Source organism: Adiantum capillus-veneris, chromosome 26, assembly GCF_014529385.1.
Source record: "Adiantum capillus-veneris isolate H3 chromosome 26, ASM1452938v2, whole genome shotgun sequence".
Classification (NCBI taxonomy): Eukaryota; Viridiplantae; Streptophyta; class Polypodiopsida; order Polypodiales; family Pteridaceae; genus Adiantum; species Adiantum capillus-veneris.
In genome coordinates this window covers 87,102,631-87,246,809 of record NC_140956.1, presented here as the reverse complement: position 1 = coordinate 87,246,809, position 144,179 = coordinate 87,102,631, and positions in this window count along the sequence as shown.

Below are 144,179 nucleotides of genomic sequence, written 5' to 3'. Positions count from 1 at the left end.
AAGACAGGTGTTAACTAGGTCAAATGATTATGGCATCGAAATTAAGGGAGACGAAGGAACCAGTGGACTGACCCAGGAGGAAAAAGGAAAGACAAAAAGGCTAAGTGTAGTCACCTTGGAGAAGGCATCAAAGCTAGAGGATACATTAGTGATTCCTATTGGGAAGAGGAACACAGAGGAAAAGGAAGGAAGAAGTGCCCCAGGTCCTAGTAAGAAGAAAGGAAAGAGCCATGAAGGCGAGGATGTCAAGGCCAAGAGGAAAAGGAGAGCTCGTCGAAAGTTTCATGTTTCAGATTTTCCACTAGGGGATGGGCAATTAAGCTATGACTTGAAGGAGGATCTGATGAGCAGGAAGGCAGATGTTACTTTTGGGCAGCTTATAGAGATGGTGCCTAAGCTAAAGCGACAGTGGAAGAGGATGGTTAACCCAATGGAGAAAGAGCCAGAGAGAGGTTCAGTAAAGGTGTTGGCAATGGATGAGCTACCAGACATTTGTCCAATAGTAGATGTGTGGCATAAAAGGAAAAATTTGGGACAAGGTTATGTGGATGGCGGAGCCCAAATATGCGTCATAACACACTCATGCGTTGAGAAGATGGGTCTCACAGTGGTTGGGGTGTCAAGGTTTCGGATCAGATTGTCAAACCATCAAAAAGTAAAATTCTTGGGTGTTGTAAAGAGCTTAGAAGTGGAGGCATATGATGCAAAGGCAGTGGTTGATTTTCATGTGATGCCAGCAGGGTTGGAAGCATATCCTATTATACTGGGCAGACCATGGTTACGTGCAGTGGGAGCTGTTCAAGATTGGCGACATGGTATGATTAGCCTCTATGGAAAGATAGGTACCAAGAAGCTTTATAATATGGACACAAGGAAACGATTAGAGGAGCTTTATGAAGATGAGGATGAGTCTAGTGATGAAGACTCTTCCACGGTGACAGATGAGGACAATGATAGCACAACCAGCAGTGATGAGGATGCTGATGTTGCATTTCTTTTGATGGACAAAGAAATCCAGGAGTTTGGTTTAGTTGCATTTGCGAATGAGGTTGAAGATGAAAGTGAAGGGCCTTATGAAGTGATTGAAGGGCTGATGCAAACCAAGGTTGAGTCGTCAAAGAAGTAGGAATTGATGAAACAAATGATCAGTGGAGACCTCTCAACTATGAAGAAGGATATATATTTGCACATGCTGGCTAGTTTTCCTGATTTGTTCATTACTTCATATGAAGAGATCAGAGGGTTCAAGGGCGAAGAGATGCATATAGAGCTGAAAGAAGGTGCTAAGCCAGTGCGGCAAAGGCTAAGAAGGATGGGTCAAGAGCAAATGGAATCCTTGCGAGAAGAGGTGGACAAGTTATTGAAGGCAGGGTTCATAGTCCCTGTGGAGACCACAGAATGGGTGAGTCCAGTTGTAGTCAGTCCAAAGAAGGATGGGAAGTGGAGAATTTGTGTAGAATTTAAAACCCTTAAACGCAGCCACTAAGAAGAACCCATATCCTCTTCCATTCATTGATCAGATCTTGGATTCAGTGGCAGGTTATGAGAGGTACAGTGTGTGTGATGGTTTTTCAAGCTATTTTCAATTGAAGATTGCTCTTAAAGACCGCACAAAGACAACTTTTATTACACCATGGGGATGCTATTGCTACACAGTATTGCCATTTGGGTTGTCAAATGGACCTTCCTTCTATCAAGAGAGAGCAAATTGGGTGTCGGAACCATTCATTGGTAGTTGTGTTAAAGCTTTTATGGATGACTTCTGTGTTTATAGCAGTAGGGCTGAACACCATGAGAAGCTGCAGATGGTATTGGCTCGATATGATGAATGTGGAGGACAACTAAATCCAAAGAAATGTCATCTAGCACAGCCAAGGGTGAAGTTATTGGGCCACATGGTGTCAGAAAATGGCATTGAGGCTGATCCAGACAAGGTTAAGTCTATTATTCTTCTTCCATCACCTACGAGTACGAAGCAATTGGCAACCTTTATACACAAAGTGAAGTACATGGCAAGGTTTATTCCATTGTCTTCTCAAATTCTTTATCCATTACAACAAGTGGCAAAGAATGATCCATTGCAATGGGATGACAAGTGTGAAGAAGTGTTTCAAGAGGTGAAAGAGATGTTAGGGGGTTTGTCAGCCATGCAGGCTCCTGATTGGGAAAAAGTTTTTTATGTAAATCCCTCAGTAGGGGATGATGCCATTGGAGCCATGCTATTGCAAAAGGGGAAGGGTAGCCATTATATGAGGCCAGTGTATTGTGCAAGCCGAGTGAAGTTGGTAGCGGAGAGAAAGTTCTCGGAAGTAGAGCTAGTGATGGCCAGTGTAATATTTGCTTGTCGACGATTTCGTCATTACTTTCTACCATGGCCTTTTTTTTTCTTGGCGAGTTATGCTTTTTTGCCACAGTTAATTAATGGTACTAACATGTCAAATGTGGTGAAGAAATGGGTAATTGAGCTGCAAGAGTTTGAGTTCTCTTTTCTAGTGGAAGATAGTACAAGGGCTACCCTAGCTGATTTGTTGACCTATAAGGAGAATCCCCTTATTGTTAAGGAAGAGGTGGTGAGAAAGGTAGTTGAAGAAGTTCCACAGATCAACAATGCACATGTGTTGTTCTTTGATGGTTCATACAGAAAGAGCCATGATGCAGCTTCAGGGGGTATAGCACTTTAAGATCCAGAGGGGAATCTAGTATGCAAGAGAGGGTTCAAATTGGATGCTCATAGTAACAATGAGGCTGAATACGCTACTCTGAAAGCCGGATTACACATTTTTTTGAAGCATGGGGTTCGAAGGTTGAGCATAAAAGGTGATGCCTTGTTAGTGGTGAAGCAAGTGCTGGGTGTGTGGAAGAGCAAGAACACCTCATTGAAGGAAATGTGCTTTAGAATTAAAGGCCTGTTAAAAAAGTTCGAAGCATGGATCATCAAACACATTGAACGTGCTCTAAATGGAGAGGCACATGAAGCAGCTCAAGGCATGATTGGGGAGCTATATGTGTTGAGGACCACTTTACCTCTTTATCATGGCCGAGAAAGTTTGGATCAAGAAGAGGAGTTTTTGCTAACAGGAATCATTCCAAAGGAGATTCAGAAGTCTAAGAAGTATGGCTTTGTGCGTAGAGCATACATGTACAAATTGATTGGTGATGTCTTATACATGAAAGGGGCTGATCTCGTGTTGAGACGTGTACCTTGGCGGGAGGAGCTTTATAGAGTGTTGGAAGAGAATCATGAAGGCGCATGTGGTGGCCATTTTGCTCTAAAGATCACCTTGCATAAGATTTTGCAAGAGGGGTATGTATGGCCTAGTTTGCACAAGGATGTTCACCATTGGTGTAGGTCTTGCAATAGGTGTCAAGCATTTGGGAAGAGAGTGTTGAAACCAGAGCTACAAAAAACCATTATGGCGTTTGATGTGTTTGAAAAGTGGGGGATTGATGCAATAGGCCCGTTACCTATCACAAGCACGGGCAAAAGCTATATTTTGACGGCAGTGGACTATCTTTCTAGATGTGTAGAGACTATAGCAGTAAAACAGATCACTGCAAAGGATGTGGAAAATTTTGTGTATGATGAAATATGTTGCAAGTTTGGGGTGCCACTGGAGCTACTTTCAGATAAGGGGCTTGGCTTTAGAGCTAAACTGCTAGATTTTTTATGTGCAAAGATGAAGATTAGGCACCAGCATACCACTCCTTATTACCCACAGTGTAATGGCTTAAATGAAAGATTCAATGGTGAGTTGGTACAGATTCTTTCGAAAGTGACAGAGCACCAAGGAAAGAATTGGGATTTGGAATTGCCTAGTGCATTATGGGCTTACCGTACTTCGGTGAAGACAGGTACAGGGTTTACTCCATTTCATTTGGTGTATGGAAAAGAAGCACTATTGCCTGTGGAAGTAGAGTTGCTTGCGGTCAAGATGTTAGAGAAGTTGCTTGGACTGCCTAGTGATGCATTCGAAGAGAGGCTCTTACAGCTACAAGAGGTTCAGCTGGATAGGATGAGTACATTGGAACATTATGGGCAGATGCAAGATAGGGCTTTAGCAAAGATAAATGAAAAGGTCAAAAGTAAGGGTATCAAGAAGCATGACTTGGTTTTGCGCTATAACAGTAAGCTGGACAACACCTTCCAAAAGAAGTTTCAAATTAAGTGGGAAGGCCCTTTCAAGGTAGTGGAGTGTTTTCCAAATGGCACATATCAGCTGGCTAACCTGGATGGTGTTCTACATAAGTCAAGGGTAAATGGATTGCGTCTTAAATTGTATCATGCTAGATTGATGATGGTGGAGCAAGATGAACTGTCTGTGGAGCAAGAAATGTTGGTGAAGGATGAGGAGACCTGTGATGCGGCGAGTCTCATATCGCTCTTTGCTGCTGCTGATGATGAATGATCTAGCAGGTTAGGGGATGGGCAAATTATGTCAGGAGTTTTTTGGAGCAAGGGATTGCGCATATGTACATATACATGCATGGTGCATCAAATAAAGAATTGCCCCTTTTTCAGAGCCAGGTGGTTACGTGGGGCCCACATTAGAAAATTTCGGAGGTCATTTGGAGGGCCTTGTAAGAAATTGTATTTCTCTCTCTAGAAACTTTTTTTAAAATGCACTTGCACCTTGTGAGTACGTCCAAAAGGACAACCCGACACTCTAAAAAGTAGATTTATATTCCCAATCATCTTTGAAAACGGTCACTTTTTTATTTAATGAGAGCCTCTTTTTCAGGAGGCAGGTGCGGTGCATTCAATGCAGCTTACGTCATCACTGAAATTGAAGAGTCACAAACTGTCAAATAGTGATAGATTTTGAGGCTTTTGACACCACCAATGCATTCGGAACGCCAAACTACCCTAAAAACGAATGTCTACTTGTCTCATTCCGACATCCAGAGAGGCAAAAAATGTCAACAAATCCCAAAAAATGGGCTTTTTACTTAAGGCACGCGAAGAGGCATTCTAAAATTCTAGAATGCCCCTCTGCGCGCTGTTAGTACAAAGCTTCTTTTAGTGATTTTTGGACAATTATCTTTCAAGAAAGCCCCTTTTTAGATGTTTTTTGACATTTTCCTCTCAAAAAGCTCCCTAAAAGAGGAAAAAAGGGGCTTTTTACTAACGGCGCGCCGTTAGTAAAATGTTCTTTTAGGGGTTTTTGACATTCTTTGCCTCTTTGGATGTCGGAGCAAGGCAATTGGACATTCATTTCTAGGATATTTGAAAGTTCCGGACGCATTGACAGTATCAAAAGTTTCAAAATCTTCCACCACTTGATAGTTTTGTAACTTTTTGCGTTCTTGTGATGACGTAAGCCGTATCAAATGCACTCCATCTACCTTCTGAAAAAGGTGCTCGCATTAAATGAAAGAGAGTGATTGTCTTCAAGGACCACTAGATTATTAAATGAGGAGAGGGACACCTTTTATATTTTTGTTAATATCAATCTATTTTTCTACGTAACATAGGCTCTTCTCTCATTGGACAAGCTTATTTTCCTCTCTCTTCCAAAAGGCCCTCCAAAAGACCTCCGAAATCTCCTACTGCATGTGTACAGGTAGGACAGGGTGTACATAGTGCATCGATTTTCACTATTACCAGTACCACTGTGTTTTTTCTACAATAAGGAGGAGTTGGTAGCGCGTAAAACTTCTTGAGGAAGCTATCCGCGGGCCGGCAACATGAGGTAAGTAGGTGCGTCAGATGGCATCGAGTGGCGTCAGGAGGCCGAACGGGGTCAATATTTGCACATGGATGAATACGGACACAAAGTGGTGTTTTCTTGTGAGAGTTATGCAGAAAGGTCATCATTAGGACCACTTTTTGGGGCCACTTCACGTGGTTGCGAGATGCATTATTGAAAAGAAATGAGTGCCAGGTGTGCGGATGATGCAAAAAAGGTGACAACTATGCACTGCGAGGTCAGTTTTTGGCCTGTTCGGGGTCCGTTTGCGGTCATCTAAAAGGCCAAGGGTGCCCAACTAATAAATCTAAGTGTGGGAACTGAAAAAACCGAGAGAAGACCAGAAAAAACGTGGAGAAGAGAGGAGGAATAGCCGCAGGTGTGTTTTTTGGGGTTTTTGGAGCCTGTTTTGGCCGTAAACTGCTCATCCGAGGTCGGATTTGAGCACTTTGACATTGTAGACTGGGGTTTTGGACCGTTCTGGACGCGATGGCGCTGTCCATTTTGCCAAATTCCTCACTCTTTTCCTGCTTTTTTTCTGTGTAAGTTTCTCCTATGAGCGAAGTTTCTACTCTAGTTTGTGATTGTATCTGGCTTATTTTACCCATATCGTGTGAGCTATTTGCCCCATTGGTGGTGGCCCAAGCTCAATTGTATCTAAACATCAGAAATTCTCCTCTTTTGAGCTGATTTTTTTGGGTGTGTGTGTGTGTGTGTGTCTGTGTGGAGTGGAAAAGTGGATAGTCTCTCTCCTCTCACTCCAGAGGTGTGTTCCCTGTCTCGGCCAGGTGTGTTGTCTAAGCCGAGTGGTGCCCCATAGTGTGTGTGTGTATCTTCCCAAGAGAGTGTGTCGAGTCGTTATAGAGGCGCTATGTGTGTTTTCATCCTGCTCACAGCGTATAAAGTCTAAACTATTATGTAGCAGCCAAACCAAGAAATTCTCAACACGGGTTTGTGCACCATGTTGCATACAATGCGTACCTTCAATTTGGACAAGTTTGGGCTGGATAATGACCAATTGCAATACAAAAGGAGAAATTTTCTCCTATGGAGTATTCCAGACCCCATCCAATTAGCCCACATCCAAATGAGGATCAGAGCTGATAAGGGGAGTCCCATCCACCAAAGGAAGCTACAGAAGAAGCGTAAGCCAGAAAACTCAATGAAAACTTCATACGCGTTGTGAGGAGTTTTTTGGAAGAAATGATTGCGCATATGTACATACACATGCATGCTGCATTGAATAAAGGATTGCCCATTTTCCAGATCCAGGTGGTTACGTGGGGTCCACATGTGTACAGATAGGACAACGTGTACATAGTACATCGATTTTCATCCTCACCAGTATTAGTGTGTTTTTCTATAATAATGAGAAGTTGGTAGCACATAAAAATTCTTAAGGAAGCTATCAGCGGGCCGATGCCATGAGGTAAGCAGGTGTGTCAGATGGCATCGAGTGGCGTCAGGAGGTCGAATGGGGTCAATACTTGCACGTGGTCAGCGAGGACACAACGTGGGTGTTTTCTTGTGATGATTATGCATAAAGGTCATCATGAGAACTATATTTGGGGGCCACCTCACCTGATTGCGGGGTGCATTATTGGAAAAAGTTGAGTGCCATGTGTCCAAATGGATGTAGAAAGGTTAAAAAAACGGACTACTTGGCCATTTTTTGGCCTTTTCAGGATCCGTTTGAGGTCAATCAAAAGGCCAAAGGTGCCCAAGGGATAAAGTGAAGTGCACAAACTGAAAAACCTAAGAAAAAACCATAAAAATGTGGAGAGAGGAGGAAAAACATCCACAACTCAGTTTTTGTTGTTTTTTGGGCCTGTTTTTGGCCATAAACTTCTCATTCGAGGTTGGGTTTGAGTACTTTGATATTGTAGACTGGGGTTTTGGGCCATTCCAGACGCAGTGGTGTTGTCCATTTTTCCAAGTTTCTTACTTTTTGTTTTTGCTTTGGCTGTGTAAGTTTCTCCAGTGAGAGCGAAGCCTCTGCTCTAATTTGTAATTGCATCTGGCATATTTCATGCATATTGTGTGAGCTATTTGCCCCATTGGTGTTGGCCCAAGATCAATTGTATCTAAACATAAAAAATCTTCCTCTTTTGAGCTGAGTTTCTGGGAGTGTGTGTGTGTGTGTGCGTGTCTCTATGTTGAGTGGGAAAATGGATAGTCTCTCTCCTCTCACTCAGGGATTTCAAAATGACGTGATCACACTATAATTTCAGGTTAATAAAAATAGAAATGCAAAATAACAGATATTATGTTAATTGACATTCATCTTTTTTGACCTCCAAGGAGACGTGGAGATCAGCTCGTAGCCCGCCGGGCTAATTAGTTTGCCCACCGGGCCCGCCGTGGCTATATAAAGGCGACGCCGGTGCTTGTCTTTTTCACAAAAGAGGTACATTGAAATGTCTTCACCAAACTTTCTGGCAGCTTTCCACATTCTCAAAGCAGTGTAGCAGTAATTTTTTAAACCCTTCCTTATTTTATTGATGTTTTTTTTAGTTTTTTGCGTTAAAACTTAAAGGTATAAAATTTCTTTTATCAAATCATCATATGTGGATTCATTGGCACATGGTTGCAATTGCGGCTAGGTGTGTCATTGCAAAAGCGTACGATGATTATGTTTATATTGCTCCCAGTCATTCATGCTTCGGCACATGGTTGCAATTGCGACTAGGTGTGTTGCTGCTAGAATGATAGGAGAATCTGTTTGAAAAAAGTCACCGGGTGTGGATACACTGGCACATGGTTGCAATTGTGGCTAGGTGTGTCATTACAAAAGCGTAGGGTGATTATGTTTTATGTTGCTCCCAGTCATTCATGCTTCGGCACATGGTTGCAATTGCGACTAGGTGTGTTGCTGCTAGAATGACAGGAACATCTGTTTGAAAGAAGTCACCGTGTGTGGATGCACTGGCACATGGTTGCAATTGCGGCTAGGTGTGTCATTGCAAAACCGCAAGATGACTACATTTTATGTTGCTTCTCGTCATTCATGCTTCGGCACATGGTTGCAATTGCGACTAGGTGTGTTGCTGCTAGATTGACGGTAGCATCTAATGCATGAATGTGTGCTCAAATAATTTCATAATGCTTCATATGCTTGAATCTTGAAAGAATACATCATCCGTGGATGCACTGGCACATGGTTCCAATTGCTACTAGGTGTGTCATTGAAAAAGCGTAGGATTACTATGTTTTATGTTGCTCCCAGTCATTCATGCTTCGGCACATGGTTGCAATTGCGACTAGGTGTGGTGCTGCTAGAATGCCAAGAGCATCTGTTTGAAAGAAGTCACCGGGTGTGGATGCACTGGCACATGGTTGCAATTGCGGCTAGGTGTGTCATTACAAAAGCGTAGGGTGATTATGTTTTATGTTGCTTCCCGTCATTCATGCTTCGGCACATGGTTGCAATTGCGACTAGGTGTGTTGCTGCTAGAATGACAGGAGAATTTGTTTGAAAAAATTCACCGTGTGTGGATGCAATGGCACATGGTTGCAATTGCGGCTAGGTGTGTCATTACAAAAGAGTAGGGTGACTATGTTTTATGTTGCTCCCAGTCATTCATGCTTCAGCACATGGTTGCAATTGCGACTAGGTGTGTTGCTGCTAGAATGACAGGAGCATCTGTTTGAAAGAAGTCACCGTGTGTGGATGCACTGGCACATGGTTTCAATTGCGGCTAGGTGTGTCATTGCAAAAGCGTAGGGTGACTATGTTTTATGTTGCTCCCATTCATTCATGCTTCGGCACATGGTTGCAATTGCGACTATGTGTGTTGCTGCTAGAATGACAGAAGCATCTGTTTGTAAGCTGTCGTACGGTGAGGCATTGACACATGGATGTAATTGCGATTAGGTGTGTCACTGCAAAAGCATACGAGATCTATGGTCTATACTGCACTTTTTCTTTCACGTAGAAAAGATCCAAATGCAGTGGCACATAGTTATATTTCACAATGTGTTGTTTGCAATAATACCATTGCAGGCAAAATGGATCCTTCTGCTACTTTAACGATAGAGTTCAAAAACAAAATTAGACAATTGTTGATTACGATCGTCAGTGCACTAGATCCCGACGATACAACGCAGATTGTTGCAGATGAGTCTAGATTGCAATCATTATATAGTGAGATTGCCCGCAAAATGTTGTTGTTATATCCAGACAAAACAACCGAATCAATAATCGCATTACTGAGCAGTTGGGTGGGCAATTTGCCCAAGGTGGCCTCTGATTTGAAAAAGGAATGCCCTCAAGAAGTAGACAAGGATAAGCTAGAGCATTGGAACACTAGATATGGAGCTGAAAAGGAGAGGTCAAGGCGAGCATCCCACATAGACACACAGTTTGGCCTAAGCAAGAAAATGCGAATGGCTATCACTAGAGTTATGGGGAGCAGCCAAGTTGGAGAACCGTTTATTGAGGAGGCTGCCATAGAGGGAACATTGAGTTCTACTGCTTTTGCCAGTCACCTGGAGAGCAATATATACAATTCTGAATGTAGTATGACTCTGGGCATTCCAAATAAGTCCATTAAGAAGATCAAGAAACTTGGGTCAGGGGCTTATGGCACAGGGTGGCAAGTTCAAATCAAAGGGACCAGTTTCCTTCCTGCAAGGAATACTTATTGTGCCAAGGAGTTCAAAGGATAGGCCAAGCATCAATGGAAAAGCTTTGCATCAGAAGTGGGATAGATCTCAACCATAGAGGGATTGTGAGGAGTATTGTCCACTCTGTAATGTTGCCATGGTTTTTGATATTCCCCTACTTCAATGGGGGAACTTTAGGTGATCTTATGGAGACAGTTCCACTTCCACATGGCTCTTTCACGATGCTTGTAGCACATCAAGAGGGGAAAGGAAATATCCCTGAAGACTTTAAATGGGATCAGCCCTCTGAAGACACGAAAACACGTATCAAGGGCCTGTGCAATCATGCTCCCTCGTTGATCCATGCCTTGGTGAAGGCATTGCGATTCGCACATGACGAGGGAGTGATCCACAATGATCTCCATTCATGGAACATCATGTTAGACTTTACCAAGGATCTCACTGTTAAGGCGGTTACGCCGCTAGCGGAAGCTAAATAGCGAGAACTCAACCAACAACAGAATTTGTCAGACGAGGACCGAGCTTGACCCGTAGGTGCATGGAAACAACTAGGTGGGTGTCAAATCACCTACTCGACCTTCTAATGACAATCACTACTAAGGAAATCAAATCTAAGTTCTAAAATACGCAAGTGACTGAAATCCGTACGACGAACGAATGCTATAGGAAACAAGATCTAAAATCATTGAATCGATCTCAAACTCAAGGGGAAGTCTATACACTAGGTAAGAACAACACCCTAAAGACTTGAACTGCAAACTCAACCTATAACCACTCCGTGCGGTAAACGCGTATGAAGACAGGCCGAAATATACAGGTGACCGAAACTTAACCCCGATGGTACTAATGTGTAGCTCTACTCGTTGTGGTTCTATAGATATGATGCACACTCAATTCCGACACACGAGTTGGAAGAAAACTCACACCGAAGCTCGTAGGAACTTACCACACATAGAAGCCGATAGCCACACTCTTGGTATCTGTGCGTAGCTCTCGCCGTTGCTAACACAATGGCGGTGTCGCTTCTCCAATGGCGGCTCCGTAGCTCGCGTAGCAAGTAGATAAGACTCTCTCTCCCTCTCTCCCTCTCTCTCTCAGACACAGTCACGGCGCTCAAAAACTCACTTTGATTAATAATCTCCTCCTTAGGTTACAAAAACTTTGGCTTATATACCTCAGCCTTGGAGGTGAGAACATCTCTAACTAATTACATCAGAAAGTGAAATTACTTCGGGATTACAAGTTGGAAACTCAATTGAGTCCCGTTACTTAATGAATGGCTCAAATCAAAATTAATGTCGGAAAGACATTTATTACAATCAATGGTTACAAAATGATGAGTGTGAGCAAAAATGTGGGTGTGATCCTCTGCTGGCTCAACACTCCCCCCCCCCCCCCCCCCGCGTTCATGTCGTCCCTGACATGACTTTTATGCTTGGTCAATAAAGTCCTGTCGTTTTGAGCATCTGCAAATGTGATTTGTATCGTAGGTTGCCGATGGTCAAGGTTGGGCCGAATATTTTGCTTTTGTGGGTGAAAAAGTCGGTGTAGAAAGCTTCTTCGAATGTTTGCATGTGGAAGCTAGGCAAAAACATAATCCTTTGGTATAGGAGGTGTAACACTTTTGGAGAAGGCTGCAATGAAAGATCGTACATCATATCAGACACCGTGTCGGCCGTCGATAGTAGACTCGAGGTGGTGGCTTTATCTGGCGCGAACACTTCAATGCAAGCTAAGAGAGTCCTGCAGATTTTCTTGAGCATCTGACATGAAAGGTCAAGAGAGCCAGTAAAGAGCTTGATGGTGCCCGTTAGGGTTTTCACCATGTAGGCTTTACCTATTCTCTCTCCTGCCTTTGGTCCTGGCATCCTGGGATAATTAAGCCAATTTGGCTTCTTTTCTGCAATCCTGCCATGCTCTTTCCAGTTTCTGACTCTTGGCACCGGGCAGAAGGTTGCATCCTCCCGGATCTCCTTTGGTGCCTCCACCAAGTAGATGAGGTAGGCTGGGTATTTGTTCAGCCAACCTTTCCTCCATCTAGGTTGTGAATCTACTATCTTCTTTGATAAGACCATATTAGGTAAAGTGGAAAAATCCCAATTCCCAGGTTGGACAACTTTCAATATATCATGTACAAAATATAGAGATTTTGTCAAAAATTTGAGTTTTCTTAAGGTCTCATTCCACTTTATGCACATACAATACACAATGAAAACAACTAAAAGACCATGGTTTCAATCAATTGGATTATTAGGAGACGAGTATATTGCATCCATTATCGTTGTCTATGTTCTACTGTCCTACCTACAACTTATCTCAACATGGAGAGCTTGGTTTCTAGGTCCACCACTTGTCCAAGTTAATGTAAAGGTGACTCAAGGTTCACAACTTGTGAAAGCAAGGATCCATTGAGGAGTACAATCCACTTGGCTATTTTTCCTTAATTTATTGCATGTGACATTCAAGCAAGGTCCACTTCTAATCTATAACTTCTTAATTTGAGGCATGGGGCATACATAAAATATGTAGCATATGCTCTATTGCCTCATAGGAAGGTTGGTTTCAAGGTGGACTTATCCATGCTAGCCTATCTTGGAGAAATGATGGAGCTTGCTTCTCTCCTTGTTTCAATGGAGACTAGCTTGGACAAGTGGTGGACCTTTGCTTCTCTCTATGTTTCAATAGAGTTAGCTTGGACAAGTGGTGATATTTGAACAAAACCCCCATGTAAAACATATCATGGGTATTCCAAGTGATTAGAAAGATTACCATTTAAGATATAACTTTATAGGTTGGACAAATGGAGCTTGGATTGGAGAAATGGTGGACCTTTGATTCTCTCCATGTTTCAATGGAGCCTATCTTGGAGAAATGGTGGAGCTTGCTTCTGTCCATGTTTGGATGGAGCCTAGCTTGAACATTTGGTGGACCTTTGCTTCTCTCTATGTTTCAATAGAGTTAGCTTAGACACGTGGTGGATCTTCAAACTAAGCCAACTACTATCAATGTTTCCTAGCTTGGACAAGTGGTGGAGTGTTTCTCTACTCCATGTTTCAATGGATCTTAGCTTGGACAAGTGTTGGATCTTAAAACAAAAACCCCATGTACAACATAGAATGGATTTTCTAGATTTCAATGGAGTCTAGATTTAACAAATGGTGGAGCTTGTCTTCATCCATGTTTCAATGAAACTAGCTTGGACAAGTGGTGGACCTTGTAACAACCCCCCCCCTGTACAACATATCATTGGTTTTCTAAGTGATGGGAAGGAATACCATTCAAGATATAAACTTATAGATTGATAAGTAGTTGACTTTAAAAACAAATTCATCATAATACAATGAAATACAGGTTAGCCAATTCCTAAATCTTGAGACCAAACCTCCCATGCTATTAGAGATAATATATTGGATAAGTGGTGGACCTTCTATTATTTTCCCATGCCTAGTTTAGACTACTGGTACACTTTGTAGCTATAAAGGTTGGACGAGTTGTGGAGCCTTGTTTCTATCCATGTTTTAATGGATCCTAGCTTGGACAAGTGGTGGACCTTGGAAAAAAGCTTCCATGTACAACATATATGAGGTTTTCCATGTTTTAATGGAACCTATCTTGGACAAATGGTGAAGCTTGCTTCTCTCCATGTTGATTTTGGAACTACCTTAGACAAGTGGTGGAGCTTTGCTTTTCTACTCTTCATAATACAATGAAGTATAGGTTGGTTACATGGTGAATCTTAAGACCAAACCTCCCATTTTACTAGAGATGATAGGTTGGACAAGTGGATCAACCTTCTATTATTTCTCCATGACTATATTGGACAATTAGTAGACCTAACATCTCTCTATGTTGTCTAGAGATAAGCTTGGACAAGTGATGGACCCTGCTTCTCTCTTCCCTTGGTTTACTAGTTTGAAGACTCAGTATATATACTTTCTTAGATCTAGCTTGAACAAGTGGTGGACCTTGTATCCACAATCTTAATTCATTACAAAAAAGTATATGAAAAAATAACATAGGAATCTTGGTTTGAAGGTCAAGCAATTAGGTTCCAAATGCACATAATAATATATTTTCCACCCATAATAAAAGAAAGTTAAATATGTTATTACCAAATTGACAAAGGTAACGTCCAAGAATTCTAGCTTTGCATCTTGTCAGATCTAAATCTTCATCAAGGCGACATGCATGTATACATCAACTTTCAAGCCATTCAAGAATACATGCACTTAGATTTCATAGTTTTGTTTTCAAAGTCTTTTAGGTTCTAAAACTCTTTCACGTAAATTATGTAATGACAAAATTCTTGAAGCAAACATTTGTGCCCAAGAAAAAGATCCCTCTCACATATTTAAAGTCCATGAATTCTCTGATCCATACTTACAAGTTTTATTTTGACATCAAACATCAATTGTCTCATAGTTACAAATAAATGCAACCGCGATATGAATTGACAAAAAATGAATTTCTTTTACTATATGACCCAACATAGGCCCCAATCAAATAAAAAATGAGTCTCCAAAAATTTGGGTGCACTCTAGCAATACATCAGAGTCCCCTTACAATAGGATGCACTCCAATAGTACATTGAAGTCCCCTTAGAGTAGGGTGAACTCCATTCAAGTGTTCATAAAATTGACACATCTTTGATTTTAAATAAAAAAGACTATATCAAATTGTACAAATGTTGAAAGATACACACTAGAATAAAAAAAGCATCTTATGGTGATAATTATTCAATTCTTTCGTGTTGACAAGTATACACCAAGGACATAATTTGTCTCAGAATCACTATACTGATTTACAATTGTGTTGTATTTATAGACTCTCTTATCTCTTGCATACAACCATCCTACCAACCATGGAATTATGGTTCTCTCCAAGAAGTTTTGAAGTTGCTCGGAAGTTTGCCTCCACATCTTTGGAAATATAAGATATGTCCCTGGCATGTTCCACATCACCCTATATGGAGTGTCATCAAAAATTAAGGTATTGTTTGCATCCAAATCCTCAAATATCTTCCAAATATCACTCAAATTTTTGTGATAAACCCTTGTAAATCCTAACATAATATTTGGATTTTGGCAATTTTTGTTACTCATAAACACCTTGAACTTGGTATACTGCTCAGGAAAACATTTTTGTGTGATGCGTTGCACCCTTGTTAAGTTATAGCAACTCCATATCCATAGCTCAAAGTATTCAGCACAAAAATCCAAAAAACTTTGTGCGTCTGGTCGCACCACATGATAAACTTCATCTTTATCCTCCACAAGTCGTATGTGTTGAGCCCAAGATGGCATAGAATCTCCATGTTTCATTTCAATTGTCTTGAGAAGTAACCCCTCTAGATCCAAGATAAGTACTCTTTTGATGTCCTTGAAAGCAAGTGGTAGGTGATAAGGAGGTGATTCATTCCTTGGACAAGGTCTTGGAGGAGGTTGGATGGGTAATTCAATAGTTTTCTTCAATTTATGCCAGCATATAGCCAATCCATTTTTCTGTAATGGTTCTGAAATAATAGAACAAGAACACTTAATGCAAACACAACAATAGACATGAGTTTTACATTTTCTACCCTAAGGTTTTATTAGATACCAAAATCCATCTATGATCTACTCATTAATAGAAAGAAAGTCAAATTAAAATCCCGACTCTTTTTTATGCTACACTCTCTCTTAGTCTCAATACCATGGAGGTCAACTAGACTTAAGTCAACTAATAACTACTACTTGTTGTTAAAGGTATGCTTGAAGTGCATAAGGATTAACCAATGCTCTAGTGTAGAATGGGTATTTAGGTCTCAAGGTCTACCACTTATCCAAGCAAAGATCCATTTAGATATGGAAACCCAAATTTTCTTAATATAATGATATAGAGTGGACAAGTGGTGAATCCTGAGACCAAACCACTCATGCTACTAGGGATAATAGGTTGGACAAGTGGTGGACCTTGAATGTAAACCCCCCATGTACAAAGTATCAGGGGTTTTGGGTATTTCAATCGACTCTAGCATCTTCGAGACATGGTGGAGCTTACTTCTCTCCATGTTTCAATGGAGTCTATCTTGGATAAATGGTGGAGCATCATTCTCTCCATGTTTCAATGGAGCCTAGCTTGGACAAGTGGTGCACGTTTGTTTCTCTCTATGTTTGAACAGATTTAGCTTGGACAAGTGGTGGACCTTGGAACAAAATCCCCATGTAAAACATATCATGGACATTACAAGTGGTGAGAAAAAATACCATTCAATATATAACCTTATAGGTTGTACAAGTGGTGGACCTTGAATGCAAACCCCCCATGTACAAAATATCACTCATGCTACTCGGAATAATTTGGTATTAAGGTCCATGTTTCAATGGAGCCTAGCTTGGAAAAGTGGTGGACCTTTGTTTCTCTCTATGTTTCAATAGAATTAGCTTGGACAAGTGGTGAACCTTGGAACAAAACCCCCATGCAAAGCATGTCATGGGCATTACAAGTGGTGAGAAAAAATACCATTCAAGGTATAACCTTATAGGCTGGACAAGTGGTGGACCTTAGCACCCAATTCCTCTTATTATAATGACATAGAGTGGAAAAGTGGTGAATTGTGAGACCAAACCTACTAGGGATAATAGGGTGGACAAATGGTTGACCTTGAATGTAAATCACCCATGTACAAAATATCATGGGTTTTGCATATTTCAATGGAGCCTAGCATCTAGGAGACATGGTGGAACTTACTTATGTCCATGTTTTAATGGAGCCTATCTATGAGAAATGGTGGAGGTTCTTTCTCTCCATGTTTCAATGGAGCCTAGCTTGGACAAGTCGTGGACCTTTGTTTCTCTCTATGTTTAAATATGGTTAGCTTGGACAAGTGGTGGATCTTGGAATGAAACTCCCATGTAAAACATATCATGGGCATTTCAAGTGGCGAGAAAGGATACCATTTAAGATATAACCTTATAGGTTGGACAAGTGGTGGACCTTAACACAATATAATGACATAGAGTGTACAAGTGGTGAATCTTGAAACCAAACCACTCATGCTACTAGGGATAATAGGTTAAACAAGTGGTGGGCCTTGAAATCAAACCCCCTAGAGTGTTTCAATGGAGCCTAGCTTGGAAACATGGTAAAGCTTGCTTCTCTCCATGTTTCAATGCAACCTATCTTAGATAAATGGTGGAGCATCATTCTCTCCATGTTTCAATGGAGCCTAGCTTGGACAAGTGGTGGACCTTTATTTCTCTCTATGTTTGAATAGAGTTATCTTGGAAAAGTGGTGGACCTTGGAACAAAACCCCCATGTAAAATATATCATGGGCATTACAAGTGGTGAGAAAAAATACCATTTAATATATAACCTTATAGGTTGAACAAGTGGTGTACCTTAACACCCAATTATTCTTAATATAATGACATAGAGTGGATAAGTGGTGAACTTGAGACCAAACCTACTACGGAAATAGGTTCGACAAGTGGTGGACCTTGAATGTAAACCCCCTATGTACAAAATATCACTCATGCTACTAGAAATAATTTGGTATTAAGGTCCATGTTTCAATGCAGCCTAGCTTGGAAAAGTGGTGGACCTTTGTTTCTCTCTATGTTTCAATAGATTTAGCTTGGACAAGTGGTGGACCTTGGAAAAAAACCCCCATGTAAATCATGTCATGGGCATTACAAGTGGTGAGAAAAAATACCATTCAAGCTATAACATTATAGGTTGGACAAGTGGTGGACCTTAACACCCAATTCCTCTTAATATAATGACATAGAGTGGACAAGTGGTGAATCATGAGACCAAACCTCCTAGGGATAATAGGTTGGACAAGTGGTGAACCTTGAATGTAAACACCCCATGTACAAAATATTATGGGTATTGGGTATTTCAATGGAGCCTAGCAACTTGGAGACATGGTGGAGCTTATTTCTCTCCATGTTTCAATGGAGCCTATCTAGGAGAAACAGTGGAGGTTCCTTCTCTCCATGTTTCAATGAGCCTAGCTTGGACAAGTGGTGGACCTTTCTTTCTCTATATGTTTTAATAGAGTTAGCTTGGACAAGTGGTGGACCTTGGAATGAAACCCCCATGTAAAATATATCATGGGCATTTCAAGTGCTGAGAAAGGATACCATTTAAAATATAACCTTATAGGTTGGACAAGTGGTGGACCTTAACACATAGTTCTTCTTAATATAATGACATAGAGTGTACAAGTGGTGAATCTTGAGACCAAACCAGTCGTGCTACTAGGGATAATAGGTTGGACAAGTGGTGGACCTTGAATGTAAACCCCTCATGTACAAAATTATGGGTTTAGGGTATTTCAATGGAGCCTAGCTTGGAGACATGGTGGAGATTGCTTCTCTCAATGTTTCAATGGAACCTATCTTGGAGAAATGGTGGATCATCCTTCTCTCCATGTTTCAATGGAGCCTACCTTGGACAAGTGGTGGACCTTTGCTTCTCTCTATGTTTCAATAGAGTTAGCTTGGACAAGTGGTGGGTGTTGGAACAAAACCCCTTTGTAAAACATAGCATGAAAATTACAAGTGATAAGGAAAAATATCATTCAAGATATAACCTTACAGGTTGGAAAAGTGGTGATGGACCTTGACAAGTGGTGAAGGATACCATTTAAGATGTACCCTTATAGGTTGGACAAGTGGTGGACCTTAACACCCAGTTATTCTTGATATAATGACACAGAGTGGATAAGTGGTGAATCTTAAGACCAAACCACTCATGCTACTAGGTATAATACGTTAGAGAAGTGGTAGACCTTGAATGTAAACACCCCATGTACAAAATATCATGGTTTTAGGGTGTTTCAATGGAGCTTAGAATCTTGGAGACATGGTAGATCTTGATTCTTTCCATGTTTGAATGGCACCTATCTTGGAAAAATGATGGAGGTTACTTCTCTCCATGCTTCAATGGAGCCTAGCTTTGACAAGTGGTGAACCTTTGCTTCTCTCTATGTTTGAATAGAGTTAGCTTGGACAAGTGGTGGACCTTTGCTTCTCTCTATGTTTGAATAGAGTTAGCTTGGACAAGTGGTGGACCTTGGAATGAAACCCCCATGTAAAACATATCATGGGCATTTCAAGTGGTGAGAAAGGATACCATTTAAGATATAACCTTATAGGTTGGACAAGTGGTGGACCTTAATACATAGTTCTTCCTAATATAATGACATAGAGTGTACAAGTGGTGTATCTTGAGACCAAACCACTCGTGCTACTAGGGATAATAGGTTAGACAAGTGGTGGGCCTTGAAAGAAAACCCCCATGTACAAAATAAAATGGGTTTAGGGCATTTAAATGGATCCTAGATTGGAGACATGGTGGAGCTTTCTTCTCTCCATGTTTCAATGAAGCCTATCTTGGAGAAATGGTGGAGCATCCTTCTCTCCATGTTTCAATATAGCTTAGATTAGACAAGTGGTGGATCTTTGGTTCTCTCTATGTTTCAATAGAGTTAGCTTGGACAAGTGGTGGACATTGAAACAAAAATCCCATGTAAAACATATCATGGGTAGTTCAAGTTGTGAGAAAAAAAACCATTTAAAATATAACCTTATAGGTTGGACAAGTGGTGGACCTTAACACCCAATCCTTTTTAATACAATGACATAGAGTGGACAAGTGGTGAATCTTGAGACCAAAGCTATCAAGCTACTAGGGATACTAGGTTGGACAAGTGGTGGATCTTGAATGTACATCCCCTATGTACAAAATATCATGGGTTTAGGGTGTTTCAATGGAGTCTAGTATATTGGAGACATGGTGGAGCTTGCTTCGCTCCATGTTTCAAGTGGTGGACCTTCAATTATTTTCCCATACCTAGTTTAGACAACCCATACACTTTGCAACTCTAAAGGTTGGACGAGTGGTGGAGCTTTGTTTATTTCCATGTTTTAATGGATCTTAGCTTGGACAAGTGGTGGACCTTGGAAAAAAGCCCCCCCTGTACAACATAGTTGAGTTTTTTCATGTTTTAATGGAAGAGAGATTTGATAAATGGTGGAGCTTGCTTATCTCCATGTGGATTTTAGAACTAGCTTGGACAAGTGGTGGAGCTTTTCTTTTCTACTCTTCATAATACAATGATGTATAGGTTGGTTACATGGTGAATCTTAAGGCCAAACCTCCCATCTTACTAGAGATGATAGGTTAGACAAGTGTTCAACCTTCTATCATTTCTCCATGCCTATAATTAGACAATTAGTAGAACTAGCATCTTTCTATGTTGTCTAGAGCTGAGCTTGGACAAGTAGTGGACCTTGCTACTCTCTTCCCTTGGTTTATTAGTTTGAAGACTCATTATATATACTTGCTTAGATCTATATAATTACTCATTAGTTAGGTTACAAGTAGGTATGTAATTTGTTAGCCTCAAGGGACTTTGAATATTGAATAGTAAGAAAGTCAAGTGCTGGTTTGAAGATCTTTTGATTATCTAAACTAGAATCTAACTCAATAATAAGTCTCTTAAGTTCCACAAATTGTCCTATCTAGGCTCCAAAAGAGTCTTAATTGGTTTGTGCTAGATTCTAACTTCCTTGATGGGGTAGAATCCTAGAAAAATGAGGCACTATAAGTTTTACCTTAGCTCAAGTGGATTTTCACTTAAACTAGACTGCAATTTGGCACTCTAGTATCTTTGTCTTGATGGAGTTTAGCACTAGATACATAGTAGTGATATTTAAGCTTCATGTCTCTTCACTTGATCGAGATATGAGACCATACTTTCAAGGTCACCACTTGTCTTACCTAAAGACCAATGTGAGACATGGGAGCAAGAAAGCCATCCGATATTGTTTTAAGGACTATTACATAGACAATCAATAACTTAAGTAAAGCAAAAAGACTTGGATCTTTCACAATTAATAACTTAAGTAAAGCCAAAAAGACTTGGATCTTTGACAGTTTTTTTCAAACTAAAAAAGCACAATCTCATGCTAACAAAACTATAAATCACAATTGAAAGTTTTGAACGAGAAAAAGATCAGCAATCTTATAAGAAGGATACTTTTCATTTCATTTGATGATTACAAACTAAAAGAAAGTCTCTCAAGAAATTGATAAACAAAAAATGTAGGTGACTGTTTCATTATTTTGAGCAAACATATCAAAATCTCTATTGATTGAGCTCCATCTAGTAGTATCCTTTGTAAGATCCTACAGCAAGGAATAAAAAGAAAGATTTGTTAGATACCATGCACATGAGTGTTCAAGTATGTGTATCAAGAATATGTGACATGTCACTAGTACCTTAGGGTTGCTTTCTATCCAACCTTAGAAGATTGTTCTCAGCTTTTACCTTATTTATATAAGCCTTTGCTGTGGTTGCCTTCAAAACTCCTTTTGTGTTACAACCCAATTGCCTAGCTAAAGTGGTCAATTGTGACGCCTTCATGCTTTCAATGGGTGTACGCTCCTTTGCTAAGATCTCTTGTATTTGGGCTCTTCTCATTTCATTGCGGTGGCTTGTGTCACTTGCATTTTCAATGATAGTTTCATCCCTGTCACCTTTTGCAGGTGGTATTCTTCTTGTAAAGAACACCTTAGCTGACCAAACATCATTTTTCTGCTTCCAATACTCCATGATTTGTTTGTATTCACTATCATTTGTCACTATAGGTTGTCCATAACGATTAGAAGCAATTAAATCACGCACATCCCTTCTCTCATCAAGCTGAATCAAGTATGGCAGTAGCTCCTCCAAGAGCATATTGTCAACCATCTTCTCAGCATCAAATAGTGGTGGAAAAATGCAATTGTTTTTTGGTGAAATACATCCCTTGTAAGGAGAGTCATCAATAAGCACTGTTCTTTGTGGATCTCATTCAAACCACATGGCAATTTTAGCTAGAGGCTTAAACATTGCCTCAACATTTGGATTGTCGGGTCTAAACAATTTTTGAGTTTGAGCAGTGTAGCAAACATCTTGCGACCAAATTGCAAAGAAAGGAAATGTATCCTCAGCTAAGTTGTTTAGTGCTGCAAGGATTTGATACACATTATTCCTAGTAGCTGTTGAACAAATTGCAACATTAAACCTCTGTAAAATAGTCTTCAAGAATTGGATGCAACCTGGCCTGAGTATAATATATCTTTTTGAATCCATTTGCACTGATTTGTGGTGTGAGGATGGTTGAGGGGAACGTTTCAACAATAGACCATTTAAATCCAATATAATTGTAAGCACGTATTTCTAAACATCTACGCTACATGACGTAGTACCAATTGGCAATAGCTCGTGAGTGGAATTTTCAGTCTCTTTTGATGTATGTTGCATTTTTGAAGCATCGATTTCTTGGTTCTCATTATTGGAAGCTTGCTCAAGTTGCACAACACTAGACTCTAGTATAGAAATATCATCCATCTTGGGCACTTTAGAAACCATAGAATCTATGGATTCTATAGTTGTTGACTGAACCATAGGAGCATTATCCATCCCAGTTTGTCAATCTAAGAAAACACACACACAAATGGTATCTCAAAACCACTAGAATTTTATTCACCATATTTACATGTAGAACTCCTAGTAAGAAATTTATTTAAGGTAAAGTCGTTGTTAGAATCCTTGCAACCATTTTCAGCATTCGTACACCAAACACCACTTGTCTAAAATACAATCTACTAACTCAACATTTTCCATCCTACACTTTATTAAAGATGAGTACTTAAAGTGAAAACTAAAAGCCACCCTTGTTGAGGAAACATGGATACAAGGTCCACCAAATGTCCAACCTAGACTACAAGCAAACAATTAGAGATTTGGCTTAGATTTGGATTCAAAGGCCACCACTTATTCAAGTAAGATAACTCCACTTGTTTAAGACAGTAATTTTGAAGCCCCACCACTTGTCCAACCTAGACATTGATTAAATTTTGGTAAGATTTATCACAAATCTAGAGTAGAATCAAGATTCTATGGCCAAGGTAGTCAAATAAGTTAGACAACACACAAAGCATAAGAGCACTTTAGATTCTCGTTGAGCATAAACTAAACAATAATCAAATGTTATATTCACTTGAGATTTCATCCATGAAAAATGAAATGATGCATGTACTTGAGATTTCCATCCATGTACAATACTTTACAATGTCAAGTAAAGTTATAGTCAGCAAACAACTCTTCTCCTGCTTCAACTTGACAAATAGTCTCAATGCATACATGGCCATATTCTTCTGACTTGATGTGTGAAGAGGTGCATTTATGCCAAGGTGGAAAATTTGGATCAAATGTATAGCGTACGTTGGGACAGACATTTGTACTGTGAGAACTATTTATATAGCCCGACACGTTTCCTTCTTCTACACAACCAATAATGTATGATTGATCTTCCTATTCTTCTATGTTTGGATCCTCTAGAATAGAATATTTATAAGCTCTTGGAAAAATTTTGCATATCTTTTTCCAGTCTTGAAATTTATACTTATGCCCTCCATAGTTTAGAATAGTCAAACCACTTTCCAGGGTAGTATGCACAAATAGCCCATAACCAGCTCCTTCAATACATGAAAGTCGCACTTCAAAATCCACACCGTTAATATGGAAAATTACATCTTTGGGAATAGGAAAAGTTGGTGTCCCAAAAGGATCTTCATGCCAATCATAGTGTGAAATACATCCAGTTTTTATATCACTTAACTCCTTTGTGTCTGCAAAAAGAAGAAAATATTATGCATAAAATAATGACAATATCAAAGAAAGATATCATTATTTTATAGTCCAATAGGTCTATTGTATGGAAGACTTAGAGTGCCTCTTACATGGTGCCTCCAAGGTTTCCAAAAAATAAAATCATTGGAAAAAAAAGGCCACTCTGTCTCCAATCTATTGCCCATTTGAAGCATAGAGAGAACCAAGGTCCACCACTTGTCCAAGCTAGACATGGAGCATTGACACAAGATCCAACACTTATCCAAGAACCCTATAGTATATGTGGTAGAAGGTCCACCACTTTCCAAGCTATTACCGCTAGTAGCATGAGTGGTTTTGTCTCAAGATTCACCACTTTTCACTCTATGTCATTATGTTAAGAATATTTAGGTGTTAAGGTCCACCACTTGTCCAACCTATAAGACTATATCTTAAAGGTTATTCTTTCTCACGACTTGGAGTGACCATGATAGGTTTTACATTGGGGTTTGGTTCCAAGGTCGACCACTTGTCCAAGCTAACTCTATTGAAACATAGAGAGAAGCAAAGGTCCACCACTTGTCCAAGCTAGGGTCCATTGAAACATGGAGAGAAGGATGCTCCACCATTTGTCCAAGATAGGCTCCATTGAGACATGAAGAGAAGCAAGGTGCACCATGTCTCCAAGATGCTAGGCTCCATCTAAATACCTTAAACCCACCATATTTCGTAGATGGGGGGTTTACATTCAAGGTCCACCACTTGTCCAACCTATAAGTCTATATCTTGAAGGTTATTCTTTCTCACCACTTGGAGTGACCATGATAGGTTTTACATGGGGGTTTGAGTTCCAAGGTCCACCACTTGTCCAAGAAAACTCTATTGAATCATAGAGAGAAGCAAAGGTCCACCACTTGTCCAAGCTAGGGTCCATTGAAACATGGAGAGAAGGATGCTCCACCATTTGTCCAAGATAGGCTCCATCGAAAAATGAAAAGAAGCAAGCTTCACCATGTCTCCAAGATGCTAGGATTCATCGAAATAACTTAAACCCAGGATATTTTGTACATGGGCGGTTTACATTCAAGGGCCGATACTTGTCCAAGCTATTATCGCTACTAGCATGAGTGGATTTGTCTCAAGATTCACCACTTTTCCACTCTATGTCATTATATTAAGAATATGTGGGTGTTAAGGTCCACCACTTGTCCAACCTATAAGTCTATATCTTAAAGGTTATTCTTTCTTACCACTTCGAGTAACCATGATAGGTTTTACATGCGGGTTTGGTTCCAAGCTCCACCACTTGTCCAAGCTAACTCTATTGAAAGAGAGAGAGAAGCAAAGGTCCACCACTTGTCCAAGCTAGGGTCCATTGAAACATGGAGAGAAGGACGCTCCACCATTTGTCCAAGATAGGCTCCATTGAAACATGAAGAGAAGCAAGGTGCACCATGTCTCCAAGATGCTAGAATCCATCTAAATACCTTAAACCCACCATATTTCGTAGATGGGGGGTTTACATTCAAGGTCCACCACTTGTCCAACCTATAAGTCTATATCTTAAAGGTTATTCTTTCTTACCACTTGGAGTGACCATGATAGGTTTTATATGGGGGTTTTGTTCCAAGCTCCACCACTTGTCCAAGGTAACTGTATTGAAACAGAAAGAGAAGAAAAGGTCCACCACTTGTCCAAGCTAGACTCCATTGTAACATGGAGAGAAGGATGCTCCACCATTTGTCCAAGATAGGCTCCATTGAAACATGACGAGAAGCAAGCTGCACCATGTCTCCAAGATGCTAAGCTCCATCTAAAAACATTAAACCCATGATATGTCATAGATGAGGGGTTTACATTCAAGGTCCAACACTTGTCCAAGCTATTATTGGTAGTAGCCTGAGTGGTTTGGTCTCAAGATTCACCACTTTTCCACTCTATGTCATTATATTAAGAATATGTGGGTGTTAAGGTCCACCACTTGTACAACCTATAAGGCTACATCTTAAAGGTTATTCTTTCTTACCACTTGGAGTGACCATGAAAGGTTTTACATGGGGTTTTGGTTTCAAGTTCCACCACTTGTCCAAGCTAACTCTATTGAATTATAGAGAGAAGCGAAGGTGCACCACTTGTCTAGGCTAGGCTCCATTGAAACATGGAGAGAAGGATGCTCCATCATTTCTCGAAGCTAACTCTATTAAAACATGGGGGGTTTACGTTCAACGTCCACCACTTGTCCAAGCTATTACCGCTAGTAGCATGAGTGGTTTTGTCTCAAGATTCACCACTTTATCACTCTATGTCATTATATTAAGGATATCTGGGTGTTAAGGTCCACCATTTGTCCATTCTATAACGCTATATCTTAAAGGTTATTCTTTCTCACGACTTGGAGTGACCATGATAGGTTTCACATTGGGGTTTGGTTCCAAGGTCCACCACTTGTCCAAGCTAACTCTATTGAAACATTGAGAGAAGCAAAGGTCCACCACTTTAACAAGCTAGGGTCCACTGAAACATGGAGATAAGGATGCTCCACCATTTGTCCAAGATAGGCTCCATTGAAACATGAAGAGAAGCAAGGCGCACCATGTCTCCAAGATGCTAGGATCCATCTAAATACCTTAAACCCATGATATTTCGTAGATGGGGGGTTTACATTCAAGGTCCACCACTTGTCCAACCTATTATCGCTAGTACCATGAGTAGTTTGCTCTCAAGATTTACCACTTTTCCACTCTATGCCATTATATTAAGAATATCTGGGTGTTAAGGTCCACCACTTATCCAACCTATAAGGATATATCATTAAGGTTATTCTTTCTCACCACTTGGAGTGAACATGATAGGTTTTACATGGGGGTTTGGTTCCAAGGTCCACCACTTGTCCAAGCTAACTCTATTGAAACCTAGAGAGAAACAAAGGTCCACTACTTGTCCAAGCTAGGCTCCATTGAAAGATGGAGAGAACGATGCTCCACCATTTGTCGAAGCTAAGTCTATGGAAACATGGGGGGTTTACGTTCAAGTTCCACCACTTGTCCAAGCTATTATCGCTAGTAGCGTAAGTGGTTTTGTTTCAAGATTCACCACTTTTTCACTCTATGTCATTATATTAAGAATATTTGGGTGTTAAGCTCCACCACTTGTCCAACCTATAAGCCTATATTTTAAAGGTTATTCTTTCTCACCACTTGGAGTGACCATGATAGGTTTTACATGGGGGTTTGAGATCCAAGGTCCACCACTTGTCCAAGCAAACTCTATTGAATCATAGATAGAAGCAAAGGTCCACCACTTGTACAGGCTAGGGTTCATTGAAACATGGAGAGAAGGATGCTCCACCATTTGTCGAAAATAGGCTCCATCAAAAAATGCAGAGAAGCAAGCTGCACCATGTCTTCAAGATGCTAGGCTTCATCGAAATACGTTAAACCCGGGATATTTCGTACATGGGCGGTTTACATTCAAGGGCCGATACTTGTCCAAGCTATTATCGCTAGTAGCATGAGTGGATTTGTCTCAAGATTCACCACTTTTCCACTCTAAGTCAATATATTAAGAATATGTGGGTGTTAAGGTCCACCACTTGTCCAACCTATAAGTCTATATCTTAAAGGTTATTCTTTCTTACCACTTGGAGTAACCATGATAGGTTTTACATGCGGGTTTGGTTCCAAGCTCCACCACTTGTCCAAGCTAACTCTATGGAAACAGAGAGAGAAGCAAAGGCCACCTCTTGTTCAAGCTAGGCTCCATTGAAACATGGAGAGAAGGATGCTCCACCATTTGTCCAAGATAGGCTCCATTGAAACATGAAGAGAAGCAAGGTGCACCATGTCTCCAAGATGCTAGACTCCATCTAAATACCTTAAACCCACCATATTTCGTAGATGGGGGGTTTACATTCAAGGTCCACCACTTGTCCAACCTATAAGTCTATATATTAAAGGTCATTCTTTCTTACCACTTGGAGTGACCATGATAGGTTTTATATGGGGGTTTTGTTCCAAGCTCCACCACTTGTCCAAGCTAGCCTCCATTGTAACATGGAGAGAAGGATGCTCCACCATTTGTCCAAGATAGGCTCCATTGAAACATGACGAGAAGCAAGATGCACCATGTCTCCAGGATGCTAGGCTCCATCTAAAAACATTAAACCCATGATATGTCGTAAATGAGGGGTTTACATTCAAGGTCCAAGACTTGTCCAAGCTATTATTGGTAGTAGCCTGAGTGGTTTGGTCTCAAGATTCACCACTTTTCCACTCTATGTCATTATATTAAGAATATGTGGGTGTTAAGGTCCACCACTTGTATAACCTATAAGGCTACATCTTAAAGGTTATTCTTTCTTACCACTTGGAGTGACCATGATAGGTTTTACATGAGGGTTTGATTTCAAGTTCCACCACTTGTCCAAGCTAACTCTATTGAATTATAGACAGAAGCAAAGGTGCACCACTTGTCTAAGCTAGGCTTCATTGAAACATGGAGAGAAGGATGCTCCATCATTTCTCGAAGCTAACTCTATTAAAACATGGGGGGTTTACGTTCAAGGTCCACCACTTGTTCAAGCTATTACCGCTAGTAGCATGAGTGGTTTTGTCTCAAGATTCACCACTTTTCCACTCTATGCTATTATATTAAGAATATCTGGGTGTTAAGGTCCACCACTTGTCCAACCTATAAGGATATATCATTAAGGTTATTCTTTCTCACCACTTGGAGTGAACATCATAGGTTTTACATGGGGGTTTGGTTCCAAGGTCCACCACTTGTCCAAGCTAACTCTATTGAAACCTAGAGAGAAACAAAGGTCCACTACTTGTCCAAGCTAGGCTCCATTGAAAGATGGAGAGAACGATACTCTACCATTTGTCGAAGCTAAGTCTATTGAAACATGGTGGGTTTACGTTCATGTTCCACCACTTGTCCAAGCTATTATCTCTAGTAGCATGAGTGGTTTTGTCTCAAGATTTACCACTTTTTCACTCTATGTCATTATATTAAGAATATTTGGGTGTTAAGCTCCACCACTTGTCCAACCTATAAGCCTATATTTTAAAGGTGATTCTTTCTCAACACTTGGAGTGACCATGATAGGTTTCACATGGGGGTCTGAGTTCCAAGGTCCACCACTTGTCCAAGCAAACTCTATTGAATCATAGATAGAAGCAAAGGTCCACCACTTGTCCAAGATAGGGTCCATTGAAACATGGAGAGAAGGATGCTCCACCATTTGTCCAAGATAGGCTCCATCGAAAAATGAAGAGAAGCAAGCTGCACCATGTCTCCAAGATGCTAGGCTTCATCAAAAAACCTTAAACCCAGGATATTTTGTACATGGGCGGTTTACATTCAAGGGCCGATACTTGTCCAAGCTATTATCGCTAGTAGCATCAGTGGATTTGTCTCAAGATTCACCACTTTACCACTCTATGTCATTATATTAAGAATATGTGGGTGTTAAGGTCCACCACTTGTCCAAACTATAAGTCTATATCTAAAAGGTTATTCTTTCTTACCACTTGGAGTAACCATGATAGGTTTTACATGGGGGTTTGATTCCCACCTCCACCACTTGTCCAAGCTAACTCTATTGAAACAGAGAGAGAAGCAAAGGTCCACCACTTGTCCAAGCTAGGGTCCATTGAAACATGCAGAGAAGGATGGTCCACCATTTGTCCAAGATAGGCTCCATTGAAACATGAAGAGAAGCAAGGTGCACCATGTTTCCAAGATGCTAGACTCCATTTTATTACCTTAAACCCACCATATTTCGTAGATGGGGGGTGTACATTCAAGGTCCACCACTTGTCCAACCTATAAGTCTATATCTTAAAGGTTATTCTTTCTCACCACTTGGAGTGACCATGATAGGTTTTATATGGGGGTTTTGTTCCAAGATCCACCACTTGTCGAAGCTAACTGTATTGAAACAGAGATAGAAGAAAAGGTCTCAAGATTCACCACTTTTTCACTCTATGTCATTATATTAAGAATATGTGGGGGTTAAGGTCCACCACTTGTCCAATCTATAAGGCTACATCTTAAAGGTTATTCTTTCGTACCACTTTGAGTGACCATGATAGGTTTTATATGGGGGTTTGGTTCCAAGGTCCACCACTTGTCCAAGCTAGGCTCCATTGAAACATGGAGAGAAGGATGCTCCATCATTTCTCGAAGCTAACTCTATTAAAACATGGGGGGTTTATGTTCAAGGTCCACCACTTGTCCAAGCTATTACCGCTAGTAGCATGAGTGGTTTTGTCTCAAGATTCACCACTTTATCACTCTATGTCATTATATTAAGGATATCTGGGTGTTAAGGTCCACCATTTGTCCAACCTATAAGGCTATATCTTAAAGGTTATTCTTTCTCACGACTTGGAGTGACCATGATAGGTTTTACATTGGGGTTTGGTTCCAAGGTCCACCACTTGTCCAAGCTAACACTATTGAAACATAGAGAGAAGCAAAGGTCCACCACTTGTGCAAGCTAGGGTCCACTGAAACATGGAGAGAAGGATGCTCCACCATTTGTCCAAGATAGGCTCCATTGAAACATGAAGAGAAGCAAGGTACACCATTTCTCCAAGATGCTATGATCCATCTAAATACCTTAAACCCACGATATTTCGTAGATGGGGGGTTTACATTCAAGGTCCACCACTTGTCCAACCTATTATCGCTAGTACCATGAGTAGTTTGCTCTCAAGATTTACCACTTTTCCACTCTATGCCATTATATTAAGAATATCTGGGTGTTAAGGTCCACCACTTGTCCAACCTATAAGAATATATCATTAAGGTTATTCTTTCTCACCACTTGGAGTGAACATGATAGGTTTTACATGGGGGTTTGGTTCCAAGGTCCACCACTTGTCCAAGCTAACTCTATTGAAACCTAGAGAGAAACAAAGGTCCACTACTTGTCCAAGCTAGGCTCCATTGAAAGATGGAGAGAACGATGCTCCACCATTTGTCGAAGCTAACTCTATTGAAACATGGGGGGTTTACGTTCAAGTTCCACCACTTGTCCAAGCTATTATCGCTAGTAGCATGAGTGGTTTTGTCTCAAGATTCACCACTTTTTCACTCTATGTCATTAAGAATATTTGGGTGTTAAGCTGCACTACTTGTCCAACCTATAAGCCTATATTTTAAAGGTTATTCTTTCTCACCACTTGGAGTGACCATGATAGGTTTCACATGGGGGTTTGAGTTCCAAGGTCCACCACTTGTCCAAGCAAACTCTATTGAAGCATAGATAGAAGCAAAAGTCCACCACTTGTCCATGCTAGGGTCCATTGAAACATCGAGAGAAGGATGCTCCACCATTTGTCCAAGATATGCTCCATCGAAAAATGAAGAGAAGCAAGCTGCACCATGTCTCCAAGATGCTTGGCTTCATGGGGGTTTACGTGGGGATTTGGTTCCAAGGTCCACCACTTGTCCAAGCTAGCTCTATTGAATCATAGAGAGAAGCAAAGATCCACCACTTGGCCAAGCTAGGCTCCATTGAATCATGCTAGGTTTTACATGTGGGTTTGGTTTCAAGGTCCACCACTTGTCGAAGCTAACTCTATTGAATCATAGAGAGAAGCAAAGGTCCACCACTTGTCCAAGCTAGGCTCCATTGAAACATGGAGAGAAGGATGCTCCCTCATTTCTCGAAGCTAACTCTATTAAAACATGGGAGGTTTACGTTCAAGGTCCACCACTTGTCCAAGCTATTACCGCTAGTAGCATGAGTGGTTTTGTCTCAAGATTCACCACTTTGCCACTCTATGCCATTATATTAAGAATATCTGGGTGTTAAGGTCCACCACTTGTCCAACCTATAATGGTATATCATTAAGGTTATTCTTTCTCACCACTTGGAGTGAGCATGATAGGTTTTACATGGGGGTTTGGTTCCAAGGTCCACCACTTGAAGGTCCACTACTTGTCCAAGCTAGGCTCCATTGAAAGATGGAGAGAACGATGCTCCACCATTTGTCGAAGCTAAGTCTATTGAAACATGGGGGGTTTACGTTCAAGTTCCACCACTTGTGCAAGCTATTATCGCTAGTAGCATGAGTGGTTTTGTCTCAAGATTCACCACTTTTTCACTCTATGTCATTATATTAAGAATATTTGGGTGTAAAGTTCCACCACTTGTCCAACCTATAAGCCTATATTTTAAAGGTTATTCTTTCTCAACACTTGGAGTGACCATGATAGGTTTTACATGGGGGTTTGGTTCCAAGCTCCACCACTTGTCCAAGCTAACTCTATTGAATCATAGAGATCAGCAAAGGTCCACCACTTGTCCAAGCTAGGGTCCATTGAAACATGGAGAGACGGATGCTCCACCATTTGTCCAAGATAGGCTTCATGGAAAAATGAAGAGAAGCAAGCTGCACCATGTCTCCAAGATGCTAGGCTTCATCGAAATACCTTAAACCCAGGATATTTCGTACATGGGCGGTTTACATTCAAGGGCGGATACTTGTCCAAGCTATTATCGCTAGTAGCATGAGTGGATTTGTCTCAAGATTCACCACGTTTCCACTCTATGTCATTATATTAACAATATGTGGGTGTTAAGGTCCACCACTTGTCCAACCTATAGGTGTATATCTTAAAGGTTATTCTTTCTTACCACTTGGAGTAACCATGATAGGTTTTACATGCGGGTTTGGTTCCAAGCTCCACCACTTGTCCAAGCTAACTCTATTGAAACAGAGAGAGAAGCAAAGGTCCACCACTTGTCCAAGCTAGGGTCCATTGAAACATGTAGAGAAGGATGCTCCACCATTTGTCCAAGATAGGCTCCATTGAAATATGAACAGAAGTAAGGTGCACCATGTCTCCAAGATGCTAGACTCCATCTAAATACCTTAAACCCACCATATTTCGTAGATGGGGGGTTTACATTCAAGGTCCACCACTTGTCCAACCTATAAATCTATATATTAAAGGTCATTCTTTCTTACCACTTGGAGTGACCATGATAGGTTTTATATGGGGGTTTTGTTCCAAGCTCCACCACTTGTCCAAGCTCATTGTATTGAAACAGAGAGAGAAGAAAAGGTGCATCACTTGTCCAAGCTAGCCTCCATTGTAACATGGAGAGAAGGATGCTCCACCATTTGTCAAAGATAGGCTCCATTGAAACATGACGAGAAGCAAGATGCACCATGTCTCCAAGATGCTAGGCTCCATCTAAAAACATTAAACCCATGATATGTCGTAGATGAGGGGTTTACATTCAAGGTCCAACACTTGTCCAAGCTATTATTGGTAGTAGCCTGAGTGGTTTGGTCTCAAGATTCACCACTTTTCCACTCTATGTCATTATATTAAGAATATGTGGGTGTTAAGGTCCACCACTTGTATAACCTATAAGGCTACATCTTAAAGGTTATTCTTTCTTACCACTTGGAGTGACCATGATAGGTTTTACATGAGGGTTTGATTTCAAGTTCCACCACCTGTCCAAGCTAACTCTATTGAATTATAGACAGAAGCAAAGGTCCACCACTTGTCTAAGCTAGGCTTCATTGAAACATGGAGAGAAGGATGCTCCATCATTTCTCGAAGCTAACTCTATTAAAACATGGGGGGTTTAAGTTCAAGGTCCACCACTTGTTCAAGCTATTACCGCTCGTAGCATGAGTGGTTTTGTCTCAAGATTCACCACTTTTCCACTCTATGCTATTATATTAAGAATATCTGGTTGTTAAGGTCCACCACTTGTCCAACCTATAAGGATATATCATTAAGGTTATTCTTTCTCACCACTTGGAGTGAACATGATAGGTTTTACATGGGGGTTTGGTTCCAAGGTCCACCACTTGACCAAGCTAACTCTATTGAAACCTAGAGATAAACAAAGGTCCACTACTTGTCCAAGCTAGGCTCCATTGAAAGATGGAGAGAACGATGCTCCACCATTTGTCGAAGCTAAGTCTATTGAAACATGGTGGGTTTACGTTCAAGTTCCACCACTTGTCCAAGCTATTATCGCTAGTAGCATGAGTGGTTTTGTCTCAAGATTCACCACGTCTTTTTCACTCTATGTCATTATATTAAGAATATTTGGGTGTTAAGGTCCACCACTTGTCCAACCTATAAGCCTATATTTTAAAGGTTATTCTTTCTCACCACTTGGAGTCACCATGATAGGTTTCAGATGGGGGTGTGAGTTCCAAAGTCCACCACTTGTCCAAGAAAACTCTATTGAATCATAGATAGAAGCAAAGGTCCACCACTTGTCCAAGCTAGGGTCCATTGAAACATCGAGAGAAGGATGCTCCACCATTTGTCCAAGATAGGCTCCATCCAAAAATGAAGAGAAGCAAGCTGCACCATGTCTCCAAGATGCTAGGCTTCATGGGGGTTTATGTGGGGGTTTGGTTCCAAGGTCCACCACTTGTCCAAGCTAGCTCTATTGAATCATAGAGAGAAGCAAAGGTCCACCACTTGTCCAAGCTAGGCTCCATTGAATCATCCTAGGTTTTACATGGGGGATTGGTTCCAAGCTCCACCACTTGTCCAAGCTAACTCTATTGAATCATAGAGAGAAGCAAAGGTCCACCACTTGTCCAAGCTAGGCTTCATTGAAACATGGAGAGAAGGATGCTCCATCATTTCTCGAAGCTAACTCTATTAAAACATGGGGGGTTTACGTTCAAGGTCCACCACTTGTCCAAGCTATTACCGCTAGAAGCATGAGTGGTTTTGACTCAAGATTCACCACTTTTCCACTCTATGCCATTATATTAAGAATATCTGGGTGTTAAGGTCCACCACTTGTCCAACCTATAAGGGTATATCATTAAGGTTATTCTTTCTCACCACTTGGAGTGAGCATGATAGGTTTTACATGGGGGTTTGGTTCCAAGGTCCACCACTTGAAGGTCCACTACTTGTCCAAGCTAGGCTCCATTGAAAGATGGAGAGAACGATGCTCCACCATTTGTCGAAGCTAAGTCTATTGAAACATGGCGGGTTTACGTTCAAGTTCCACCACTTGTCCAAGCTATTATCGCTAGTAGCATGATTGGTTTTGTCTCAAGATTCACCACTTTTTCACTCTATGTCATTATATTAAGAATATTTGGGTGTAAAGGTCCACCACTTGTCCAACCTATAAGCCTATATTTTAAAGGTTATTCTTTCTCACCACTTGGAGTGACCATGATAGGTTTTACATGGGGGTTTGGTTCCAAGCTCCACCACTTGTCCAAGCTAACTCTATTGAATCATAGAGATCAGCAAAGATCCACCACTTGTCCAAGCTAGGGTCCATTGAAACATGGAGAGAAGGATGCTCTACCATTTGTCCAAGATAGGCTCCATTGAAAAATGAAGAGAAGCAAGCTGCACCATGTCTCCAAGATGCTAGGCTTCATCGAAATACCTTAAACCCAGGATATTTTGTACATGGGCGGTTTACATTCAAGGGCCGATACTTGTCCAAGCTATTATCGCTAGTAGCATGAGTGGATTTGTCTCAAGATTCACCACTTTTCCACTCTAATTCATTATATTAAGAATATGTGGGTGTTAAGGTCCACCACCTGTCCAACCTATAAGTCTATATCTTAAAGGTTATTCTTTCTTACAACTTGGAGTAACCATGATAGGTTTTACATGCGGGTTTGGTTCCAAGCTCCACCACTTGTCCAAGCTAACTCTATTGAATTATAGAGAGAAGCAAAGGTCCACCACTTGTCTAAGCTAGGCTCCATTGAAACATGGAGAGAAGGATGCTTCATCATTTCTCGAAGCTAACTCTATTAAAACATGGGAGGTTTACGTTCAAGGTCCACCACTTGTCCAAGCTATTACCGCTAGTAGCATGAGTGGTTTTGTCTCAAGATTCACCACTTTTCCACTCTATGCCATTATATTAAGAATATCGGGGTGTCAAGGTCCACCACTTGTCCAACCTATAAGGATATATCATTAAGGTTATTCTTTCTCACCACTTGGAGTCACCATGATAGGTTTCAGATGGGGGTGTGAGTTCCAAAGTCCACCACTTGTCCAAGCAAACTCTATTGAATCAGAGATAGAAGCAAAGGTCCACCACTTGTCCAAGGTAGGGTCCATTGAAACATCGAGAGAACGATGCTCCACGATTTGTCCAAGATAGGCTCCATCCAAAAATGAAGAGAAGCAAGCTGCACCATGTCTCCAAGATGCTAGGCTTCATGGGGTTTTACGTGGGGGTTTGGTTCCAAGGTCCACCACTTGTCCAAGCTAACTCTATTGAATCATAGAGAGATGCAAAGGTCCACCACTTGTCCAAGCTAGGCTCCATTGAATCATCCTAGGTTTTACATGGGGGATTGGTTCCAAGCTCCACCACTTGTCCAAGCTAACTCTATTGAATCATAGAGAGAAGCAAAGGTCCACCACTTGTCCAAGCTAGGCTCCATTGAAACATGGAGAGAAGGATGCTCCATCATTTCTCAAAGCTAACTCTATTAAAACATGGGGGGTTTACGTTCAAGGTCCACCACTTGTCCAAGCTATTACCGCTAGTAGCATGAGTGGTTTTGACTCAAGATTCACCACTTTTCCACTCTATGCCATTATATTAAGAATATCTGGGTGTTAAGGTCCACCACTTGTCCAACCTATAAGGGTATATCATTAAGGTTATTCTTTCTCACCACTTGGAGTGAACATGATAGGTTTTACATGGGGGTTTGGTTCCAAGGTCCACCACTTGAAGGTCCACTACTTGTCCAAGCTAGGCTCCATTGAAAGATGGAGAGAACGATGCTCCACCATTTGTCGAAGCTAAGTCTATTGAAACATGGGGGGTTTACGATCAAGTTCCACCACTTGTCCATGCTATTATCGCTAGTAGCATGAGTGGTTTTGTCTCAAGATTCACCACTTTTTCACTCTATGTCATTATATTAAGAATATTTGGGTGTAAAGGTCCACCACTTGTCCAACCTATAAGCCTATATTTTAAAGGTTATTCTTTCTCACCACTTGGAGTGACCATGATAGGTTTTACATGGGGGTTTGGTTCCAAGCTCCACCACTTGTCCAAGCTAACTCTATTGAATCATAGAGATCAGCAAAGGTCCACCACTTGTCCAAGCTAGGGTCCATTGAAACATGGAGCGAAGGATGCTCCACCATTTGTCCAAGATAGGCTCCATCGAAAAATGAAGAGAAGCAAGCTGCACCATGTCTCCAAGATGCTAGGCTTCATCGAAATACCTTAAACCCAGGATATTTTGTACATGGGCGGTTTACATTCAAGGGCGGATACTTGTCCAAGCTATTATCGCTAGTAGCATCAGTGGATTTGTCTCAAGATTCACCACTTTTCCACTCTAATTCATTATATTAAGAATATGTGGGTGTTAAGGTCCACCACTTGTCCAACCTATAAGTCTATATCTTAAAGGTTATTCTTTCTTACCACTTGGAGTAACCATGATAGGATTTACATGCGGGTTTGGTTCCAAGCTCCACCACTTGTCCAAGCTAACTCTATTGAAACAGAGAGAGAAGCAAAGGTCCACCACTTTTCCAAGCTAGGGTCCATTGAAACATGGAGAGAAGGATGCTCCACCATTTGTACAAGATAGGCTCCATTGAAACATGAAGAGAAGCAAGGTGCACCATGTCTCCAAGATGCTAGACTCCATCTAAATACCTTAAACCCACCATATTTCGTAGATGGGGGGTTCACATTCAAGGTCCACCACTTGTCCAACCTATAAGTCTATATCTTAAAGGTTATTCTTTCTTACCACTTGGAGTGACCATGATAGGTTTTATATGGGGGTTTTGTTCCAAGCTCCACCATTTGTCCAAGGTTACTATATTGAAACAGAAAGAGAAGAAAAGGTACACCACTTGTCCAAGCTAGGCTCCATTGTAGCATGGAGAGAAGGATGCTCCACCATTTGTCCAAGATAGGCTCCATTGAAACATGACGAGAAGCAAGCTGCACCATGTCTCCAAGATGCTAGGCTCCATCTAAAAACATTAAACCCATGATATGTCATAGATGAGGGGTTTACATTCAAGGTCCAACACTTGTCCAAGCTATTATCGGTAGTAGCCTGAGTGGTTTGGTCTCAAGATTCACCACTTTTCCACTCTATGTCATTATATTAAGAATATGTGGGTGTTCAGGTCCACCACTTGTACAACCTATAAGGCTACATCTTAAAGGTTATTCTTTCTTACCACTTGGAGTGACCATGATAGGGTTTACATGGGGTTTTGGTTTCAAGTTCCACCACTTGTCCAAGCTAACTCTATTGAATTATAGAGAGAAGCAAAGTTCCACCACTTGTCTAAGCTAGGCTCCATTGAAACATGGAGAGAAGGATGCTCCATCATTTCTCGAAGCTAACTCTATTAAAACATGGGGGGTTTACGTTCAAGGTCCACCACTTGTCCAACCTAAATGGATATATCATTAAGGTTATTCTTTCCTACCACTTGGAGTGAAATTGATAGGTTTTACATGGGGGTTTGGTTCCAAGGTCCACCACTTGTCCAAGCTAACTCTATTGAAACCCAGAGAGAAACAGAGGTCCACTACTTGTCCAAGCTAGGCTCCATTGAAAGATGGAGAGAACGATGCTCCACCATTTGTCGAAGCTAAGTCTATTGAAACATGGTGGGTTTATGTTCAAGTTCCACCACTTGTCCAAGCTATTATTGCTAGTAGCATGAGTGGTTTTGTCTCAAGATTCACCACTTTTTCACTCTATGTCATTATATTAAGAATATTTGGGTGTTAAGGTCCACCACTTGTCCAACCTATAAGCCTATATTTTAAAGGTTTTTCTTTCTCACCACTTGGAGTGACCATGATAGGTTTCACATGGGGGCTTGAGTTCCAAGGTCCACCACTTGTCCAAGCAAACTCTATTGAATCATAGATAGAAGCAAAGGTCCACCACTTGTGCAAGCTAGGGTCCATCCAAACATGGAGAGAAGGATGCTCCACTATTTGTCCAAGATAGGCTGCATTGAAACATGAAGAGAAGCAAGGTGCACCATGTCTCCAAGATGCTAGGCTTCATGGGGGTTTTTGTGGGGGTTTGGTTCCAAGGTCCACCACTTGTCCAAGCTAACTCTATTGAATCATAGAGAAAAGCAAAGGTCCACCACTTGTCCAAGCTAGGCTCCATTGAATCATGCTAGGTTTTACATGGGGGTTTGGTTCCAAGGTCCACCACTTGTCCAAGCTAACTCTATTGAAACATAGAGAGAGGCAAAGATCCACCACTTGTCCAAGCTAGGCTCCATTGAAACATGGAGAGAAGGATGCTCCATCATTTCTGGAAGCTAACTCTATTAAAACATGGGGGGTTTACGTTCATGGTCCACCACTTGTCCAAGCTATTACCGCTAGTAGCATGAGTGGTTTTGTCTCAAGATTCACCACTTTTCCACTCTATGCCATTATATTAAGAATATCTGGGTGTTAAGGTCCACCACTTGTCCAACCTGTAAGGATATATTATTAAGGTTATTCTTTCTCACCACTTGAAGTGACCATGATAGGTTTTACATGGGGGTTTGGTTCCAAGGTCCACCACTTGTCCAAGCTAACTCTATTGAAACCTAGAGAGAAACAAAGGTCCACTACTTGTCCAAGCTAAGTCTATTGAAACATGGGGGGTTTACGTTCAAGTTCCACCACTTGTCCAAGCTATTATCGCGAGTAGCATAAGTGGTTTTGTCTCAAGATTCACCACTTTTTCACTCTATGTCATTATATTAAGAATATTTGGGTGTTAAGCTCCACCACTTGTCCAACCTATAAGCCTATATTCTAAAGGTTATTCTTTCTCACCACTTGGAGTGACCATGATAGGTTTCACATGGGGGTTTGAGTTCCGAGGTCCACAACTTGTCCAAGAAAACTCTATTGAAACATAGAGAGAAGCAAAGGTCCACCACTTGTGCAAGCTAGGGTCCATTGAAACATGGAGAGAAGGATGCTCCACCATTTGTCCAAGATAGGCTCCATTGAAACATGAAGAGAAGCAAGGTGGACCATGTCTCCAAGATGCTAGGATCCATCTAAATACCTTAAACCCACGATATATCGTAGATGGGGGGTTTACATTCAAGGTCCACCACTTTTCCAACCTATTATCGCTAGTAGCATGAGTAATTTGCTCTCAAAATTTACCACTTTTCCACTCCATGCCATTATATTAAGAATATCTGGGTGTTAAGGTCCACCACTTGTCCAACCTATAAGGATATATCATTAAGGTTATTCTTTCTCACCACTTGGAGTGAACATGATAGGTCTTACATGGGGGTTTGGTTCCAAGGTCCACCACTTGTCCAAGCTAACTCTATTGAAACCTAGAGAGAAACAAAGGTCCACTACTTTTCCAAGATAGGCTCCATTGAAAGATGGAACGATGCTCCACCATTTGTCGAAGCTAAGTCTATTGAAACATGATGGGTTTACGTTCAAGTTCCATCACTTGTCCAACCTATAAGCCTATATTTAAAATGTTATTCTTTCTCACCACTTGGAGTGACCATGATAGGTTGCACATGGGGGTTCGAGTTTTAAGGTCCACCACTTGTCCAAGCAAACTCTTTTGAATCATAGATAGAAGCAAAGGTCCACTACTTGTCCAAGCTAGGCTCCATTGAAGGATAGAGAGAACGATGCTCCACCATTTGTCGAAGCTAAGTCTATTGAAACATGGTGGGTTTACATTCAAGTTCCACCACTTGTCCAAGCTATTATCGCTAGTAGCATGAGTGGTTTTGTCTCAAGATTCACTACCTTTTCACTGTATGTCATTATATTAAGAATATTTGGGTGTTAAGGTCCACCACTTGTCCAACCTATAAGCCTATATTTTAAAGGTTATTCTTTCTCACCAGTTGTAGTGACCATGATAGGTTTCACATGGGGGTTTGAGTTCCAAGGTCCACCACTTGTCCAAGCAAACTCTATTGAATCATAGATAGAAGCAAAGGTCCACCACTTGTCCAAGATAGGGTCCATTGAAACATAGAGAGAAGGATGCTCCACCATTTGTCCAAGATAGGCTCCATCGAAAAATGAAGAGAAGCAAGATGCACCATGTCTCCAAGATGCTAGGCGTCATCGAAATACCTTAAACCCAGGATATTTTGTACATGGGGGGTTTACATTCAAGGGCCGATACTTGGCCAAGCTATTATCGCTAGTATCATGAGTGGATTTGTCTCAAGATTCACCACTTTTCCACTCTATGTCATTATATTAACAATATGTGGGTGTTAAGGTCCACCACTTGTCCAACCTATAGGTGTATATCTTAAAGGTTATTCTTTCTTACCACTTGGAGTAACCATGATAGGTTTTACATGCGGGTTTGGTTCCAAGCTCCACCACTTGTCCAAGCTAACTCTATTGAAACAGAGAGAGAAGCAAAGGTCCACCACTTGTCCAAGCTAGGGTCCATTGAAACATGGAGAGAAGGATGCTCCACCATTTGTCCAAGATAGGCTCCATTGAAATATGAACAGAAGTAAGGTGCACCATGTCTCCAAGATGCTAGACTCCATCTAAATACCTTAAACCCACCATATTTCATAGATGGGGGGTTTACATTCAAGGTCCACCACTTGTCCAACCTATAAGTCTATATATTAAAGGTCATTCTTTCTTACCACTTGGAGTGACCATTAGAGGTTTTATATGGGGGTTTTGTTCCAAGCTCCACCACTTGTCCAAGCTAATTGTATTGAAACAGAGAGAGAAGAAAAGGTGCATCACTTGTCCAAGCTAGCCTCCATTGTAACATGGAGAGAAGGATGCTCCACCATTTGTCCAAGATAGGCTCCATTGAAACATGACGAGAAGCAAGATGCACCATGTCTCCAAGATGCTAGGCTCCATCTAAAAACATTAAACCCATGATATGTCGTAGATGAGGGGTTTACATTCAAGGTCCAACACTTGTCCAAGCTATTATTGGTAGTAGCCTGAGTGGTTTGGTGTCAAGATTCACCACTTTTCCACTCTATGTCATTATATTAAGAATATGTGGGTGTTAAGGTCCACCACTTGTATAACCTATAAGGCTACATCTTAAAGGTTATTCTTTCTTACCACTTGGAGTGACCATGATAGGTTTTACATGAGGGTTTGATTTCAAGTTCCACCACCTGTCCAAGCTAACTCTATTGAATTATAGACAGAAGCAAAGGTCCACCACTTGTCTAAGCTAGGCTTCATTGAAACATGGAGAGAAGGATGCTCCATCATTTCTCGAAGCTAACTCTATTAAAACATGGGGGGTTTACATTCAAGGTCCACCACGTGTTCAAGCTATTACCGCTGGTAGCATGAGTGGTTTTGTCTCAAGATTCACCACTTTTCCACTCTATGCTATTATATTAAGAATATCTGGTTGTTAAGGTCCACCACTTGTCCAACCTATAAGGATATATCATTAAGGTTATTCTTTCTCACCACTTGGAGTGAACATCATAGGTTTTACATGGGGGTTTGGTTCTAAGGTTCACCACTTGTCCAAGCTAACTCTATTGAAACCTAGAGAGAAACAAAGGTCCACTACTTGTCCAAGCTAAGCTCCATTGAAAGATGGAGAGAACGATACTCCACCATTTGTCGAAGCTAAGTCTATTGAAACATGGTGGGTTTACGTTCATGTTCCACCACTTGTCCAAGCTATTATCGCTAGTAGCATGAGTGGTTTTGTCTCAAAATTTACCACTTTTTCACTGTATGTCATTATATTAAGAATATTTGGGTGTTAAGCTCCACCACTTGTCCAACCTATAAGCCTATATTTTAAAGGTTTTTCTTTCTCAACACTTGGAGTGACCATGATAGGTTTCACATGGGGGTTTGAGTTCCAAGGTCCACCACTTGTCCAAGCAAACTCTATTGAATCATAGATAGAAGCAAAGGTCCACCACTTGTCCAAGCTAGGGTCCATTGAAACATGGAGAGAAGGATGCTCCACCATTTGTCCAAGATAGGCTCGATCGAAAAATGAAGAGAAGCAAGCTGCACCATGTCTCCAAGATGCTAGGCTTCATCAAAAAACCTTAAACCCAGGATATTTTGTACATGTGCGGTTTACATTCAAGGGCCAATACTTGTCCAAGCTATTATCGCTAGTAGCATGAGTGGATTTGTCTCAAGATTCACCACTTTACCACTCTATGTCATTATATCAAGAATATGTGGGTGTTAAGGTTTACCACTTGTCCAACCTATAAGTCTATATCTAAAAGGTTATTCTTTCTTACCACTTGGAGTAACCATGATAGGTTTTACATGGGGGTTTGATTCCCAGCTCCACCACTTGTCCAACCTAACTCTATTGAAAGAGAGAGAGAAGCAAAGGTCCACCACTTGTCCAAGCTAGGGTCCATTGAAACATGGAGAGAAGGATGGTCCACCATTTGTCCAAGATAGGCTCCATTGAAACACGAAGAGAAGCAAGGTGCACCATGTCTCCAAGATGCTAGACTCCATCTAATTACCTTAAACCCACCATATTTCGTAGATGGGGGGTGTACATTCAAGGTCCACCACTTGTCCAACCTATAAGTCTATATCTTAAAGGTTATTCTTTCTCACCACTTGGAGTGACCATGATAGGTTTTATATGGGGGTTTTGTTCCAAGCTCCACCACTTGTCCAACCTATAAGGCTACATCTTAAAGGTTATTCTTTCGTACCACTTTGAGTGACCATGATAGGTTTTACATGGGGGTTTGGTTCCAAGGTCCACCACTTGTCCAAGTTAGGCTCCATTGAAACATGGAGAGAAGGATGCTCCATCATTTCTCGAAGCTAACTCTATTAAAACATGGGGGGTTTACGTTCAAGGTCCACCACTTGTCCAAGCTATTACCGCTAGTAGCATGAGTGGTTTTGTCTCAAGATTCACCACTTTATCACTCTATGTCATTATATTAAGGATATCTGGGTGTTAAGGTCCACCATTTGTCCAACCTATAAGGCTATATCTTAAAGGTTATTCTTTCTCACGACTTGGAGTGACCATGATAGGTTTTACATTGGGGTTTGGTTCCAAGGTCCACCACTTGTCCAAGCTAACACTATTGAAAGATAGAGAGAAGCAAAGGTCCACCACTTGTGCAAGCTAGGGTCCATTGAAACATGGAGAGAAGGATGCTCCACCATTTGTCCAAGATAGGCTCCATCGAAAAATGAAGAGAAGCAAGCTGCACCATGTCTCCAAGATGCTAGGCTTCATCAAAAAACCTTAAACCCAGGATATTTTGTACATGTGCGGTTTACATTCAAGGGCCAATACTTGTCCAAGCTATTATCGCTAGTAGCATGAGTAGTTTGCTCTCAAGATTTACCACTTTTCCACTCTATGCCATTATATTAAGAATATCTGGGTGTTAAGGTCCACCACTTGTCCAACCTATAGGGATATATCATTAAGGTTATTCTTTCTCACCACTTGGAGTGAACATGATAGGTTTTACATGGGGGTTTGGTTCCAAGGTCCACCACTTGTCCAAGCTAACTCTATTGAAACCTAGAGAGAAACAAAGGTCCACTACTTGTCCAAGCTAGGCTCCAATGAAAGATGGAGAGAACGATGCTCCACCATTTGTCGAAGCTAAGTCTATTGAAACATAGGGGGTTTACGTTCAAGTTCCACCACTTGTCCAAGCTATTATTGCTAGTAGCATGAGTGGTTTTGTCTCAAGATTCTCCACTTTTTCACTCTATGTCATTATATTAAGAATATTTGGGTGTTAAGCGCCACCACTTGTCCAACCTATAAGCCTATATTTTAAAGGTTATTCTTTCTCACCACTTGGAGTGACCATGATAAGTTTCACATGGGGGTTTGAGTTCCAATCCACCACTTGTCCATGCAAACTCTATTGAAGCATAGATAGAAGCAAAAGGCCACCACTTGTCCAAGCTAGGGTCCATTGAAACATGGAGAGAAGCAAGCTGCACCATGTCTCCAAGATGCTAGGCTTCATGGGGGTTTACGTGGGGATTTGGTTCCAAGGTCTACCACTTGTCCAAGCTAGCTCTATTGAATCATAGAGAGAAGCAAAGGTCCACCACTTGTCCAAGCTATGCTCCATTGAAACATGGAGAGAAGGATGCTCCACCATTTGTCCAAGCTAACTCTATTGAGACATGGGGGGTTTACGTTGAAGGTCCACTACTTTCCAAGCTATTACCGCTAGTAGCATATTTAGAATATTTAGGTGTTAAGGTCCACCACTTGTCCAACCTATAAGACTATTTCTTAAAGGTTATTCTTTCTCATGACTTGGAGTGACCATGATAGGTTTTACATTGGGGTTTGGTTCCAAGGTCGACCACTTGTCCAAGCTAACTCTATTGAAACATAGAGAGAAGCAAAGGTCCACCACTTGTCCAAGCTAGGGTCCATTGAAACATGGAGAGAAGGACGCTCCACCATTTGTCCAAGATAGGCTCCATTGAAACATGAAGAGAAGCAAGGTGCACCATGTCTCCAAGATGCTAGACTCCATCTAAATACCTTAAACCCACCATATTTCGTAGATGGGGGGTTTACATTCAAGGTCCACCACTTGTCCAACCTATAAGTCTATATCTTAAAGGTTATTCTTTCTCACCAGTTGGAGTGACCATGATAGGTTTTACATGGGGGTTTGAGATCCAAGGTCCACCACTTGTCCAAGCAAACTCTATTGAATCATAGAGAGAAACAAAGGTCCACCACTTGTCCAAGCTAGGTTCCATTGAAACATGGAGAGAAGGATGCTCCACCATTTGTCCAAGATAGACTCCATCGAAAAATGAAAAGAAGCAAGCTGCACCATGTCTCCAAGATGCTAGGATTCATCGAAATAACTTAAACCCAGGATATTTTGTACATGGGCGGTTTACATTCAAGGGCCGATACTTGTCCAAGCTATTATCGCTACTAGCATGAGTGGATTTGTCTCAAGATTCACCACTTTTCCACTCAATGTCATTATATTAAGAATATGTAGGTGTTAAGGTCCACCACTTGTCCAACCTATAAGTCTATATCTTAAAGGTTATTCTTTCTTACCACTTGGAGTAACCATGATAGGTTTTACATGGGGGTTTGGTTCCAAGCTCCACCACTTGTCCAAGCTAACTCTATTGAAAGAGAGAGAGAAGCAAAGGTCCACCAGTTGTCCAAGCTAGGGTCCATTGAAACATGGAGAGAAGGACGCTCCACCATTTGTCCAAGATAGGCTCCATTGAAACATGAAGAGAAGCAAGGTGCACCATGTCTCCAAGATGCTAGACTCCATCTAAATACCTTAAACCCACCATATTTCGTAGATGGGGGGTTTACATTCAAGGTCCACCACTTGTCCAACCTATAAGTCTATATCTTAAAGGTTATTCTTTCTTACCACTTGGAGTGACCATGATAGGTTTTATATGGGGGTTTTGTTCCAAGCTCCACCACTTGTCCAAGGTAACTGTATTGAAACAGAAAGAGAAGAAAAGGTCCACCACTTGTCCAAGCTAGGCTCCATTGTAAGATGGAGAGAAGGATGCTCCACCATTTGTCCAAGATAGGCTCCATTGAAACATGACGAGAAGCAAGCTGCACCATGTCTCCAAGATGCTAGGCTCCATCTAAAAACATTAGACCCATGATATGTCATAGATAAGGGGTTTACATTCAAGGTCCAACACTTGTCCAAGCTATTATTGGTAGTAGCCTGAGTGGTTTAGTCTCAAGATTCACCACTTTTCGACTCTATGTCATTATATTTAAGAATATGTGGGTCTTAAGGTCCACCACTTGTACAACCTATAAGGCTACATCTTAAAGGTTATTCTTTCTTACCACTTGGAGTGACCATGATAGGTTTAACATGGGGTTTTGGTTTCAGGTTCCACCACTTGTCCAAGCTAACTCTATTGAATTATAGAGAGAAGCAAAGGTCCACCACTTGTCTAGGCTAGGCTCCATTGAAACATGGAGAGAAGGATGCTCCATCATTTCTCGAAGCTAACTCTATTAAAACATGGGGGGTTTACGTTCAAGGTCCACCACTTGTCCAAGCTATTACCGCTAGTAGCATGAGTGGTTTTGTCTCAAGATTCACCACTTTATCACTCTATGTCATTATATTAAGGATATCTGGGTGTTAAGGTCCACCACTTGTCCAACCTATAAGTCTATATCTTAAAGGTTATTCTTTCTTACCACTTGGAGTAACCATGATAGGATTTACATGCGGGTTTGGTTCCAAGCTCCACCACTTGTCCAAGCTAACTCTATTGAAACAGAGAGAGAAGCAAAGGTCCACCACTTTTCCAAGCTAGGGTCCATTGAAACATGGAGAGAAGGATGCTCCACCATTTGTACAAGATAGGCTCCATTGAAACATGAAGAGAAGCAAGGTGCACCATGTCTCCAAGATGCTAGACTCCATCTAAATACCTTAAACCCACCATATTTCGTAGATGGGGGGTTCACATTCAAGGTCCACCACTTGTCCAACCTATAAGTCTATATCTTAAAGGTTATTCTTTCTTACCACTTGGAGTGACCATGATAGGTTTTATATGGGGGTTTTGTTCCAAGCTCCACCATTTGTCCAAGGTTACTATATTGAAACAGAAAGAGAAGAAAAGGTACACCACTTGTCCAAGCTAGGCTCCATTGTAGCATGGAGAGAAGGATGCTCCACCATTTGTCCAAGATAGGCTCCATTGAAACATGACGAGAAGCAAGCTGCACCATGTCTCCAAGATGCTAGGCTCCATCTAAAAACATTAAACCCATGATATGTCATAGATGAGGGGTTTACATTCAAGGTCCAACACTTGTCCAAGCTATTATCGGTAGTAGCCTGAGTGGTTTGGTCTCAAGATTCACCACTTTTCCACTCTATGTCATTATATTAAGAATATGTGGGTGTTCAGGTCCACCACTTGTACAACCTATAAGGCTACATCTTAAAGGTTATTCTTTCTTACCACTTGGAGTGACCATGATAGGGTTTACATGGGGTTTTGGTTTCAAGTTCCACCACTTGTCCAAGCTAACTCTATTGAATTATAGAGAGAAGCAAAGTTCCACCACTTGTCTAAGCTAGGCTCCATTGAAACATGGAGAGAAGGATGCTCCATCATTTCTCGAAGCTAACTCTATTAAAACATGGGGGGTTTACGTTCAAGGTCCACCACTTGTCCAAGCTATTACCGCTAGTAGCATGAGTGGTTTTGTCTCAAGATTCACCACTTTATCACTCTATGTCATTATATTAAGGATATCTGGGTGTTAAGGTCCACCATTTGTCCAACCTATAAGGCTATATCTTAAAGGTTATTCTTTCTCACGACTTGGAGTGACCATGATAGGTTTTACATTGGGGTTTGGTTCCAAGGTCCACCACTTGTCCAAGCTAACACTATTGAAAGATAGAGAGAAGCAAAGGTCCACCACTTGTGCAAGCTAGGGTCCATTGAAACATGGAGAGAAGCAAGGTGCAGCATGTCTCCAAGATGCTAGACTCCATCTAAATACCTTAAACCCACCATATTTCGTAGATGGGGGGTTTACAATTAAGGTCCACCACTTGTCCAACCTATTATTGCTAGTAGCATGAGTGGTTGTGTCTCAAGATTCACCACTTTTCCACTCTATGCTATTATATTAAGAATATCTGGGTGTTAAGGTCCACCACTTGTCCAACCTATAAGGATATATCATTAAGGTTATTCTTTCTCACCACTTGGAGTGAACATCATAGGTTTTACATGGGGGTTTGGTTCCAAGGTCCACCACTTGTCCAAGCTAACTCTATTGAAACCTAGAGAGAAACAAAGGTCCACTACTTGTCCAAGCTAGGCTCCATTGAAAGATGGAGAGAACGATGCTCCACCATTTGTCGAAGCTAAGTCTATTGAAACATGGGGGGTTTACGTTCAAGTTCCACCACTTGTCCAAGCTATTATCGCTAGTAGCATAAGTGGTTTTGTTTCAAGATTCACCACTTTTTCACTCTATGTCATTATATTAAGAATATTTGGGTGTTAAGCTCCACCACTTGTCCAACCTATAAGCCTATATTTTAAATGTTATTCTTTCTCACCACTTGGAGTGACCATGATAGGTTTTACATGAGGGTTTGAGTTCCACGGTCCACCACTTGTCCAAGCAAACTCTATCGAATCATAGATAGAAGCAAAGGTCCACCACTTGTCCAAGCTAGGGTTCATTGAAACATGGAGAGAAGGATGCTCCACCATTTGTCGAAGATAGGCTCCATCAAAAAATGCAGAGAAGCAAGCTGCACCATGTCTTCAAGATGCTAGTCTTCATCGAAATACGTTAAACCCAGGATATTTTGTACATGGGCGGTTTACATTCAAGGGCCGATACTTGTCCAAGCTATTATCACTAGTAGGATGAGTGTATTTGTCTCAAGATTCACCACTTTTCCACTCTAAGTCATTATATTAAGAATATGTGGGTGTTAAGGTCCACCACTTGTCCAACCTATAAGTCTATATCTTAAAGGTTATTCTTTCTTACCACTTGGAGTAACCATGATAGGTTTCACATGCGGGTTTGGTTCCAAGCTCCACCACTTGTCCAAGCTAACTCTATTGAAACAGAGAGAGAAGCAAAGGTCCACCACTTGTTCAAGCTAGGGTCCATTGAAACATGGAGAGAAGGATGCTCCACCATTTGTCCAAGATAGGCTCCATTGAAACATGAAGAGAAGCAAGGTGCACCATGTCTCCAAGATGCTAGACTCCATCTAAATACCTTAAACCCACCATATTTCGTAGCTGGGGGGTTTACATTCAAGCTCCACCACTTGTCCAACCTATAAGTCTATATCTTAAAGGTTATTCTTTCTCACCACTTGGAGTGACCATGATAGGTTTTATATTGGGTTTTTGTTCCAAGCTCCACCACTTGTCCAAGCTAACTGTATTGAAACAGAGAGAGAAGAAAAGGTCCACCACTTGTCTAGGCTAGGATCCATTGTAACATGGAGAGAAGGATGCTCCACCATTTGTCCAAGATAGGCTCCATTGAAACATGACGAGAAGCAAGATGCACCATGTCTCCAAGATGCTAGGCTCCATCTAAAAACATTAAACCCATGATATGTCGTAAATGAGGGATTTACATTCAAGGTCCAACACTTGTCCAAGCTATTATTGGTAGTAGCCTGAGTGGTTTGGTCTCAAGATTCACCACTTTTCCACTCTATGTCATTATATTAAGAATATGTGGGTGTTAAGGTCCACCACTTGTATAACCTATTAGGCTACATCTTAAAGGTTATTTTTTCTTACCACTTGGAGTGACCATGATAGGTTTTACATGAGGGTTTGATTTCAAGTTCCACCACTTGTCCAAGCTAACTCTATTGAAATATAGACAGAAGCAAAGGTCCACCACTTGTCTAAGCTAGGCTTCATTGAAACATGGAGAGAAGGATGCTCCATCATTTCTCGAAGCTAACTCTATTAAAACATGGGGGGTTTACGTTCATGGTCCACCACTTGTTCAAGCTATTACCGCTAGTAGCATGAGTGGTTGTGTCTCAAGATTCACCACTTTTCCACTCTATGCTATTATATTAAGAATATCTGGGTGTTAAGGTCCACCACTTGTCCAACCTATAAGGATATATCATTAAGGTTATTCTTTCTCACCACTTGGAGTGAACATCATAGGTTTTACATGGGGGTTTGGTTCCAAGGTCCACCACTTGTCCAAGCTAACTCTATTGAAACCTAGAGAGAAACAAAGGTCCACTACTTGTCCAAGCTAGGCTCCATTGAAAGCTGGAGAGAACGATACTCCACCATTTGTCGAAGCTAAGTCTATTGAAACATGGTGGGTTTACGTTCATGTTCCACCACTTGTCCAAGCTATTATCGCTAGTAGCATGAGTGGTTTTGTCTCAAGATTTACCACTTTTTGACTCTATGTCATTATATTAAGAATATTTGGGTGTTAAGCTCCACCACTTGTCCAACCTATAAGCCTATATTTTAAAGGTGATTCTTTCTCAACACTTGGAGTGACCATGATAGGTTTCACATGGGAGTTTGAGTTCCAAGGTCCACCACTTGTCCAAGAAAACTCTATTGAATCATAGATAGAAGCAAAGGTCCACCACTTGTCCAAGCTAGGGTCCATTGAAACATGGAGAGAAGGATGCTCCACCATTTGTCCAAGATAGGCTCCATCGAAAAATGAAGAGAAGCAAGCTGCACCATGTCTCCAAGATGCTTGGCTTCATCAAAAAACCTTAAACCCAGGATATTTTGTACATGGGCGGTTTACATTCAAGGGCCGATACTTGTCCAAGCTATTATCGCTAGTAGCATGAGTGGATTTGTCTCAAGATTCACCACATGTCATTATATTAAGAATATGTGGGTGTTAAGGTCCACCACTTGTCCAACCTATAAGTCTATATCTAAAAGGTTATTCTTTCTTACCACTTGGAGTAACCATGATAGGTTTTACATGGGGGTTTGATTCCCAGCTCCACCACTTGTCCAAGCTAACTCTATTGAAACAGAGAGAGAAGCAAAGCTCCACGACTTGTCCAAGCTACGGTCCATTGAAACATGAAGAGAAGGATGGTCCACCATTTGTCCAAGATAGTCTCCATTGAAACATGAAGAGAAGCAAGGTGCACCATGTCTCCAAGATGCTAGACTCCATCTAATTACCTTAAACCCACCATATTTCGTAGATGGGGGGTGTACATTCAAGGTCCACCACTTGTCCAACCTATAAGTCTATATCTTAAACGTTATTCTTTCTCACCACTTGGAGTGACCATGATAGGTTTTATATGGGGGTTTTGTTCCAAGCTCCACCACTTGTCCAACCTATAAGGCTACATCTTAAAGGTTATTCTTTCGTACCACTTTGAGTGACCATGATAGGTTTTACATGGGGGTTTGGTTCCAAGGTCCACCACTTGTCCAAGTTAGGCTCCATTGAAACATGGAGAGAAGGATGCTCCATCATTTCTCGAAGCTAACTCTATTAAAACATGGGGGGTTTACGTTCAAGGTCCACCACTTGTCCAAGCTATTACTGCTAGTAGCATGAGTGGTTTTGTCTCAAGATTCACCACTTTATCACTCTATGTCATTATATTAAGGATATCTGGGTGTTAAGGTCCACCATTTGTCCAACCTATAAGGCTATATCTTAAAGGTTATTCTTTCTCACGACTTGGAGTGACCATGATAGGTTTTACATTGGGGTTTGGTTCCAAGGTCCACCACTTGTCCAAGCTAACACTATTGAAAGATAGAGGGAAGCAAAGGTCCACCACTTGTGCAAGCTAGGGTCCATTGAAACATGGACAGAAGGATGCTCCACCATTTGTCCAAGATAGGCTCCATTGAAACATGAAGAGAAGCAAGGTGTACCATTTCTCCAAGATGCTAGGATCCATCTAAATACCTTAAACCCACGATATTTCGTAGATGGGGGGTTTACATTCAAGGTCCACCACTTGTCCAACGTATTATCGCTAGTAGCATGAGTAGTTTGCTCTCAAGATTTACCACTTTTCCACTCTATGCCATTATATTAAGAATATCTGGGTGTTAAGGTCCACCACTTGTCCAACCTATAAGAATATATCATTAAGGTTATTCTTTCTCACCACTTGGAGTGAACATGATAGGTTTTACATGGGGGTTTGGTTCCAAGGTCCACCACTTGTCCAAGCTAACTCTATTGAAACCTAGAGAGAAACAAAGGTCCACTACTTGTCCAAGATAGGCTCCATTGAAAGATGGAGAGAACGATGCTCCACCATTTGTTGAAGCTAAGTCTATTGAAACATGGGGGGTTTACGTTCAAGTTCCACCACTTGTCCAAGCTATTATCCCTAGTAGCATGAGTGGTTTTGTCTCAAGATTCACCACTTTTTCACTCTATGTCATTATATTAAGAATATTTGGGTGTTAAGCTCCACTACTTATCCAACCTATAAGCCTATATTTTAAAGGTTATTCTTTCTCACCACTTGGAGTGACCATGATAGGTTTCACATGGGGGTTTGAATTCCAAGGTCCACCACTTGTCCAAGCAAACTCTATTGAAGCATAGATAGAAGCAAAAGTCCACCACTTGTCCAAGCTAGGGTCCATTGAAACATCGAGAGAAGGATGCTCCACCATTTGTCCAAGATAGGCTCCATCGAAAAATGAAGAGAAGCAAGCTGCACCATGTCTCCAAGATGCTAGGCTTCATGGGGGTTTACGTGGGGATTTGGTTCCAAGGTCCACCACTTGTCCAAGCTAGCTCTATTGAATCATAGAGAGAAGCAAAGGTCCACCACTTGGCCAAGCTAGGCTCCATTCAATCATGCTAGGTTTTACATGTGGGTTTGGTTCCAAGGTCCACCACCTGTCCAAGCTAACTCTATTGAATCATAGAGAGAAGCAAAGGTCCACCACTTGTCCAAGCTAGGCTCCATTGAAACATGAAGAGAAGGATGCTCCCTCATTTTTCGAAGCTAACTCTATTAAAACATGGGAGGTTTACGTTCAAGGTCCACCACTTGTCCAAGCTATTACCGCTAGTAGCATGAGTGGTTTTGTCACAAGATTCACCACTTTGCCACTCTATGCCATTATATTAAGAATATCTGGGTGTTAAGGTCCACCACTTGTCCAAACTATAAGGATATATCAATAAGGTTATTCTTTCTCACCACTTGGAGTGAACATGATAGGTTTTACATGGGGGTTTGGTTCCAAGGTCCACCACATGAAGGTCCACTACTTGTCCAAGCTAGGCTCCATTGAAAGATGGAGAGAACGATGCTCCACCATTTGTCGAAGCTAAGTCTATTGAAACATGGGGGGTTTACATTCATGTTCCACCACTTGTGCAAGCTATTATCGCTAGTAGCATGAGTGGTTTTGTCTCAAGCTTCACCACTTTTTCACTCTATGTCATTATATTAAGAATATTTGGGTGTAAAGGTCCACCACTTGTCCAACCTATAAGCCTATATTTTAAAGGTTATTCTTTCTCACCACTTGGAGTGACCATGATAGGTTTTACATGGGGGTTTGGTTCCAAGCTCCACCACTTGTCCAAGCTAACTCTATTGAATCATAGAGATCAGCAAAGGTCCACTACTTGTCCAAGCTAGGGTCCATTGAAACATGGAGAGACGGATGCTCCACCATTTGTCCAAGATAGGCTTCATGGAAAAATGAAGAGAAGCAAGCTGCACCATGTCTCCAAGATGCTAAGCTTCATCGAAATACCTTAAACCCAGGATATTTTGTACATGGGCGGTTTACATTCAAGGGCTGATACTTGTCCAAGCTATTATCGCTAGTAGCATGAGTGGATTTGTCTCAAGATTCACCACTTTTCCACTCTATGTCATTATATTAACAATATGTGGGTGTTAAGGTCCACCACTTGTCCAACCTATAGGTCTATATCTTAAAGGTTATTCTTTCTTACCACTTGGACTAACCATGATAGGTTTTACATGCGGGTTTGGTTCCAAGCTCCACCACTTGTCCAAGCTAACTCTATTGAAACAGAGAGAGAAGCAAAGGTCCACCACTTGTCCAAGCTAGGGTCCATTGAAACATGGAGAGAAGGATGCTCCACCATTTGTCCAAGATAGGCTCCATTGAAATATGAACAGAAGTAAGGTGCACCATGTCTCCAAGATGCTAGACTCCATCTAAATACCTTAAACCCACCATATTTCGTAGATGGGGGGTTTACATTCAAGCTCCACCACTTGTCCAACCTATAAGTCTATATCTTAAAGGTTATTCTTTCTCACCACTGGGAGTGACCATGATAGGTTTTATATTGGGTTTTTGTTCCAAGCTCCACCACTTGTCCAAGCTAACTGTATTGAAACAGAGAGAGAAGAAAAGGTCCACCACTTGTCCAGGCTAGGATCCATTGTAACATGGAGAGAAGGATGCTCCACCATTTGTCCAAGTTAGGCTCCATTGAAACATGACGAGAAGCAAGCTGCACCATGTCTCCAAGATGCTATGCTCCATCTAAAAACATTAAACCCATGATATGTCGTAAATGAGGGGTTTACATTCAAGGTCCAACACTTGTCCAAGCTATTATTGGTAGTAGCCTGAGTGGTTTGGTCTTAAGATTCATCACTTTTCCACTCTATGTCATTATATTAAGAATATATGGGTGTTAAGGTCCACCACTTGTATAACCTATAAGGCTACATCTTAAAGGTTATTCTTTCGTACCACTTGGAGTGACCATGATAGGTTTTACATGGGGGTTTGGTTTCAAGTTCCACCACTTGTCCAAGCTAACTCTATTGAATTATAGAGAGAAGCAAAGGTCCACCACTTGTCTAAGCTAGGCTCCATTGAAACATGGAGAGAAGGATGCTTCATCATTTCTCGAAGCTAACTCTATTAAAACATGAGGGGTTTACGTTCAAGGTCCACAACTTGTCCAAGCTATTACCGCTAGTAGCATGAGTGGTTTTGTCTCAAGATTCACCACTTTTCCACTCTATGCCATTATATTAAGAATATCGGGGTGTTAAGGTCCACCACTTGTCCAACCTATAAGGATATATCATTAAGGTTATTCTTTCTCACCACTTGGAGTGAACATGATAGGTTTTACATGGGGGTTTGGTTCCAAGGTCCACCACTTGACCAAGCTAACTCTATTGAAACCTAGAGAGAAACAAAGGTCCACTACTTGTCCAAGCTAGGCTCCATTGAAAGATGGAGAGAACGATGCTCCACCATTTGTCGAAGCTAAGTCTATTGAAACATGGTGGGTTTACGTTCAAGTTCCACCACTTGTCCAAGCTATTATCGCTAGTAGCATGAGTGGTTTTGTCTCAAGATTCACCACTTCGTTTTCACTCTATGTCATTATATTAAGAATATTTGGGTGTTAAGGTCCACCACTTGTCCAACCTATCAGCCTATATTTTAAAGGTTATTCCTTCTCACCACTTGGAGTCACCATGATAGGTTTCAGATGGGGGTGTGAGTTCCAAAGTCCACCACTTGTCCAAGCTAACTCTATTGAAACCTAGAGAGAAACAAAGGTCCACTACTTGTCCAAGCTAGGCTCCATTGAAAGATGGAGAGAACGATGCTCCACCATTTGTCGAAGCTAAGTCTATTGAAACATGGGGGGTTTACGTTCAAGTTCCACTACTTGTCCAAGCTATTATCGCTAGTAGCATGATTGGTTTTGTCTCAAGATTCACCACTTTTTCACTCTATGTCATTATATTAAGAATATTTGGGTGTAAAGGTCCACCACTTGTCCAACCTATAAGCCTATATTTTAAAGGTTATTCTTTCTCACCACTTCGATTGACCATGATAGGTTTTACATGGGGGTTTGGTTCCAAGCTCCACCACTTGTCCAAGCTAACTCTATTGAATCATAGAGATCAGCAAAGGTCCACCACTTGTCCAAGCTAGGGTCCATTGAAACATGGAGAGAAGGATGCTCTACCATTTGTCCAAGATAGGCTCCATCGAAAAATGAAGAGAAGCAAGCTGCACCATGTCTCCAAGATGCTAGGCTTCATCGAAATACCTTAAACCCAGGATATTTTGTACATGGGCGGTTTACATTCAAGGGCCGATACTTGTCCAAGCTATTATCGCTAGTAGCATGAGTGGATTTGTCTCAAGATTCACCACTTTTCCACTCTAATTCATTACATTAAGAATATGTGGGTGTTAAGGTCCACCACTTGTCCAACCTATAAGTCTATATCTTAAAGGTTATTCTTTCTTACCACTTGGAGTAACCATGATAGGTTTTACATGCGGGTTTGGTTCCAAGCTCCACCACTTGTCCAAGCTAACTCTATTGAATTATAGAGAGAAGCAAAGGTCCACCACTTGTCTAAGCTAGGCTCCATTAAAACATGGAGAGAAGAATGCTTCATCATTTCTGGAAGCTAACTCTATTAAAACATGGGGGGTTTACGTTCAAGGTCCACCACGTGTCCAAGCTATTACCGCTAGTAGCATGAGTGGTTTTGTCTCAAGATTCACCACTTTTCCACTCTATGCCATTATATTAACAATATCGGGGTGTTAAGGTCCACCACTTGTCCAACCTATAAGGATATATCATTAAGGTTATTCTTTCTCACCACTTGGAGTGAACATGATAGGTTTTACATGGGGGTTTGGTTCCAAGGTCCACCACTTGTCCATGCTAACTCTATTGAAACCTAGAGAGAAACAAAGGTCCACTGCTTGTCCAAGCTAGGCTCCACTGAAAGATGGAGAGAACGATGCTCCACCATTTGTCGAAGCTAAGTCTATTCAAACATGGTGGGTTTACGTTCAAGGTCCACCACTTGTCCAAGCTATTATCGCTAGTAGCATGAGTGGTTTTGTCTCAAGATTCACCACCCCTTTTTAACTCTATGTCATTATATTAAGAATATTTGGGTGTTAAGGTCCACCACTTGTCCAACCTATATCCCTATATTTTAAAGGTTATTCTTTCTCACCACTTGGAGTCACCATGATAGGTTTCAGATGGGGGTGTGAGTTCCAAAGTCCACCACTTGTCCAAGCAAACTCTATTGAATCATAGATAGAAGCAAAGGTCCACCACTTGTCCAAGCTAGGGTCCATTGAAACATCGAGAGAAGGATGCTCCACCATTTGTCCAAGATAGGCTCCATCCAAAAATGAAGAGAAGCAAGCTGCACCATGTCTCCAAGATGCTAGGCTTCATGGGGGTTTACGTGGGGGTTTGGTTCCAAGGTCCACCACTTGTCCAAGCTAACTCTATTGAATCATAGAGAGAAGCAAAGGTCCACCACTTGTCCAAGCTAGGCTCCATTGAATCATCCTAGGTTTTACATGGGGGATTGGTTCCAAGCTCCACCACTTGTCCAAGCTAACTCTATTGAATCATAGAGAGAAGCAAAGGTCCACCACTTGTCCAAGCTAGGCTCCATTGAAACATGGAGAGACGGATGCTCCATCATTTCTCGAAGCTAACTCTATTAAAACATGGGGGGTTTACGTTCAAGGTCCACCACTTGTCCAAGCTATTACCGCTAGTAGCATGAGTGGTTTTGACTCAAGATTCACCACTTTTCCACTCTATGCCATTATATTAAGAATATCTGGGTGTTAAGGTCCACCAGTTGTCCAACCTATAAGGGTATATCATTAAGGTTATTCTTTCTCACCACTTGGAGTGAACATGATAGGTTTTACATGGGGGTTTGGTTCCAAGGTCCACCACTTGAAGGTCCACTACTTGTCCAAGCTAGGCTCCATTGAAAGATGGAGAGAACGATGCTCCACCATTTGTCGAAGCTAAGTCTATTGAAACATGGGGGGTTTACGTTCAAGTTCCACCACTTGTCCAAGCTATTATCGCTAGTAGCATGAGTGGTTTTGTCTCAAGATTCACCACTTTTTCACTCTATGTCATTATATTAAGAATATTTGGGTGTAAAGGTCCACCACTTGTCCAACCTATAAGCCTATATTTTAAAGGTTATTCTTTCTCACCACTTGGAGTGACCATGATAGGTTTTACACGGGGGTTTGGTTCCAAGCTCCACCACTTGTCCAAGCTAACTCTATTGAATCATAGAGATCAGCAAAGGTCCACCACTTGTCCAAGCTAGGGTCCATTGAAACATGGAGAGACGAATGCTCCACCATTTGTCCAAGATAGGCTTCATGGAAAAATGAAGAGATGCAAGCTGCACCATGTCTCCAAGATGCTAGGCTTCATCGAAATACCTTAAACCCAGGATATTTTGTACATGGGCGGTTTACATTCAAGGCCTGATACTTGTACAAGCTATTATCGCTAGTAGCATGAGTGGATTTGTCTCAAGATTCACCACGTTTCCACAGTATGTCATTATATTAACAATATGTGGGTGTTAAGGTCCACCACTTGTCCAACCTATAGGTCTATATCTTAAAGGTTATTCTTTCTTACCACTTGGAGTAACCATGATAGGTTTTACATGCGGGTTTGGTTCCAAGCTCCACCACTTGTCCAAGCTAACTCTATTGAAACAGAAAGAGAAGCAAAGGTCCACCACTTGTCCAAGCTAGGGTCCAGTGAAACATGGAGAGAAGGATGCTCCACCATTTGTCCAAGATAGGCTCCATTGAAATATGAACAGAAGTAAGGTGCACCATGTCTCCAAGATGCTAGACTCCATCTAAATACCTTAAACCCACCATATTTCGTAGATGGGGGGTTTACATTCAAGCTCCACCACATGTCCAACCTATAAGTCTATATCTTAAAGGTTATTCTTTCTCACCACTTGGAGTGACCATGATAGGATTTATATTGGGTTTTTGTTCCAAGCTCCACCACTTGTCCAAGCTAACTGTATTGAAACAGAGAGAGAAGAAAAGGTCCACCACTTGTCCAGGCTAGGATCCATTGTAACATGGAGAGAAGGATGCTCCACCATTTGTCCAAGTTAGGCTCCATTGAAACATGACGAGAAGCAAGCTGCACCATGTCTCCAAGATGCTATGCTCCATCTAAAAACATTAAACCCATGATATGTCGTAAATGAGGGGTTTACATTCAAGGTCCAACACTTGTCCAAGCTATTATTGGTAGTAGCCTGAGTGGTTTGGTCTTAAGATTCACCACTTTTCCACTCTATGTCATTATATTAAGAATATGTGGGTGTTAAGGTCCACCACTTGTATAACCTATAAGGCTACATATTAAAGGTTATTCTTTCGTACCACTTGGAGTGACCATGATAGGTTTTACATGGGGGTTTGGTTTCAAGTTCCACCACTTGTCCAAGCTAACTCGTTTGAATTATAGAGAGAAGCAAAGGTCCACCACTTGTCTAAGCTAGGCTCCATTGAAACATGGAGAGAAGGATGCTTCATCATTTCTCGAAGCTAACTCTATTAAAACATGGGGGGTTTACGTTCAAGGTCCACCACTTGTCCAAGCTATTACCGCTAGTAGCATGAGTGGTTTTGTCTCAAGATTCACCACTTTTCCACTCTGTGCCATTATATTAAGAATATCTGGGTGTTAAGGTCCACCACTTGTCCAACCTAAATGGATATATCATTAAGGTTATTCTTTCCTACCACTTGGAGTGAAATTGATAGGTTTTACATGGGTGTTTGGTTCCAAGGTCCACCACTTGTCCAAGCTAACTCTATTGAAACCTAGAGAGAAACAAAGGTCCACTACTTGTCCAAGCTAGGCTCCATTGAAAGATGGAGAGAACGACGCTCCACCATTTGTCGAAGCTAAGTCTATTGAAACATGGTGGGTTTACGTTCAAGTTCCACCACTTGTCCAAGCTATTATTGCTAGTAGCATGAGTGGTTTTGTCTCAAGATTCACCACTTTTTCACTCTATGTCATTATATTAAGAATATTTGTGTGTTAAGGTCCACCACTTGTCCAACCTATAAGCCTATATTTTAAAGGTTATTCTTTCTGACCACTTGGAGTGACCATGATAGGTTTCACATGGGGGTTTGAGTTCCAAGGTCCACCACTTGTCCAAGCAAACTCTATTGAATCATAGATAGAAGCAAAGGTCCACCACTTGTGCAAGCTAGGGTCCATTGAAACATGGAGAGACGGATGCTCCACTATTTGTCCAAGATAGGCTTCATTGAAACATGAAGAGAAGCAAGGTGCACCATGTTTCCAAGATGCTAGGCTTCATGGGGGTTTACGTGGGGGTTTGGTTTCAAGGTCCACCACTTGTCCAAGCTAACTCTATTGAATCATAGAGAGAAGCAAAGGTCCACCACTTGTCCAAGCTAGGCTCCATTGAATCATGCTAGGTTTTACATGGGGGTTTGGTTCCAAGGTCCACCACTTGTCCAAGCTAACTCTATTGAAACATAGAGAGAAACAAAGATCCACTTGTCCAAGCTAGGCTCCATTGAGACATGGAGAGAAGGATGCTCCATCATTTCTTGAAGCTAACTCTATTAAAACATGGGGGGTTTACGTTCAAGGTCCACCACTTGTCCAAGCTATTACCGCTAGTAGCATGAGTGGTTTTCTCTCAAGATTCACCACTTTTCCACTCTATGCCATTATATTAAGAATATCTGGGTGTTAAGGTCCACCACTTGTCCAACCTATAAGGATATATTATTAAGGTTATTCTTTCTCACCACTTGAAGTGACCATGATAGGTTTTACATGGGGGTTTGGTTCCAAGGTCCACCACTTGTCCAAGCTAACTCTATTGAAACCTAGAGAGAAACAAAGGTTGACTACTTGTCCAAGCTAGGCTCCATTGAAAGATGGAGAGAACGATGCTCCACCATTTGTCGAAGCTAAGTCTATTGAAACATGGGGGGTTTACGTTCAAGTTCCACCACTTGTCCAAGCTATTATCGCTAGTAGCATGAGTGGTTTTGTCTCAAGATTCACCACTTTTTCACTCTATGTCATTATATTAAGAATATTTGGGTGTTAAGCTCCACCACTTGTCCAACCTATAAGCCTATATTCTAAAGGTTATTCTTTCTCACCACTTGGAGTGACCATGATAGGTTTCACATGGGGGTTTGAGTTCCAAGGTCCACCACTTGTCCAAGAAAACTCTATTGAAACATAGAGAGAAGCAAAGGTCCACCACTTGTGCAAGCTAGGGTCCATTGAAACATGGAGAGAAGGATGCTCCACCATTTGTGCAAGATAGGCTCCATTGAAACATGAAGAGAAGCAAGGTGCACCATGTCTCCAAGATGCTAGGATCCATCTAAATACCAAAAACCCACGATATTTCGTAGATGGGGGGTTTACATTCAAGGTCCACCACTTTTCCAACCTATTATCGCTTGTAGCATGAGTAGTTTGCTCTCAAGATTTACCACTTTTCCACTCCATGCCATTATATTAAGAATATCTGGGTGTTAAGGTCTACCACTTGTCCAACCTATAAGGATATATCATTAAGGTTATTCTTTCTCACCACTTGGGGGTTTGGTTCCAAGGTCCACCACTTGTTCAAGCTAACTCTATTGAAACCTAGAGAGAAACAAAGGTCCACTACTTTTCAAAGATAGGCTCCATTCAAAGATGGAGAGAACGATGCTCCACCATTTGTCGAAGCTAAGTCTATTGAAACATGGTGGGTTTACGTTCAAGTTCCACCACTTGTCCAAGCTATTATCGCTAGTAGCATGAGTGGTTTTGTCTCAAGATTCACCACTTTTTCACTCTATGTCATTATATTAAGAATATTTGGGTGTTAAGGTCCACCACTTGTCCAACCTATAAGCCTATATTTTAAAGGTTATTCTTTCTCAACACTTGGAGTGACCATGATAGGTTTCACATGGGGGTTTGAGTTTTAAGGTCCACCACTTGTCCAAGCAAACTCTATTGAATCATAGATAGAAGCAAAGGTCCACTACTTGTCCAAGCTAGGCTCCATTGAAGGATAGAGAGAACGATGCTCCACCATTTGTCGAAGCTAAGTCTATTGAAACATGGTGGGTTTACGTTCAAGTTCCACCACTTGTCCAAGCTATTATCGCTATTAGCATGAGTGGTTTTGTCTCAAGATTCACCACCTTTTCACTCTATGTCATTATATTAAGAATATTTGGGTGTTAAGGTCCACCACTTGTCCAACCTATAAGCCTATATTTTAAAGGTTATTCTTTCTCACCAGTTGGAGTGACCATGATAGGTTTCACATGGGGGTTTGAGTTCCAAGGTCCAGCACTTGTCCAAGCAAACTCTATTCAATCATAGATAGAAGCAAAGGTCCACCACGTGTCCAAGATAGGGTCCATTGAAACATAGAGAGAAGGATGCTCCACCATTTGTCCAAGATAGGCTCCATCGAAAAATGAAGAGAAGCAAGATGCACCATGTCTCCAAGATGCTAGGCGTCATCGAAATACCTTAAACCGAGGATATTTTGTACATGGGGGGTTTACATTCAAGGGCCGATACTTGTCCAAGCTATTATCGCTAGTATCATTAGTGGTTTTGTCTCAAGATTCACCACTTTTCCACTCTATGTCATTATATTAACAATATGTGGGTGTTAAGGTCCACCACTTGTCCAACCTATAAGTCTATATCTTAAAGGTTATTCTTTCTTACCACTTGCAGTAACCATGATAGGTTTTACATGGGGGTTTGGTTCCAAGCTCCACCACTTGTCCACGTTAACTCTATTGAAAGAGAGAGAGAAGCAAAGGTCCACCACTTGTCCAAGCTAGGCTCCATTGAAACATTGAGAGAAGGATGCTCTACCATTTGTCCAAGACAGGCTCCATGGAAACATGAAGAGAAGCAAGGTGCACCATGTCTCCAAGATGCTAGACTCCATCTAAATACCTTAAACCCACCATATTTCGTAGATGGGGGGTTTACATTCAAGGTCCACCACTTGTCCAACCTATAAGTCTATATATTAAAGGTCATTCTTTCTTACCACTTGGAGTGACCATGATAGGTTTTATATGGGGGTTTTGTTCCAAGCTCCACCACTTGTCGAAGCTAACTTTAATGAAACAGAAAGAGAAGAAAAGGTCCACGAATTGTGCAAGCTAGCCTCCATTGTAACATGGAGAGAAGGATGCTCCACCATTTGTCCAAGATAGGCTCCATTGAAACATGACGTGAAGCAAGTTGCACCATGTCTCCAAGATGCTAGGCTCCATCTAAAAACATTAAACTCACGATATGTCATAGATGAGGGGTTTACATTCAAGGTCCAACACTTGTCCAAGCTATTATTGCTAGCAGCCTGAGTGGTTTGGTCTCAAGATTCACCACTTTTCCACTCTATGTCATTATATTAAGAATATGTGGGTGTTAAGGTCCACCACTTGTCCAACCTATAAGGCTACATCTTAAAGGTTATTCTTTCTGACCACTTGGAGTGACCATGATAGGTTTTACATGGGGGTTTGGTTCCAAGGTCCACCACTTGTCCAAGCTAACTCTATTGAAACATAGAGAGAAACAAAGGTCCAACACTTGTCCAAGCTAGGATCCGTTGAAACATGGAGAGAAGGATGGTCCACCATTTGTTCAAGATAGGCTCCATTGAAACATGACGAGAAGCAAGCTGCACCATGTCTTCAAGATGCTATGCTCCATCGACATACATTAATCGCACGATATTTCGTAGATGAGGGGTTTACATTCAAGGTCCACCACTTGTCCAAACTATTATTGCTAGTAGCCTGATTGGTTTGGTCTCAAGATTCACCACTTTTATTAAGAATATGTGTGTGCTAAGGTCCACCACTTGTCCAACCTATAAGGCTACATCTTAAATGTTATTCTTTCTTACCACTTGGAGTGACCATGATAGGTTTTACATGGGGGTTTGGTTCCAAGGTCCACCACTTGTCCAAGCTAACTCTATTGAAACATAGAGAGAAACAAAGGTCCACCACTTGTCCAAGCTAGGGTCCATTGAAAAATGGAGAGAAGGATGCTCCACCATTTGTCCAAGATAGGCTCCATTGAAACATGATGAGAAGCAAGCTGCACCATGTTTCCAAGATGCTACACTCCATCGAAATACATTAAACCCACGATATTTCATAGATGAGGGGTTTACATTTAACGTCCACCACTTGTATAAGCTATTATTGCTAGTAACCTGAGTGGTTTAGTCTCAAGATTCACCACTTTTATTAAGAATATGTGGGTGTTAAGGTCCACCACTTGTCCAACCTATAAGGCTACATCTTAAAGGTTATTCTTTCTTCCCACTTGGAGTGACCATGATAGGTTTTACATGGGGGTTTGGTTCCAAGTTCCAGCACTTGTCCAAGCTAGGCTCCATTGAAACATGGAGAGAACGATGCTCCACCATTTGTCGAAGCTAAGTCTATTGAAACATGGGGGGTTTATGCTCAAGGTCCACCACTTGTCCAAGCTATTATCCCTAGTAGCATGAGTGCTTTTATGTCAAGATTCACCACTTTCTCACTCTATGTCATTATATTAAGAATATTTGGGTATTAAGGTCCACCACTTGTCCAACCTATAAGGCTATTCTTTCTCACCACTTGGAGTGACCATGATAGGTTTTACATGGAGGGTGGGTTCCAAGGTCCACCACTTGTCCAAGCTAACTCTATTGAATCATAGAGATCAGCAAAGGTCCACCACTTGTCCAAGCTAGGGTCCATTGAAACATGGAGAGAAGGATGCTCCACTATTTGTCCAAGATAGACTCCATTGAAACATGAAGAGAAGCAAGTTGCACCATGTCTCCAAGATGCTAGGCTTCGTCAAAATACCTTAAACCCACAATATTTTGTACATGGGGGGTTTACATTCAAGTACCACCACTTGTCCAAGCTATTATCGCTAGTAGCATGAGTGGTTTTGTCTCAAGATTCACCACTTTTCCACTCTATGTCATTATATTAAGAATATGTAGGTGTTAAGGTCCACCACTTGTCCAACCTATAAGTCTATATCTTAAAGGTTATTCTCTCTTACCACTTGGAGTGACCATGATAGGTTTTACATGGGGATTTGGTTCCAAGGTCCGCCACTTGTCCAATATAACTCTATTGAAACAGAGGGAGAAGCAAAGGTCCACAACTTGTCCAAGCTAGGCTCCATTGAAACATGGAGAGAAGGATGCTCCACCATTTGTCCAAGATAGGCTCCATTGAAAAATGGCGAGAAGCAAGCTGCACCATGTCTCCAAGTTGCTAGGCTCCATCGAAAAACATTAAACCCACGATATGTCGTCGAGGAGGCGTTTACATTTAAGGTCCAACACTTGTCCAAGCTATTATTGGTAGTAGCCTGAGTGGTTTGGTCTCAAGATTCACCACTTTTCCACTCTATGCCATTATATTAAGAATATCTGGGTGTTAAGGTCCACCACTTGTCCAACCTATAAGGATATTTATTCTTTCTCACCACTTGGAGTGACCATGATAGGTTTTACATGGGGGTTTGGTTCCAAGGTCCACCACTTGTCCAAGCTAACTCTATTGAAACATAGAGAGAAACAAACGTCCACCACTTGTCCAAGCTAGGCTCCATTGAAACATGGAGAGAACGATGCTCCACTATTTGTCGAAGCTAAATCTATTGAAACATGCGGGGTTTACGTTCAAGGTCCACCAGTTGTCCAAGCTAATATCGCTAGTAGCATGACTGGTTTTGTCTCAAGATTCACCACTTTTTCACTCTATGTCATTATATTAAGAATATTTGGGTGTTAAGGTCCACCACTTGTCCAACCTATAAGGCTATATCTTAAAGGTTTTTCTTTCTCACCACTTGAAGTGACCATAATAGGTTTTACATGGGGGTTTGGTTCCAAGGTCCACCACTTGTCCAAGCTAACTCTATTGAATCATAGAGATCAGCAAAGGTCCACCACTTGTCCAAGCTAGGGTCCATTGAAACATAGAGAGAAGGATGCTCCACCATTTGTCCAAGATAGGCTCCATCGAAAAGTGAAGAGAAGCAAGCTGCACCATGTCTCCAAGATGCTAGGCGTCATCGAAATACCTTAAACCCAGGATATTTTGTACATGGGCGGTTTACATTCAAGGGCTGATACTTGTCCAAGCTATTATCGCTAGTAGCATGAGTGGATTTGTCTCAAGATTCACCACTTTTCCACTCTATGTCATTATATTAACAATATGTGGGTGTTAAGGTCCACCACTTGTCCAACCTATAGGTCTATATCTTAAAGGTTATTCTTTCTTACCACTTGGACTAACCATGATAGGTTTTACATGCGGGTTTGGTTCCAAGCTCCACCACTTGTCCAAGCTAACTCTATTGAAACATAGAGAGAAGCAAAGGTCCACCACTTGTGCAAGCTAGGGTCCATTGAAACATGGAGAGAAGGATGCTCCACCATTTGTGCAAGATAGGCTCCATTGAAACATGAAGAGAAGCAAGGTGCACCATGTCTCCAAGATGCTAGGATCCATCTAAATACCAAAAACCCACGATATTTCGTAGATGGGGGGTTTACATTCAAGGTCCACCACTTTTCCAACCTATTATCGCTTGTAGCATGAGTAGTTTGCTCTTAAGATTTACCACTTTTCCACTCCATGCCATTATATTAAGAATATCTGGGTGTTAAGGTCCACCACTTGTCCAACCTATAAGGATATATCATTAAGGTTATTCTTTCTCACCACTTGGAGTGAACATGACAGGTTTTACATGGGGGTTTGGTTCCAAGGTCCACCACTTGTTCAAGCTAACTCTATTGAAACCTAGAGAGAAACAAAGGTCCACTACTTTTCAAAGATAGGCTCCATTCAAAGATGGAGAGAACGATGCTCCACCATTTGTCGAAGCTAAGTCTATTGAAACATGGTGGGTTTACGTTCAAGTTCCACCACTTGTCCAAGCTATTATCGCTAGTAGCATGAGTGGTTTTGTCTCAAGATTCACCACTTTTTCACTCTATGTCATTATATTAAGAATATTTGGGTGTTAAGGTCCACCACTTGTCCAACCTATAAGCCTATATTTTAAAGGTTATTCTTTCTCACCAGTTGGAGTGACCATGATAGGTTTCACATGGGGGTTTGAGTTCCAAGATCCAGCACTTGTCCAAGCAAACTCTATTGAATCATAGATAGAAGCAAAGGTCCACCACGTGTCCAAGATAGGGTCCATTGAAACATAGAGAGAAGGATGCTCCACCATTTGTCCAAGATAGGCTCCATCGAAAAATGAAGAGAAGCAAGATGCACCATGTCTCCAAGATGCTAGGCGTCATCGAAATACCTTAAACCGAGGATATTTTGTACATGGGGGGTTTACATTCAAGGGCCGATACTTGTCCAAGCTATTATCGCTAGTATCATTAGTGGTTTTGTCTCAAGATTCACCACTTTTCCACTCTATGTCATTATATTAACAATATGTGGGTGTTAAGGTCCACCACTTGTCCAACCTATAAGTCTATATCTTAAAGGTTATTCTTTCTTACCACTTGCAGTAACCATGATAGGTTTTACATGGGGGTTTGGTTCCAAGCTCCACCACTTGTCCACGTTAACTCTATTGAAAGAGAGAGAGAAGCAAAGGTCCACCACTTGTCCAAGCTAGGCTCCATTGAAACATTGAGAGAAGGATGCTCTACCATTTGTCCAAGACAGGCTCCATGGAAACATGAAGAGAAGCAAGGTGCACCATGTCTCCAAGATGCTAGACTCCATCTAAATACCTTAAACCCACCATATTTCGTAGATGGGGGGTTTACATTCAAGGTCCACCACTTGTCCAACCTATAAGTCTATATATTAAAGGTCATTCTTTCTTACCACTTGGAGTGACCATGATAGGTTTTATATGGGGGTTTTGTTCCAAGCTCCACCACTTGTCGAAGCTAACTTTAATGAAACAGAAAGAGAAGAAAAGGTCCACGAATTGTGCAAGCTAGCCTCCATTGTAACATGGAGAGAAGGATGCTCCACCATTTGTCCAAGATAGGCTCCATTGAAACATGACGTGAAGCAAGTTGCACCATGTCTCCAAGATGCTAGGCTCCATCTAAAAACATTAAACTCACGATATGTCATAGATGAGGGGTTTACATTCAAGGTCCAACACTTGTCCAAGCTATTATTGCTAGCAGCCTGAGTGGTTTGGTCTCAAGATTCACCACTTTTCCACTCTATGTCATTATATTAAGAATATGTGGGTGTTAAGGTCCACCACTTGTCCAACCTATAAGGCTACATCTTAAAGGTTATTCTTTCTGACCACTTGGAGTGACCATGATAGGTTTTACATGGGGGTTTGGTTCCAAGGTCCACCACTTGTCCAAGCTAACTCTATTGAAACATAGAGAGAAACAAAGGTCCAACACTTGTCCAAGCTAGGATCCGTTGAAACATGGAGAGAAGGATGGTCCACCATTTGTTCAAGATAGGCTCCATTGAAACATGACGAGAAGCAAGCTGCACCATGTCTTCAAGATGCTATGCTCCATCGACATACATTAATCGCACGATATTTCGTAGATGAGGGGTTTACATTCAAGGTCCACCACTTGTCCAAACTATTATTGCTAGTAGCCTGATTGGTTTGGTCTCAAGATTCACCACTTTTATTAAGAATATGTGTGTGCTAAGGTCCACCACTTGTCCAACCTATAAGGCTACATCTTAAATGTTATTCTTTCTTACCACTTGGAGTGACCATGATAGGTTTTACATGGGGGTTTGGTTCCAAGGTCCACCACTTGTCCAAGCTAACTCTATTGAAACATAGAGAGAAACAAAGGTCCACCACTTGTCCAAGCTAGGGTCCATTGAAACATGGAGAGAAGGATGCTCCACCATTTGTCCAAGATAGGCTCCATTGAAACATGATGAGAAGCAAGCTGCACCATGTTTCCAAGATGCTACACTCCATCGAAATACATTAAACCCACGATATTTCATAGATGAGGGGTTTACATTTAACGTCCACCACTTGTATAAGCTATTATTGCTAGTAACCTGAGTGGTTTAGTCTCAAGATTCACCACTTTTATTAAGAATATGTGGGTGTTAAGGTCCACCACTTGTCCAACCTATAAGGCTACATCTTAAAGGTTATTCTTTCTTCCCACTTGGAGTGACCATGATAGGTTTTACATGGGGGTTTGGTTCCAAGTTCCAGCACTTGTCCAAGCTAGGCTCCATTGAAACATGGAGAGAACGATGCTCCACCATTTGTCGAAGCTAAGTCTATTGAAACATGGGGGGTTTATGCTCAAGGTCCACCACTTGTCCAAGCTATTATCCCTAGTAGCATGAGTGCTTTTATGTCAAGATTCACCACTTTCTCACTCTATGTCATTATATTAAGAATATTTGGGTATTAAGGTCCACCACTTGTCCAACCTATAAGGCTATATCTTAAAGGTTATTCTTTCTCACCACTTGGAGTGACCATGATAGGTTTTACATGGGGGTGGGTTCCAAGGTCCACCACTTGTCCAAGCTAACTCTATTGAATCATAGAGATCAGCAAAGGTCCACCACTTGTCCAAGCTAGGGTCCATTGAAACATGGAGAGAAGGATGCTCCACTATTTGTCCAAGATAGACTCCATTGAAACATGAAGAGAAGCAAGTTGCACCATGTCTCCAAGATGCTAGGCTTCGTCAAAATACCTTAAACCCACAATATGTTGTACATGGGGGGTTTACATTCAAGTACCACCACTTGTCCAAGCTATTATCGCTAGTAGCATGAGTGGTTTTGTCTCAAGATTCACCACTTTTCCACTCTATGTCATTATATTAAGAATATGTAGGTGTTAAGGTCCACCACTTGTCCAACCTATAAGTCTATATCTTAAAGGTTATTCTCTCTTACCACTTGGAGTGACCATGATAGGTTTTACATGGGGATTTGGTTCCAAGGTCCGCCACTTGTCCAATATAACTCTATTGAAACAGAGGGAGAAGCAAAGGTCCACAACTTGTCCAAGCTAGGCTCCATTGAAACATGGAGAGAAGGATGCTCCCCCATTTGTCCAAGATAGGCTCCATTGAAAAATGGCGAGAAGCAAGCTGCACCATGTCTCCAAGTTGCTAGGCTCCATCGAAAAACATTAAACCCACGATATGTCGTCGAGGAGGCGTTTACATTTAAGGTCCAACACTTGTCCAAGCTATTATTGGTAGTAGCCTGAGTGGTTTGGTCTCAAGATTCACCACCTTTCCACTCTATGCCATTATATTAAGAATATCTGGGTGTTAAGGTCCACCACTTGTCCAACCTATAAGGATATTTATTCTTTCTCACCACTTGGAGTGACCATGATAGGTTTTACATGGGGGTTTGGTTCCAAGGTCCACCACTTGTCCAAGCTAACTCTATTGAAACATAGAGAGAAACAAACGTCCACCACTTGTCCAAGCTAGGCTCCATTGAAACATGGAGAGAACGATGCTCCACTATTTGTCGAAGCTAAATCTATTGAAACATGCGGGGTTTACGTTCAAGGTCCACCAGTTGTCCAAGCTATTATCGCTAGTAGCATGACTGGTTTTGTCTCAAGATTCACCACTTTTTCACTCTATGTCATTATATTAAGAATATTTGGGTGTTAAGGTCCACCACTTGTCCAACCTATAAGGCTATATCTTAAAGGTTTTTCTTTCTCACCACTTGAGTGACCATAATAGGTTTTACATGGGGGTTTGGTTCCAAGGTCCACCACTTGTCCAAGCTAACTCTATTGAATCATAGAGATCAGCAAAGGTCCACCACTTGTCCAAGCTAGGGTCCATTGAAACATAGAGAGAAGGATGCTCCACCATTTGTCCAAGATAGGCTCCATCGAAAAGTGAAGAGAAGCAAGCTGCACCATGTCTCCAAGATGCTAGGCGTCATCGAAATACCTTAAACCCAGGATATTTTGTACATGGGCGGTTTACATTCAAGGACTGATACTTGTCCAAGCTATTATCGCTAGTAGCATGAGTGGATTTGTCTCAAGATTCACCACTTTTCCACTCTATGTCATTATATTAACAATATGTGGGTGTTAAGGTCCACCACTTGTCCAACCTATAGGTCTATATCTTAAAGGTTATTCTTTCTTACCACTTGGACTAACCATGATAGGTTTTACATGCGGGTTTGGTTCCAAGCTCCACCACTTGTCCAAGCTAACTCTATTGAAAGAGAGAGAGAAGCAAAGGTCCACCACTTGTCCAAGCTAGGGTCCATTGAAACATGGAGAGAAGGATGCTCCACCATTTGTCCAAGATAGGCTCCATTGAAATATGAACAGAAGTAAGGTGCACCATGTCTCCAAGATGCTAGACTCCATCTAAATACCTTAAACCCACCATATTTCGTAGATGGGGGGTTTACATTCAAGCTCCACCACTTGTCCAACCTATAAGTCTATATCTTAAAGGTTATTCTTTCTCACCACTTGGAGTGACCATGATAGGTTTTATATTGGGTTTTTGTTCCAAGCTCCACCACTTGTCCAAGCTAACTGTATTGAAACAGAGAGAGAAGAAAAGGTCCACCACTTGTCCAGGCTAGGATCCATTGTAACATGGAGAGAAGGATGGTCCACCATTTGTCCAAGTTAGGCTCCATTGAAACATGACGAGAAGCAAGCTGCACCATGTCTCCAAGATGCTATGCTCCATCTAAAAACATTAAACCCATGATATGTCGTAAATGAGGGGTTTACATTCAAGGTCCAACACTTGTCCAAGCTATTATTGGTAGTAGCCTGAGTGGTTTGGTCATTATATGTCATTATATTAAGAATATTTGGGTGTAAAGGTCCACCACTTGTCCAACCTATAAGCCTATATTTTAAAGGTTATTCTTTCTCACCACTTGGAGTGACCATGATAGGTTTTACACGGGGGTTTGGTTCCAAGCTCCACCACTTGTCCAAGCTAACTCTATTGAATCATAGAGATCAGCAAAGGTCCACCACTTGTCCAAGCTAGGGTCCATTGAAACATGGAGAGACGAATGCTCCACCATTTGTCCAAGATAGGCTTCATGGAAAAATGAAGAGATGCAAGCTGCACCATGTCTCCAAGATGCTAGGCTTCATCGAAATACCTTAAACCCAGGATATTTTGTACATGGGCGGTTTACATTCAAGGGCTGATACTTGTACAAGCTATTATCGCTAGTAGCATGAGTGGATTTGTCTCAAGATTCACCACTTTTCCACAGTATGTCATTATATTAACAATATGTGGGTGTTAAGGTCCACCACTTGTCCAACCTATAGGTCTATATCTTAAAGGTTATTCTTTCTTACCACTTGGAGTAACCATGATAGGTTTTACATGCGGGTTTGGTTCCAAGCTCCACCACTTGTCCAAGCTAACTCTATTGAAACAGAGAGAGAAGCAAAGGTCCACCACTTGTCCAAGCTAGGGTCCAGTGAAATATGGAGAGAAGGATGCTCCACCATTTGTCCAAGATAGGCTCCATTGAAATATGAACAGAAGTAAGGTGCACCATGTCTCCAAGATGCTAGACTCCATCTAAATACCTTAAACCCACCATATTTCGTAGATCGGGGGTTTACATTCAAGCTCCACCACTTGTCCAACCTATAAGTCTATATCTTAAAGGTTATTCTTTCTCACCACTTGGAGTGACCATGATAGGATTTATATTGGGTTTTTGTTCCAAGCTCCACCACTTGTCCAAGCTAACTATATTGAAACAGAGAGAGAAGAAAAGGTCCACCACTTGTCCAGGCTAGGATCCATTGTAACATGGAGAGAAGGATGCTCCACCATTTGTCCAAGTTAGGCTCCATTGAAACATGACGAGAAGCAAGCTGCACCATGTCTCCAAGATGCTATGCTCCATCTAAAAACATTAAACCCATGATATGTCGTAAATGAGGGGTTTACATTCAAGGTGCAACACTTGTCCAAGCTATTATTGGTAGTAGCCTGAGTGGTTTGGTCTTAAGATTCACCACTTTTCCACTCTATGTCATTATATTAAGAATATGTGGGTGTTAAGGTCCACCACTTGTATAACCTATAAGGCTACATATTAAAGGTTATTCTTTCGTACCACTTGGAGTGACCATGATAGGTTTTACATGGGGGTTTGGTTTCAAGTTCCACCACTTGTCCAAGCTAACTCGTTTGAATTATAGAGAGAAGCAAAGGTCCACCACTTGTCTAAGCTAGGCTCCATTGAAACATGGAGAGAAGGATGCTTCATCATTTCTCGAAGCTAACTCTATTAAAACATGGGGGGTTTACGTTCAAGGTCCACCACTTGTCCAAGCTATTACCGCTAGTAGCATGAGTGGTTTTGTCTCAAGATTCACCACTTTTCCACTCTATGCCATTATATTAAGAATATCTGGGTGTTAAGGTCCACCACTTGTCCAACCTAAATGGATATATCATTAAGGTTATTCTTTCCTACCACTTGGAGTGAAACTGATAGGTTTTACATGGGTGTTTGGTTCCAAGGTCCACCACTTGTCCAAGCTAACTCTATTGAAACCTAGAGAGAAACAAAGGTCCACTACTTGTCCAAGCTAGGCTCCATTGAAAGATGGAGAGAACGATGCTCCACCATTTGTCGAAGCTAAGTCTATTGAAACATGGTGGGTTTACGTTCAAGTTCCACCACTTGTCCAAGCTATTATTGCTAGTAGCATGAGTGGTTTTGTCTCAAGATTCACCACTTTTTCACTCTATGTCATTATATTAAGAATATTTGTGTGTTAAGGTCCACCACTTGTCCAACCTATAAGCCTATATTTTAAAGGTTATTCTTTCTGACCACTTGGAGTGACCATGATAGGTTTCACATGGGGGTTTGAGTTCCAAGGTCCACCACTTGTCCAAGCAAACTCTATTGAATCATAGATAGAAGCAAAGGTCCACCACTTGTGCAAGCTAGGGTCCATTGAAACATGGAGAGACGGATGCTCCACTATTTGTCCAAGATAGGCTCTATTGAAACATGAAGAGAAGCAAGGTGCACCATGTTTCCAAGATGCTAGGCTTCATGGGGGTTTACGTGGGGGTTTGGTTTCAAGGTCCACCACTTGTCCAAGCTAACTCTATTGAATCATAGAGAGAAGCAAAGGTCCACCACTTGTCCAAGCTAGGCTCCATTGAATCATGCTAGGTTTTACATGGGGGTTTGGTTCCAAGGTCCACCACTTGTCCAAGCTAACTCTATTGAAACATAGAGAGAAACAAAGATCCACTTGTCCAAGCTAGGCTCCATTGAGACATGGAGAGAAGGATGCTCCATCATTTCTTGAAGCTAACTCTATTAAAACATGGGGGGTTTACGTTCAAGGTCCACCACTTGTCCAAGCTATTACCGCTAGTAGCATGAGTGGTTTTGTCTCAAGATTCACCACTTTTCCACTCTATGCCATTATATTAAGAATATCTGGGTGTTAAGGTCCACCACTTGTCCAACCTATAAGGATATATTATTAAGGTTATTCTTTCTCACCACTTGAAGTGACCATGATAGGTTTTACATGGGGGTTTGGTTCCAAGGTCCACCACTTGTCCAAGCTAACTCTATTGAAACCTAGAGAGAAACAAAGGTCGACTACTTGTCCAAGCTAGGCTCCATTGAAAGATGGAGAGAACGATGCTCCACCATTTGTCGAAGCTAAGTCTATTGAAACATGGGGGGTTTACGTTCAAGTTCCACCACTTGTCCAAGCTATTATCGTTAGTAGCATGAGTGGTTTTGTCTCAAGATTCACCACTTTTTCACTCTATGTCATTATATTAAGAATATTTGGGTGTTAAGCTCCACCACTTGTCCAACCTATAAGCCTATATTCTAAAGGTTATTCTTTCTCGCCACTTGGAGTGACCATGATAGGTTTCACATGGGGGTTTGAGTTCCAAGGTCCACCACTTGTCCAAGAAAACTCTATTCAAACATAGAGAGAAGCAAAGGTCCACCACTTGTGCAAGCTAGGGTCCATTGAAACATGGAGAGAAGGATGCTCCACCATTTGTGCAAGATAGGCTCCATTGAAACATGAAGAGAAGCAAGGTGCACCATGTCTCCAAGATGCTAGGATCCATCTAAATACCTTAAACCCACGATATTTCGTAGATGGGGGGTTTACATTCAAGGTCCACCACTTTTCCAACCTATTATCGCTTGTAGCATGAGTAGTTTGCTCTCAAGATTTACCACTTTTCCACTCCATGCCATTATATTAAGAATATCTGGGTGTTAAGGTCCACCACTTGTCCAACCTATAAGGATATATCATTAAGGTTATTCTTTCTCACCACTTGGAGTGAACATGACAGGTTTTACATGGGGGTTTGGTTCCAAGGTCCACCACTTGTTCAAGCTAACTCTATTGAAACCTAGAGAGAAACAAAGGTCCACTACTTTTCAAAGATAGGCTCCATTCAAAGATGGAGAGAACGATGCTCCACCATTTGTCGAAGCTAAGTCTATTGAAACATGGTGGGTTTACGTTCAAGTTCCACCACTTGTCCAAGCTATTATCGCTAGTAGCATGAGTGGTTTTGTCTCAAGATTCACCACTTTTTCACTCTATGTCATTATATTAAGAATATTTGGGTGTTAAGGTCCACCACTTGTCCAACCTATAAGCCTATATTTTAAAGGTTATTCTTTCTCAACACTTGGAGTGACCATGATAGGTTTCACATGGGGGTTTGAGTTTTAAGGTCCACCACTTGTCCAAGCAAACTCTATTGAATCATAGATAGAAGCAAAGGTCCACTACTTGTCCAAGCTAGGCTCCATTGAAGGATAGAGAGAACGATGCTCCACCATTTGTCGAAGCTAAGTCTATTGAAACATGGTGGGTTTACGTTCAAGTTCCACCACTTGTCCAAGCTATTATCGCTATTAGCATGAGTGGTTTTGTCTCAAGATTCACCACCTTTTCACTCTATGTCATTATATTAAGAATATTTGGGTGTTAAGGTCCACCACTTGTCCAACCTATAAGCCTATATTTTAAAGGTTATTCTTTCTCACCAGTTGGAGTGACCATGATAGGTTTCACATGGGGGTTTGAGTTCCAAGGTCCAGCACTTGTCCAAGCAAACTCTATTGAATCATAGATAGAAGCAAAGGTCCACCACGTGTCCAAGATAGGGTCCATTGAAACATAGAGAGAAGGATGCTCCACCATTTGTCCAAGATAGGCTCCATCGAAAAATGAAGAGAAGCAAGATGCACCATGTCTCCAAGATGCTAGGCGTCATCGAAATACCTTAAACCGAGGATATTTTGTACATGGGGGGTTTACATTCAAGGGCCGATACTTGTCCAAGCTATTATCGCTAGTATCATTAGTGGTTTTGTCTGAAGATTCACCACTTTTCCACTCTATGTCATTATATTAACAATATGTGGGTGTTAAGGTCCACCACTTGTCCAACCTATAAGTCTATATCTTAAAGGTTATTCTTTCTTACCACTTGCAGTAACCATGATAGGTTTTACATGGGGGTTTGGTTCCAAGCTCCACCACTTGTCCACGTTAACTCTATTGAAAGAGAGAGAGAAGCAAAGGTCCACCACTTGTCCAAGCTAGGCTCCATTGAAACATTGAGAGAAGGATGCTCTACCATTTGTCCAAGACAGGCTCCATGGAAACATGAAGAGAAGCAAGGTGCACCATGTCTCCAAGATGCTAGACTCCATCTAAATACCTTAAACCCACCATATTTCGTAGATGGGGGGTTTACATTCAAGGTCCACCACTTGTCCAACCTATAAGTCTATATATTAAAGGTCATTCTTTCTTACCACTTGGAGTGACCATGATAGGTTTTATATGGGGGTTTTGTTCCAAGCTCCACCACTTGTCGAAGCTAAATTTAATGAAACAGAAAGAGAAGAAAAGGTCCACGAATTGTGCAAGCTAGCCTCCATTGTAACATGGAGAGAAGGATGCTCCACCATTTGTCCAAGATAGGCTCCATTGAAACATGACGTGAAGCAAGTTGCACCATGTCTCCAAGATGCTAGGCTCCATCTAAAAACATTAAACTCACGATATGTCATAGATGAGGGGTTTACATTCAAGGTCCAACACTTGTCCAAGCTATTATTGCTAGCAGCCTGAGTGGTTTGGTCTCAAGATTCACCACTTTTCCACTCTATGTCATTATATTAAGAATATGTGGGTGTTAAGGTCCACCACTTGTCCAACCTATAAGGCTACATCTTAAAGGTTATTCTTTCTGACCACTTGGAGTGACCATGATAGGTTTTACATAGGGGTTTGGTTCCAAGGTCCACCACTTGTCCAAGCTAGCTCTATTGAAACATAGAGAGAAACAAAGGTCCAACACTTGTCCAAGCTAGGATCCGTTGAAACATGGAGAGAAGGATGGTCCACCATTTGTTCAAGATAGGCTCCATTGAAACATGACGAGAAGCAAGCTGCACCATGTCTTCAAGATGCTATGCTCCATCGACATACATTAATCGCACGATATTTCGTAGATGAGGGGTTTACATTCAAGGTCCACCACTTGTCCAAACTATTATTGCTAGTAGCCTGAGTGGTTTGGTCTCAAGATTCACCACTTTTATTAAGAATATGTGTGTGCTAAGGTCCACCACTTGTCCAACCTATAAGGCTACATCTTAAACGTTATTCTTTCTTACCACTTGGAGTGACCATGATAGGTTTTACATGGGGGTTTGGTTCCAAGGTCCACCACTTGTCCAAGCTAACTCTATTGAAACATAGAGAGAAACAAAGGTCCACCACTTGTCCAAGCTAGGGTCCATTGAAACATGGAGAGAAGGATGCTCCACCATTTGTCCAAGATAGGCTCCATTGAAACATGATGAGAAGCAAGCTGCACCATGTTTCCAAGATGCTACACTCCATCGAAATACATTAAACCCACGATATTTCATAGATGAGGGGTTTACATTTAACGTCCACCACTTGTATAAGCTATTATTGCTAGTAACCTGAGTGGTTTAGTCTCAAGATTCACCACTTTTATTAAGAATATGTGGGTGTTAAGGTCCACCACTTGTCCAACCTATAAGGCTACATCTTAAAGGTTATTCTTTCTTCCCACTTGGAGTGACCATGATAGGTTTTACATGGGGGTTTGGTTCCAAGTTCCAGCACTTGTCCAAGCTAGGCTCCATTGAAACATGGAGAGAACGATGCTCCACCATTTGTCGAAGCTAAGTCTATTGAAACATGGGGGGTTTATGCTCAAGGTCCACCACTTGTCCAAGCTATTATCCCTAGTATCATGAGTGCTTTTATGTCAAGATTCACCACTTTCTCACTCTATGTCATTATATTAAGAATATTTGGGTATTAAGGTCCACCACTTGTCCAACCTATAAGGCTATATCTTAAAGGTTATTCTTTCTCACCACTTGGAGTGACCATGATAGGTTTTACATGGAGGGTGGGTTCCAAGGTCCACCACTTGTCCAAGCTAACTCTATTGAATCATAGAGATCAGCAAAGGTCCACCACTTGTCCAAGCTAGGGTCCATTGAAACATGGAGAGAAGGATGCTCCACTATTTGTCCAAGATAGACTCCATTGAAACATGAAGAGAAGCAAGTTGCACCATGTCTCCAAGATGCTAGGCTTCGTCAAAATACCTTAAACCCACAATATTTTGTACATGGGGGGTTTACATTCAAGTACCACCACTTGTCCAAGCTATTATCGCTAGTAGCATGAGTGGTTTTGTCTCAAGATTCACCACTTTTCCACTCTATGTCATTATATTAAGAATATGTAGGTGTTAAGGTCCACCACTTGTCCAACCTATAAGTCTATATCTTAAAGGTTATTCTCTCTTACCACTTGGAGTGACCATGATAGGTTTTACATGGGGATTTGGTTCCAAGGTCCGCCACTTGTCCAATATAACTCTATTGAAACAGAGGGAGAAGCAAAGGTCCACAACTTGTCCAAGCTAGGCTCCATTGAAACATGGAGAGAAGGATGCTCCACCATTTGTCCAAGATAGGCTCCATTGAAAAATGGCGAGAAGCAAGCTGCACCATGTCTCCAAGTTGCTAGGCTCCATCGAAAAACATTAAACCCACGATATGTCGTCGAGGAGGCGTTTACATTTAAGGTCCAACACTTGTCCAAGCTATTATTGGTAGTAGCCTGAGTGGTTTGGTCTCAAGATTCACCACTTTTCCACTCTATGCCATTATATTAAGAATATCTGGGTGTTAAGGTCCACCACTTGTCCAACCTATAAGGATATTTATTCTTTCTCACCACTTGGAGTGACCATGATAGGTTTTACATGGGGGTTTGGTTCCAAGGTCCACCACTTGTCCAAGCTAACTCTATTGAAACATAGAGAGAAACAAACGTCCACCACTTGTCCAAGCTAGGCTCCATTGAAACATGGAGAGAACGATGCTCCACTATTTGTCGAAGCTAAATCTATTGAAACATGCGGGGTTTACGTTCAAGGTCCACCAGTTGTCCAAGCTATTATCGCTAGTAGCATGACTGGTTTTGTCTCAAGATTCACCACTTTTTCACTCTATGTCATTATATTAAGAATATTTGGGTGTTAAGGTCCACCAGTTGTCCAACCTATAAGGCCATATCTTAAAGGTTTTTCTTTCTCACCACTTGAAGTGACCATAATAGGTTTTACATGGGGGTTTGGTTCCAAGGTCCACCACTTGTCCAAGCTAACTCTATTGAATCATAGAGATCAGCAAAGGTCCACCACTTGTCCAAGCTAGGGTCCATTGAAACATAGAGAGAAGGATGCTCCACCATTTGTCCAAGATAGGCTCCATCGAAAAGTGAAGAGAAGCAAGCTGCACCATGTCTCCAAGATGCTAGGCGTCATCGAAATACCTTAAACCCAGGATATTTTGTACATGGGGGGTTTACATTCAAGGGCCGATACTTGTCCAAGCTATTATCGCTAGTAGCATGAGTTGTTTTGTCTCAAGATTCACCACTTTTCCACTCTATGTCATTATATTAACAATATGTGAGTGTTAAGGTCCACCACTTGTCCAACCTATAAGTCTATATCTTAAAGGTTATTCTTTCTTACCACTTGGAGTCACCATGATAGGTTTTACATGGGGGTTTGGTTCCAAGCTTCACCACATGTCCAAGTTTACTCTATTGAAACAGAGAGAGAAGCAAAGGTCCACCACTTGTCCAAGCTAGGCTCCATTGAAACATTGAGAGAAGGATGCTCCACCATTTGTCCAAGATAGGCTCCATGGAAACATAAAGAGAAGCAAGGTGCACCCCCCATCTACGAAATATGGTGGGTTTAAGGTATTTTCTGATTTTCTCCTCGGCTTCGGCCACAAGAACACCCAATGGCAGGAAATCAAGAAGATGAAGAAGGATACAGGACGGAACCGGAGCTTCATAGAGCCCCGAAGAAGAACAAAGAGAAAAAGTCGCGACAGGACCACCAAGAGTCAATGGAAGAAAGACTAGAGGCACGCATCATGGCCTCGGTAGAACACCAAATAAACATGATGTCTGCCAACCTGAGCGACCTACTGCAAACGCAGCTAGGCCAGCGACATGAAGACCGCCCGGGGCCAAGCAATGTCAACACGCGGCGAAACACGCAAAGACGACCGCGGCCCGGGAGATTAGAGACAGTGGACGAAGACGAAGACGAACCGGATGACCGAAGTGAAGGGCGCTACTACCTTCTCTTAGATACTGCAAGGTGCTCCATCTAAATACCTTAAACCCACCATATTTCGTAGATGGGGGGTTTACATTCAAGGTCCACCACTTGTTCAACCTATAAGTCTATATCTTAAAGGTCATTCTTTCTTACCACTTGGAGTGACCATGATAGGTTTTATATGGGGGTTTTGTTCCAAGCTCTAGCACTTGTCCAAGCTAACTGTATTGAAACAGAAAGAGAAGAAAAGGTCCACCACTTGTCCAAGCTAGGCTCCATTGTAACATGGAGAGAAGGATGCTCCACCATTTCTCCAAGATAGGCTCCATTGAAACATGACGAGAAGCAAGTTGCACCATGTCTCCAAGATGCTAGGCTCCATCGAAAAACATTAAACTCACGATATGTCATAGATGAGGGGTTTACATTCAAGGTCCAACACTTGTCCAATGTATTATTGGTAGCAGCCTGAGTGGTTTGGTCTCAAGATTCACCACTTTTCCACTCTATGTCATTATACTAAGAATATGTGGGTGTTAAGGTCCACCACTTGTCCAACCTATAAGGCTACATCTTAAAGGTTATTCTTCCTTACCACTTGGAGTGACCATGATAGGTTTTACATGGGGGTTTGGTTCCAAGGTCCACCACTTGTCCAAGCTAACTCTATTGAAACATAGAGAGAAACAAAGGTCCAACACTTGTCCAAGCTAGGATCCATTGAAACATGGAAAGAAGGATGGTCCATCATTTGTTCAAGATAGGCTCCATTGAAACATGACGAGAAGCAAGCTGCACCATGTCTCTAAGATGCTAAGATCCATCGACATACATTAAGCCCACGATATTTCGTAGATGAGCGGTTTACATTCAAGGTCCACCACTTGTCCAAACTATTATTGCTAGTAGCCTGAGTGGTTTGGTCTCAAGATTCACCAATTTTACTAAGAATACATGGGTGCTAAGGTCCACAACTTGTCCAACCTATAAGGCTACATCTTAAACGTTATTCTTTCTTACCACTTGGAGTGACCATGATAGGTTTTACATGGGGGTTTGGTTCCAAGGTCCACCACTTGTCCAAGCTAGGGTCCATTGAAACATGGAGAGAAGGATGCTACACCATTTGTCCAAGATAGGTTCCATTGAAACATGACGAGACGCAAGCTGCACCATGTCTCCAAGATGCTACGCTCCATCAAAATACATTAAACCCACGATCTTTCATAGATGAGGGGTTTACATTTAACGTCCACCACTTGTCCAGCTAACTCTATTGAAACCTAGAGAGAAACAAAGGTCCACTACTTGTCTAAGCTAGGCTCCATTGAAAAATGGAGAGAACGATGCTCCACCATTTGTCGAAGCTAAGTCTATTGAAACATGGGGGGTTTACGTTCAAGTTCCACCACTTGTCCAAGCTATTATCGCTAGTAGCATGAGTGGTTTTGTCTCAAGATTCACCACTTTTTCACTCTATGTCATTATATTAAGAATATTTGGGTGTTAAGCTCCACCACTTGTCCAACCTATAAGCCTATATTTTAAAGGTTATTCTTTCTCACCACTTGGAGTGACCATGATAGGTTTCACATGGGGGTTTGAGTTCCAAGGTCCACCACTTGTCCAAGCAAACTCTATGAATCATAGATAGAAGCAAAGGTCCACCACTTGTGCAAGCTAGGGTCCATTGAAACATGGAGAGAAAGATGCTCCACCATTTTTCCAAGATAGGCTCCATCGAAAAATGAAGAGAAGCAAGCTGAACCATGTCTCCAAGATGCTAGGCTTCATGGGGGTTTACGTGGGGGTTTGGTTCCAAGGTCCACCACTTGTCCAAGCTAACTCTATTGAATCATAGAGAGAAGCAAAGGTCCACCACTTGTCCAAGCTAGGCTCCATTGAATCATGCTAGGTTTTACATGGGGGTTTGGTTCCAAGGTCCACCACTTGTCCAAGCTAACTCTATTGAAACATAGAGAGAAGCAAAGGTCCACCACTTTTCCAAGCTATGCTCCATTGAAACATAGAGAGAAGAATGCTCCATCATTTCTCGAAGCTAACTCTATTAAAACATGGGGGGTTTACGTTCAAGGTCCACCACTTGTCCAAGCTATTACCGCTAGTAGCATGAGTGGTTTTGTCTCAAGATTCACCACTTTTCCACTCTATGCCATTATATTAAGAATATCTGGGTGTTAAGGTGCACCACTTGTCCAACCTATAAGGATATATCATTAAGGTTATTCTTTCTCACCACTTGGAGTGACCATGATAGGTTATACATGGGGGTTTGGTTCCAAGGTCCACCACTTGTCCAAGCTAACTCTATTGAAACCTAGAGAGAAACAAAGGTCCACTACTTGTCCAAGCTAGGCTCCATTGAAAAATGGAGAGAACGATGCTCCACCATTTGTCGAAGCTAAGTCTATTGAAACATGGGGGGTTTACGTTCAAGTTCCACCACTTGTCCAAGCTATTATCGGTAGTAGCATGAGTGGTTTTGTCTCAAGATTCACCACTTTTTCACTCTATGTCATTATATTAAGAATATTTGGGTGTTAAGCTCCACCACTTGTCCAACCCATAAGCCTATATTTTAAAGGTTATTCTTTCTCACCACTTGGAGTGACCATGATAGGTTTTACATGGGGGTTTGAGTTCCAAGGTCCACCACTTGTCCAAGCAAACTCTAATACATAGAGAGAAGCAAAGGTCCACCACTTGTGCAAGCTAGGGTCCATTGAAACATGGAGAGAAGGATGCTTCACCATTTGTCCAAGATAGGCTCCATTGAAACATGAAGAGAAGCAAGGTGCACCATGTCTCCAAGATGCTAGGATCCATCTAAATACCTTCAACCCACGATATTTCCTAGATGGGGGGTTTACATTCAAGGTCCACCACTTGTCCAACCTATTATCGCTAGTAGCATGAGTAGTTTGCTCTCAAGATTTACCACTTTTCCACTCTATGCCATTATATTAAGAACATCTGGGTGTTAAGGTCCACCACTTGTCCAACCTATAAGGATATATCTTTAATGTTATTCTTTCTCACCACTTGGAGTGAACATGATAGGTTTTACATGGGGGTTTGGTTCCAAGGTCCACCACTTGTCCAAGCTAACTCTATCAAAACCTAGAGAGAAACAAAGGTCCACTACTTCTCCAAGCTAGGCTCCATTGAAAGATGGAGAGAACGATGCTCCACCATTTGTCGAAGCTAAGTCAATTGAAACATGGGGGGTTTACATTCAAGTTCCACCACTTGTCCAAGCTATTATCGCTAGTAGCATGAGTGGTTTTGTCTCAAGATTCACCACTTTTTCACTCTATGTCATTATATTAAGAATATTTGGGTGTTAAGGTCCACCACTTGTCCAACCTATAAGCCTATATTTTAAAGGTTATTCTTTCTCACCACTTGTAGTGACCATGATAGGTTTCACATGGGGGTTTGATATTCAAGGTCCACCACTTGTCCAAGCAAACTCTATTAAATCATAGATAGAAGCAAAGGTCCACTACTTGTCCAACCTAGGCTCCATTGAAAGATGGAGAGAACGATGCTCCACCATTTGTCGAAGCTAAGTCTATTGAAACATGGTGGGGTTATGCTCAAGTTCCACCACATGTCCAAGCTATTATCACTAGTAGCATGAGTGGTTTTGTCTCAAGATTCACCGCTATTTCACTCTATGTCATTATATTAAGAATATTTGGGTGTTAAGGTCCACCACTTGTCCAACCTATAAGCCTATATTTGAAAGGTTATTCTTTCTCACCACTTGGAGTGACCATGATAGGTTTCACATGGGGGTTTGAGTTCGAAGGTCCACCACTTGTCCAAGCAAACTCTGTTGAAACATAGATAGAAGCAAAGGTCCACCACTTGTCCAAGCTAGGGTCCATTGAAACATAGAGAGAAGGATGCTCCACCATTTGTCCAAGATAGGCTCCATCGAAAAATGAAGAGAAGCAAGCTGCACCATGTCTCCAAGATGCTACGCTTCATCAAAAAACCTTAAACCGAGGATATTTTGTACATGGGCGGTTTACATACAAGGGCCGATACTTGTCCAAGCTATTATCGCTACTAGCATGAGTGGATTTGTCTCAAGATTCACCACTTTTCCACTCTATGTCATTATATTAAGAATATGTGGGTGTTAAGGTCCACCACTTGTCCAACCTATAAGTCTATATCTTAAAGGTTATTCTTTCTTACCACTTGGAGTAACCATGATAGGTTTTACATGGGGGTTTGGTTCCAAGCTCCACCACTTGTCCAAGCTAACTCTATTGAAACAGAGAGAGAAGCAAAGGTCCACCACTTGTCCAAGCTAGGGTCCATTGAAACATGGAGAGAAGGATGCTCCACCATTTGTCCAAGATAGGCTCCATAGAAACATGAAGAGAAGCAAGGTGCACCATGTCTCCAAGATGCTAGAGTCCATCTAAATACCTTAAACCCACCATATTTCGTAGATGGGGGGTTTACATTCAAGGTCCACCACTTGTCCAACCTATAAGTCTATATCTTAAAGTTTATTCTTTCTCACCACTTGGAGTGACCATGATAGGTTTTATATGGGGGTTTTGTTCCAAGCTCCACCACTTGTCCAAGCTAACTGTATTGAAACAGAGAGAAAAGAAAAGGTCCACCACTTGTCCAAGCTAGGCTCCATTGTAACATGGAGAGAAGGATGCTCCACCATTTGTCCAAGATAGGCTCCATTGAAACATGACGAGAAGCAAGCTGCACCATGTCTCCAAGATGCTAGGCTCCATCTAAAAACATTAAACTCATGATATGTCGTAGATGAGGGGTTTACATTCAAGGTCCAACACTTGTCCAAGCTATTATTGGTAGTAGCCTGAGTGGTTTGGTCTCAAGATTCACCAGTTTTCCACTCTATGTCATTATAACAAGAATATGTGGGTGTTAAGGTCCACCACTTGTACAACCTATAAGGCTATATCTTAAAGGTTATTCTTTCTTACCACTTGGAGTGACCATGGTAGGTTTTACATGGGGGTTTGGTTTCAAGTTCCACCACTTGTCCAAGCTAACTCTATTGAATTATAGAGAGAAGCAAAGGTCCACCACTTGTCTAAGCTAGGCTCCATTGAAACATGGAGAGAAGGATGCTCCATCATTTCTCGAAGCTAACTCGATTAAAACATGGGGGGTTTACGTTCAAGGTCCACCACTTGTCGAAGCTATTACCGCTAGTAGCATGAGTGGTTTTGTCTCAAGATTCACCACTTTATCACTCTATGTCATTATATTAAGGATATCTGGGTGTTAAGGTCCACCATTTGTCCAACCTATTAGGCTATATCTTAAAGGTTATTCTTTCTCACAAATTGGAGTGACCATGATAGGTTTTACATTCGGGTTTCGTTCCAAGGTCCACCACTTTTCCAAGGTAACTCTATTGAAACATAGAGAGAAGCAAAGGTCCACCACTTGTGCAAGCTAGGGTCCATTGAAACATGGAGAGAAGGATGCTCCACCATTTGTCCAAGATAGGCTCCATTGAAACATGAAGAGAAGCAAGGTGCACCATGTCTCCAAGATGCTAGGCTCCATCTAAATACCTTAAACCCACGATATTTCGTAGATGGGGGGTTTACATTCAAGGTCCACCACTTGTCCAACCTATTATTGCTAGTAGCGTGAGTAGTTTTCTCTCAAGATTCACCACTTTTCCACTCTATGCCATTATATTAAGAATATCTGGGTGTTAAGGTCCACCACTTGTCCAACCTATAAGGATATATCATTAAGGTTATTCTTTCTCACCACTTGGAGTGAACATGATAGGTTTTACATGGGGGTTTGGTTCCAAGGTCCACCACTTGTCCAAGCTAACTCTATTGAAACCTAGAGAGAAACAAAGGTCCACTACTTGTCCAAGCTAGGCTCCATTGAAAGATGGAGAGAACGATGCTCCACCATTTGTCAAAGCTAAGTCTATTGAAACATGGGGGGTTTACGTTCAAGTTGCACCACTTGTCCAAGCTATTATCGCTAGTATCATGACTGGTTTTGTCTCAAGATTCACCACTTTTTCACTCTATGTCATTATCTTAAGAATATTTGGGTGTTAAGGTCCACCACTTGTCCAACCCATAAGCCTATATTTTAAAGGTTATTCTTTCTCACCACTTGGAGTGACCATGATAGGTTTTACATGGGGGTTTGGTTCCAAGGTCCACCACTTGTCCAAGCTAACTCTATTGAATCATAGAGATCAGCAAAGGTCCACCACTTGTCCAAGCTAGGGTCCATTGAAACATGGAGAGAAGGATGCTCCACCATTTGTCCAAGATAGGCTCCATCGAAAAATGACGAGAAGCAAGCTGCACCATGTCTCCAAGATGCTAGGCGTCATCGAAATACCTTAAACCCAGGATATTTTGTACATGGGGGGTTTACATTCAAGGGCCGATACTTGTCCAAGCTATTATCGCTAGTAGCATGAGTGGTTTTGTCTCAAGATTCACCACTTTTCCACTGTATGTCATTATATTAACAATATGTGGGTGTTAAGGTTCACCACTTGTCCAACCTATAACTCTATATCTTAAAGGTTATTCTTTCTTACCACTTGGAGTAACCATGATAGGTTTTACATGGGGGTTTGGTTCCAAGCTCCACCACTTGTCCAAGCTAACTCTATTGAATTATAGAGAGAAGCAAAGGTCCACCACTTGTCTAAGCTAGGCTCCATTGAAACATGGAGAGAAGGATGCTTCATCATTTCTCGAAGCTAACTCTATTAAAACATGGGGGGTTTACGTTCAAGGTCCACCACTTGTCCAAGCTAGTACCGCTAGTAGCATGAGTGGTTTTGTCTCAAGATTCACCACTTTTCCACTCTATGCCATTATATTAACAATATCGGGGTGTTAAGGTCCACCACTTGTCCAACCTATAAGGATATATCATTAAGGTTATTCTTTCTCACCACTTGGAGTGAACATGATAGGTTTTACATGGGGGTTTGGTTCCAAGGTGCACCACTTGTCCAAGCTAACTCTATTGAAACCTAGAGAGAAACAAAGGTCCACTACTTGTCCAAGCTAGGCTCCATTGAAAGATGGAGAGAACGATGCTCCACCATTTGTCGAAGCTAAGTCTATTCGAACATGGTGGGTTTACATTCAAGGTCCACCACTTGTCCAAGCTATTATCGCTAGTAGCATGAGTGGTTTTGTCTCAAGATTCACCACGTCTTTTTCACTCTATGTCATTATATTAAGAATATTTGGGTGTTAAGGTCCACCACTTGTCCAACCTATAAGCCTATATTTTAAAGGTTATTCTTTCTCACCACTTGGAGTCACCATGATAGGTTTCAGATGGGGGTGTGAGTTCCAAAGTCCACCACTTGTCCAAGCAAACTCTATTGAATCATAGATAGAAGCAAAGGTCCACCACTTGTCCAAGCTAGGGTCCATTGAAACATGGAGAGAAGGATGCTCCACCATTTGTCCAAGATAGGCTCCATCCAAAAATGAAGAGAAGCAAGCTGCACCATGTCTCCAGATGCTAGGCTTCATGGGGGTTTACGTGGGGGTTTGGTTCCAAGGTCCACCAGTTGTCCAAGCTAACTCTTTTGAATCATAGAGAGAAGCAAAGGTCCACCACTTGTCCAAGCTAGGCTCCATTGAATCATGCTAGGTTTTACATGGGGGTTTGGTTCCAAGGTCCACCACTTGTCCAAGCTAACTCTATTGAAACATAGAGAGAAGCAAAGATCCACCACTTGTCCAAGCTAGGCTCCATTGAGACATGGAGAGAAGGATGCTCCATCATTTCTTGAAGCTAACTCTATTAAAACATGGGGGGTTTACGTTCAAGGTCCACTACTTGTCCAAGCTATTACCGCTAGTAGCATGAGTGGTTTTGTCTCAAGATTCACCACTTTTCCACTCTATGCCATTATATTAAGAATATCTGGGTGTTAAGGTCCACCACTTGTCCAACCTATAAGGATATATTATTAAGGTTATTCTTTCTCACCACTTGAAGTGACCATGATAGGTTTTACATGGGGGTTTGGTTCCAAGGTCCACCACTTGTCCAAGCTAACTCTATTGAAACCTAGAGAGAAACAAAGGTCCACTACTTGTCCAAGCTAGGCTCCATTGAAAGATGGAGAGAACGATGCTCCACCATTTGTCGAAGCTAAGTCTATTGAAACATGGGGGGTTTACGTTCAAGTTCCACCACTTGTCCAAGCTATTATCGCTAGTAGCATGAGTGGTTTTGTCTCAAGATTCACCACTTTTTCACTCTATGTCATTATATTAAGAATATTTGGGTGTTAAGCTCCACCACTTGTCCAACCTATAAGCCTATATTCTAAAGGTTATTCTTATTCACCACTTGGAGTGACCATGATAGGTTTCACATGGGGGTTTGAGTTCCAGGGTCCTCCACTTGTCCAAGAAAACTCTATTGAAACATAGAGAGAAGCAAAGGTCCACCACTTGTGTAAGCTAGGGTCCATTGAAACATGGAGAGAAGGATGCTCCACCATTTGTCCAAGATAGGCTCCATTGAAACATAAAGAGAAGCAAGGTGCACCATGTCTCCAAGATGCTAGGATCCATCTAAATACCTTAAACCCACGATATTTCGTAGATGGGGGGTTTACATTCAAGGTCCACCACTTTTCCAACCTATTATCTCTAGTAGCATGAGTAGTTTGCTCTCAAGATTTACCACTTTTCCACTCCATGCCATTATATTAAGAATATGTGGGTGTTAAGGTCCACCACTTGTCCAACCTATCAGGATATATCATTAAGGTTATTCTTTCTCACCACTTGGAGTGAACATGACAGGTTTTACATGGGGGTTTGGTTCCAAGGTCCACCACTTGTTCAAGCTAACTCTATTGAAACCTAGAGAGAAACAAAGGTCCACTACTTTTCCAAGATAGGCTCCATTGAAAGATGGAGAGAACGATGCTCCACCATTTGTCGAAGCTAAGTCTATTGAAACATGGTGGGTTTACGTTCAAGTTCCACCACTTGTCCAAGCTATTATCGCTAGTAGCATGAGTGGTTTTGTCTCAAGATTCACCACTTTTTCACTCTATGTCATTATATTAAGAATATTTGGGTGTTAAGGTCCACCACTTGTCCAACCCATAAGCCTATATTTTAAAGGTTATTCTTTCTCACCACTTGGAGTGACCATGATAGGTTTCACATGGGGGTTTGAGTTTTAAGGTCCACCACTTGTCCAAGCAAACTCTATTGAATCATAGATAGAAGCAAAGGTCCACTACTTGTCCAAGCTAGGATCCATTGAAGGATAGAGAGAACGATGCTCCACCATTTGTCCAAGATAGGCTCCATCGAAAAATGAAGAGAAACAAGATGCACCATGTCTCCAAGATGATAGGCGTCATCGAAATACCTTAAACCTAGGATATTTTGTACATGGGGGGTTTACATTCAAGGGCCGATACTTGTCCAAGCTATTATCGCTAGTATCATGAGTGGTTTTGTCTCAAGATTCACCACTTTTCCACTCTATGTCATTATATTAACAATATGTGGGTGTTAAGGTCCACCACTTGTCCAACCTATAAGTCTATATCTTAAAGGTTATTCTTTCTTACCACTTGCAGTAACCATGATAGGTTTTACATGGGGGTTTGGTTCCAAGCTCCACCACTTGTCCAGGTTAACTCTATTGAAAGAGAGAGAGAAGCAAAGGTCCACCACTTGTCCAAGCCAGGCTGCATTGAAACATTGAGAGAAGGATGCTCTACCATTTTTCCAAGACAGGCTCCATGGAAACATGAAGAGAAGCAAGGTGCACCATGTCTTCAAGATGCTAGACTCAATCTAAATACCTTAAACCCACCATATTTCGTAGATGGGGGGTTTACATTCAAGGTCCACCACTTGTCCAACCTATAAGTCTATATATTAAAGGTCATTCTTTCTTACCACTTGGAGTGACCATGATAGGTTTTATATGGGGGTTTTGTTCCAAGCTCCACCACTTGTCGAAGCTAACTTTAATGAAACAGAAAGAGAAGAAAAGGTCCACGAATTGTGCAAGCTAGCCTCCATTGTAACATGGAGAGAAGGATGCTCCACCATTTGTCCACGATAGGCTCCATTGAAACATGACGTGAAGCAAGTTGCACCATGTCTCCAAGGTGCTAGGCTCCATCGAAAAACATTAACCTCACGATATGTCATAGATGAGGGGTTTACATTCAAGGTCCAACACTTGTCCAAGCTATTATTGGTAGCAGCCTGAGTGGTTTGGTCTCAAGATTCACCACTTTTCCACTCTATGTCATTATATGAAGAATATGTGGGTGTTAAGGTCCACCACTTGTCCAACCTATAAGGCTACATCTTAAAGGTTATTCTTTCTTACCACTTGGAGTGACCATGATAGGTTTTACATGGGGGTTTGGTTCCAAGGTCCACCACTTGTCCAAGCTAACTCTATTGAAACATAGAGAGAAACAAAGGTCCAACACTTGTCCAAGCTAGGATCCGTTGAAACATGGAGAGAAGGATGGTCCACCATTTGTTCAAGATAGGCTCCATTGAAACATGAGGAGAAGCAAGCTGCACCATGTCTCCAAGATGCTATGCTCCATCGACATAGATTAAGCCCATGATATTTCGTAGATGAGGGGTTTACATTCAAGGTCCACCAATTGTCCAAACTATTATTGCTAGTAGCCTGAGTGGTTTGGTCTCAAGATTCACCACTTTTATTAAGAATATGTGTGTGCTAAGGTCCACCACTTGTCCAACCTATAAGGCTACATCTTAAATGTTATTCTTTCTTACCACTTGGAGTGACCATGATAGGTTTTACATGGGGGTTTGGTTCCAAGGTCCACCACTTGTCCAAGCTAACTCTATTGAAACATAGAGAGAAACAAAGGTCCACCACTTGTCCAAGCTAGGGTCCATTGAAACATGGAGAGAAGGATGCTCCACCATTTGTCCAAGATAGGCTCCATTGAAACATGATGAGAAGAAGGCTGCACCATGTTTCCAAGATGCTACACTCCATCGAAATACATTAAACCCACGATATTTCATAGATGAGGGGTTTACATTTAACGTCCACCACTTGTCTAAGCTATTATTGCTAGTAACCTGAGTGGTTTGGTCTCAAGATTCACCACTTTTATTAAGAATATGTGGGTGTTAAGGTCCACCACATGTCCAACCTATAAGGCTACATCTTAAAGGTTATTCTTTCTTCCCACTTGGAGTGACCATGATAGGTTTTACATGGGGGTTTGGTTCCAAGTTCCACCACTTGTCCAAGCTAACTCTATTGAAACATAGAGAGAAACAAAGGTCGACCACTTGTCCAAGCTAGGCTCCATTGAAACATGGAGAGAACGATGCTCCACCATTTGTCGAAGCTAAGTCTATTGAAACATGGGGGGTTTATGCTCAAGGTCCACCACTTGTCCAAGCTATTATCCCTAGTAGCATGAGTGCTTTTATCTCAAGATTCACCACTTTCTCACTCTATGTCATTATATTAAGAATATTTGGGTATTAAGGTCCACCACTTGTCCAACCTATAAGGCTATATCTTAAAGGTTATTCTTTCTCACCAGTTGGAGTGACCATGATAGGTTTTACATGGGGGTTGGGTTCCAAGGTCCACCACTTGTCCAAGCTAACTCTATTGAATCATAGAGATCAGCAAAGCTCCACCACTTGTCCAAGCTAGGGTCCATTGAAACATGGAGAGAAGGTTGCTCCACTATTTGTCCAAGATAGACTCCATTGAAACATGAAGAGAAGCAAGTTGCACCATCTCTCCAAGATGCTAGGCTTCGTCCAAATACCTTAAACCCACGATATTTTGTACATGGGGGGTTTACATTCAAGTACCACCACTTGTCCAAGCTATTATCGCTAGTAGCGTGAGTGGTTTTGTCTCAAGATTCACCACTTTTCCACTCTATGTCATTATATTAAGAATATGTAGGTGTTAAGGTCCACCACTTGTCCAACCTATAAGTCTATATCTTAAAGGTTATTCTCTCTTACCACTTGAAGTGACCATGATAGGTTTTACATGGGGATTTGGTTCCAAGGTCCGCCACTTGTCCAAGATAACTCTATTGAAACAAAGAGAGAAGCAAAGGTCCACCACTTGTCCAAGCTAGGCTCCATTGAAACATGGAGAGAAGGATGCTCCACCATTTGTCCAAGATAGGCTCCATTGAAAAATGACGAGAAGCAAGCTGCACCATGTCTCCAAGATGCTAGGCTCCATCGAAAAACATTAAACCCACGATATGTCGTCGAGGAGGCGTTTACATTTAAGGTCCAACACTTGTCCAAGCTATTATTGGTAGTAGCCTGAGTGGTTTGGTCTCAAGATTCACCACTTTTCCACTCTATGCCATTATATTAAGAATATCTGGGTGTTAAGGTCCACCACTTGTCCAACCTATAAGGATATTTATTCTTTCTCACCACTTGGAGTGACCATGATAGGTTTTACATGGGGGTTTGGTTCCAAGGTCCACCACTCGTCCAAGCTAACTCTATTGAAACATAGAGAGAAACAAACGTCCACCACTTGTCCAAGCTAGGCTCCATTGAAACATGGAGAGAACGATGCTCCGCTATTTGTCGAAGCTAAATCTATTGAAACATGCGGGGTTTACGTTCAAGGTCCACCAGTTGTCCAAGCTATTATCGCTAGTAGCATCACTGGTTTTGTCTTAAGATTCACCACTTTTTCACTCTATGTCATTATATTAAGAATATTTGGGTGTTAAGGTCCACCACTTGTCCAACCTATAAGGCTATATCTTAAAGGTTATTCTTTCTCACCACTTGAAGTGACCATAATAGGTTTTACATGGGGGTTTGGTTCCAAGTTCCACCACTTGTCCAAGCTAACTCTATTGAATCATAGAGATCAGCAAAGGTCCACCACTTGTCCAAGCTAGGGTCCATTGAAACATAGAGAGAAGGATGCTCCACCATTTGTCCAAGATAGGCTCCATCGAAAAGTGAAGAGAAGCAAGATGCACCATGTCTCCAAGATGCTAGGCGTCATCGAAATACCTTAAACCCAGGATATTTTGTACATGGGGGGTTTACATTCAAGTGCCGATACTTGTCCAAGCTATTATCGCTAGTAGCATGAGTTGTTTTTTCTCAAGATTCACCACTTTTCCACTCTATGTCATTATATTAACAATATGTGAGTGTTAAGGTCCACCACTTGTCCAACCTATAAGTCTATATCTTAAAGGTTATTCTTTCTTACCACTTGGAGTCACCATGATAGGTTTTACATGGGGGTTTGGTTCCAAGCTCCACCACTTGTCCAAGTTTACTCTATTGAAACAGAGAGAGAAGCAAAGGTCCACCACTTGTCCAAGCTAGGCTCCATTGAAACATTGAGAGAAGGATGCTCCACCATTTGTCCAAGATAGGCTCCATGGAAACATAAAGAGAAGCAAGGTGCAGGTCCACCACTTGTCCAGCCTATAAGGATATATCATTAAGGTTATTCTTTCTCACCACTTGGAGTGACCATGATAGGTTATACATGGGGGTTTGGTTCCAAGGTCCACCGCTTGTCCAAGCTAACTCTATTGAAACCTAGAGAGAAACAAAGGTCCACTACTTGTCCAAGCTAGGGTCCATTGAAAAATGGAGAGAACGATGCTCCACCATTTGTCGAAGCTAAGTCTATTGAAACATGGGGGGTTTACGTTCAAGTTCCACCACTTGTCCAAGCTATTATCGCTAGTAGCATGAGTGGTTTTGTCTCAAGATTCACCACTTTTTCACTCTATGTCATTATATTAAGAATATTTGGGTGTTAAGCTCCACCACTTGTCCAACCTATAAGCCTATATTTTAAAGGTTATTCTTTCTCACCACTTGGAGTGACCATGATAGGTTTTACATGGGGGTTTGAGTTCCAAGGTCCACCACTTGTCCAAGCAAACTCTAATACATAGAGAGAAGCAAAGGTCCACCACTTGTGCAAGCTAGGGTCCATTGAAACATGGAGAGAAGGATGCTTCACCATTTGTTCAAGATAGGCTCCATTGAAACATGAAGAGAAGCAAGGTGCACCATGTCTCCAAGATGCTAGGATCCATCTAAATACCTTCAACCCATGATATTTCTTAGATGGGGGGTTTACATTCAAGGTCCACCACTTGTCCAACCTATTATCGCTAGTAGCATGAGTAGTTTGCTCTCAAGATTTACCACTTTTCCACTCTATGCCATTATATTAAGAATATCTGGGTGTTAAGGTCCACCACTTGTCCAACCTATAAGGATATATCATTAAGGTTATTCTTTCTCACCACTTGGAGTGAACATGATAGGTTTTACATGGGGGTTTGGTTCCAAGGTCCACCACTTGTCCAAGCTAACTCTATTAAATCATAGATAGAAGCAAAGGTCCACTACTTGTCCAAAAAAAGATGGAGAGAACGATGCTCCACCATTTGTCGAAGCTAAGTCTATTGAAACATGGTGGGTTTACGTTCAAGTTCCACCACATGTCCAAGCTATTATCGGTAGTAGCATGAGTGGATTTGTCTCAAGATTCACCACTTTTCCACTCTATGTCATTATATTAACAATATGTGGGTGTTAAGGTCCACCACTTGTCCAACCTATAGGTCTATATCTTAAAGGTTATTCTTTCTTACCACTTGGACTAACCATGATAGGTTTTACATGCGGGTTTGGTTCCAAGCTCCACCACTTGTCCAGGCTAACTCTATTGAAACAGAGAGAGAAGCAAAGGTCCACCACTTGTCCAATCTAGGGTCCATTGAAACATGGAGAGAAGAATGCTCCACCATTTGTCCAAGATAGGCTCCATTGAAATATGAACAGAAGTAAGGTGCACCATGTCTCCAAGATGCTAGACTCCATCTAAATACCTTAAACCCACCATATTTCGTAGATGGGGGGTTTACATTCAAGGTCCACCACTTGTCCAACCTATAAGTCTATATCTTAAAGGTTATTCTTTCTCACCACTTGGAGTGACCATGATAGGTTTTATATTGGGTTTTTGTTCCAAGCTCCGCCACTTGTCCAAGCTAACTGTATTGAAACAGAGACAGAAGAAAAGGTCCACCACTTGTCCAGGCTAGGATCCATTGTAACATGGAGAGAAGGATGCTCCACCATTTGTCCAAGTTAGGCTCCATTGAAACATGATGAGAAGCAAGCTGCACCATGTCTCCAAGATGCTATGCTCCATCTAAAAACATTAAACCCATGATATGTCGTAAATGAGGGGTTTACATTCAAGGTCCAACACTTGTCCAAGCTATTATTGGTAGTAGCCTGAGTGGTTTGGTCTTAAGATTCACCACTTTTCCACTCTATGTCATTATATTAAGAATATGTGGGTGTTAAGGTCCACCACTTGTATAACCTATAAGGCTACATCTTAAAGGTTATTCTTTCGTACCACTTGGAGTGACCATGATAGGTTTTACATGGGGGTTTGGTTTCAAGTTCCACCACTTGTCCAAGCTAACTCTATTGAATTATAGAGAGAAGCAAAGGTCCACCACTTGTCTAAGCTAGGTTCCATTGAAACATGGAGAGAAGGATGCTTCATCATTTCTCGAAGCTAACTCTATTAAAACATGGGGGGTTTACGTTCAAGGTCCACCACTTGTCCAAGCTATTACCGCTAGTAGCATGAGTGGCTTTGTCTCAAGATTCACCACTTTTCCACTCTATGCCATTATATTAAGAATATCGGGGTGTTAAGGTCCACCACTTGTCCAACCTATAAGGATATATCATTAAGGTTATTCGTTCTCACCACTTGGAGTGAACATGATAGGTTTTACATGGGGGTTTGGTTCCAAGGTCCACCACTTGACCAAGCTAACTCTATTGAAACCTAAAGAGAAACAAAGGTCCACTACTTGTCCAAGCTAGGCTCCATTGAAAGATGGAGAGAACGATGCTCCACCATTTGTCGAATCTAAGTCTATTGAAACATGGTGGGTTTACGTTCAAGTTCCACCACTTGTCCAAGCTATTATCGCTAGTAGCATGAGTGGTTTTGTCTCAAGATTCACAACGTCGTTTTCACTCTATGTCATAATATTAAGAATATTTGGGTGTTAAGGTCCACCACTTGTCCAACCTATAAGCCTATATTTTAAAGAATATTCTTTCTCACCACTTGGAGTCACCATGATAGGTTTCAGATGGGGGTGTGAGTTCCAAAGTCCACCACTTGTCCAAGCTAACTCTATTGAAACCTAGAGAGAAACAAAGGTCCACTACTTGTCCAAGCTAGGCTCCATTGAAAGATGGAGAGAACGATGCTCCACCATTTGTCGAAGGTAAGTCTATTGAAACATGGGGGGTTTACGTTCAAGTTCCACCACTTGTCCAAGCTATTATCGCTAGTAGCATGATTGGTTTTGTCTCAAGATTCACCACTTTTTCACTCTATGTCATTATATTAAGAATATTTGGGTGTAAAGGTCCACCACTTGTCCAACCTATAAGCCTATATTTTAAAGGTTATTCTTTCTCGCCACTTGGAGTGACCATGATAGGTTTTACATGGGGGTTTGGTTCCAAGCTCCACCACTTGTCCAAGCTAACTCCATTGAATCATAGAGATCAGCAAAGGTCCACCACTTGTCCAAGCTAGGGTCCATTGAAACATGGAGAGAAGGATGCTCTACCATTTGTCCAAGATAGGCTCCATCGAAAAATGAAGAGAAGCAAGCTGCACCATGTCTCCAAGATGCTAGGCTTCATCCAAATACCTTAAACCCAGGATATTTTGTACATGGGCGGTTTACATTAAAGGGCCGATACTTGTCCAAGCTATTATCGCTAGTAGCATGAGTGGATTTGTCTCAAGATTCACCACTTTTCCACTCTAATTCATTACATTAAGAATATGTGGGTGTTAAGGTCCACCACTTGTCCAACCTATAAGTCTATATCTTAAAGGTTATTCTTTCTTACCACTTGGAGTAACCATGATAGGTTTTACATGCGGGTTTGGTTCCAAGTTCCACCACTTGTCTAAGCTAGGCTCCATTAAAACATGGAGAGAAGGATGCTTCATCATTTCTCGAAGCTAACTCTATTAAAACATGGGGGGTTTACGTTCAAGGTCCACCACTTGTCCAAGCTATTACCGCTAGTAGCATGAGTGGTTTTGTCTCAAGATTCACCACTTTTCCACTCTATGCCATTATATTAACAATATCCGGGTGTTAAGGTCCACCACTTGTCCAACCTATAAGGATATATCATTAAGGTTAATCTTTCTCACCACTTGGAGTGAACATGATAGGTTTTACATGGGGGTTTGGTTCCAAGGTCCACCACTTGTCCAAGCTAACTCTATTGAAACCTAGAGAGAAACAAAGGTCCACTGCTTGTCCAAGCTAGGCTCCATTGAAAGATGGAGAGAACGATGCTCCACCATTTGTCGAAGCTAAGTCTATTCAAACATGGTGGGTTTACGTTCAAGGTCCACCACTTGTCCAAGCTATTATCTCTAGTAGCATGAGTGGTTTTGTCTCAAGATTCACCACATCTTTTTCACTCTATGTCATTATATTAAGAATATTTGGGTGTTAAGGTCCACCACTTGTCCAACCTATAAGCCTGTATTTTAAAGGTTATTCTTTCTCACCACTTGGAGTCACCATGATAGGTTTCAGATGGGGGTGTGAGTTCCAAAGTCCACCACTTGTCCAAGCAAACTCTATTGAATCATAGATAGAGGCAAAGGTCCACCACTTGTCCAAGCTAGGGTCCATTGAAACATCGAGAGAAGGATGCTCCACCATTTGTCCAAGATAGGCTCCATCCAAAAATGAAGAGAAGCAAGCTGCACCATGTCTCCAAGATGCTAGGCTTCATGGGGGTTTACGTGGGGGTTTGGTTCCAAGGTCCACCACTTGTCCAAGCTAACTCTATTGAATCATAGAGAGAAGCAAAGGTCCACCACTTGTCCAAGCTAGGCTCCATTGAATCATCCTAGGTTTTACATGGGGGATTGGTTCCAAGCTCCACCACTTGTCCAAGCTAACTCTATTGAATCATAGAGAGAAGCAAAGGTCCACCACTTGTCCAAGCTAAGCTCCATTGAAACATGGAGAGAAGGATGCTCCATCATTTCTCGAAGCTAACTCTATTAAAACATCGGGGGTTTATGTTCAAGGTCCACCACTTGTCCAAGCTATTACCGCTAGTAGCATGAGTGGTTTTGACTCAAGATTCACCACTTTTCCACTCGATGCCATTATATTAAGAATATCTGGGTGTTAAGGTCCACCAGTTGTCCAACCTATAAGGGTATATCATTAAGGTTATTCTTTCTCACCACTTGGAGTGAACATGATAGGTTTTACATGGGGGTTTGGTTCCAAGGTCCACCACTTGAAGGTCCACTACTTGTCCAAGCTAGGCTCCATTGAAAGATGGAGAGAACGATGCTCCACCATTTGTCGAAGCTAAGTCTATTGAAACATGGGGGGTTTACGTTCAAGTTCCACCACTTGTCCAAGCTATTATCGCTAGTAGCATGAGTGGTTTTGTCTCAAGATTCACCACTTTTTCACTCTATGTCATTATATTAAGAATATTTGGGTGTAAAGGTCCACCACTTGTCCAACCTATAAGCCTATATTTTAAAGGTTATTCTTTCTCACCACTTGGAGTGACCATGATAGGTTTTACATGGGGGTTTGGTTCCAAGCTCCACCACTTGTCCAAGCTAACTCTATTGAATCATAAAGATCAGCAAAGGTCCACCACTTGTCCAAGCTAGGGTCCATTGAAACATGGAGAGACGGATGCTCCACCATTTGTCCAAGATAGGCTTCATGGAAAAATGAAGAGAAGCAAGCTGCACCATGTCTCCAAGATGCTAGGCTTCATCGAAATACCTTAAACCCAGGATATTTTGTACATGGGCGGTTTACATTCAAGGGCTGATACTTGTCCAAGCTATTATCGCTAGTAGCATGAGTGGATTTGTCTCAAGATTCACCACTTTTCCACTCTATGTCATTATATTAACAATATGTGGGTGTTAAGGTCCACCATTTGTCCAACCTATAGGTCTATATCTTAAAGGTTATTCTTTCTTACCACTTGGAGTAACCATGATAGGTTTTACATGCCGGTTTGGTTCCAAGCTCCACCACTTGTCCAAGCTAACTCTATTGAAACAGAGAGAGAAGCAAAGGTCCACCACTTGTCCAAGCTAGGGTCCATTGAAACATGGAGAGAAGGATGCTCCACCATTTGTCCAAGATAGACTCCATTGAAATATGAACAGAAGTAAGGTGCACCATGTCTCCAAGATGCTAGACTCCATCTAAATACCTTAAACCCACCATATTTCGTAGATGGGGGGTTTACATTCAAGCTCCACCACTTGTCCAACCTTTAAGTCTATATCTTAAAGGTTATTCTTTCTAACCACTTGGAGTGACCATGATAGGTTTTATATTGGGTTTTTGTTCCAAGCTCCACCACTTGTCGAAGCTAACTGTATTGAAACAGAGAGAGAAGAAAAGGTCCACCACTTGTCCAGGCTAGGATCCATTGTAACATGGAGAGAAGGATGCTCCACCATTTGTCCAAGTTAGGCTCCATTGAAACATGACGACAAGCAAGCTGCACCATGTCTCCAAGATGCTATGCTCCATCTAAAAACATTAAACCCATGATATGTCGTAAATGAGGGGTTTACATTCAAGGTCCAACAGTTGTCCAAGCTATTATTGGTAGTAGACTGAGTGGTTTGGTCTTAAGATTCACCACTTTTCCACTCTATGTCATTATATTAAGAATATGTGGGTGTTAAGGTCCACCACTTGTATAACCTATAAGGCTACATCTTAAAGGTTATTCTTTCGTACCACTTGGAGTGACCATAATAGGTTTTACATGGGGGTTTGGTTTCAAGTTCCACCACTTGTCCAAGCTAACTCTATTGAATTATAGAGAGAAGCAAAGTTCCACCACTTGTCTAAGCTAGGCTCCATTGAAACATGGAGAGAAGGATGCTTCATCATTTCTCGAAGCTAACTCGATTAAAACATGGGGGGTTTACGTTCAAGGTCCACCACTTGTCCAAGCTATTACCGCTAGTAGCATGAGTGGTTTTGTCTCAAGATTCACCACTTTTCCACTCTATGCCATTATATTAAGAATATCTGGGTGTTAAAGTCCACCACATTGTCCAACCTAAATGGATATATCATTAAGGTTATTCTTTCCTACCACTTGGAGTGAAATTGATAGGTTTTACATGGGGTTTGGTTCCAAGGTCCACCACTTGTCCAAGCTAACTCTATTGAAACCTAGAGAGAAACAAAGGTCACTACTTGTCCAAGCTAGGCTCCATTGAAAGATGGAGAGAACGATGCTCCACCATTTCTCGAAGCTAAGTCTATTGAAACATGGTGGTTTACGTTCAAGTTTCACCACTTGTGCAAGCTATTATTGCTAGTACATGAGTGGTTTTGTCTCAAGAATTCACCACTTTTTCACTCTATGTCACTATGTCATTATATTAAGAATATTTGTGTGTTAAGGTCCACCACTTGTCCAACCTATAAGCCTATATTTTAAAGGTTATTCTTTCTGACCACTTGGAGTGACCATGATAGGTTTCACATGGGGGTTTGAGTTCCAAGGTCCACCACTTGTCCAAGCAAACTCTATTGAATCATAGATAGAAGCAAAGGTCCACCACTTGTGCAAGCTAGGGTCCATTGAAACATGGAGAGAAGGATGCTCCACTATTTGTCCAAGATAGGCTCCATTGAAACATGAAGAGAAGCAAGGTACACCATGTTTCCAAGATCCTACGCTTCATGGGGGTTTACGTGGGGGTTTGGTTCCAAGGTCCACCACTTGTCCAAGCTAACTCTATTGAATCATAGAGAGAAGCAAAGGTCCACCACTTGTCCAAGCTAGGCTCCATTGAATCATGCTAGGTTTTACATGGGGGTTTGGTTCCAAGGTCCACCACTTGTCCAAGCTAGGCTCCATTGAATCATGCTAGGTTTTACATGGGGGTTTGTTTTCAAGGTCCACCACTTGTCCAAGCTAACTCTATTGAAACATAGAGAGAAACAAAGATCCACCACTTGTCCAAGCTAGGCTCCATTGAGACATAGAGAGAAGGATGCTCCATCATTTCTTGAAGCTAACTCTATTAAAACATGGGGGGTTTACGTTCAAGGTCCACCACTTGTCCAAGCTATTACCGCTAGTAGCATGAGTGGTTTTGTCTCAAGATTCACCACTTTTCCACTCTATTCCATTATATTAAGAATATCTGGGTGTTAAGCTCCACCACTTGTCCAACCTATAAGGATATATTATTAAGGTTATTCTTTCTCACCACTTGAAGTGACCATGATAGGTTTTACATGGGGGTTTGGTTCCAAGGTCCACCACTTGTCCAAGCTAACTCTATTGAAACCTAGAGAGAAACAAAGGTCCACTACTTGTCCAAGCTAGGCTCCATTGAAAGATGGAGAGAACGATGCTCCACCATTTGTCGAAGCTAAGTCTATTGAAACATGGGGGGTTTACGTTCAAGTTCCACCACTTGTCCAAGCTATTATGCTAGTAGCATGAGTGGTTTTGTCTCAAGATTCACCACTTTTTCACTCTATGTCATTATATTAAGAATATTTGGGTGTTAAGCTCCACCACTTGTCCAACCTATAAGCCTATATTCTAAAGGTTATTCTTTCTCACCACTTGGAGTGACCATGATAGGTTTCACATGGGGGTTTGAGTTCCAAGGTCCACCACTTGTCCAAGAAAACTCTATTGAAACATAGAGAGAAGCAAAGGTCCACCACTTGTGCAAGCTAGGGTCCATTGAAACATGGAGAGAAGGATGCTCCACCATTTGTCCAAGATAGGCTCATTGAAACATGAAGAGAAGCAAGGTGCACCATGTCTCCAAGATGCTAGGATCCATCTAAATACCTTAAACCCACGATATTTCGTAGATGGGGGGTTTACATTCAAGGTCCACCACTTTCCAACCTATTATCGCTAGTAGCATGAGTAGTTTGCTCTCAAGATTTACCACTTTTCCACTCCATGCCATTATATTAAGAATATCTGGGTGTTAAGGTCCACCACTTGTCCAACCTATAAGGATATATCATTAAGGTTATTCTTTCTCACCACTTGGAGTGAACATGACAGGTTTTACATGGGGTTTGGTTCCAAGGTCCACCACTTGTCCAAGCTAACTCTATGAAACCTAGAGAGAAACAAAGGTCCACTACTTCTCCAAGCTAGGCTCCATTGAAAGATGGAGAGAACGATGCTCCACCATTTGTCGAAGCTAAGTCTATTGAAACATGGGGGTTTACGTTCAAGTTCCACCACTTGTCCAAGCTATTATCGCTAGTAGCATGAGTGGTTTTGTCTCAAGATTCACCACTTTTTCACTCTATGTCATTATATTAAGAATATTTGGGTGTTAAGGTCCACCACTTGTCCAACCTATAAGCCTATATTTTAAAGGTTATTCTTTCTCACCACTTGGAGTGACCATGATAGGTTTCACATGGGGGTTTGAGTTTCAAGGTCCACCACTTGTCCAAGCAAACTCTATTGAATCATAGATAGAAGCAAAGGTCCACTACTTGTCCAAGCTAGGCTCCATTGAAAGATGGAGAGAACGATGCTCCACCATTTGTCGAAGCTAAGTCTATTGAAACATGGTGGGTTTACGTTCAAGTTCCACCACATTGTCCAAGCTATTATCGCTATTAGCATGAGTGGTTTTGTCTCAAGATTCACCCTATTTCACTCTATGTCATTTTATTAAGAATATTTGGGTGTTAAGGTCCACCACTTGTCCAACCTATAAGCCTATATTTTAAAGGTTATTCTTTCTCACCACTTGGAGTGACCATGATAGGTTTCACATGGGGGTTTGAGTTCGAAGGTCCACACTTGTCCAAGCAAACTCTATTGAATCATAGATAGAAGCAAAGGTCCACCACTTGTCCAAGCTAGGGTCCATTGAAACATAGAGAGAAGGATGCTCCACCATTTGTCCAAGATAGGCTCCATCGAAAAATGAAGAGAAGCAAGCTGCACCATGTCTCCAAGATGCTACGCTTCATCAAAAAACCTTAAACCGAGGATATTTTGTACATGGGCGGTTTACATTCAAGGGCCGATACTTGTCCAAGCTATTATCGCTAGTAGCATGAGTGGATTTGTCTCAAGATTCACCACTTTTCCACTCTATGTCATTATATTAAGAATATGTGGGTGTTAAGGTCCACCACTTGTCCAACCTATAAGTCTATATCTTAAAGGTTATTCTTTCTTACCACATGGAGTAACCATGATAGGTTTTACATGGGGGTTTGGTTCCAAGCTCCACCACTTGTCCAAGCTAACTCTATTGAAACAGAGAGAGAAGCAAAGGTCCACCACTTGTCCAAGCTAGGGTCCATTGAAACATGGAGAGAAGGATGCTCCACCATTTGTCCAAGATAGGCTCCATAGAAACATGTAGAGAAGCAAGGTGCACCATGTCTCCAAGATGCTAGACTCCATCTAAATACCTTAAACCCACCATATTTCGTAGATGGGGGGTTTACATTCAAGGTCCACCACTTGTCCAACCTATAAGTCTATATCTTAAAGGTTATTCTTTCTCACCACTTGGAGTGACCATGATAGGTTTTATATGGGGGTTTTGTTCCAAGCTCCAGCACTTGTCCAAGCTAACTGTATTGAAATAGAGAGAGAAGAAAAGGTCCACCACTTGTCCAAGCTAGGCTCCATTGTAACATGGAGAGAAGGATGCTCCACCATTTGTCCAAGATAGGCTCCATTGAAACATGACGAGAAGCAAGCTGCACCATGTCTCCAAGATGCTAGGCTCCATCTAAAAACATTAAACTCATGATATGTCGTAGATGAGGGGTTTACATTCAAGGTCCAATACTTGTCCAAGCTATTATTGGTAGTAGCCTGAGTGGTTTGGTCTCAAGATTCACCACTTTTCCACTCTATGTCATTATATTAAGAATATGTGGGTGTTAAGGTCCACCACTTGTACAACCTATAAGGCTACATCTTAAAGGTTATTCTTTCTTACCACTTGGAGTGACCATGATAGGTTTTACATGGGGGTTTGGTTTCAAGTTCCACCACTTGTCCAAGCTAACTCTATTGAAACATAGAGAGAAGCAAAGGTCCACCACTTGTCCAAGCTAGGCTCCATTGAAACATGGAGAGAAGGATGCTCCATCATTTCTCGAAGCTAACTCCATTAAAACATGGGGGGTTTACGTTCAAGGTCCACCACTTGTCCAAAGCTATTACCGCTAGTAGCATGAGTGGTTTTGTTCAAGATTCACCACTTTATCACTCTATGTCATTATATTAAGGATATCTGGGTGTTAAGGTCCACCACTTGTCCAACCTATAAGGCTATATCTTAAAGGTTATTCTTTCTCACAAATTGGAGTGACCATGATAGGTTTTACATGGGGGTTTGGTTCCAAGGTCCACCACTTGTCCAAGCTAACTCTATTGAAACATAGAGAGAAGCAAAGGTCCACCACTTGTCCAAGCTAGGGTCCATTGAAACATGGAGAGAAGGATGCTCCACCATTTGTCCAAGATAGGCTCCATTGAAACATGAAGAGAGCAAGGTGCACCATGTCTCCAAGATGCTAGCTCCATCTAAATACCTTAAACCCACGATATTTCGTAGATGAGGGGTTTACATTCAAGGTCCACCACTTGTCCAAGCTATTATTGCTAGTAGCTGAGTGGTTTTCTCTCAAGATTCACACTTTCACTCTATGCATTATATAAGAATATCTGGGTGTTAAGGTCCACCACTTGTCCAACCTATAAGGATATATCTTAAAGGTTATTCTTTCTCACCACTTGGAGTGACCATGATAGGTTTTACATGGGGGTTTGGTTCCAAGTTCCACCACTTGTCCAAGCTAACTCTATTGAAACCTAGAGAGAAACAAAGGTCCATACTTGTCCAAGCTAGGCTCCATTGAAAGATGGAGAGAACGATGCTCCACCATTTGTCGAAGCTAAGTCTATTGAAACATGGGGGGTTTACGTTCAAGTTGCACCACTTGTCCAAGCTATTATCGCTAGTAGCATGAGTGGTTTTGTCTCAAGATTCACCACTTTTTCACTCTATGTCATTATCTTAAGAATATTTGGGTGTTAAGGTCCACCACTTGTCCAACCATAAGCCTATATTTTAAAGGTTATTCTTTCTCACCACTTGGAGTGACCATGATAGGTTTTACATGGGGGTTTGGTTCCAAGGTCCACCACTTGTCCAAGCTAACTCTATTGAATCATAGAGATCAGCAAAGGTCCACCACTTGTCCAAGCTAGGGTCCATTGAAACATGGAGAGAAGGATGCTCACCATTTGTCCAAGATAGGCTCCATCGAAAAATGAAGAGAAGCAAGCTGCACCATGTCTCCAAGATGCTAGGCTTCATCGAATACCTTAAACCCAGGATATTTTGTACATGGGGGGTTTACATTCAAGGGCCGATACTTGTCCAAGCTATTATCGCTAGTAGCATGAGTGGTTTTGTCTCAAGATTCACCACTTTTCCACTGTATGTCATTATATTAACAATATGTGGGTGTTAAGGTCCACCACTTGTCCAACCTATAACTCTATATCTTAAAGGTTATTCTTTCTTACCACTTGGAGTAACCATGATAGGTTTTACATGGGGGTTTGGTCCAAGCTCCACCACTTGTCCAAGCTAACTCTATTGAAATTATAGAGAGAAGCAAAGGTCCACCACTTGTCTAAGCTAGGCTCCATTGAAACATGGAGAGAAGGATGCTTCATCATTTCTCGAAGCTAACTCTATTAAAACATGGGGGGTTTACGTTCAATAACCACCACTTGTCCAAGCTAGTACCGCTAGTAGCATGAGTGGTTTTGTCTCAAGATTCACCACTTTTCCACTCTATGCCATTATATTAACAATATCGGGGTGTTAAGGTCCACCACTTGTCCAACCTATAAGGATATATCTTAAGGTTATTCTTTCTCACCACTTGGAGTGAACATGATAGGTTTTACATGGGGGTTCGGTTCCAAGGTCCACCACTTGTCCAAGCTAACTCTATTGAAACCTAGAGAGAAACAAAGGTCCACTACTTGTCCAAGCTAGGCTCCATTGAAAGATGGAGAGAACGATGCTCCACCATTTGTCGAAGCTAAGTCTATTCGAACATGGTGGGTTTACGTTCAAGGTCCACCACTTGTCCAAGCTATTATCGCTAGTAGCATGAGTGGTTTTGTCTCAAGATTCACCACATCTTTTTCACTCTATGTCATTATATTAAGAATATTTGGGTGTTAAGGTCCACCACTTGTCCAACCTATAAGCCTATATTTTAAAGGTTATTCTTTCTCACCACTTGGAGTCACCATGATAGGTTTCAGATGGGGGTGTGAGTTCCAAAGTCCACCACTTGTCCAAGCAAACTCTATTGAATCATAGATAGAAGCAAAGGTCCACCACTTGTCCAAGCTAGGGTCCATTGAAACATCGAGAGAAGAATGCTCCACCATTTGTCCAAGATAGGCTCCATCCAAAAATGAAGAGAAGCAAGCTGCACCATGTCGCCAAGATGCTAGGCTTCATGGGGGTTTACGTGGGGGTTTGGTTCCAAGGTCCACCACTTGTCCAAGCTAACTCTATTGAATCATAGAGAGAAGCAAAGGTCCACCACTTGTCCAAGCTAGGCTCCATTAAATCATCCTAGGTTTTACATGGGGGATTGGTTCCAAGCTCCACCACTTGTCCAAGCTAAATCTATTGAATCATAGAGAGAAGCAAAGGTCCACCACTTGTCCAAGCTAGGCTCCATTGAAACATGGAGAGAAGGATGCTCCATCATTTCTCGAAGCTAACTCTATTAAAACATGGGGGGTTTACGTTCAAGGTCCACCACTTGTCCAAGCTAGTACCGCTAGTAGCATGAGTGCTTTTGTCTCAAGATTCACCACTTTTCCACATTATGCCATTATATTCACAATATCGGGGTGTTAAGGTCCACCACTTGTCCAACCTATAAGGGTATATCATTAAGGTTATTCTTTCTCACCACTTGGAGTGAACATGATAGGATTTACATGGGGGTTTGGTTCCAAGGTCGACCACTTGAAGGTCCACTACTTGTCCAAGCTAGGCTCCATTGAAAGATGGAGAGAACGATGCTCCACCATTTGTGGAAGCTAAGTCTATTGAAACATGGGGGGTTTACGTTCAAGTTCCACCACTTGTCCAAGCTATTATCGCTAGTAGCATGAGTGGTTTTGTCTCAAGATTCACCACTTTTTCACTCTATGTCATTATATTAAGAATATTTGGGTGTAAAGGTCCACCACTTGTCCAACCTATAAGCCCATATTTTAAAGGTTATTCTTTCTCACCACTTGGACTGACCATGATAGGTTTTACATGGGGGTTTGGTTCCAAGCTCCACCACTTGTCCAAGCTAACTCTATTGAATCATAGAGATCAGCAAAGGTCCACCACTTGTCCAAGCTAGGGTCCATTGAAACATGGAGAGACAGATGCTCCGCCATTTGTCCAAGATAGGCTTCATGGAAAAATTAAGAGAAGCAAGCTGCACCATGTCTCCAAGATGCTAGGCTTCATCGAAATACCTTAAACCCAGGATATTTCGTACATGGGCGGTTTACATTCAAGGGCTGATACTTGTCCAAGCTATTATCGCTAGTAGCATGAGTGGATTTGTTTCAAGATTCACCACTTTTCCACTCTATGTCATTATATTAACAATATGTGGGTGTTAAGGTCCACCACTTGTCCAACCTATAGGTCTATATCTTAAAGGTTATTCTTTCTTACCACTTGGAGTAACCATGATAGGTTTTACGTGCGGGTTTGGTTCCAAGCCCCACCACTTGTCCAAGCTAACTCTATTGAAACAGAGAGAGAAGCAAAGGTCCACCACTTGTCCAAGCTAGGGTCCATTGAAACATGGAGAGAAGGATGCTCCACCATTTGTCCAAGATAGGCTCCATTGAAACATGAAGAGAAGCAAGGTGCACCATGTCTCCAAGATGCTAGACTCCATCTAAATACCTTAAACCCACCATATTTCGTAGATGGGGGGTTTACATTCAAGGTCCACCACTTGTCCAACCTATAAGTCTATATCTTAAAGGTTATTCTTTCTTACCACTTGGAGTGACCATGATAGGTTTTATATGGGGGTTTTGTTCCAAGCTCCACCATCTGTCCAAGGTAACTGTATTGAAACAGAAAGAGAAGAAAAGGTCCACCACTTGTCCAAGCTAGGCTCCATTGTAGCATGGAGAGAAGGATGCTCCACCATTTGTCCAAGATAGGCTCCATTGAAACATGACGAGAAGCAAGCTGCACCATGTCTCCAAGATGCTAGGCTCCATCTAAAAACATTAAACCCATGATATGTCATAGGTGAGGGGTTTACATTCAAGGTCCAACACTTGTCCAAGCTATTATCGGTAGTAGCCTGAGTGGTTTGGTCTCAAGATTCACCACTTTTCCACTCTATGTCATTATATTAAGAATATGTCGGTGTTAAGGTCCACCACTTGTACAACCTATAAGGCTACATCTTAAAGGTTATTCTTTCTTACCACTTGGAAGGTTTACGGGGGTTTGGTTCCAAGGTCCACCACTTGTCCAAGCTAACTCTATTGAATCATAGAGAGAAGCAAAGGTCCACCACTTGTCCAAGCTAGGCTCCATTAAATCATCCTAGGTTTTACATGGGGATTGGTTCCAAGTTCCACCACTTGTCCAAGCTAACTCTATTGAATTATAGAGAGAAGCAAAGTTCCACCACTTATCTAAGCTAGGCTCCATTGAAACATGGAGAGAAGGATGCTCCATCATTTCTCGAAAGCTAACTCTATTAAAACATGGGGGGTTTACGTTCAAGGTCCACCACTTGTCCAAGCTATTACCGCTAGTAGCATGAGTGGTTTTGTCTCAAGATTCACCACTTTTCCACTCTATGCCATTATATTAAGAATATCTGGGTGTTAAGGTCCACCACTTGTCCAACCTAAATGGATATATCATTAAGGTTATTCTTTCCTACCACTTGGAGTGAAATTGATAGGTTTTACATGGGGGTTTGGTTCCAAGGTCCACCACTTGTCCAAGCTAACTCTATTGAAACCTAGAGAGAAACAAAGGTCCACTACTTGTCCAAGCTAGGCTCCATTGAAAGATGGAGAGAACGATGCTCCACCATTTGTCGAAGCTAAGTCTATTGAAACATGGTGGGTTTACGTTCAAGTTCCACCACTTGTCCAAGCTATTACTGCTCGTAGCATGAGTGGTTTTGTCTCAAGATTCACCACTTTTTTACTCTATATCATTATATTAGGAATATTTGGGTGTTAAGGTCCACCACTGGTCCAACCTATAAGCCTATATTTTAAAGGTTATTCTTTCTCACCACTTGGAGTGACCATGATAGGTTTCACATGGGGGTTTGAGTTCCAAGGTCCACCACTTGTCCAAGCAAACTCTATTGAATCATAGATAGAAGCAAAGGTCCACCACTTGTGCAAGCTAGGGTCCATTGAAACATGGAGAGAAGGATGCTCCACTATTTGTCCAAGATAAGCTCCATTGAAACATGAAGAGAAGCAAGGTGCACCATGTCTCCAAGATGCTAGGCTTCATGGGGGTTTACGTGGGGGTTTGGTTCCAAGGTCCACCACTTGTCCAAGCTAACTCTATTGAATCATAGAGAGAAGCAAAGGTCCACCACTTGTCCAAGCTAGGCTCCATTGAATCATGCTAGGTTTTACATGGGGGTTTGGCTACATCTTAAACGTTATTCTTTCTTACCACTTGGAGTGACCATGATAGGTTTTACATGGGGGTTTGGTTCCAAGGTCCACTACTTGTCCAAGCTAACTCTATTGAAACATAGAGAGAAGCAAAGATCCACCACTTGTCCAAGCTAGGCTCCATTGAGACATGGAGAGAAGGATGCTCCATCATTTCTTGAAGCTAACTCTATTAAAACATGGGGGGTTTACGTTCAGGGTCCACCACTTGTCCAAGCAATTACCGCTAGTAGCATGAGTGGTTTTGTCTCAAGATTCACCACTTTTCCACTCTATGCCATTATATTAATGATTCAATTATATTAAAACATGGGGGGTTTACGTTCAGGGTCCACCACTTGTCCAAGCTAACTCTATTGAGTTATAGAGAGAAGCAAAGGTCCACCACTTTTTCACTCTATGTCATTATATTAAGAATATTTGGGTGTTAAGGTCCACCACTTGTCCAACCTATAAGCCTATATTTTAAAGGTTATTCTTTCTCACCACTTGTAGTGACCATGATAGGTTTCACATGGGGGTTTGATATTCAAGGTCCACCACTTGTCCAAGCAAACTCTATTAAATCATAGATAGAAGCAAAGGTCCACTACTTGTCCAACCTAGGCTCCATTGAAAGATGGAGAGAACGATGCTCCACCATTTGTCGAAGCTAAGTCTATTGAAACATGGTGGGTTTACGCTCAAGTTCCACCACATGTCCAAGCTATTATCGCTAGTAGCATGAGTGGTTTTGTCTCAAGATTCACCGCTATTTCACTCTATGTCATTATATTAAGAATATTTGGGTGTTAAGGTCCACCACTTGTCCAACCTATAAGCCTATATTTGAAAGGTTATTCTTTCTCACCACTTGGAGTGACCATGATAGGTTTCACATGGGGGTTTGAGTTCGAAGGTCCACCACTTGTCCAAGCAAACTCTGTTGAAACATAGATAGAAGCAAAGGTCCACCACTTGTCCAAGCTAGGGTCCATTGAAACATAGAGAGAAGGATGCTCCACCATTTGTCCAAGATAGGCTCCATCGAAAAATGAAGAGAAGCAAGCTGCACCATGTCTCCAAGATGCTACGCTTCATCAAAAAACCTTAAACCGAGGATATTTTGTACATGGGCGGTTTACATACAAGGGCCGATACTTGTCCAAGCTATTATCGCTACTAGCATGAGTGGATTTGTCTCAAGATTCACCACTTTTCCACTCTATGTCATTATATTAAGAATATGTGGGTGTTAAGGTCCACCACTTGTCCAACCTATAAGTCTATATCTTAAAGGTTATTCTTTCTTACCACATGGAGTAACCATGATAGGTTTTACATGGGGGTTTGGTTCCAAGCTCCACCACTTGTCCAAGCTAACTCTATTGAAACAGAGAGAGAAGCAAGGGACCACCACTTGTCCAAGCTAGGGTCCATTGAAACATGGAGAGAAGGATGCTCCACCATTTGTCCAAGATAGGCTCCATAGAAACATGAAGAGAAGCAAGGTGCACCATGTCTCCAAGATGCTAGACTCCATCTAAATACCTTAAACCCACCATATTTCGTAGATGGGGGGTTTACATTCAAGGTCCACCACTTGTCCAACCTATAAGTCTATATCTTAAAGGTTATTCTTTCTCACCACTTGGAGTGACCATGATAGGTTTTATATGGGGGTTTTGTTCCAAGCTCCACCACTTGTCCAAGATAACTGTATTGAAACAGAGAGAGAAGAAAAGGTCCACCACTTGTCCAAGCTAGGCTCCATTGTAACATGGAGAGAAGGATGCTCCACCATTTGTCCAAGATAGGCTCCATTGAAACATGACGAGAAGCAAGCTGCACCATGTCTCCAAGATGCTACGCTCCATCTAAAAACATTAAACTCATGATATGTCGTAGATGAGGGGTTTACATTCAAGGTCCAACACTTGTCCAAGATATTATTGGTAGTAGCCTGAGTGGTTTGGTCTCAAGATTCACCAGTTTTCCACTCTATGTCATTATAACAAGAATATGTGGGTGTTAAGGTCCACCACTTGTACAACCTATAAGGCTACATCTTAAAGGTTATTCTTTCTTACCACTTGGAGTGACCATGGTAGGTTTTACATGGGGGTTTGGTTTCAAGTTCCACCACTTGTCCAAGCTAACTCTATTGAATTATAGAGAGAAGCAAAGGTCCACCACTTGTCTAAGCTAGGCTCCATTGAAAAATGGAGAGAAGGATGCTCCATCATTTCTCGAAGCTAACTCGATTAAAACATGAGGGGTTTACGTTCAAGGTCCACCACTTGTCCAAGCTATTACCGCTAGTAGCATGAGTGGTTTTGTCTCAAGATTCACCACTTTATCACTCTATGTCATTATATTAGGGATATCTGGGTGTTAAGGTCCACCATTTGTCCAACCTATTAGGCTATATCTTAAAGGTTATTCTTTCTCACAAATTGGAGTGACCATGATAGGTTTTACATTCGGGTTTGGTTCCAAGGTCCACCACTTTTCCAAGGTAACTCTATTGAAACATAGAGAGAAGCAAAGGTCCACCACTTGTGCAAGCTAGGGTCCACAAGCTAGGGTCCATTGAAACATGGAGAGAAGGATGCTCCACCATTTGTCCAAGATAGGCTCCATTGAAACATGAAGAGAAGCAAGGTGCACCATGTCTCCAAGATGCTAAGCTCCATCTAAATACCTTAAACCCACGATATTTCGTAGATGGGGGGTTTACATTCAAGGTCCACCACTTGTCCAACCTATTATTGCTAGTAGCGTGAGTAGTTTTCTCTCAAGATTCACCACTTTTCCACTCTATGCCAATATATTAAGAATATCTGGGTGTTAAGGTCCACCACTTGTCCAACCTATAAGGATATATCATTAAGGTTATTCTTTCTCACCACTTGGAGTGAACATGATAGGTTTTACATGGGGGTTTGGTTCCAAGGTCCACCACTTGTCCAAGCTAACTCTATTGAAACCTAGAGAGAAACAAAGGTCCACTACTTGTCCAAGCTAGGCTCCATTGAAAGATGGAGAGAACGATGCTCCACCATTTGTCGAAGCTAAGTCTATTGAAACATGGGGGGTTTACGTTCAAGTTCCACCACTTGTCCAAGCTAGTACCGCTAGTAGCATGAGTGCTTTTGTCTCAAGATTCACCACTTTTCCACTCTATGCCATTATATTAACAATATCGGGGTGTTAAGGTCCACCACTTGTCCAACCTATAAGGATATATCATTAAGGTTATTCTTTCTAACCACTTGGAGTGAACATGATAGCTTTTGCATGGGGGTTCGGTTCCAAGGTCCACCACTTGTCCAAGCTAACTCTATTGAAACCTAGAGAGAAACAAAGGTCCACTACTTGTCCAAGCTAGGCTTCATTGAAAGATGGAGAGAACGATGCTCCACCATTTGTCGAAGCTAAGTCTATTCGAACATGGTGGGTTTACGTTCAAGGTCCACCACTTGTCCAAGCTATTACCACTAGTAGCATGAGTGGTTTTGTCTCAAGATTCACCACGTCTTTTTCACTCTATGTCATTATATTAAGAATATTTGGGTGTTAAGGTCCACCACTTGTCCAACCTATAAGCCTATATTTTAAAGGTTATTCTTTCTCACCACTTGGAGTCACCATGATAGGTTTCAGATGGGGGTGTGAGTTCCAAAGTCCACCACTTGTCCAAGCAAACTCTATTGAATCATAGATAGAAGCAAAGGTCCACCACTTGTCCAAGCTAGGGTCCATTGAAACATCGAGAGAAGGATGCTCGACCATTTGTCCAAGATAGGCTCCATCCAAAAATGAAGAGAAGCAAGCTGCACCATGTCTCCAAGAAGCTAGGCTTCATGGGGGTTTACGTGGGGGTTTGGTTCCAAGGTACACCACTTGTCCAAGCTAACTCTATTGAATCATAGAGAGAAGCAAAGGTCCACCACTTGTCCAAGCTAGGCTCCATTAAATCATCCTAGGTTTTACATGGGGGATTGGTTCCAAGCTCCACCACTTGTCCAAGCGAAATCTATTGAATCATAGAGAGAAGCAAAGGTCCACCACTTGTCCAAGCTAGGCTCCATTGAAACATGGAGAGAAGGATGCTCCATCATTTCTCGAAGCTAACTCTATTAAAACATGGGGGGTTTACGTTCAAGGTCCACCACTTGTCCAAGCTAGTACCGCTAGTAGCATGAGTGCTTTTGTCTCAAGATTCACCACTTTTCCACTCTATGCCATTATATTACCAATATCGGGGTGTTAAGGTCCACCACTTGTCCAACCTATAAGGGTATATCATTAAGGTTATTCTTTCTCACCACTTGGAGTGAACATGATAGATTTTACATGGGGGTTTGGTTCCAAGGTCCACCAATTGAAGCTCCACTACTTGTCCAAGCTAGGCTCCATTGAAAGATGGAGAGAACGATGCTCCACCATTTGTCGAAGCTAAGTCTATTGAAACATGGGGGGTTTACGTTCAAGTTCCACCACTTGTCCAAGCTATTATCGCTAGTAGCATGAGTGGTTTTGTCTCAAGATTCACCACTTTTTCACTCTATGTCATTATATTAAGAATATTTGGGTGTAAAGGTCCACCACTTGTCCAACCTATAAGCCCATATTTTAAAGGTTATTCTTTCTCACCACTTGGAGTGACCATGATAGGTTTTACATGGGGGTTTGGTTCCAAGCTCCACCACTTGTCCAAGCTAACTCTATTGAATCATAGAGATCAGCAAAGGTCCACCACTTGTCCAAGCTAGGGTCCATTGAAACATGGAGAGACAGATGCTCCACCATTTGTCCAAGATAGGCTTCATGGAAAAATGAAGAGAAGCAAGCTGCACCATGTCTCCAAGATGCTAGGCTTCATCGAAATACCTTAAACCCAGGATATTTCGTACATGGGCGGTTTACATTCAAGGGCTGATACTTGTCCAAGCTATTATCGCTAGTAGCATGAGTGGATTTGTCTCAAGATTCACCACTTTTCCACTCTATGTCATTATATTAACAATATGTGGGTGTTAAGGTCCACCACTTGTCCAACCTATAGGTCTATATCTTAAAGGTTATTCTTTCTTACCACTTGGAGTAACCATGATAGGTTTTACATGCGGGTTTGGTTCCAAGCTCCACCACTTGTCCAAGCTAACTCTATTGAAACAGAGAGAGAAGCAAAGGTCCACCACTTGTCCAAGCTAGGGTCCATTGAAACATGGAGAGAAGGATGCTCCACCATTTGTCCAAGATAGGCTCCATTGAAACATGAAGAGAAGCAAGGTGCACCATGTCTCCAAGATGCTAGACTCCATCTAAATACCTTAAACCCACCATATTTCGTAGATGGGGGGTTTACATTCAAGGTCCACCACTTGTCCAACCTATAAGTCTATATCTTAAAGGTTATTCTTTCTTACCACTTGGAGTGACCATGATAGGTTTTATATGGGGGTTTTGTTCCAAGCTCCACCATTTGTCCAAGGTAACTGTATTGAAACAGAAAGAGAAGAAAAGGTCCACCACTTGTCCAAGCTAGGCTCCATTGTAGCATGGAGAGAAGGATGCTCCACCATTTGTCCAAGATAGGCTCCATTGAAACATGACGAGAAGCAAGCTGCACCATGTCTCCAAGATGCTAGGCTCCATCTAAAAACATTAAACCCATGATATGTCATAGATGAGGGGTTTACATTCAAGGTCCAACACTTGTCCAAGCTATTATCGGTAGTAGCCTGAGTGGTTTGGTCTCAAGATTCACCACTTTTCCACTCTATGTCATTATATTAAGAATATGTCGGTGTTAAGGTCCACCACTTGTACAACCTATAAGGCTACATCTTAAAGGTTATTCTTTCTTACCACTTGGAAGGTTTACGTGGGGGTTTGGTTCCAAGGTCCACCACTTGTCCAAGCTAACTCTATTGAATCATAGAGAGAAGCAAAGGTCCACCACTTGTCCAAGCTAGGCTCCATTAAATCATCCTAGGTTTTACATGGGGGATTGGTTCCAAGTTCCACCACTTGTCCAAGCTAACTCTATTGAATTATAGAGAGAAGCAAAGTTCCACCACTTGTCTAAGCTAGGCTCCATTGAAACATGGAGAGAAGGATGCTCCATCATTTCTTGAAGCTAACTCTATTAAAACATGGGGGGTTTACGTTCAAGGTCCACCACTTGTCCAAGCTATTACCGCTAGTAGCATGAGTGGTTTTGTCTCAAGATTCACCACTTTTCCACTCTATGCCATTATATTAAGAATATCTGGGTGTTAAGGTCCACCACTTGTCCAACCTAAATGGATATATCATTAAGGTTATTCTTTCCTACCACTTGGAGTGAAATTGATAGGTTTTACATGGGGGTTTGGTTCCAAGGTCCACCACTTGTCCAAGCTAACTCTATTGAAACCTAGAGAGAAACAAAGGTCCACTACTTGTCCAAGCTAGGCTCCATTGAAAGATGGAGAGAACGATGCTCCACCATTTGTGGAAGCTAAGTCTATTGAAACATGGTGGGTTTACGTTCAAGTTCCACCACTTGTCCAAGCTATTACTGCTCGTAGCATGAGTGGTTTTGTCTCAAGATTCACCACTTTTTTACTCTATGTCATTATATTAAGAATATTTGGGTGTTAAGGTCCACCACTTGTCCAACCTATAAGGATATATTATTAAGGTTATTCTTTCTCACCACTTGAAGTGACCATGATAGGTTATACATGGGGGTTTGGTTCCAAGGTCCACCACTTGTCCAAGCTAACTCTATTGAAACCTAGAGAGAAACAAAGGTCCACTACTTGTCCAAGCTAGGCTCCATTGAAAGATGGAGAGAACGATGCTCCACCATTTGTCGAAGCTAAGTCTATTGAAACATGGGGGGTTTACGTTCAAGTTCCACCACTTTTCCAAGCTATTATCGCTAGTAGCATGAGTGGTTTTGTCTCAAGATTCACCACTTTTTTACTCTATGTCATTATATTAAGAATATTTGGGTGTTAAGCTCCACCACTTGTCCAACCTATAAGCCTATATTCTAAAGGTTATTCTTTCTCACCACTTGGAGTGACCATGATAGGTTTCACATGGGGGTTTGAGTTCCAAGGTCCACCACTTGTCCAAGAAAACTCTATTGAAACATAGAGATCAGCAAAGGTCCACCACTTGTGCAAGCTAGGGTCCATTGAAACATGGAGAGAAGGATGCTCCACCATTTGTCCAAGATAGGCTCCATTGAAACATGAAGAGAAGCAAGGTGCACCATGTCTCCAAGATGCTAGGATCCATCTAAATACCTTAAACCCACGATATTTCGTAGATGGGGGGTTTACATTCAAGGTCCACCACTTTTCCAACCTATTATCGCTAGTAGCATGAGTAGTTTGCTCTCAAGATTTACCACTTTTCCACTCCATGCCATTATATTAAGAATATCTGGGTGTTAAGGTCCACCACTTGTCCAACCTATAAGGATATATCATTAAGGTTATTCTTTCTCACCACTTGGAGTGAACATGACAGGTTTTACATGGGGGTTTGGTTCCAAGGTCCACCACTTGTTCAAGCTAACTCTATTGAAACCTAGAGAGAAACAAAGGTCCACTACTTTTCCAAGATAGGCTCCATTGAAAGATGGAGAGAACGATGCTCCACCATTTGTCGAAGCTAAGTCTATTGAAACATGGTGGGTTTACGTTCAAGTTCCACCACTTGTCCCAGCTATTATCGCTAGTAGTATGAGTGCTTTTGTCTCAAGATTCACCACTTTTTCACTCTATGTCATTATATTAAGAATATTTGGGTGTTAAGGTCCACCACTTGTCCAACCTATAAGCCTATATTTTAAAGGTTATTCTTTCTCACCACTTGGAGTGACCATGATAGGTTTCACATGGGGGTTTGAGTTTTAAGGTCCACCACTTGTCCAAGCAAACTCTATTGAATCATAGATAGAAGCAAAGGTCCACTACTTGTCCAAGCTAGGCTCCATTGAAGGATAGAGAGAACGATGCTCCACCATTTGTCGAAGCTAAGTCTATAGAAACATGGTGGGTTTACGTTCAAGTTCCACCACTTGTCCAAGCTATTATCGCTAGTAGCATGAGTGGTTTTGTCTCAAGTATCACCACCTTTTCACTCTATGTCATTATATTAAGAATATTTGGGTGTTAAGGTCCACCACTTGTCCAACCTATAAGCCTATATTTTAAAGGTTATTCTTTCTCACCAGTTGGAGTGACCATGATAGGTTTCACATGGGGGTTTGAGTTCCAAGGTCCACCACTTGTCCAAGCAAACTCTATTGAATCATAGATAGAAGCAAATGTCCACCACTTGTCCAAGATAGGGTCCATTGAAACATAGAGAGAAGGATGCTCCACCATTTGTCCAAGATAGGCTCCATCGAAAAATGAAGAGAAGCAAGATGCACCATGTCTCCAAGATGCTAGGCATCATCGAAATACCTTAAACCCAGGATATTTTGTACATGGGGGGTTTACATTCAAGGGCGGATACTTGTCCAAGATATTATCGCTAGAATCATGAGTGGTTTTGTCTCAAGATTCACCACTTTTCCACTCTATGTCATTATATTAACAATATGTGGGTGTTAAGGTCCACCACTTGTCCAACCTATAAGTCTATATCTTAAAGGTTATTCTTTCTTACCACTTGCAGTAACCATGATAGGTTTTACATGGGGGTTTGGTTCCAAGCTCCACCACTTGTCCAGGTAAACTCTATTGAAAGAGAGAGAGAAGCAAAGGTCCACCACTTGTCAAAGCCAGGCTCCATTGAAACATTGAGAGAAGGATGCTCTACCATTTGTCCAAGACAGGCTCCATGGAAACATGAAGAGAAGCAAGGTGCACCATGTCTCCAAGATGCTAGAGTCAATCTAAATACCTTAAACCCACCATATTTCGTAGATGGGGGGTTTACATTCAAGGTCCACCACTTGTCCAACCTATAAGTCTATATATTAAAGGTCATTCTTTCTTACCACTTGGAGTGACCATGATAGGTTTTATATGGGGGTTTTGTTCCAAGCTCCACCACTTGTCGAAGCTAACTTTAATGAAACAGAAAGAGAAGAAAAGGTCCACGAATTGTGCAAGCTAGCCTCCATTGTAACATGGAGAGAAGGATGCTCCACCATTTGTCCAAGATAGGCTCCATTGAAACATGAGGTGAAGCAAGTTGCACCATGTCTCCAAGATGCTAGGCTCCATCGAAAAACATTAAACTCACGATATGTCATAGATGAGGGGTTTACATTCAAGGTCCAACACTTGTCCAAGCTATTATTGGTAGCAGCCTGAGTGGTTTGGTCTCAAGATTCACCACTTTTCCACTCTATGTCATTATATTAAGAATATGTGGGTGTTAAGGTCCACCACTTGTCCAACCTATAAGGCTACATCTTAAAGGTTATTCTTTCTTACCACTTGGAGTGACCATGATAGGTTTTACATGGGGGTTTGGTTCCAAGGTCCACCACTTGTCCAAGCTAACTCTATTGAAACATAGAGAGAAACAAAGGTCCAACACTTGTCCAAGCTAGGATCCGTTGAAACATGGAGAGAAGGATGGTCCACCATTTGTTCAAGATAGGCTCCATTGAAACATGACGAGAAGCAAGCTGCACCATGTCTTCAAGATGCTATGCTCCATCGACATAGATTAAGCCCACGATATTTCGTAGATGAGGGGTTTACATTCAAGGTCCACCACTTGTCCAAACTATTATTGCTAGTAGCCTGAGTGGTTTGGTCTCAAGATTCACCACTTTTATTAAGAATATGTGTGTGCTAAGGTCCACCACTTGTCCAACCTATAAGGCTACATCTTAAACGTTATTCTTTCTTACCACTTGGAGTGACCATGATAGGTTTTACATGGTGGTTTGGTTCCAAGGTCCACCACTTGTCCAAGCTAACTCTATTGAAACATAGAGAGAAACAAAGGTCCACCACTTGTCCAAGCTAGGGTCCATTGTAACATGGAGAGAAGGATGCTCCACCATTTGTCCAAGATAGGCTCCATTGAAACATGATGAGAAGCAAGCTGCACCATGTCTCCAAGATGCTACACTCCATCGAAATACATTAAACCCACGATATTTCATAGATGAGGGGTTTACATTTAACGTCCACCACTTGTCTAAGCTATTATTGCTAGTAACCTGAGTGGTTTGGTCTCAAGATTCACCACTTTTATTAAGAATATGTGGGTGTTAAGGTCCACCACTTGTCCAACCTATAAGGCTACATCTTAAAGGTTATTCTTTCTTCCCACTTGGAGTGACCATGATAGGTTTTACATGGGGTTTTGGTTCCAAGTTCCACCACTTGTCCAAGCTAACTCTATTGAAACATAGAGAGAAACAAAGGTCGACCACTTGTGCAAGATAGGCTCCATTGAAACATGGAGAGAACGATGCTCCACCATTTGTCCAAGCTAAGTCTATTGAAACATGGGGGGTTTATGCTCAAGGTCCACCACTTGTCCAAGCTATTATCCCTAGTAGCATGAGTGGTTTTATCTCAAGATTCACCACTTTCTCAATCTTTGTCATTATATTAAGAATATTTGGGTATTAAGGTCCACCACTTGTCCAACCTATAAGGCTATATCTTAAAGGTTATTCTTTCTCACCACTTGGAGTGACCATGATAGGTTTTACATGGGGGTTGGTTTCCAAGGTCCACCACTTGTCCAAGCTATCTCTATTGAATCATAGAGATCAGCAAAGGTCCACCACTTGTCCAAGCTAGGGACCATTGAAACATGGAGAGAAGGATGCTCCACTATTTGCCCAAGATAGACTCCATTGAAACATGAAGAGAAGCAAGTTGCACCATGTCTCCAAGATGCTAGGCTTCGTCGAAATACCTTAAACCCAGGATATTTTGTACATGGGCGGTTTACAATAAAGGGCCACCACTTGTCCAAGCTATTATCGCTAGTAGCATGAGTGGTTTTGTCTCAAGATTCACCACTTTTCCACTCTATGTCATTATATTAAGAATATGTAGGTGTTAAGGTCCACCACTTGTCCAACCTATAAGTCTATATCTTAAAGGTTATTCTCTCTTACCACTTGGAGTGACCATGATAGGTTTTACATGGGGATTTGGTTCCAAGGTCCGCCACTTGTCCAAGTTAACTCTATTGAAACAGAGAGAGAAGCAAAGGTCCACCACTTGTCCAAGCTAGGCTCCATTGAAACATGGAGAGAAGGATGCTCCACCATTTGTCCAAGATAGGCTCCATTGAAAAATGACGAGAAGCAAGCTGCACCATGTCTCCAAGATGCTAGGCTCCATCGAAAAACATTAAACCCACGATATGTCGTCGAGGAGGCGTTTACATTTAAGGTCCAACACTTGTCCAAGCTATTATTGGTAGTAGCCTGAGTGGTTTGGTCTCAAGATTCACCACTTTTCCACTCTATGCCATTATATTAAGAATATCTGGGTGTTAAGGTCCAATACTTGTCCAACCTATAAGGATATTTATTCTTTCTCACCACTTGGAGTCACCATGATAGGTTTTACATGGGGGTTTGGTTCCAAGGTCCACCACTTGTCCAAGCTAACTCTATTGAAACATAGAGAGAAACAAACATCCACCACTTGTCCAAGCTAGGCTCCATTGAAACATGGAGAGAACGATGCTCCACTATTTGTCGAAGCTAAATCTATTGAAACATGCAGGGTTTACGTTCAAGGTCCACCAGTTTTCCAAGCTATTATCGCTAGTAGCATGACTGGTTTTGTCTTAAGATTCACCACTTTTTCACTCTATGTCATTAAATTAAGAATATTTGGGTGTTAAGGTCCACCACTTGTCCAACCTATAAGGCTATATCTTAAAGGTTATTCTTTCTCACCACTTGAAGTGACCATAATAGGTTTTACATGGGGGTTTGGTTCCAAGGTCCACCACTTGTGCAAGCTAACTCTATTGAATCATAGAGATCAGCAAAGGTCCACCACTTGTCCAAGCTAGGGTCCATTGAAACATAGAGAGAAGGATGCTCCACCATTTGTCCAAGATAGGCTCCATCGAAAAGTGAAGAGAAGCAAGATGCACCATGTCTCCAAGATGCTAGGTGTCATCGAAATACCTTAAACCCAGGATATTTTGTACATGGGGGGTTTACATTCAAGGGCCAATACTTGTCCAAGCTATTATCGCTAGTAGCATGAGTTGTTTTGTCTCAAGATTCACCACTTTTCCACTCTATGTCATTATATTAACAATATGTGAGTGTTAAGGTCCACCACTTGTCCAACCTATAAGTCTATATCTTAAAGGTCATTCTTTCTTACCACTTGGAGTGACCATGATAGGTTTTATATGGGGGTTTTGTTCCAAGCTCTAGCACTTGTCCAAGCTAACTGTATTGAAACAGAAAGAGAAGAAAAGGTCCACCACTTGTCCAAGCTAGGCTCCATTGTAACATGGAGAGAAGGATGCTCCACCATTTGTCCAAGATAGGCTCCATTGAAACATGAGGAGAAGCAAGTTGCACCATGTCTCCAAGATGCTAGGCTCCATCGAAAAACATTAAACTCACGATATGTCATAGATGAGGGGTTTACATTCAAGGTCCAACACTTGTCCAAGCTATTATTGGTAGCAGCCTGAGTGGTTTGGTCTCAAGATTCACCACTTTTCCACTCCATGTCATTATATTAAGAATATGTGGGTGTTAAGGTCCACCACTTGTCCAACCTATAAGGCTACATCTTAAAGGTTATTCTTCCTTACCACTTGGAGTGACCATGATAGGTTTTACATGGGGGTTTGGTTCCAAGGTCCACCACTTGTCCAAGCTAACTCTATTGAAACATAGAGAGAAACAAAGGTCCAACACTTGTCCAAGCTAGGATCCATTGAAACATGGAGAGAAGGATGGTCCATCATTTGTTCAAGATAGGCTCCATTGAAACATGACGAGAAGCAAGCTGCACCATGTCTCCAAGATGCTAAGATCCATCGACATACATTAAGCCCACGATATTTCGTAGATGAGGGGTTTACATTCAAGGTCCACCACTTGTCCAAACTATTATTGCTAGTAGCCTGAGTGGTTTGGTCTCAAGATTCACCAATTTTACTAGGAATACATGGGTGCTAAGGTCCACAACTTGTCCAACCTATAAGGCTACATCTTAAACGTTATTCTTTCTTACCACTTGGAGTGACCATGATAGGTTTTACATGGGGGTTTGGTTCCAAGGTCCACCACTTGCCCAAGCTAGGGTCCATTGAAACATGGAGAGAAGGATGCTCCACCATTTGTCCAAGATAGGCTCCATTGAAACATGACGAGACGCAAGCTGCACCATGTCTCCAAGATGCTACGCTCCATCGAAATACATTAAACCCATGATATTTCATAGATGAGGGGTTTACATTTAACGTCCACCACTTGTCCAGCTAACTCTATTGAAACCTAGAAAGAAACAAAGGTCCACTACTTGTCTAAGCTAGGCTCCATTAAAAATTGGAGAGAACGATGCTCCACCATTTGTCGAAGCTAAGTCTATTGAAACATGGGGGGTTTACGTTCAAGTTCCACCACTTGTCCAAGCTATTATCGCTAGTAGCATGAGTGGTTTTGTCTCAAGATTCACCACTTTTTCACTCTATGTCATTATATTAAGAATCTTTGGGTGTTAAGCTCCACCACTTGTCCAACCTATAAGCCTATATTTTAAAGGTTATTCTTTCTCACCACTTGGAGTGACCATGATAGGTTTCACATGGGGGTTTCAGTTCCAAGGTCCACCACTTGTCCAAGCAAACTCTATGAATCATAGATAGAAGCAAAGGTCCACCACTTGTGCAAGCTAGGGTCCATTGAAACATGGAGAGAAGGATGCTCCACCATTTGTCCAAGATAGGCTCCATCCAAAAATGAAGAGAAGCAAGCTGCACCTTGTCTCCAAGATGCTAGGCTTCATGGGGGTTTACGTGGGGGTTTGGTTCCAAGGTCCACCACTTGTCCAAGCTAACTCTATTGAATCATAGAGAGAAGCAAAGGTCCACCACTTGTCCAAGCTAGGCTCCATTGAATCATGCTAGGTTTTACATGGGGGTTTGGTTACAAGGTCCACCACTTGTCCAAGCTAACTCTATTGAAACATAGAGAGAAGCAAAGGTCCACCACTTTTCCAAGCTAGGCTCCATTGAAACATGGAGAGAAGGATGCTCCATCATTTCTCGAAGCTAACTCTATTAAAACATGGGGGGTTTACATTCAAGGTCCACCACTTGTCCAAGCTATTACCGCTAGTAGCATGTGTAGTTTTCTCTCAAGATTCACCACTTTTCCACTCTATGCCATTATATTAAGAATATCTGGGTGTTAAGGTCCACCACTTGTCCAAACTATAAGGATATATCATTAAGGTTATTCTTTCTCACCACTTGGAGTGAACATGATAGGTTTTACATGGGGGTTTGGTTCCAAGGTCCACCACTTGTCCAAGCTAACTCTATTGAAACCTAGAGAGAAACAAAGGTCCACTACTTGTCCAAGCTAGGCTCCATTGAAAGATGGAGAGAACGATGCTCCACCATTTGTCGAAGCTAAGTCTATTGAAACATGGGGGGTTTACGTTCAAGTTGCACCACTTGTCCAAGCTATTATCGCTAGTATCATGAGTGGTTTTGTCTCAAGATTCACCACTTTTTCACTCTATGTCATTATCTTAAGAATATTTGGGTGTTAAGGTCCACCACTTGTCCAACCCATAAGCCTATATTTTAAACGTTATTCTTTCTCACCACTTGGAGTGACCATGATAGGTTTTACATGGGGGTTTGGTTCCAAGGTCCACCACTTGTCCAAGCTAACTCTATTGAATCATAGAGATCAGCAAAGGTCCACCACTTGTCCAAGCTAGGGTCCATTGAAACATGGAGAGAAGGATGCTCCACCATTTGTCCAAGATAGGCTCCATCGAAAAATGAAGAGAAGCAAGCTGCACCATGTCTCCAAGATGCTAGGCGTCATCGAAATACTTAAACCCAGGATATTTTGTACATGGGGGGTTTACATTCAAGGGCGGATACTTGTCCAAGCTATTATCGCTAGTAGCATGAGTGGTTTTGTCTCAAGATTCACCACTTTTCCACTGTATGTCATTATATTAACAATATGTGGGTGTTAAGGTCCACCACTTGTCCAACCTATAAGTCTATATCTTAAAGGTTATTCTTTCTTACCACTTGCAGTAACCATGATAGGTTTTACATGGGGGTTTGGTTCCAAGCTCCACCACTTGTCCAGGTTAACTCTATTGAAAGAGAGAGAGAAGCAAAGGTCCACCACTTGTCCAAGCTAGGCTCCATTGAAACATGAGAGAAGGATGCTCTACCATTTGTCCAAGACAGGCTCCATGGAAACATGAAAAGAAGCAAGGTGCACCATGTCTCCAAGATGCTAGACTCCATCTAAATACCTTAAACCCACCATATTTCGCAGATGGGGGGTTTACATTCAAGGTCCACCACTTGTCCAACCTATAAGTCTATATCTTAAAGGTCATTCTTTCTTACCACTTGGAGTGACCATGATAGGTTTTATATGGGGGTTTTGTTCAAAGCTCCACCACTTGTCCAAGCTAACTATATTGAAACAGAAAGAGAAGAAAAGGTCCACCACTTGTCCAAGCTAGGCTCCATTGTAACATGGAGAGAAGGATGCTCCACCATTTGTCCAAGATAGGCTCCATTGAAACATGACGAGAAGCAAGCTGCACCATGTCTCCAAGATGCTAGGCTCCATCGAAAAACATTAAACTCACTATATGTCATAGATGAGGGGTTTACATTCAAGGTCCAACACTTGTCCAAGCTATTATTGGTAGCAGCCTCAGTGGTTTGGTCTCAAGATTCACCACTTTTCCACTCTATGTCATTATATTAAGAATATGTGGGTGTTAAGGTCCACCACTTGTCCAACCTATAAGGCTACATCTTAAAGGTTATTCTTTCTTCCCACTTGGAGTGACCATGATAGGTTTTACATGGGGGTTTGGTTCCAAGTTCCACCACATGTCCAAGCTAACTCTATTGAAACATAGAGAGAAACAAAGGTCGACCACTTGTCCAAGATAGGCTCCATTGAAACATGGAGAGAACGATGCTCCACCATTTGTCCAAGCTATGTCTATTGAAACATGGGGGGTTTATGCTCAAGGTCCACCACTTGTCCAAGCTATTATCCCTAGTAGCATGAGTGGTTTTATCTCAAGATTCACCACTTTCTCAATCTTTGTCATTATATTAAGAATATTTGGGTATTAAGGTCCACCACTTGTCCAACCTATAAGGCTATATCTTAAAGGTTATTCTTTCTCACCACTTGGAGTGACCATGATAGGTTTTACATGGGGGTTGGTTTCCAAGGTCCACCACTTGTCCAAGCTATCTCTATTGAATCATAGAGATCAGCAAAGGTCCACCACTTGTCCAAGCTAGGGACCATTGAAACATGGAGAGAAGGATGCTCCACTATTTGCCCAAGATAGACTCCATTGAAACATGAAGAGAAGCAAGTTGCACCATGTCTCCAAGATGCTAGGCTTCGTCGAAATACCTTAAACCCACTATATTTTGTACATGGGGGGTTTACATTCAAGTACCACCACTTGTCCAAGCTATTATCGCTAGTAGCATGAGTGGTTTTGTCACAAGATTCACCACTTTTCCACTCTATGTCATTATATTAAGAATATGTAGGTGTTAAGGTCCACCACTTGTCCAACCTATAAGTCTATATCTTAAAGGTTATTCTCTCTTACCACTTGGAGTGACCATGATAGGTTTTACATGGGGATTTGGTTCCAAGGTCCGCCACTTGTCCAAGATAACTCTATTGAAACAGAGAGAGAAGCAAAGGTCCACCACTTGTCCAAGCTAGGCTCCATTGAAACATGGAGAGAAGGATGCTCCACCATTTGTCCAAGATAGGCTCCATTGAAAAATGACGAGAAGCAAGCTGCACCATGTCTCCAAGATGCTAGGCTCCATCGAAAAACATTAAACCCACGATATGTCGTCGAGGAGGCGTTTACATTTAAGGTCCAACACTTGTCCAAGCTATTATTGGTAGTAGCCTGAGTGGTTTGGTCTCAAGATTCACCACTTTTCCACTCTATGCCATTATATTAAGAATATCTGGGTGTTAAGATCCAATACTTGTCCAACCTATAAGGATATTTATTCTTTCTCACCACTTGGAGTCACCATGATAGGTTTTACATGGGGGTTTGGTTCCAAGCTCCACCACTTGTCCAAGCTAACTCTATTGAAACATAGAGAGAAACAAATATCCACCACTTGTCCAAGCTAGGCTCCATTGAAACATGGAGAGAACGATGCTCCACTATTTGTCGAAGCTAAATCTATTGAAACATGCGGGGTTTACGTTCAAGGTCCACCAGTTTTCCAAGCTATTATCGCTAGTAGAATGACTAGTTTTGTCTTAAGATTCACCACTTTTTCACTCTATGTCATTAAATTAAGAATATTTGGGTGTTAAGGTCCACCACTTGTCCAACCTATAAGGCTATATCTTAAAGGTTATTCGTTCTCACCACTTGAAGTGACCATAATAGGTTTTACATGGGGGTTTGGTTCCAAGGTCCACCACTTGTCCAAGCTAACTCTATTGAATCATAGAGATCAGCAAAGGTCCACCACTTGTCCAAGCTAGGGTCCATTGAAACATAGAGAGAAGGATGCTCCACCATTTGTCCAAGATAGGCTCCATCGAAAAGTGAAGAGAAGCAAGATGCACCATGTCTCCAAGATGCTAGGTGTCATCGAAATACCTTAAACCCAGGATATTTTGTACATGGGGGGTTTACATTCAAGGGCCGATACTTGTCCAAGCTATTATCGCTAGTAGCATGAGTTGTTTTGTCTCAAGATTCACCACTTTTCCACTCTATGTCATTATATTAACAATATGTGAGTGTTAAGGTCCACCACTTGTCCAACCTATAAGTCTATATCTTAAAGGTCATTCTTTCTTACCACTTGGAGTGACCATGATAGGTTTTATATGGGGGTTTTGTTCCAAGCTCTAGCACTTGTCCAAGCTAACTGTATTGAAACAGAAAGAGAAGAAAAGGTCCACCACTTGTCCAAGCTAGGCTCCATTGTAACATGGAGAGAAGGATGCTCCACCATTTGTCAGAGATAGGCTCCATTGAAACATGACGAGAAGCAAGTTGCACCATGTCTCCAAGATGCTAGGCTCCATCGAAAAACATTAAACTCACGATATGTCATAGATGAGGGGTTTACATTCAAGGTCCAACACTTGTCCAAGCTATTATTGGTAGCAGCCTGAGTGGTTTGGTCTCAAGATTCACCATTTTTCCACTCCATGTCATTATATTAAGAATATGTGGGTGTTAAGGTCCACCACTTGTCCAACCTATAAGGCTACATCTTAAAGGTTATTCTTCCTTACCACTTGGAGTGACCATGATAGGTTTTACATGGGGGTTTGGTTCCAAGGTCCACCACTTGTCCAAGCTAACTCTATTGAAACATAGAGAGAAACAAAGGTCCAACACTTGTCCAAGCTAGGATCCATTGAAACATGGAGAGAAGGATGGTCCATCATTTGTTCAAGATAGGCTCCATTGAAACATGAGGAGAAGCAAGCTGCACCATGTCTCCAAGATGCTAAGATCCATCGACATACATTAAGCCCACGATATTTCGTAGATGAGGGGTTTACATTCAAGGTCCACCACTTGTCCAAACTATTATTGCTAGTAGCCTGAGTGGTTTGGTCTCAAGATTCACCAATTTTACTAGGAATACATGGGTGCTAAGGTCCACAACTTGTCCAACCTATAAGGCTACATCTTAAACGTTATTCTTTCTTACCACTTGGAGTGACCATGATAGGTTTTACATGGGGGTTTGGTTCCAAGGTCCACCACTTGTCCAAGCTAGGGTCCATTGAAACATGGAGAGAAGGATGCTCCACCATTTGTCCAAGATAGGCTCCATTGAAACATGACGAGACGCAAGCTGCACCATGTCTCCAAGATGCTACGCTCCATCGAAATACATTAAACCCATGATATTTCATAGATGAGGGGTTTACATTTAACATCCACCACTTGTCCAGCTAACTCTATTGAAACCTAGAAAGAAACAAAGGTCCACTACTTGTCTAAGCTAGGCTCCATTGAAAATTGGAGAGAACGATGCTCCACCATTTGTCGAAGCTAAGTCTATTGAAACATGGGGGGTTTACGTTCAAGTTCCACCACTTGTCCAAGCTATTATCGCTAGTAGCATGAGTGGTTTTGTCTCAAGATTCACCACTTTTTCACTCTATGTCATTATATTAAGAATCTTTGGGTGTTAAGCTCCACCACTTGTCCAACCTATAAGCCTATATTTTAAAGGTTATTCTTTCTCACCACTTGGAGTGACCATGATAGGTTTCACATGGGGGTTTGAGTTCCAAGGTCCACCACTTGTCCAAGCAAACTCTATGAATCATAGATAGAAGCAAAGGTCCACCACTTGTGCAAGCTAGGGTCCATTGAAACATGGAGAGAAGGATGCTCCACCATTTGTCCAAGATAGGCTCCATCGAAAAATGAAGAGAAGCAAGCTGCACCATGTCTCCAAGATGCTAGGCTTCATGGGGGTTTACGTATGGGTTTGGTTCCAAGGTCCACCACTTGTCCAAGCTAACTCTATTGAATCATAGAGAGAAGCAAAGGTCCACCACTTGTCCAAGCTAGGCTCCATTGAATCATGCTAGGTTTTACATGGGGGTTTGGTTACAAGGTCCACCACTTGTCCAAGCTAACTCTATTGAAACATAGAGAGAAGCAAAGGTCCACCACTTTTCCAAGCTAGGCTCCATTGAAACATGGAGAGAAGGATGCTCCATCATTTCTCGAAGCTAACTCTATTAAAACATGGGGGGTTTACATTCAAGGTCCACCACTTGTCCAAGCTATTACCGCTAGTAGCATGAGTGGTTTTGTCTCAAGATTCACCACTTTTCCACTCTATGCCATTATATTAAAAATATCTGGGTGTTAAAGTCCACCACTTGTCCAACCTAAATGGATATATCATTAAGGTTATTCTTTCCTACCACTTGGAGTGAAATTGATAGGTTTTACATGGGGGTTTGGTTCCAAGGTCCACCACTTGTCCAAGCTAACTCTATTGAAACCTAGAGAGAAACAAAGGTCCACTACTTGTCCAAGCTAGGCTCCATTGAAAGATGGAGAGAACGATGCTCCACCATTTGTCGAAGCTAAGTCTATTGAAACATGGGGGATTTACGTTCAAGTTGCACCACTTGTCCAAGCTATTATCGCTAGTATCATGAGTGGTTTTGTCTCAAGATTCACCACTTTTTCACTCTATGTCATTATCTTAAGAATATTTGGGTGTTAAGGTCCACCACTTGTCCAACCCATAAGCCTATATTTTAAACGTTATTCTTTCTCACCACTTGGAGTGACCATGATAGGTTTTACATGGGGGTTTGGTTCCAAGGTCCACCACTTGTCCAAGCTAACTCTATTGAATCATAGAGATCAGCAAAGGTCCACCACTTGTCCAAGCTAGGGTCCATTGAAACATGGAGAGAAGGATGCTCCACCATTTGTCCAAGATAGGCTCCATCGAAAAATGAAGAGAAGCAAGCTGCACCATGTCTCCAAGATGCTAGGCGTCATCGAAATACCTTAAACCCAGGATATTTTGTACATGGGGGGTTTACATTCAAGGGCGGATACTTGTCCAAGCTATTATCGCTAGTAGCATGAGTGGTTTTGTCTCAAGATTCACCACTTTTCCACTGTATGTCATTATATTAACAATATGTGGGTGTTAAGGTCCACCACTTGTCCAACCTATAAGTCTATATCTTAAAGGTTATTCTTTCTTACCACTTGCAGTAACCATGATAGGTTTTACATGGGGGTTTGGTTCCAAGCTCCACCACTTGTCCAGGTTAACTCTATTGAAAGAGAGAGAGAAGAAAAGGTCCACCACTTGTCCAAGCCAGGCTCCATTGAAACATTGAGAGAAGGATGCTCTACCATTTGTCCAAGACAGGCTCCATGGAAACATGAAGAGAAGCAAGGTGCACCATGTCTCCAAGATGCTAGACTCCATCTAAATACCTTAAACCCACCATATTTCGCAGATGGGGGGTTTACATTCAAGGTCCACCACTTGTCCAACCTATAAGTCTATATCTTAAAGGTCATTCTTTCTTACCACTTGGAGTGACCATGATAGGTTTTATATGGGGGTTTTGTTCAAAGCTCCACCACTTGTCCAAGCTAACTATATTGAAACAGAAAGAGAAGAAAAGGTCCACCACTTGTCCAAGCTAGGCTCCATTGTAACATGGAGAGAAGGATGCTCCACCATTTGTCCAAGATAGGCTCCATTGAAACATGACGAGAAGCAAGCTGCACCATGTCTCCAAGATGCTAGGCTCCATCGAAAAACATTAAACTCACTATATGTCATAGATGAGGGGTTTACATTCAAGGTCCAACACTTGTCCAAGCTATTATTGGTAGCAGCCTCAGTGGTTTGGTCTCAAGATTCACCACTTTTCCACTCTATGTCATTATATTAAGAATATGTGGGTGTTAAGGTCCACCACTTGTCCAACCTATAAGGCTACATCTTAAAGGTTATTCTTTCTTCCCACTTGGAGTGACCATGATAGGTTTTACATGGGGGTTTGGTTCCAAGGTCCACCACTTGTCCAAGCTAACTCTATTGAAACATAGAGAGAAACAAAGGTCCAACACTTGTCCAAGCTAGGATCCATTGAAAAATGGAGAGAAGGATGCTCCACCATTTGTCCAAGATAGGCTCCATTGAAACATGACGAGAAGCAAGCAACACCATTTCTCCAAGATGCTACGCTCCATCGAAATACATTAAACCCACGATATTTCATAGATGAGGGGTTGACATTTAACGTCCACCACTTGTCTAAGCTATTATTGCTAGTAGCCTGAGTGCTTTGGTCTCAAGATTCACCACTTTTATTAAGAATATGTGGGTGTTAAGGTCCACCACTTGTCCAACCTATAAGGCTACATCTTAAAGGTTATTCTTTCCTCCCACTTGGAGTGACCATGATAGGTTTTACATGGGGGTTTGGTTCCAAGTTCCACCACTTGTCCAAGCTAACTCTATTGAAACATACAGAGAAACAAAGGTCGACCACTTGTCCAAGCTAGGCTCCATTGAAACATGGAGAGAACGATGCTCCACCATTTGTCGAAGCTAAGTCTATTGAAACATGGGGGGTTTATGCTCAAGGTCCACCACTTGTCCAAGCTATTATCGCTAGTAGCATGAGTGGTTTTATCTCAAGATTCACCACATTCTCACTCTATGTCATTATATTAAGAATATTTGGGTATTAAGGTTCACCACTTCTCCAACCTATAAGGTTATATCTTAAAGGTTATTCTTTCTCACCACTTGGAGTGACCATGATAGGTTTTACATGGGGGTTGGGTTCCAAGGTCCACCACTTGTCCAAGCTAACTCTATTGAATCATAGAGATCAGCAAAGGTCCACCACTTGTCCAAGCTAGGGTCCATTGAAAGATGGAGAGAAGGATGCTCCACTATTTGTCTAGTATAGACTCCATTGAAACGTGAAGAGAAGCAAGTTGCACCATGTCTCCAAGATGCTAGGCTTCGTCGAAATACCTTAAACCCACGATATTTTGTACATGGGGGGTTTACATTCAAGTACCACCACTTGTCCAAGCTATTATCGCTAGTAGCATGAGTGGTTTTGTCTCAAGATTCACCACTTTTCCACTCTATGTCATTATATTAAGAATATGTAGGTGTTAAGGTCCACATGGAGTGACCATGATAGGTTTTACATGGGGATTTGGTTCCAAGGTCCGCCACTTGTCCAAGATAACTCTATTGAAAATGAGAGAGAAGCAAAGGTCCACCACTTGTCCAAGCTAGGCTCCATTGAAACATGGAGAGAAGGATGCTCCACCATTGGTCCAAGATAGGCTCCATTGAAACATGACGAGAAGCAAGCTGCACCATGTCTCCAAGATGCTATGCTCCATCGAAAAACATTAAACCCACGATATGTCGTGGAGGAGGCGTTTACATTTAAGGTCCAACACTTTTCCAAGCTATTATTGGTAGTAGCCTGAGTGGTTTGGTCTCAAGATTCACCACTTTTCCACTCTATGCCATTATATTAAGAATATCTGGGTGTTAAGGTCCACCACTTGTCCAACCTATAAGGATATCTCATTAAGGTTATTCTTTGTCACCACTTGGAGTGACCATGATAGGTTTTACATGGGGGTTTGGTTCCAAGGTCCACCACTTGTCCAAGCTAACTCTATTGAAACATAGAGAGAAACAAACGTCCACCACTTGTCCAAGCTAGGCTCCATTGAAAGATGGAGAGAAAAATGCTCCACCATTTGTCGAAGCTAAGTCTATTGAAACATTCGGGGTTTACGTTCAAGGTCCACCAGTTGTCCAAGCTATTATCGCTAGTAGCATGACTGGTTTTGTCTCAAGATTTACCAGTTTTTCACTCTATGTCATTATATTAAGAATATTTGGGTGTTAAGGTCCACCACTTGTCCAACCTATAAGGCTATATCTTACAGGTTATTCTTTCTCACCACTTGGAGTGACCATGATAGATTTTACATGGGTGTTTGGTTCCAAGGTCCACCACTTGAATCATAGAGAGAAGCAAAGGTCCACCACTTGTCCAAGCTAGGGTCCATTGAAACATAGAGAGAAGGATGCTCCACCATTTGTCCAAGATAGGCTACATCGAAAAATGAAGAGAAGCAAGTTGCACCATGTCTCCAAGATGCTACGCTTCATCAAAAAACGTTAAACCTTGGATATTTTGTACATGGGCGGTTTACATTCAAGGGCCCATACTTGTCCAAGCTATTATCGCTAGTAGCATGAGTGGATTTGTCTCAAGATTCACCACTTTTCCACTCTATGTCATTATATTGAGAATATGTGGGTGTTAAGGTCCACCACTTGTCAAACCTATAAGTCTATATCTTAAAGGTTATTCTTTCTTACCACTTGGAGTAACCATGATAGGTTTTACATGGGGGTTTGGTTCCAAGCTCCACCACTCGTCCAAGCTAACTCTATTGAAACAGAGAGAGAAGCAAAGGTCCACCACTTGTCCAAGCTAGGGTCCATTGAAACATGGAGAGAAGGATGCTCCACCATTTGTCCAAGATAGGCTCCATTGAAACATGAAGAGAAGCAAGGTGCACCATGTCTCCAAGATGCTAGACTCCATCTAAATACCTTAAACCCACCATATTTCGTAGATGGGGGGTTTACATTCAAGGTCCACCACTTGTCAAACCTATAAGTCTTTATCTTAAAGGTGATTCTTTCTCACCACTTGGAGTGACCATGATAGGTTTTATATGGGGGTTTTGTTCCAAGCTCCACCACTTGTCCAAGCTAACTGTATTGAAACAGAGAGAGAAGAAAAGGTCCACCACTTGTCCAAGCTAGGCTCCATTGTAACATGGAGAGAAGGATGCTCCACCATTTGTCCAAGATAGGCTCCATTGAAACATAACGAGAAGCAAGCTGCACCATGTCTCCAAGATGCTAGGCTCCATCTAAAAACATTAAACCCATGATATGTCGTAGATGAGGGGTTTACATTCAAGGTCCAACACTTGTCGAAGCTATTATTGGTAGTAGCTTGAGTGGTCTGGTCTCAAGATTCACGAGTTTTCCACTCTATGTCATTATATTATGAATATGTGGGTGTTAAGGTCCACCACTTGTACAACCTATAAGGCTACATCTTAAAGGTTATTCTTTCTTACCACTTGGAGTGACCATGATAGGTTTTACATGGGGGTTTGGTTTCAAGTTCCACCACTTCTCCAAGCTAACTCTATTGAATTATAGAAAGAAGCAAAGGTCCACCACTTGTCTAAGCTAGGCTCCATTGAAACATGGAGAGAAGGATGCTCCATCATTTCTCGAAGCTAACTCTATTAAAACATGGGGAGTTTACGTTCAAGGTCCACCACTTGTCCAAGCTACTACCGCTAGTAGCATGAGTGGTTTTGTCTCAAGATTCACCACTTTATCACTCTATGTCATTATATTAAGGATATCTGGGTGTTAAGGTCCACCATTTGTCCAACCTTTAAGGCTATATCTTAAAGGTTATTCTTTCTCACGAATTGGAGTGACCATGATAGGTTTTACATTCGGGTTTGGTTCCAAGGTCCACCACTTGTCCAAGCTAACTCTATTGAAACATGGAGAGAAGCAAAGGTCCACCACATGTGCAAGCTAGGGTCCATTGAAACATCGAGAGAAGGGTGCTCCACCATTTGTCCAAGATAGGCTCTATTGAAACATGAAGAGAAGCAAGGTGCACCATGTCTCCAAGATGCTAGGCTCCATCTAAATACCTTAAACCCACGATATTTCGTAGATGGGGGGTTTACATTCAAGGTCCACCACTTGTCCAACCTATTATCGCTAGTAGCGTGAGTAGTTTGCTCTCAAGATTCACCACTTTTCCACTCTATGCCATTATATTAAGAATATCGTGGTGTTAAGGTCCGCCACTTGTCCAACCTATAAGGATATATCATTAAGGTTATTCTTTCTCACCACTTGGAGTGAACATGATAGGTTTTACATGGGGGTTTGGTTCCAAGGTCCACCACTTGTCCAAGCTAACTCTATTGAAACCTAGAGAGAAACAAAGGTCCACTACTTGTCCAAGCTAGGCTCCATTGAAAGATGGAGAGAACGATGCTCCACTATTTGTCGAAGCTAAGTCTATTGAAACATGGGGGGTTTACGTTCAAGTTGCACCACTTGTACAAGCTATTATCGCTAGTATCATGAGTGGTTTTGTCTCAAGATTCACCACGTTTTCACTCTATGTCATTATATTAAGAATATTTGGGTGTTAAGGTCCACCACTTGTCCAACCTATAAGCCTATATTTTAAAGGTTATTCTTTCTCACCACTTGGAGTGACCATGATAGGTTTTACATGGGGGTTTGGTTCCAAGGTCCACCACTTGTCCAAGCTAACTCTATTGAATCATTGAGATCAGCAAAGGTCCACCACTTGTCCAAGCTAGAGTCCATTGAAACATGGAGAGAAGGATGCTCCACCATTTGTCCAAGATAGGCTCCATCGAAAAATGAAGAGAAGCAAGCTGCACCATGTCTCCAAGATGCTCGGCGTCATCGAAATACCTTAAACCCAGGATATTTTGTACATGGGGGGTTCACATTCAAGGGCCGATACTTGTCCAAGCTATTATCGCTAGTAGCATGAGTGGTTTCGTCTCAAGATTCACCACTTTTCCACTCTATGTTATTATATTAACAATATGTGGGTCTTAAGGTCCACCACTTGTCCAACCTATAAGTCTATATCTTAAAGGTTATTCTTTCTTACCACTTGGAGTAACCATGATAGGTTTTACATGGGGGTTTGGTTCCAAGCTCCACCACTTGTCCAAGCTAACTCTATTGAAACTGAGAGATAAGCAAAGGTCCACCACTTGTCCAAGCTAGGGTCCATTGAAACATGGAGAGAAGGATGCTCCACCATTTGTCCAAGATAGGCTCCATTGAAACATGAAGAGAAGCAAGGTGCACCATGTCTCCAAGATGCTAGACTCCATCTAAATACCTTAAAACCACCATATTTCGTAGATGGGGGGTTTACATTCAAGGTCCACCACTTGTCCAACCTATAAGTCTATATCTTAAAGGTGATTCTTTCTTACCACTTGGAGTGACCATGATAGGTTTTATATGGGGGTTTTGTTCCAAGCTCCACCACTTGTCCAAGCTAACTGTATTGAAACAGAAAGAGAAGAAAAGGTCCAGCACTTGTCCAAGCTAGGCTCCATTGTAACATGGAGAGAAGGATGCTCCACCATTTGTCCAAGATAGGCTCCATTGAAACATGACGAGAAGCAAGCTGCACCATGTCTCCAAGATGCTAGGCTCCATCGAAAAACATTAAACTCACGATATGTCATAGATGAGGGGTTTACATTCAAGGTCCAACACTTGTCCATGCTATTATTGGTAGCAGCCTGAGTGGTTTGGTCTCAAGATTCACCACTTTTCCACTCTATGTCATTATATTAAGAATATGTGGGTGTTAAGGTCCACCACTTGTCCAACCTATAAGGCTAATTCTTAAAGGTTATTCTTTCTTACCACTTGGAGTGACCATGATAGGTTTTACATGGGGGTTTGGTTCCAAGGTCCACCACTTGTCCAAGCTAACTCTATTGAAACATAGAGAGAAACAAAGGTCGAACACTTGTCCAAGCTAGGATCCATTGAAACATGGAGAGAAGGATGGTCCACCATTTGTTCAAGATAGGCTTCATTGAAACATGACGAGAAGCAAGCTGCACCATGTCTCCAAGATGCTATACTCCATCGACATACATTAAGCCCACGATATTTCGTAGATGAGGGGTTTACATTCAAGGTCCACCACTTGTCCAAACTATTATTGCTAGTAGCCTGAGTGGTTTGGTCTCAAGATTCACCACTTTTATTAAGAATATGTGGGTGCTAAGGTCCACCACTTGTCCAACCTATAAGGCTACATCTTAAACGTTATCTTTCTTACCACTTGGAGTGACCATGATAGGTTTTACATGGGGGTTTGGTTCCAAGGTCCACCACTTGTCCAAGCTAACTCTATTGAAACATAGAGAGAAACAAAGGTCCACCACTTGTCCAAGCTAGAGTCCATTGAAACATGGAGAGAAGGATGCTCCACCATTTGTCCAACATAGGCTCCATTGAAACATGACGAGAAGCAAGCTGCACCATGTCTCCAAGATGCTACGCTCCATCGAAATACATTATACCCACAATATTTCATAGATGAGGGGTTTATATTTAACGTCCACCACTTCTCTAAGCTATTATTGCTAGTAACCTGAGTGGTTTGGTCTCAAGATTCACCACTTTTATTAAGAATATGTGGGTGTTAAGGTCCACCACTTGTCCAACCTATAAGGCTACATCTTAAAGGTTATTCTTTCTTCCCACTTGGAGTGACCATGATAGGTTTTACATGGGGGTTTGGTTCCAAGTTCCACCACTTGTCCAAGCTAACTCTATTGAAACATAGAGAGAAACAAAGGTCGACCACTTGTCCAAGCTAGGCTCCATTGAAACATGGAGAGAACGATGCTCCACCATTTGCCGAAGCTAAGTCTATTGAAACATGGGGGGTTTATGCTCAAGGTCCACCACTTGTCCAAGCTATTATCGCTAGTAGCATGAGTGGTTTTATCTCAAGATTCACCACTTTCTCACTCTATGTCATTATATTAAGAATATTTGGGTATAAAGGTCCACCACTTGTCCAATCTATAAGGCTATATCTTAAAGGTTTTTCTCTCTTACCACTTGGAGTGACCATGATAGGTTTTACATGGGAGTTTGGTTCCAAGGTCCGCCACTTGTCCAAGATAACTCTATTGAAACAGAAAGAGAAGCAAAGGTCCACCACTTGTCCAAGCTAGGCTCCATTGAAACATGGAAAGAAGGATGCTCCACCATTTGTCCAAGATAGGCTCCATTGAAACATGAAGAGAAGCAAGCTGCACCATGTCTCCAAGATGCTAGGCTCCATCGAAAAACATTAAACCCACGATATGTCGTAGAGGAGGCGTTTACATTCAAGGTCCAACACTTGTCCAAGCTATTATTGGTAGTAGCCTGAGTGGTTTGGTCTCAAGATTCACAACTTTTCCACTCTATGCCATTATATTAAGAATATCTGGGTGTTAAGGTCCACCACTTGTTCAACCTATAAGGATATATCATTAAGGTTATTCTTTCTCACCACTTGGAGTGACCATGATAGGTTTTACATGGGGGTTTGGTTCCAAGGTCCACCACTTGTCCAAGCTAACTCTATTGAAACATAGAGAGAACCAAACGTCCACCACTTGTCCAAGCTAGGCTCCATTGAAACATGGAGAAAACGATGCTCCACCATTTGTCGAAGCTAAGTCTATTGAAACATGCGGGGTTTACGTTCAAGGTCCACCAGTTGTCCAAGCTATTATCGCTAGTAGCATGACTTGTTTTGTCTAAAGATTCACCACTTTTTCACTCTATGTCATTATATTAGGAATATTTGGGCGTTAAGGTCCACCACTTGTCCAACCTATAAGGCTATATCTTAAAGGTTATTCTTTCTCAGCACTTGGAGTGACCATGATAGGTTTTACATGGGGGTTTGGTTCCAAGGTCCACCACTTGAATCATAGAGAGAAGCAAAGGTCCACCACTTGTCCAAGCTAGTCTCCATTGAAACATGGAGAGAAGGATGCTCCACCATTTGTCCAAGATAGGCTCCATTGAAACATGAAGAGAAGCAAGCTACACCATGTCTCCAAGATGTTAGGCTCCATCAAAATACCTTAAACCCACGATATTTTGTAGATGGGGGGATTACTTTCAAGGTCCACGACTTGTCCAAGCTATTATCGCTAGTAGCATGGTTTGGTCTCAAGATTCACCATGCATTTTTCCACTCTATGTCATTACATTAAGAATATCTTGGTGTTAAGGTCCACCACTTGTCCAACTTTTAAGGCTATATCTTAAATGATATTTTTTCTCACCACTTGGAATATGCATGATATGTTTTACATGGGGTTTTTCTCCAAGGTCCACCACTTGTCCAAGCTAGATCTATTACATATATATTATACATACAATATTCAACTAGATTCCCTACCTATCATGTCCAGTAGCATGGATGTTGTAGCTTTAAGGTCCACCACTTGTCCAACCTATACTCTCTTATGTAAGGGAGATCTCGCTATAAATTCAATACCTTCCCGCCTAAATTTAAAATTCAAAATCTAATTGCCTAAATTTAAAATATCCCTCCCAAATCTTAAATATCCCGCCTAAATTTTAAAATATCCTGTCCAAATTTTAAAATTCAAACTTTTTTATAAAAATTTAAATTTTACTACTTAAAGTTAAAATATTCCACGCGAAATTGATTTTAAATTCAAGTTTACCACAAAAAGATATCATTATACGACCTAAATTCAAATATGCAAACCTCAAATCATTATATTGTACATAAATTCAAACAAATTCAAATTAACAAGCCTAAACTGATATTAGCTTGCATAGATATGAATTTATCACACCTAAATTATGTCACCATGTTAGAGAGAGTGGTTAGAGAATTTGAACAAGGTCCACCACTTGTCCAACCTAGATACCAAGAAGGATTGAGTGTACAAGGTATTGTTTGGAGGTCCTTATAGTCCACTGGTCTCAAGGTCCACCACTTGTGGTAAGGGTCACCAAAAAGTGTATATATTCATCCAAAGAAATACACGTATTTTTGGTCTACATGTCCTAGTTTAAACCATTTATGTCCATTAGGTGTATCACTAAACAACACTACATTTTTTGAGAAACAGAAGTTACAATCATATCTACAAATGGATTAGAGGAAAATCAGCTCAGCATACATCCAGAACTCGCTACAAGAATCGACTTTAACAGATCACGCAAGTAAGTCTTCCGTTCAAGTTTACTAGTATTACAATGTGTTAGTTATTTGTGAGATTTATGTATGTATATATACTATGTGTGCATATCGTAATTAAGTGTAATTGTGTATCTGCATTATGTATGAGTATTACAATGAAATAACACAAATATACATACATACACATAGATAACACAGACGCACACATACATGAGCATGTATTTTCAAGAGAGAGATAGCAAGATACAGAGATAGATAGATAGAGAGAGAGAGAGAAATACATGTTTTCTAGAGAGAGGAGAGAGAGAAAGATAACAGATGTATGTGGAAGAGAGAAAGCCGATGTATGTGGAAGAGAGGAAGCCGATGTATGGGAATATGTGCACGTATTTTCAAGAGAGAGACAACAAGATAATAGATTTCACTGTGGTTATGTATGTGGAAGTGAGGAAGACGATGTGTGGGAATATGTGCATGTATTTTCAAGAGAGAGACAACAAGATAACAGATTTCACTGTGGTTATGTATGTGGAAGTGAGGAAGACGATGTGTGGGAATATGTGCATGTATTTTCAAGAGAGAGACAACAAGATAACAGATTTCACTTTGGTTATATATGTGGAAGAGAGGAAGACGATGTGTAGGAATATGTGTATGTGTGCGGGGATATTTTTAAACTACGTATCTCTGTCTTTTGACGAGAGAGAGTGTGTGTGCAAGAAGAGTTACAGAGAACCATCTTCTCTATATGAAGAAAGACAGAGAGTGAGAGAGAGAGAAATACCTGTTTTTTCTCTATTCGTGAGGTGTCCAATGTCTCCTGAGAAGAAGCTATGCCCGATCCTCCCCTTCTGGAAAGCGTTGCGTACGCTGCTGTTTCTTTATCTTGTGCGCGAACTTTCAATCCTGTGCACTCCACCTGTGTGTTGTGTACGATGCCGGGCTTGCTCCTCTACGTGCACGTATACTCCAACTGTGTACGATCCGTGTGCGCTTTCTGTGTGTTTGCTGCTCGCCTGCTTTCTCTGTGTGCGTTGCTCGTGCGCTCTCTCTGTGCCTAATCTTGATAGGGTTTATTAGAATGCCACGTATGCTACAAGTCCATGTTTTATCATAGGATTAAAAAAAACAAAAGCAATATAAAACCCCGCCCCTTGACCCCGCCCGGGGCGCTGCCCCGGACCCCGCCCGGAACAATATCCCAAAATCAACCCCCCAAGCCCTGCCATCGAGAGCGCTATATTCCACATCCCCATCAAGAGCGCTACCCCCAAACCTCACGTGGAAGCGCTGCCTTGCCCTAAGACCCCGCATCTGGAGTGCTAAATGGGAACATTCTTCATTAGTGAAATTTTGAACATAAATTATATTTAGCATATACTTAAATATAATACAAATATTAACATATTAACTATACTACTAATTTACTATAGCAGTTCTAGATTATGTCCCATACTATATTTAAGGTGCCAAAGGTTTGGCCTTATGGTCCTAGATTTAGCCAAGTGGTCAACACATATAGGACCAAGTGCACACTGTGCCACAAAACTTGGCCACCACTTCACTTGCCAAAGTTTAGGCCACATGGTCAATCCTAAGTTTCCAATGTTCTTATTATGTCACCTTTTGCCTCGTGGAAAACCTAGGCTTGTTTTCACATACTCAGGCACTTCAAGCCATAATAAATTTTCATTACTCTTTGGCAACCCTTTTGTTCAAGTCTTTGAAAAAACGTTGCTTAAGGCCACCCTAAACCATTTTCATTTAGGGGTGTCTAAAACTAGCTTTTTGGCAATTCGAGAAGAAAATGGTCAAAGTTTTATACTTAGTTTTAACCACTTGACCAATTCAAATATTGGAAAGCAAGGTCTTGTAATACTTTTCTTTGGACATCACACATTAAAACTACGTCCCTCACTTGTCCAAGCTATGCTCTAATACAATAAAGGGCTTTTGGTTTCAAGATGCACCACTTTCCCAACCTTGATTCCATAAAAGAAGCTAGCTCTACTTAGACATTTAATAGCAAGGTCCTGTAGCAGTTCACATTGAACATTTTCCATGGCAGCTAGCTCCACCACTTATCTAAGCTATGCTCTAATACAGTAAGGGGGTTTTGGTTTCAAGATCCACCACTTGTCCAAACTTGATTTGGGAAGCAAGGTCCTATAATAGTTTGCTTTGGACATTCACCATTACAACTAAGTCCACGACTTCTCCAAGCTATGTTCTAATACACTAAGGACGTTTTGGTTTGAAGGAGAACCACTTGTACGACTTTGTTTTTGGAAGTAAGGTCTTTCCATAGTTCACCTTGGACCTTGGACATTGGATACTACAACTAAGCCCACCACTT